This window comes from Cydia pomonella, chromosome 22 (assembly GCF_033807575.1).
Source record: "Cydia pomonella isolate Wapato2018A chromosome 22, ilCydPomo1, whole genome shotgun sequence".
Taxonomy (NCBI): Eukaryota; Metazoa; Arthropoda; class Insecta; order Lepidoptera; family Tortricidae; genus Cydia; species Cydia pomonella.
In genome coordinates, this window is record NC_084724.1 from 13,329,291 (window position 1) to 13,473,469 (window position 144,179).

The window sequence follows — 144,179 nt, forward strand, 5'->3', positions numbered from 1 at the left end:
AGTGACAGAGAAAAATGCCCGCAATTGACGAACATCGATTTTCGCGGTTATAGACCAGACTTCAAAGAAAAAATCACTACGCTATAGAATTACTTGTGGGTATTTGTTACCTACGCAGAACACCAAAGGAACAACATAAAGCAAATTCTTATCATAAGCAAATAATGTAAATCAAAATGCTTGTGGATAAGGTAAATAAAAAAAAACAACTTTAAAATAAAATATCAACATAGAAAACGTCGTCTCAACATTTAGTTCTCACATAAACTTGCAAGCTTTTTTACATGACTCGAATAGCGTTCAAAGGCGGAAATTAATGGCGGCCGGATTTAAAAAGCGAATCTGTCATATTCGCGTCAGCTGTCAAAACAAGTCGCGAGGTGCGGTTGATGGCTGATGGCGTTGGCGTAACGAGAGCACACCACACCGAGGCGGCACGGCTGAAACAAGGCATGAGTAACGCGTGACAGTGGAGTTTCTCTCGCGGGCGAGGCTCGCGGCGGCATCACACGCATCAGGTGGGTTTGTTTACGTCGGCCATGTGACTACGAACTGCGTCGCGGCCTTCGCGCGGTTTAATCCAGTTAGAGGCCGGTGGATCGCACTGACGCTCTCTCTGTTGCAGGATCCTGTACCATGCGAGGAGCGGAGTGCACCAACGGATATGGTGAGTGCGCTATTCTGTACATCTTTGTGTGCTCGCGAAGTTGCTAGATGTTTCTCTACCCTAAGCGAAACGGTTTATTTTGACCCCGTTTACGTTTCTTGTATTGAAACATTTGTCTCTCGTAAGAACTCAACAGGTTTTATAGATTTATATGATGAAACACGCGACTATTGAAATAGGATTTAGATAGTTTATTGATAAATAATAAATAAGAGGAGTCTAATAGATCTGACCTTTACTAAACAGTATTAAGGTTGAGCCACAGTTCATTGTAATTGAGTTATGAGCTCAAAGTCAAGGTATTCATGGAAAGCAAGCCTGTTAGCGTCTCAGATGGCCATTGTAGTGTGACAATACTTTCTGTAATGCATTGTGTTGTATATTTTCCTGTGGTTATGTGACTGTACTTTGTTTTGGTTTCAAACAATGCAAAACAATATGATATCTCACTTCATATGTCATATTTTTCCTTAGATTTCGTAATAAAGTCACCTGAATTACCAAATTTCATACAAAGCTACTGCATAATTAAAATTTCATTTACGTACAAGCAGATTCAAAGAGATAGGGAGTAAAAAGCAGTGATTGATGGTTATTATAGCCGTGATGCTTTAACAATAACATATACTAACATTGTTAGGTAAATATAAGATGTATTATAAGGAAAACCTCATATTTCTGGTTAGATAACAACCTTGTCATATGCTGATTCAGAACTAGTACTTAAAATTAGGAGAGGGAACCATCATTGGGAAACTATTAAAATATGCACACATCAAATTATGATCTATTCTTCCTTGCGTTGTCCTGGCATTTTCCCACGCCTCATAGGAGCCTGACGTCCGCTTGACATCTAATCTCAATATTTGGTGTAGGCTCTTGTTTTACGAAAGCGACTGCCATCTGACCTTCCAACCCAGAGGGTTAACTAGGCCTTGTTGGGATTAGTCTGCTTTCCTCATGATGTTTTCATACACTGAAAAGTGACTGGTAAATATCAAATTATATTTCATACATAAGTTCTGAAAAACTCATTGGTATGAGCTGGGGTTTGAACCCGCTACCTCCGGATTGCAAGTTGCACACTCTTACCGCTAGGCCACCAGCTCTCTACACACCAAATTATGATCACATAGAAAAATTGATTTAAGAATCCAAAACATACTGAAGACAAATAGAAATTGAACTCCTTATAGAGGCCTTAATCTTTTTTTGATTTTGTCACATTTCCTGGTCTTGCATTGAAATGAGGTCCCATTGAGAAAAACAAAACTCTTTTTTGTATACCATGTTGCTAAGCAGGCAAGTAGCAAGGCTGCCTGATGGTAAGCAGTCACAACTACAAGGGTGTTACATGTGTGTTGCCTACCCTTTAAAGCCTTGTACACTCCTTTTTTGAAGTACCTCATACTATATAGCCTCTATGTGAGCCCATTTCACAGCCAGAATGTCCGCGAGAGGAAATTCCTCTTAAACCGCACAGGGTGCAACCATTTAGGTTCTAGGGTGTGATTTTCGTCTTGTGCAGTAGTCCTCTGAAATATTATTGCACAGTTATGTAAGTTAAAATGAAGGAGCGGGAAGGTGGTCATAGGAACTCTGTATTAAAACTATCAAGTGTAATCTCATAAGTTATCTTTATGAGTAGTTGTTTTTATGTCCTGGTTGACTTATGAGAAACATAAGCTAATCTTTTAATTTCTGCCTTTATAAGGCAGAGGGAATATACTTCCCACATGATTTTTAACTTTGTGACAAAGTGATAGGGTTTAATTTTGCGTAATTTCTGAGACCCTTGAAGGGTAAAAAAGAAAAGGTTTTGTGTTTCAAAATAAAAATTTCGTCAAGTTATGTTGTTGAACAAGGACTGAATATGAGCAATGAATAAACGATGGAACAAATTTTATTAACAATAAAGGTATACATAATGTATACATATATACAGTGGTGTTACTATACAAGGTGCCCATGAGCATTGCGAGACATTTTAACTAAGCATTCCTGGTAATATTTAGAAACTAAAATGTCATATAATGACGACCGGTCTGGCCTAGTGGGTAGTGACCCTGCCTACGAAGCCGATGGTCCCGGGTTCAAATCCTGGTAAGGGCATTTATTCGTGTGATGAGCATGGATATTTGTTCCTGAGTCATGGGTGTTTTCTATGTATTTAAGTATTTATAAACATTTATATATTATATATATCGTTGTCTAAGTACCCTCAACACAAGCCTTATTGAGCTTACTGTGGGACTTAGTCAATTTGTGTAATAATGTCCTATAATATTTATTATTATTATTTGTATGTCTCTTACAAATTCTCGGGACCATGGGGTCCCGGGCATTTTGAAGGCGTGCGTGGGGCCGAAGCCAACACGTAGAGGCCCCTTGTAATAAGACTTGTTATTTTCGAAAGGGTTGGTTTTCTCAGCTCTAGGCTGGTAATCAGCTACATTTACGGGTTATTTACCAAGTAAATGCAGCGGGGGTTGTTGAATTTAAGTTGTTTCCGGAGTATTATTTTCTGTGTCAAGTTGCATAAATTTTCTCACAATTCGGCATGTATTTAATATAGCGGCTTTTTGTAGAATAGTGTAGATATACGATTTTAGATCTAGTAATTTTAAACTATGGTGAAGGTGTTTTGGGCAGGGACTGAAAAGGTACCCTTAAAAACGGTTTTGACCGGTCTTTTTAAAGGGTACCCGACCGTTAAACTAGCATTTCGGTACCGATATCAACGCTTTGGGTATCCAAATAAGCTTCCGTCCAAACGGTACCGTTAAATAAAAGTACCTTTAAAACAATTTTGAAACGATACCCGACCGTTGAAATAGCATTACGGAAGCGGTATCAATACTTTAGGTATCCAAACAAGCTTCCGTCCAAACGGTACCCTTAGACTTTAAAACAATTTTGAAAGGGTACCCGACCGTTAAAATAGCATTCCGAAAGCGATATCAATACTTTGGGTACCCAAACAAGCTTCCGTCCAAACGGTACCCTTAAGTAAAAGTATCTTGCCACGCGATCGGATACCCCAATACAAACCGGTCACTCAATTTGAATGATCGCCCGCCATCTTGGATTTGGGCATTTAAGCTCAAATTAAGATGAAAATCGATATCTGAGGATCCCAGAGGATCTTTATTATGATTCTGAGGTAAAATTTTTAGAAAACGCACGTCATTTTTTATTTCGGCATTTAAGCTCAGATTGAGATGAAAATCGATATCTGAGGATCCCAGAGGACCTTTATTATGATTCCGAGGTCAATTTTTTAGAAAACGCACGCCATTTTTGATTTCGGCATTTAAGCTCAGATTGAGATGAAAATCGATATCTGAGGCTCCCAGAGGACCTTTATTATGATTCCGAGGTCAAATTTTTAGAAAACGCACGCCATTTTAAATTTCAGCATTTAAGCTCAGATTGAGATGAAAATCGATATCTGAGGATCCCAGAGGACCTTTATTATGATTCTGAGGTCAAATTTGTAGAAAACGCACGCCATTTTTGATTCTGGCATTTAAGCTCAGATTCAGATGCAAATCGATATCTGGGGATCCCAGAGGACCTTTATTATGATTCCGAGATCAAATTTTTAGAAAACACACGCCATTTTTGATTTCAGCATTTAAGCTCAGATTGAGATGAAAATTTTTAGAAAACACATGCCATTTTAAATTTCGGCATTTAAGCTCAGATTGAGATGAAAATCGATATCTGAGGATCCCAGAGGACCTTTATTATGATTCCGAGTTCAAATTTTTAGAAAACACATGCCATTTTAAATTTCGGCATTTAAGCTCAGATTGAGATGAAAATCGATATCTGAGGATCCCAGAGGACCTTTATTATGATTCTGAGGTCAAATTTTTAGAAAACGCACGCCATTTTTGATTTCAGCATTTAAGCTCAGATTGAGATGAAAATCGATATCTGAGGATCCCAGAGGACCTTTATTATGATTCCGAGGTCAATTTCTTAGAAAACGCACGCCATTTTTGATTTCGGCATTTAAGCTCAGATTGAAATGAAAATCGATATCTGAGGATCCCAGAGGACCTTTATTATGATTCCGAGGTCAATTTTTTAGAAAACGCATGCCATTTTAAATTTCAGCATTTAAGCTCAGATTGAGATGAAAATCGATATCTGAGGATCCCAGAGAACCTTTATTATGATTCTGAGGTCAAATTTGTAGAAAACGCACGCCATTTTTTAATTTCGGCATTTAAGCTCAGATTGAGATGAAAATCGATATCTGAGGATCCCAGAGGACCTTTATTATGATTCCGAGATCAAGTTTTTAGAAAACACACGCCATTTTAAATTTCGGCATTTAAGCTCAGATTGAGATGAAAATCGATATCTGAGGATCCCAGAGGACCTTTATTATGATTCCGAGGTCAATTTTTTAGAAAACGCACGCCATTTTTGATTTCGGCATTTAAGCTCAGATTGAAATGAAAATCGATATCTGAGGATCCCAGAGGACCTTTATTATGATTCCGAGGTCAATTTTTTAGAAAACGCACGCCATTTTAAATTTCAGCATTTAAGCTCAGATTGAGATGAAAATCGATATCTGAGGATCCCAGAGAACCTTTATTATGATTCTGAGGTCAAATTTGTAGAAAACGCACGCCATTTTTGATTTCGGCATTTAAGCTCAGATTGAGATGAAAATCGATATCTGAGGATCCCAGAGGACCTTTATTATGATTCCGAGGTCAATTTTTTAGAAAACGCACGCCATTTTTGATTTCGGCATTTAAGCTCAGATTGAGATGAAAATCGATATCTGAGGATCCCAGAGGACCTTTATTATGATTCTGAGGTCAAATTTTTAGAAAACGCACGCCATTTTTGATTTCAGCATTTAAGCTCAGATTGAGATGAAAATCGATATCTGAGGATCCCAGAGAACCTTTATTATGATTCCGAGGTCAATTTTTTAGAAAACGCACGCCATTTTTGATTTCGGCATTTAAGCTCAGATTGAGATGAAAATCGATATCTGAGGATCCCAGAGGACCTTTATTATGATTCCGAGGTCAATTTTTTAGAAAACGCACGCCATTTTTGATTTCGGCATTTAAGCTCAGATTGAGATGAAAATCGATATCTGAGGCTCCCAGAGGACCTTTATTATGATTCCGAGGTCAAATTTTTAGAAAACGCACGCCATTTTAAATTTCAGCATTTAAGCTCAGATTGAGATGAAAATCGATATCTGAGGATCCCAGAGGACCTTTATTATGATTCTGAGGTCAAATTTGTAGAAAACGCACGCCATTTTTGATTCTGGCATTTAAGCTCAGATTCAGATGCAAATCGATATCTGGGGATCCCAGAGGACCTTTATTATGATTCCGAGATCAAATTTTTAGAAAACACACGCCATTTTTGATTTCAGCATTTAAGCTCAGATTGAGATGAAAATTTTTAGAAAACACATGCCATTTTAAATTTCGGCATTTAAGCTCAGATTGAGATGAAAATCGATATCTGAGGATCCCAGAGGACCTTTATTATGATTCCGAGTTCAAATTTTTAGAAAACACATGCCATTTTAAATTTCGGCATTTAAGCTCAGATTGAGATGAAAATCGATATCTGAGGATCCCAGAGGACCTTTATTATGATTCTGAGGTCAAATTTTTAGAAAACGCACGCCATTTTTGATTTCAGCATTTAAGCTCAGATTGAGATGAAAATCGATATCTGAGGATCCCAGAGGACCTTTATTATGATTCCGAGGTCAATTTCTTAGAAAACGCACGCCATTTTTGATTTCGGCATTTAAGCTCAGATTGAAATGAAAATCGATATCTGAGGATCCCAGAGGACCTTTATTATGATTCCGAGGTCAATTTTTTAGAAAACGCATGCCATTTTAAATTTCAGCATTTAAGCTCAGATTGAGATGAAAATCGATATCTGAGGATCCCAGAGAACCTTTATTATGATTCTGAGGTCAAATTTGTAGAAAACGCACGCCATTTTTTAATTTCGGCATTTAAGCTCAGATTGAGATGAAAATCGATATCTGAGGATCCCAGAGGACCTTTATTATGATTCCGAGATCAAGTTTTTAGAAAACACACGCCATTTTAAATTTCGGCATTTAAGCTCAGATTGAGATGAAAATCGATATCTGAGGATCCCAGAGGACCTTTATTATGATTCCGAGGTCAATTTTTTAGAAAACGCACGCCATTTTTGATTTCGGCATTTAAGCTCAGATTGAAATGAAAATCGATATCTGAGGATCCCAGAGGACCTTTATTATGATTCCGAGGTCAATTTTTTAGAAAACGCACGCCATTTTAAATTTCAGCATTTAAGCTCAGATTGAGATGAAAATCGATATCTGAGGATCCCAGAGAACCTTTATTATGATTCTGAGGTCAAATTTGTAGAAAACGCACGCCATTTTTGATTTCGGCATTTAAGCTCAGATTGAGATGAAAATCGATATCTGAGGATCCCAGAGGACCTTTATTATGATTCCGAGGTCAATTTTTTAGAAAACGCACGCCATTTTTGATTTCGGCATTTAAGCTCAGATTGAGATGAAAATCGATATCTGAGGATCCCAGAGGACCTTTATTATGATTCTGAGGTCAAATTTTTAGAAAACGCACGCCATTTTTGATTTCAGCATTTAAGCTCAGATTGAGATGAAAATCGATATCTGAGGATCCCAGAGAACCTTTATTATGATTCCGAGGTCAATTTTTTAGAAAACGCACGCCATTTTTGATTTCGGCATTTAAGCTCAGATTGAGATGAAAATCGATATCTGAGGCTCCCAGAGGACCTTTATTATGATTCCGAGATCAAATTTTTAGAAAACACACGCCATTTTAAATTTCGGCATTTAAGCTCAGATTGAGATGAAAATCGATATCTGAGGATCCCAGAGGACCTTTATTATGATTCCGAGGTCAATTTTTTAGAAAACGCACGCCATTTTTGATTTCGGCATTTAAGCTCAGATTGAGATGAAAATCGATATCTGAGGATCCCAGAGGACCTTTATTATGATTCCGAGGTCAAATTTTTAGAAAACACACGCCATTTTAAATTTCGGCATTTAAGCTCAGATTGAGATGAAAATCGATATCTGAGGATCCCAGAGGACCTTCATTATGATTCTGAGGTCAAATTTGTAGGAAACGCACGCCATTTTTGATTTCGGCATTTAAACTCAGATTGAGATGAAAATCGATATCTGAGGATCCCAGAGGACCTTTATTATGATTCTGAGGTCAAATTTTTAGAAAACGCACGCCATTTTTGATTTCAGCATTTAAGCTCAGATTCAGATGAAAATCGATATCTGAGGATCCCAGAGGACCTTTATTATGATTCTGAGGTCAAATTTGTAGAAAACGCACGCCATTTTTGATTTCGGCATTTAAGCTCAGATTGAGATGAAAATCGATATCTGAGGATCCCAGAGGACCTTTATTATGATTCCGAGGTCAAATTTTTAGAAAACACATGCCATTTTAAATTTCGGCATTTAAGCTCAGATTGAGATGAAAATCGATATCTGAGGATCCCAGAGGACCTTTATTATGATTCCGAGTACAAATTTTTAGAAAACACATGCCATTTTAAATTTCGGCATTTAAGCTCAGATTGAGATGAAAATCGATATCTGAGGATCCCAGAGGACCTTCATTATGATTCTGAGGTCAAATTTTTAGAAAACGTACGCCATTTTATGATTTCAGCATTTAGGCTCAGATTGAGATGAAAATCGATAGCTGAGGATCCCAGAGGACCTTTGTTATGATTCCGAGGTCAAATTTTTAGAAAACGCACGCCATTTTTGATTTCGGCATTTAAGCTCAGATTGAGATGAAAATCGATATCTGAGGATCCCAGAGGACCTATTTTATAAATATAACATAACTTACTTTTACTTTTCACTTTATCTAAATCCACGAATTTCATGGTGAATGTCTTGCACTCGCGTTTCGACTCTGGCCTTGTCGGTGTCAGTCTTACTTATGGGGCGACACTTAGAAATGTAGTTAACATTAGTTAAGATGGAGGCGATTTATATTAATTGAATCGAGACATCTCTAACTTTTGCTTAAAGTCGACTTCCGATTATTGCAAACTACGCCACCAAATGTCACTATAAAATTGATACAATTTAAATATGGAAGTCGGACGTAAGGAATACAATCTCCATGTACCTACCAAAAAATGACCGTCCATCCGTCACTAGTTAGGTAACAAAACGGCGCACGGTGGGCTGAAAATCGGCCTTCATAGAAATAGAAACCGAAGTCTTAAATTTGAACTTTTTTTTATTGGAATAGCTTTTGTTGGGTTTTATTATGTCCCAAAATTAATCTATCGTAAGTAGCGTCTAAGAATATATTATTGAAAAATAAAAAATAAAAACTACATTAAAATATATCTTAAACAAAACTACATAAAGCTAAAAAGGAAAAAAATTCAAAAAAATTGGCTCCAGCTCGGTGCCTTGTGGCAAGGTGCCTAGAAGGCTGGCGGCATTGCCGCGCTGGACAGCAATGCCAATGCGTTGTGCGAGGTAAGAGCCAGCCCTCTTGTCACCCGTTGCCTACACGAGGCGCTTCGAAAGCTCTTTAAAAATGTTGTGAGCGCCAGGTCCCCACGGCCCAAGGGTTTCCACCCCAAAAGGCTCAAACATATAGCTCAAATCTTAGCTAATTTTGTTGGAATAATAATTAGTTATATTTTTTTTTCAAAATCTTTGTATGGCGCTTTGTATGTATTTGTATCAGAAAAATCGAGTTTTCTCCGAAAATAAAATTTAACGGAAATATTCTGACAGATGATTTTAAAACCAATTATTCTTGATTTTTCCATATACTTAGACTTTTCCTACGGGGTGCAATTTTTTGGAGAAAACTCGATTTTTCTGATACGCGCCATACAAAGATTTTGAAAAAAAAAATATAATTAATTATTTTTCCAACCAAATTAGCTAAGATTAATTTTTGGACACAATAAAACCCAACAAAAGCTATTCCAATAAAAAAAGTTCAAAATTAATACTTCGGTTTCTATTTCTATGAAGGCCGATTTTCAGCCCACCGTGTGGCCGCCATCTTGGATTCCAAAATGGTCATCATTTTCGAAATCTGCACTCCCTAAAACCTATGAAACGATATCCATGACGACTTTTATGACAGAGTGCACGGCCGCCATCTTGGATTCCAAAATGGTCATCATTTTCGAAATCTGCACTCCCTAAAACCTACAAAACGATATCCATGACGACTTTTACGACCGAGTGCACGGCCGCCATCTTGGATTCCAAAATGGTCATCATTTTCGAAATCTGCACCCCCTAAAACCTACAAAACGATATCCATGACGACTTTTATGACAGAGTGCACGGCCGCCATCTTGGATTCCAAAATGGTCATCATTTTCGAAATCTGGACTCCCTAAAACCTATGAAACGATATCCATGACGACTTTTATGACATAGTGCACGGCCGCCATCTTGGATTCCAAAATGGTCATCATTTTCGAAATCTGCACTCCCTAAAACCTACAAAACGATATCCATGACGACTTTTATGACAGAGTGCACGGCCGCCATCTTGGATTCCAAAATGGTCATCATTTTCGAAATCTGCACTCCCTAAAACCTACAAAACGATATCCATGACGACTTTTATGACAGAGTGCACGGCCGCCATCTTGGATTCCAAAATGGTCATCATTTTCGAAATCTGCACTCCCTAAAACCTACAAAACGATATCCATGACGACTTTTATGACAGAGTGCACGGCCGCCATCTTGGATTCCAAAATGGTCATCATTTTCGAAATCTGCACTCCCTAAAACCTACAAAACGATATCCATGACGACTTTTATGACAGAGTGCACGGCCGCCATCTTGGATTCCAAAATGGTCATCATTTTCGAAATCTGCACTCCCTAAAACCTATAAAACGATATCCATGACGACTTTTATGACAGAATGCACGGCCGCCATCTTGGATTCCAAAATGGTCATCATTTTCGAAATCTGCACTCCCTAAAACCTACAAAACGATATCCATGACGACTTTTATGACAGAGTGCACGGCCGCCATCTTGGATTCCAAAATGGTCATCATTTTCGAAATCTGCACTCCCTAAAACCTATAAAACGATATCCATGACGACTTTTATGACAGTATGCACGGCCGCCATCTTGGATTCCAAAATGGTCATCATTTTCGAAATCTGCACTCCCTAAAACCTATAAAACGATATCCATGACGACTTTAATGGCATAGTGCACCGCCGCCATGTTTGATTCCAAAATGGTCACTATTTTCGAAATCTGCACTCCCTAAAACCTACAAAATGATATCCATGACGACTTTTATGACAGAATGCACGGCCGCCATCTTGGATTCCAAAATGGTCATCATTTTCGAAATCTGCACTCCCTAAAACTTACAAAACGATATCCATGACGACTTTTATGACAGAATGCACGGCCGCCATCTTGGATTCCAAAATGGTCATCATTTTCGAAATCTGCACTCCCTAAAACCTATAAAACGATATCCATGACGACTTTTATGACAGAATGCACGGCCGCCATCTTGGATTCCAAAATGGTCATCATTTTCGAAATCTGCACTCCCTAAAACCTACAAAACGATATCCATGACGACTTTTATGACAGAGTGCACGGCCGCCATCTTGGATTCCAAAATGGTCATCATTTTCGAAATCTGCACTCCCTAAAACCTATAAAACGATATCCATAACGACTTTTATGACAGAATGCACGGCCGCCATCTTGGATTCCAAAATGGTCATCATTTTCGAAATCTGCACTCCCTAAAACCTACAAAACGATATCCATGACGACTTTTATGACAGAATGCACGGCCGCCATCTTGAATCCAAAATGGTCTTCATTTTCGAAATCTGCACTCCCTAAAACCTATAAAACGATATCCATGACGACTTTTATGACAGAATGCACGGCCGCCATCTTGGATTCCAAAATGGTCATCATTTTCGATATCTGCACTCCCTAAAACCTACAAAACGATATCCATGACGACTTTTATGACAGAGTGCACGGCCGCCATCTTGGATTCAAAAATGGTCATCATTTTCGAAATCTGCACTCCCTAAAACCTACAAAACGATATCCATGACGACTTTTATGACAGAGTGCACGGCCGCCATCTTGGATTCCAAAATGGTCATCATTTTCGAAATCTGCACCCCCTAAAACCTATAAAACGATATCCATGACGACTTTTATGACAGAGTGCACGGCCGCCATCTTGGATTCCAAAATGGTCATCATTTTCGAAATCTGCACCCCCTAAAACCTATAAAACGATATCCATGACGACTTTTATGACAGAATGCACGGCCGCCATCTTGGATTCCAAAATGGTCATCATTTTCGAAATCTGCACTCCCTAAAACCTATAAAAGGATATCCATGACGACTTTAATGACATAGTGCACCGCCGCCATGTTTGATTCCAAAATGGTCACCATTTTCGAAATCTGCACTCCCTAAAACCTATAAAACGATATCCATGACGACTTTTATGACGAGTGCACAGCCGCCATCTTGGATTCCAAAGTAGAAGTCTACTTGAAACGGTACCTTACGGTACCCTTTCAACTGTAGCGGTACCGTTTGAAAAATGTACCTATTACATTTTATTTATTCGGGTACCGTTACAGTTGTATAGCTTTTCAATTGATACCCTTAGTTTAGGTATCGGTCTTGTGCGATTTTATTCGGGTACCGTTAGCTTTGGATACCTATTCAATTGATACCCTTTGTGTAGGTATCGGTCGTTTGCGATTTTATTCGGGTACCGTTACAGTTGTATAGCTTTTCAATTGATACCCTTAGTTTAGGTATCGGTCTTGTGCGATTTTATTCGGGTACCGTTAGCTTTGGATACCTACTCAATTGATACCCTTATCTTAGGTATCGGTCTTTTGCAATTTTATTCGGGTACCCTTAGCTTTGGATACCTATTCAATTGATACCTTTATTTTAGGTTACCGGTCTTTTGCGGTTTTTCAGTCCCTGGTTTTGGGATGACGCCTGTTGTGGATAAAACTATTGGAACTACGTATACTTTCTCTTGTCTCCATATCCTAGTAACTTCGTCTTTTAGTTCTGCGTATTTTGTTATTTTCTCTGTGATGGTCTTTTGTATATTGTGTGTGTTAGGGACTGAGATGTCTATGAGGTAAGTGGTCTTCTTTATTTTGTCTATTAAAGTGATATCTGGTCTATTATAGTGGATGGTGCGATCTGTCAGTATAGCGCGGTCGTAGTATAATTTGTGCGTTGTGTTCTCTAGAACTACCTGTGGGTTATATTTGTAGTATGGTGTATGGTTGTTTTGAATAAGATTATGTTTGTGTGCTAGATTTTGATGAATGATGTTTGCAATTTGATTGTGTCTGTGTGTGTAGTCCGTCTGTGTAAGTGTTGTACATGCTCCGGTTATGTGTTGTATGGTTTCCGATTGGGTGTGACATCTACGGCATTTGTCATTATTATTATTTTATTATATAAAATTTTCTGGATTAGGCCTAGTTTCAGAGATAATTAAATGTTTTTCGAAATCATTCTTTTCGCCATAAGTCGGTACAAAACACATTTTTGCCTGCGGTATTGCCACTTTGAGGTCTAGTCTGGACATACCTATTGATTGACATCGAAAAATTAAAAAAATGTATTCGAGAGGCTACCACCAAATAAAAAACTTTTTAGTTAATTTTAGGTTATGTGTTTATCAGTAAAAATTACGTTTTATATACATGTGTTCAAAAAAAAAGGAAAAAAAACAAGAATTTTTTTTTTGTCGAATTTTACAAAAACTCGTATTACATTTTTTTGCTTCTGTTGCCATCAGGAATGCACCGTTAAAATCTCTCGCAATGCTCACGGGCACCTTGTATTATATGGTGGTGTTATATATTAAATCAAAAATAGGTCCTTAAGGCATCGTACCAAGGATGCTGGTGGCATTTCCTCGTTGTATCACAATACTGATATGTGTTGTGCAAGGAAGCTGCCAGCTCTTCGGTCACCAGTTACGTCAACCAGACGCTTCGTGATTTCAGCAAAAATGAATAAATTGATTTTAAATTCCAACACTGTCAATCTTTACATGTTATTGAATGTGCTTATTACTGGTATTTACTAGTAACGAAAATACAGTATTGAAAGTGTTACAGTCATTTGATACGCTGAAGTGTGTGTGTGTGTTGGTTTGATTGAGTGCGAAGCAGATCCAATTGAACGAATTGTCTCGGACAATCAGTGCCCATTCATAATTTTAGCGAGGCACTGCAAATTATGGTAAAATAAATACTTACAGATTGTTTTGCAAGATTACAGTGAACAAGTTATTTATGCATTGTTTTTACCAGATTGGCCAAATAGTTATTTATGTATTTAATTCATGTTAATATACATGTGAATGTACATTTCTTTCGAATATTGAATAAATGAATGAATGAATGAAATTTAATCCAGAAAATTATTTCCATATACATTATACATTTACACATAATTACATTACATAAAGAATTAAATTAAATTAAAATTAAATTAAATAACATCCTAAAATTTAAATAACAATTTAAATTATAATATTGTGTTGCCCATAGAGCTTAGAGGGTGTAAATAAAACTAGTTATATTATTTAACTATTAACTTCCTAACAAACATAATTATTTTGCTAGAACAATTTAGATTTACATTTTTATGTTCTCCCTTGTTATAAATTAAAACATATTTTGTTGAAGGTATAATTTCACAATAATTTTATACACTCGTTTGCCAGACTTGCCCATTTCAGTTAATAAATTCGATAAATTTGAAACGAAAACAACTCGCAATAAACTATCGGTTATCTATGTATAGTAAATTATAGATTTAAAATCTAAAAAAAAACCTACGGACAATAATGCCCTACATCATTTTGGAAAACAGTTAATACTCCTCAAACTGCTGGATCGATTTTTAACAAACAGCCAAGAACCACCGCAAGGAAACTCTCTTTTACGTAACAAAAAAACACACACAAAAATCTGTCCATCCGTTTGAGATCTACGATGCCACAGAGAGACACAAAAACACACAAAAATCTGTCCATCCGTTTGAGATCTACGATGCCATAGACATACACAGAAAACACACAAAAATCTGTCCATCCGTTTGAGATCTACGATGCTACAGACATACACAAAAAACACACAAAAATCTGTCCATCCGTTTGAGATCTACGATGCCACAGACATACACAGAAAACACACAAAAATCTGTCCATCCGTTTGAGATCTACGATGCCACAGAGAGACAGAAAAACTCAAAAATCTGTCCATCCGTTTGAGATCTACGATGCCACAGACATACACAGAAAACACACAATAATCTGTCCATCCGTTTGAGATCTACGATGCCATAGACATACACAGAAAACACACAAAAATCTGTCCATCCGTTTGAGATCTACGATGCTACAGACATACACAAAAAACACACAAAAATCTGTCCATCCGCTTGAGATCTTGGATGCCACAGAGAGACACAGAAAACACACAATAATCTGTCCATCTGTTTGAGATCTACGATGCCACAGAGAGACAGAAAAACTCAAAAATCTGTCCATCCGTTTGAGATCTACGATGCCACAGACATACACAGAAAACACACAAAAATCTGTCCATCCGTTTGAGATCTACGATGCCACAGAGAGACACAAAAACACACAAAAATCTGTCCATCCGTTTGAGATCTACGATGCCACAGACAGACACAGAAAAACACATAAAAATCTGTCCATCCGTTTGAGATCTACGATGCCACAGAGAGACACAGAATAATATTGGCGTCAGACTTATAACACCCCTCTTTGCGTCAGGGGTTAAAACATCGGTATTTTGTTAGGTAAATAATTATATTAATAACCGGCCAAGAGCATGTCGGGCCACGCTCAGTGTAGGGTTCCGTAGTTACTCTTCCGTCACAATAAGCTTAATTGGAGCTTAAAGTATAGTAAATTGTTAACCAAGGGATGAAACGGTACCTTTCACCCGAGTTAAACAAATAGGCAAATTTGCATAATCAGTACCTAATTAAAGTACCTAAGTCTTTTTACTATGAAGGGGAAACTTTTTGCGATAACTCAAAAACAGCTAAACTGATCATGTCCGCTATAGTTTTCATTTAATGTCTTTCTTAAGCTCTACTTCCACGATTTTTTTCATATTTTTTGGACCTATGGTTCAAAAGTTAGAGGGGGGGGGACACATTTTTTTTTTCTTTCGGAGCGATTATCTCCGAATATATTCACTTTATCAAAATTTTTTTCTTGAAAACCCCTATTAGTTTTGAAAGACCTTTCCAACGATACCCCACACACTAGGGTTGAAGCGAAAAAAAAAATTCAACCCCACTTTACGTGTAGGGGAGGTACCCTAAAAAAAATTCAATTTTTAGATTTTATTGTACGACTTTGTCGGCTTTATTGATTTATATATCCATGCCAAATTTCAGCTTTATAGCACTAATGACCACGGAGCAAAGCCTCGGACAGACAGACAGACAGACAGACAGACAGACAGACAGACAGACAGACAGACGGACATGGCGAAACTATAAGGGTTCCGTTTTATGCCATTTGGCTACGGAACCCTAAAAAAGGCGAACTTATCATTAAAGTATTATGTACAATAATAAGTAGTTAGCAAGCTCTCGCTGATAAGATAACTACTTATAGGCAATCAGGATTTTTCCATAGATATTTAAAACGTACAATAGAATTAAACTTTAGGATTTTAATGAACTCTGTGGAACTAATAGATTAGCTATTATGAGTTCGACTGTAAAATGTTTCGTACAGTCATATGCTGAAGTCTGCTGTATTCATAATGTTTTGTAATTAGTCTATATAACTCCAGCTTAAAAAACAAACGAAATAGAGCAAAAACTGGTTTTGTGTGAAAAACTTAAAATTGCTGTATTATTTTAACTATGGTATCTGAAGCTACATGAACTAATTAAGTAATTACCGACGGGCTTAGATATACCTTATCCTATCGATACCCTAGCTCACAATCGTACATGGTTCTATTTACGCGGAAAAAAATGTTGTAATTTATTTATTATTTAAACCTTTGGGAAACAAACAGGCAAAAACAACACATATAGTTAATCAGATTACACATTCATAAGCCAAACAGTTTCCACTAATGAATAATAACAATTATGTTGCTCAGAAATTAACATTAATATTAAAACATGCAAAACTCAAATAACACTAACTGTTGAAAACAATATTAACAAATTGGCAAGTATGCTGAAATATACTAACTAATCAATATTATTATTAGCTGTACATTTTATTGCAGAAACAAACTGCTGTAATGATAAATGGAATATATCAATATCAGAAAATTTTTCATTATAAGTTCTACACGCTCTAGCTAAGAACTTATTTCTTGCATATGTAGTACGACCAAAGTTAATTGCAAATAGGCTTGTGGAGCGAGTTCGCCGATCAGGACATCTAATTGAAATTTTAGAAAAAAGATTGGGAGAATCAATAAGGCCATGTATGATTTTGAACAAAAATATCTGATCTCGAATTTCTCTACGGGTTTGAAGAGAGAAATTGTCAGGGCAAAAAGATTTAAATTTATATTTCATTGTTCTGATAAATTTGTTCTGAATTTTTTCAATTGTGTTAATGTGAACATTGAAATGAGGATTCCAGACTGTAGTAGCGTATTCTAAGTTGGACCTAACAAATGCGTTAAAGAGAAGTTGCAGAGTCTTAGGGTTTGTAAAATCCCTGCTTTGTCGGAAAATGAATCCCAACATTCTGTATGCTTTTGCTGAAATTTTGTCAATATGTGAAATAAATTGTAGTTCGCTATCAAGATTTAACCCTAGGTCCTTCACTTCAGACACAACCCTTAAATTTTTGTTGTTTAATGAATAATTATACTCTATCTTATTGCGTTTTCTTGTAAATGTAATGGCACAACATTTTTCGACATTCAAGTACAGTTCATTCATAGAACAATAACAACTCAGTCTATCAAGATCAGCTTGAAGTTTCATACAATCGTCACTTGATTTAATAATGGTGTATATTTTAGTATCGTCGGCATATAATAATAAGTCAGAAAATTTGAAACAATCAACGACGTCATTAATGTAAATGTTGAATAATAATGGACCCAAATGGGATCCCTGAGGTACGCCTGAAGATACGGGAACAAAACTAGAAGTGTATCCCTTTATAGCAACTGCTCAGGTATGAAGTAAGCCATCTTAAAAGATTCCCGTGAATTCCAAAAGTTTGTAATTTATGAATGAGCAATTAATACTGTAGTGCACAGACATAAAGTCTAAATTACAACCAAAATTTCCGCATAATCAGCACGATTGTGAATGTGAACTAGGGTATTGCTATTGTTAGTACTATAGTACATTGTGCAACGAGGGGGTAAGTGAAATTTTGGATACGAAGGTGGTAATTTTATTCTAGCTAGTTGTTTTAAAATGAGAACGTAACTACGTTTGTATGGAGAACCGGGCTTGCTGCGGTCTCTTAATTGGTACCTCGCCCCAAGGCTCGGAACCGGTTATTAAAATATCGTTTAATACCGGTTTATTTTGGTTTTCCTCCGAACTTTTATAAGAACGCGAACATTTTAAGAACTTTAATATAACCTTAAAAAAGCGGCCAAGTGCGAGTCGGACTCGCCCATGAAGGGTTCCTTTATGACGTATTAAAAAAAACTACTTACTAGATCTCGTTCAACATTTTACCACTTTGGACACACATTTTACCACTTTGGTAGTGTCTCTCGCGCAAACTATTCAGTTTAGAAAAAAATGATATTAGAAACCTAAATATCATTTTTGAAGACCTATCCATAGATACACCCCATACGTATGGGTTTGACGAAAAAAAATTTTTTTTTAATTTTATGACGTATTATAAAAAACTACTCACTAGATCTCGTTCAAACCAATTTTCGTTGGAAGTTTGCATCGTAATGTATATCATATATTTTTTTTTAGATTTTTCATTCTGTTATTTTAGAAGTTACAGGGGGGGGGGGGGGGGGCACACTTTTTTTCACTTTGGAAGGTTCTCTCGCGCAAACTATTCAGTTTAGAAAAAAATGATATTAGAAACCTTAATATCATTTTTGAAGACCTATCCATAGATACCCCACATGTATGGGTATGATGAAAAAAATTTTTTTTTTTAATTTCATGACGGATTAAAAAAAAAACTACTTACTAGATCTCGTTCAAACCAATTTTCGGTGGAAGTTTACATGGCAATGTATATCATATATTTTTTTTAGATTTTTCATTCTGTTATTTTAGAAGTTACGGGGGGGGGGGGGGGGACACACATTTTACCATTTTGGAAGTGTCTCTCGCGCAAACTATTCATTTTAGAAAAAAATGATATTAGAAACCTCAATATCATTTTTGAAGACCTATCCATAGATACCCCACACGTATGGGTTTGATGAAAAAAGATTTTTTGAGTTTCAGTTCTAAGTATGGGGAACCCCCAAAATTTATTGTTTTTTTTCTATTTTTGTGTGAAAATCTTAATGCGGTTAATAGAATACATCCACTTACTAAGTTTGAACAGTACAGCTCTTATAGTTTCGGAAAAAAGTGGCTGTGACAGAATCGGACAGACAGACGGACATGACGAATCTATAAGGGTTCCGTTTTTTGCCATTTGGCTACGGAACCCTAAAAACCGGTTTATTCGACGAGCGGCGAACCGGCCGACCGGCTTGGTGGTGTACCACGTAACATAGACATTCACATAGGAAGAAACCGGTTTTTATTGCTCTAACCCGGTTAATTTGACAAGAACCGGTTAATGTTCTCATAAAAACCGGTTTTAAAAATAACGGTTTTTCGAGCGAAATCGAAATTAAGGTGCGACCAGACCGCAGCTTAAAAAACGGTCACGATACGGAATCGCAGTGACGCGTCGTATGCGTACCGTTTTTGACGCATGCTCCCCACACCGCTGCTTGAAAAACGGTGACGGTACGGAATCGCAGTGACGTGCTTCACGCGAATCTTTTTTGTTTACAAAACAGTTGCGTCTTTTACGTCACCGGTGTGGTGTCTGCCATAAGATCTCCGTGTAATATTTTTTGCGATTTTTACGCAGATCAATTTACGGTGCGTCAGCGTATTTTAAGCAGCGGTGTGGGGAGCATGCGTCAAAAACGGTACGCATATGACGCGTCACTGCGATTCCGTATCGTGACCGTTTTTTAGGCTGCGGTCTGGTCGCACCTTTAAATGGTTTTGCGCCAAGTACATGATAACAGTTTGGAAATCTAACCGGTTTCTGTGCCTTGCCTCGCTCGCTTAGCGGCATGAATCAGTGCTCAACATACGACATTCTTAACGATGTGCATCTTTCATAGTAAACATGTTGTCGTTTATACTGCACTGCCACGTTGCCACAGTGACGGCTTGATCACTAATAATTTTCCGCTGTTTTAAAGCCGTGCGGGCGTATGGCGTCATTACGCTGCGCTGATTCTGGGTCTTTCGCCGCATCAAACAATGTCGGTGTGGTATAGATCGTGTCATTCACGAAGACGTGTGCCTTGACTCGTAATGTTATGTAACTAAAGGTTAGATATTACAAATCTGCGCGTCGTCGTGGATGACACGAACTAAAACCCCATAGGTTCTTTAATTCAGAAACGTACAAACGCATTATTTTCGCGTGTTTGATATTTTTGCGGCGTTTAATGCCGGTGATTATTTTTCTGGGCATATTTTTGACCAGTTGTCATAAAAAGAAATCTTTAGAAAATTCGCGTTTGTACGGGATACCGTAGACGTAGACAATCTCATTAAATGCTCCTTCAGTGACCGCATTAGTTGAACTACCTAGTGTAATTGCACCTGTAACTAAAGTTCCACTCTTATCCCTAAGTCCCTAAGTGTTTCTTATCTTTCAGTATTATGTTATGATAATGCGGATTGTGTTATAAATATTATAATCCTAATCGGCTGCTCTGAATATTCCTATTGGAAGGACTCGAGTCCAAACCAACACGACTATTGAGAGCTAACTAATTAGGGTCTATTGAGTTAGAAAGGGTTAGTATCACGGGGTCTAATTAGCAACTCGTCTATAGGGCTACTCGTCTAAGTCGCAGCTGGTCTACATCACCTTCGTCTAAATATCAATTGGTCTAAAAAGCAGCTGGTCTACAATTTTCTAAGTAGCATCTCGTCTAAATAGCAATTGGTCTAAAAAGCAGCTGGTCTACTCTTTCTAAGTAGCAAGCATCTCGTCTGAGTTGCAATATTATTAGTCTTTCTGATCAACTTTTATTAAAGGAGCAAACCTGCCAACCCTGAAATCTCATTAAAAAAATTACCGGCTTAATACATTTCGTCCGATCAGAAGTCGACATTTTGTATGGGGGGTCCAATATTTTTTTCAGCGTATTGTGGCGTCCTCGTCGTTACGCCATTAAAGTTAAAATTGCAATGTGAAATGCAATTTTAAGTCTGTTTAATAATGTGTTGGCATAATGCACCTTTGCATTAAATTCCATATTCTAAAATACGAGCTGTGCATTGATATTATGTATTATAAAAGCGATTACGAAATTGCACAATACACAACCTTCAAAGCTGTGTATCCAGATACAGAACTAACAGGATGTTTTTTCCACTTTTCTAAAGCTATTTGGAAAAAAGCCTAAAAAATAAACTTCACTTCTACGGCCGAACAACGCCAAGCTGTCAGACTAACAGCCAATCTGCCATTACTGCCAACACCTTACCTTGGGGATGCGTGGGTAACGATATTACAGGCGTTTACAGATTCCATAGTAATGAGGAAGTTTCATAAATACGTCCACACACAATGGGTGAATTTACCGATGATTAGTTGTGCCGAAGAAATGCACCGCACTACAAACAGTACTGAGGCATGGCATCGTCGGCTAAAGAACCGTGTGCCTCCAAAACCTACGTTCATCAGGTTTTTAGAAAAAATAAAATTAGAATCGAAGGTACAAGATATTCAAATAACAAACAATTTTTTAAATGCAAACAACAGGAAAAAGAAGGATATTGCGTTTAACAAGAACTATATAAATGAACTTAAAAAACTTCAAGAAGGAAAAGTAACGTCTTTTGAGTGTCTGGAAAATATAACTGAAATTAAAAGGCAGTTGAAATATGCGTAGATTTAATATTTAATTTGATAAGTAAATGTGCAATATAGCTGAAGTGCAACATTTTATTTTATGGAAGTATCTCTTTTATGTTAAATAAATCTTTTATTTTACGAAAATTCTTTTAATTGCCATACGGTAAATTGACTTGTCACCACCTCATATTAAAAACGAATTTTGTACGATTATACTGAGGAATTGTTCCAATTTCATCTATGGATGGTAAATTATAATATACCTCTCTTGGTGTCAACAATAGGTAGTTAGCACAACAGGACGTTCGGATTATTTATACAGGGTGATTTTTAATTCACTGGTCAAATTGTACAGCCGCCATCAGATACATCGGGGCTGTGGAAGTGGTCACAAATATCGCAACATCATCTTTATCGCCTTGAAAATAAAGGTGTTGTTCCGATATTTGTCACCCACCTCCACAGCTCCGAAATATCTGATGGCGACTGTACCAGGTGATCAGGTAGGCCATACTGATCAACTTTTGTTATGGCACTAAGCCTGAAATCTGAAAAAAATATTGGACCCCCCATACAAAATGTCGACTTCTGATCGGACGAAATGTATGAAGCAGGTAATTTTTTTAATGAGATTTCAGGGTTGGCAGGTTTGCTCCTTTAATAATAGTTGATCAGAAAGACTAATAATATTGCAACTCAGACGAGATGCTTGCTACTTAGAAAGAGTAGACCAGCTGCTTTTTAGACCAATTGCTATTTAGACGAGATGCTACTTAAAAAATTGTAGACCAGCTGCTTTTTAGACCAATTGATATTTAGACGAAGGTGATGTAGACCAGCTGCGACTTAGACGAGTAGCCCTATAGACGAGTTGCTAATTAGACCCCGTGATACTAACCCGTTAGAAAGCGCATGTATAGTCAACAAAAAAGGTATTTAAGCGGGCGAGTAGTTGATTTTTCGGCCCTTAATCATTTCTGCTTGTGAATGTAATAAAAGTATGTGAAGTATTTTAGGTAGACACCTACAATTTTAATCTGATAACGTTTCTCATTGCAATGAAAGTAGATTGTTAATGAAATGACGAAAACGGAAATGAGGAACGGAGGAGTCGAAATGGATGCCATTCATACTCTGACTCATACCAGAGTTAAACACTATACTTTTCATTTCAAATAAGAGAAACGTGCGTACTCCCATCTTAAAGGCCGGCAACGCACTTACAACCCCTCTGGTGTTTAAAATGTCCATGGGGGGCGGTAATCGCTTACCATCAGGTGATCCGTCTGCTCGTTTGCTTCCTCTATCATAAAACAAAAGTAAAATACATGTGTATTTTACAAAACACGACTTAGTATGCTGTTATGGTATTTACAGTACATATGATACTACTTTACCGCACTAGTGCGAAAATTTGCATATTACGTTACTGTGTCGAACATTTAACGGGCCATATGTACTGTAAAACGTTGTACGATACATGTGCGAATAGGTTATTCGCAACTCGTGTCGATTTAAAACACTCCCTTCGGTTGTGTTTTAATTTATCGCCACTCGTTTCGAATTTCCTATTTTTCGCACTTGTATCGTAATGTACTATTATTGCGTTTACTTATTGGAATAATAAAAAAATCTTACTCCTAATTGTCCTTCAATGGGACCAGGGCCCTTATTCGACATGCTAAAAGTGACGTTTCGTGTTGATTTCCATTTGATGTGAGAAATATTGTGACTTGTCGAATTGCTATTATCACCACCTGTCAGTGAACAATATCCACACTAGAGGCGGGGCGTTGTACCGGAATAGTTTTTGGAACAGGTTATTTGTAATAGACTACTTTTAGCTTGTCGAGTATTTAAAAGTACGGACTTTGATTTCTGAAATAAAACAAATATGAAACTTTTATCACCTCGTACCTCCATTCTTACCGTTACTTTAGGTAAAATAAAATTTTGTTAACAGATGGTCGTCTGGGTGTCTGTTGTATCTAAAAATAATGTAATAATATATAACAAAAATATGACAATAGATTCATAGCCTTCACTCAAAACGTCACCATATTTCCGACCCTTACCGAAATAATAAGTCGATATTTGTATAAATAATCCTTATTTGTAAGACGCCTAAGCACGGCAAATACGTAAACTGCCTATTGGGGGTCATACTCGTAAAACTGGTATTTTAGACGTACTTTTGGTACGAGTAACAGAGACGTACTTTTGGTACGCAGTCCCAGCTCTAGTCAGGATTCTAGTTGTCAAATATAAGCGTGTCGAATACGTATTAGTTAACTGTCAAATGAAATTAGATCAACGGTAGACTTTTTTGTCGATGGGTATGGCTGCCATGTTTGGATTTATGACATTTAAAAGGGGATCCTAAGGCAGAGAGCAGTTTTTTCTGTACGATTTTGATTCTTCTACTGGACGCAAGATGGAGTTAGCTGCCAAATTCCGATCAGGCTGACGCAACTAGGAAGAAAAAAGTTTTGTATGGAATTTGTTTCGCAAATCATTGCCAACGAAGAAAAAGAAAACGTCAGTGCTATTTATTCTGTCAAGTTTACATCAAGTCTACTGTCAGCCTAATTGCTTTGTTTGTTTTGAAGGCTTCAATGTTTTGTTGGTGGTATTTCGTGTAATTTCTTTATTATTTAGTGAAAAAATCGAAAATGGTCAACCGTGATCACAGTAAAGAGCGAGTTTGTTACAATGCCAGCGAGAAAACGGTTTACTAAGTGTGAAATATGTGGCAAGCGAGCCACTCGATTAAATCACGAAAAAAGGGATTTTATGGCGAAATTTCCCTTGGATGAAGACTGGTAAGTATTGCTTTAGATACTTTTGACCTTATTTTGGGTCAGCAGGCTATAAACACATCGAAAATTAGATATTTTACATTATTTTTCGTTGTGAACTAGGGATGTACTATAACTATCGATAACTGTAGTTTTATTTGTATATCAGTGTAAATAATTAAATTAAATATGTGAAATTTCCTTAGAACTAGCATGCAATATGACCATAATTAATTCGTCGAAGATTAATAATGCATAAATTATCTATTACTTATGCATTAATGGTCATTAGTTAACATATTTTTTTATCTAGGGATTATTTAATATATTAACCTAAAATGTAAGAAAATTAATCTCTGTTTTTATGATAAATAAAGAAATATTATAGGACATTATTACACAAACTGACTTAGTACTAAAGTATGAATGGCATGTGTTGTGGGTACTTAGACAACAATATATATATACCCACAACACATGCCATTCATACTTTAGTACTTAGTCAGTTTGTGTAATAATGTATATATATATGTACATAGAACTAATTTATAAGTATTTATAAATACATAGAAAATACCCATGTCTCAGGAACAAATATTCATGCTCATCACACTAATAAATGCCCGTTCCAGGATTTGAACCTGGGACCATCAGCTGCATAGGCAGGGTCGCTGCCAACAAGGCCAGACCCGTTCTCATGATTAACAGACATATAAATACATAAAAAGTTAAAGCATTGATAAAGGGTTGTTGATAACTGGATGCCGAAACACATGATTTATAGATGCATATTAGCGCGAAATAATCAGTTGATCATCTCATTAGCAAACACATGGAATATAAACTGTAGATAAAGTCATGTTTTTCCAAGGCTGTATGTTTTCAGATGCAGGCAGTGGGCCAAATTTGTTGGGAACGAAGACCTGATACATCTTCCCATAGAAAAGTTACATTTATTCAAACATGTATGTGCACATCATTATGAAAATCAAGCATTTAATAAAATAAAAAAACACGACTTAAAAACTATTAAAATAATTCGAGTCCACATTAAGCCCGACCAGATAGTAGTCCAATTAAGAACTATCCACTATATAACATACAACTTAAATGTGAACTCGATGCTAACCTGATTTCGAGTACAAAATTTGTAGACAGGAGCCTATGTTTCAACCCTCCCCATTTTATTGATATCGATAAGAATCGTAAGCGTGTAGCGTACTACACTATTTAAATCGCTTATGTTGGTACTATGGTTCTTTGACAGTTCTTTGTCGTACATGTTGGTAATGATTTGCGAAACAAACTGATTCCACTCGCTAGTATGGAAATCCCGTCTCTTAAAACGTAGTGATTATAATGCTCTTTGACAATGACATGCAGTTGCGTCGATGTAGATCTATCATAAAAACGTACATGTGACGCATGTGCAAGGCCTGTTGACTTCCTTAGAAATAAATGTCGCTTCATAATTGCGCATGTGTGGTCTGACGCTCTGGAAATAGATACCAGTTATTAATATAAAAATATCTTGCTACAGCAACATTGCTCCTATCTGACTTTGTCTATTCAACTTTGGGAACAATTAAAATCATTTTTATCAAATATTTTTATTTATGTGACACTACCATATGTAAATTATAATTATTTTATATAAATTATTACCTATTTCAGTTTGTCTTTGTCTATGTTCATAAAATTTATGGAGGTCAGAGGCACACATACCCTCCAAAAAGCCTTGCACTTGGGTCTGGCCGGTTAGAACATAGACAAAAGTCTGCAATGTCAATGCTGTCAAAGTCATTTCCGCAAAACTATTTTCTTTATCAAAACTATCAGTTTTCATATAAAATGATTAAATAACGATTTATGTTCTTGAAATAGATTTATTGATTAATTTTTAAAATTAAAAATCCACCGCACAGTATCGCCGCTCAGACTCGGTTAAAGTTTAATCCATACTACTAAACTACTAAACTAAGAAACAACAATTATTTCAAGGTAAGAAATATTTTAATCTATAAATAAAATAAGTGTACTATTGCCAAATTCAAATACATAAATTTAATCTTACCACCCTCTTAAGTCGCACGGCCGCTCTATCGCGTCCAAAATTACAATCTAAATTCATCATAGATGTAAATTCTAACATTGTTTTAGCTGGCAATTTAGAACTCTGGTAGCTATTAGCAAGGTTAGTAATTAGGGACATAGGTTATAGTATTGTTTAAAATGTGACTGTTTTGTTTTAGAGGGTGAACGTGAGCAAAAAATCCTTGGGCGTCATATCATTTCCTTGGAAAGGCTCACAATCAAAAGGCACGGATCCGCCACATAATTGTGACTAGTTGTAGTTTCCCGGTGACCATCAACAAGACCGCTGCACTGAGCTGTGGAGCAGAAAGTGTCCAACAATCGGATAGATGTAATAACAACTTTGTCTGTCATATATGTGATATGATTACAAGTTACACTAATTGCAATTGTGGAGTAAAATCAGATGTGCCAAAGATCATGTCTTAGATATATAAAAAGCTATATTAAATGCAATAAATAGTATATGTATATATATAAAAAATTGTTTTTATCATGAAGATTTTAATGACTTCTATTTATTGTTATGAAGGTGATCTGGGAATTAAAACATGCGCTAAAAATAGGCGACCTAAACATAAATAACGCCTTAAAAAAATCAAAAGATAATCACACGCACAGGATAGGTTAACTATTTGGTACCCACATCAATAATGAACCGAAATTACCGACCTGTGGTCTCATTGAATAAAATTCATATAGGTATGTAGATATTATATGGAAGTGTCACAGTTAGTTCAACAAGCACCGTCCGATACATAAATTTGTATAGAAAATGACTTTTTTCCTGCCTATTGTATGTTTTTCGAACGAATTAAGCTCTTTTGATCCTAATATATAGGAATAAAAATATTTATAACTTGATAATAAACTGTATTGTTACCTTTTATATTGAAAAAACTTTAAAATATAGATATCATTATCTCTTAGGACAAAAGATGCCTGTGATTTTGATTAATATGTAACATAATATTTTTTTATTTGATAAATACTAATTTAAAAACCTCACTCCAACAAAAACAAAAAATGAAAAAATACAAAAAGAAATTCTGTCGCCGGGATTCGAACCCAGAACCACTAGCTAGAACTGGATCACTACCTACCAAAACCCGCCAGGCTAAACCGGTTGTCAATTTTAGTACTGAGATACAAAGAGAGCGCCACTAGTATAAACGAACTTTTGAAAGGGGCATTTTTTTGTATGGAGTTAGCGTTCTTCTCCTAGTGAGTATTATATTCTTTGCGCATGTGACAATTGTCCAGGATGAAAAAATATCTTGACAATTAACATAAAGCAATACAATACCACAAAATGTCAACAAGAAAACAGATTTATTATAAAAATACAAATTATATACAAAGCTTCATTTTAAAACCAATGGTCGTGGGTTCTAACCCCGGCTCTTAACAATGTGCATCTTGTAACATGTACCGATTGCTTTTCAGTAAAGTAAAATATATTCTCATGAGGAAGATGGAGTATCCCCAATAAGGTATATTTTCCCCTCTGGGTTAGAAGGTCAGATAGTAGTGAGACAGGGAGATATAGTGAAGAATGCGGAAAAACAAGCATTTATTGTGTTGTTAGGCTAGTTTTTTTTTTTCAAAATTTGAAAACGAACGCAACAGCATGCTCAAAGCCCCCTGTGAGTCAGAATCTGTTAAATTTAGGCTTAAGACGAAACAGGAGCTGAGCCCGTACACAAATTTGAGATTTTTAGGTAAAAGGTAAAAAATATCGCCGTCGCGCTGACGAGTGTGGCACCCCGTACCTAGCTAGAGACTATCCCTTGTGTGTGTACCAACAAACCAAATTTTAGACAAATATGATACGTCTTCTTCTTCTTTGTCGTTGTACTCTTTGCAGAGCGTCGTGGTCAACTGCTGATATCAGGCGCAGATGTTGCTTGCCGTACGATTTCTCGCAATTTTTCGCGATTGGGGGCCATTCTGGCAAATGCGTTCAGGGGACTCTTCATGGCAGATTTGATTTGGTCAGTCCATCGCATAGGTGGCCTTTTGCGCGGTCTTTTTCCGTTTGCTCTACCCTGCACCACTAGACGCTCTATGGAGTCGTTGTTCCTCCTCGAGACGTGACCGAAAAAACTGAGTATGCGGGTCTTTACGAGAGTCGGAAGGCGCTGCTTGATACGGAGTTCTTTAAGGATGGAGACATTAGTCCGAAACTCGGTCCAGGATATCCCCAGCATTTTTCTCCAGCACCATATTTCTAGGGCGTCTATCGTCTTCTCCTCTGTCTTTCGGATAGTCCAGGTCTCCGCAGCGTATAAGAATATAGGAAAAACAAGGGCCCGTACAAGCCGAACCGTCGTGGTGTTTGTGACGTTTCGGTGATAGGCTACGCTATACGTAAAAACTAGCCAAGACAAATCCTTTATAATTTCAGGATTTTCTACACAGCACAGAATATGGCACCCATATAGATCTCAATTCCGTTGTCGGCGAGTCAACAACGACACATATTCTTAATATTGAACTTAATTGGCTCTTATTTCACATTTATGTTTTAAATTAATTATAGGCATAGACATACCATATCCTATTGTAAGTACAAAGTTTCAGAGCAATCTAGCTAGCCGATTTAAAATGAGAGCGAAACTACATTTGTATGGAGAACCTAATTTGCTGCGGACGCACAATGTAGCATAATCGGATTAGGACCAACCTCGAAATCTCTGTAACAGTCATGAAATTTATTATGTATATAAATTAACGGCCCCTTTTTCATGCCCAAACCATTTAACATTTGGGGACCTCGAGGAATCCGAGCCATCTTGGAAAATGTGTACCATCAACACAACAGTCAACATTAAAACTTATTAAATTCGACACAAAAAAGTCCTCGATATCTTTGCGGAACAATACATCTTGTTATAGAGAATACTTGCTGAATCTAAGTTTAACGCTTATACACTTCCAGGGGACATTCTCTTAAAAGGAAACTCGGAGGAATATGAATTCTATTTTTAACTATACATTTGTACGTGGTCTACCCCAATATTAACATTTTACTCTACTGCGACTAAACCAGAAAGAAGGGTTATGGGTGTAAGTACTGATGTTTCAGTACACCCAGTAGCTAGGTATTAGGATACTGGACGGATTTTTTTAAATGTCCTGAATCCTCAGTACTTATCTTATACCCATAACCCTACTTTCTGGTTAAGTTGCAGTCAAGTAAAATATTGATATTGGGGTAGATTATGTACAAATGTATAGTTAAAAGTGGAATTTTTATTCTTCCAAGTTTCTTATTAAGAGAATATCCCATGAAAGGGTATAAGGGCTAAATCTGGGTTTAGCAAGTATTTATTAAAGCAAGATCATTTTTTTTCGCAAAGATGTCTAAAACTATTTTATGTAGAATTTTATAAGCTTGAATGTTGCCTTACACGATTATTGAATAAAGAACGTAGATTTAGAGTAAAACGCGAATTTCTCCTGGATGGTCCACATTTTCCAAGATGGCTGCGGTTCCTCGAGGTCCCCAAATGTCAAATGGTGTGGGCATGAAAAAGGGGCCTTTAACGTATATACATACCAAATTTCATGACTGTTCAGACATTTCGAGTTTGGTCCTAATCCGACTGTGCTAATGCCACTATGTACGTAAACTGTAACTGTACTGCGGACTCGACCTTCACGTTATAATTTTTTAAGTATTAACGTTGACATAGTAACGAAAATAATAAACACGTCAACTGAAGTAAACAATAGGTATTATTATAATTATGCAAGAAAATTTTGCAAAATAGGTACATTAATGATTAATATGTAAAACACCATTAATTATTGAATTAAAATTATGATTTTGTGTTAAAAAATATGAGACCAATGATACAGCCCGATTACACGGGCTACATATTAAAAATGATTATCATGGAAACAGTAAATATACACAGGTGAACAAAGTTATAGTAAAATAGGTGCATAATTTCAGAGCTTGCCTGGCCCACCTGTACCACCTACCATGACCACGGTCGTCTCCTACTATTATTTTTTTCTAATACCTATGGCCTTACTAGCGAACAGTATTCCATGTTCTTGATCCAGAATTTAAACCCTCAACTACATATTTGTGGCACTTGGGGTTGAATTTGAAACTCTAGGGCACTAGCGTGGCTCAATGAGAGCGCCTTATATAGGCTTCTGGTGACCAGAGGATCAGCATTGTTAACCAGCGCGGAAATGCACCCAGCCTTCTGAGCACCCTACCGAGCGACCAGAATATAGGGCAAATATTTTATGTATACGTTTTTGACTTAAATGTTTTTATCATGTTTTATATTTAAACTTACAGATGTCGAACTACCAGCAAAGTTTTTGAAGAGGTGTAGTTTTTATATTTCCTGGTACCAAACTGATACAGGAAATTGGAACATCAGTAAATAATCTAAACCGAAGACAATGAAATACACATAATACTTTAATGCTTTATTTTATTAAAGAAATCGGTAAAAAAATGTGTTAACTGAAAAAGATAAATTTTATTTTATTTGTAGTTGAATAACAAAATATGTATTTAATCTCCTTTTAACATAGGAATTCTCTTTGTGTAGGTACATATAAATAATAGGTACTTAGGTCTTGGTAAGTAATATAGACAGTACAGTAGGTCTTATCTTAATAATTTGAGATCTCATACATGCGTTCCGATATATCTGATGGCGACTGTACATACAATGGGGTCGCGTATACGAGTACAAAGAGCAATAAATAGTTGTTGATAGACCAAGTGAGCGAGCTATTATGGTACCTATCTTTATATCAATTTTATGCATTATGTAATAGCGCAATACAGAATTTTTTTTTGACAAATGTAGTATTATTTTTATAGTAATAAAGGTTATTCATGAACCATCTCGTAATTTAAAAAAAACGGACTTTATCTCTAAATCATATGCCTTATATTTACAGATGTGTTAGGTTACAACTTGGTTCGTGAACGTGGTTTAAAAGCAACTTGAGACCAATCTGCAACAGCCTGCCCAGGTGCGGAGTAAATTGCAACATTTTTTTTTACAATTTTGAGCGTTTATAGGAGAATATGTGGAGCGAGCATTATTCGACGTGTAGGTGTGGGTTCAACAAAAAGATCGCATGTCAATAGTTCCTTATTGTCGTTAAAATTCAATTAATAATCGCCTTTATCGACCATCAACTGTGTGGTCACTTTTTAATTGATTGACGTTGTCAGGTACAGTTTCACTACTCGCCGCCGCATTGTTCATAGCGCATTACTTATCCTATCGAATACAAGATGTCGCTGATTCCTGTAAACTTATGTTTAAAAAAAAAAAAGACGCTTTACTCTATGCCATATATTGTAGGAAAGGAAGGGTATTCCCTGTCGTACGTCAAAAAATCCAAGATGGTGCCCAAGCCCATGGACAAAAAAGTCTAGCAATAAAATCAACACTTGTCAAAATTTGACATTAGCAATCCACAGTCAGGTGACAATCAAATCAAACCGAACCACTTCGAGTTCAGAGCCATTTCAAACTATATAGTAGTAATAAACAAAGTTGATTTTTGTTTGATTATTTTTTCTATGAATGAGTTTTGATTGTTCCAAATGATAATATCCACAGTTGATAGAATCAACACTTGATACAATCAACATGCGATAGAATCAAGTGTTGATTTGATGTGGACGCGAAATTTGACAGTTGTGCATCTCGAATAAGGCCCCAGTTAACTGCTTTGGTTTGACAACTTAAAATAGGAAGTGAGACTCGCATCGTATGAAAAACCATTCGAAAGCGATTGTCGTCGCAATTGTGTCATTTGAGCCACTTTACTCGGCAGTTATGCCTAGACACTTTATTCTCAAATTAAACGAGTTGAACGGTTTATTTATGAATCGGAAGGTCGCTTGCGCCGATATATTTATGGCGAGGGAACTAATCTCGGCTAATTAATGGTGTTACGCACGTATTGTGCAAACTAATATAATAATAATATCGTAAATGAGGGTTAGGATAGTTTACTTACTCTGTTACATTAATGGTAAGACTATCATTATCATAAATTCCAGAATAATGTGCTGCGCGCGTCGTAGGCTAATATACTTTTGTATAGGTATTTAGTTTGATTTTATTTATAATTTTCCTGGCGTTTCCTGAATCTTGATGTCTTAGAAAAGATATTGTATGCAACGGTAAATTAAAATTCTCAGGACTGTCTTTACAAAACTCAACTTGGTCTCGTTTTAAAGATAATAGTATTTTATGCAACAGTTGTATAAGAAGGGTCAAAAAAGGCGAGTGGCGTGAGTTACAATGTGAGCCGGAGCCGAAGGCGTAGGCGAACATTGTAAAGGAATACGCCACGAGAATTTTTTGACCTACTTATACAACGTTGCATACAATATTTTTCCTACGAGTCAACAAAAATAAATCTTAATTTAGGTAAACAAATTACAGCAAAAGTATATAGCCAAGACGCGCGAGCATACCTTGTTCCGCGCCCGGCCCGCCCCGGGCCGCGGCCGGCCGGTCAGCGACACCTTCTCGTAACTCATGAGGCCCTGGTACTTGCTACTTGCTAAATAATTTTTTGGACAGTTTTTTCTCAATTTTGGCCACCGTAGCCTACGGAAAGAAACCGATCACAGATGGGAAGGATTAATTCCCATTTGTCCCCGCCGGCTACAGGTGGCAATGGATTATGGATCCTTCCCATTTGTGCCGGCTGCCCAGCCAGGGGGCGAGCACAGATGGGAATACAACAAAACTTTTTGATTCACCCGTACGGTTACCAAACTAGCCTGTTGCTTCCAATGTCAAAAGGGAAAATTTGACCCCTCATACCTCAAGTTTTTGAGTCAATCAGACCCCATTAAAGCTGATACGGACACTAAGGATCTAGACTTCTAGAGGGCAAAGAAATCTAGGTACACTCAGACGAGCACAATCGAGGACAAATTGCTCAGAGATTAGATAGTCGGGTTCGACGGCCGATTTATAGGTACCGTCAAGGTCAATATTGATTAGAACATAGGGACAAAGTGCACTGTAGGTAATCGATGTAGACATTTTATTGGTGTTTAAGTGAGCATAGCTACTGTGTGACGAGTGTAAGTGTTTCAGACAAAATTCAGACACAATGTATATTGTTATAGTGAATAAATTGAATTGGATTGAAATTTTTTTGCGATATTAGAAAACATACACAGTAAGGCACACATTTAAAACACGTAAACCTAGACTAGAGTACATTGGTTCCGAATAACTTCAAATGAAAGTCTTTGGTAAATTTTCCAAACATACACATTTAATTTGCCTAAATTACCTGTTGTCATCTGATTAACGAAAAAGGTATAGTAATAGCAATAGCACTAATAACTGATAGTAGGTGCCGAATTTCATTACCTTAGTTCATTGCTTTAGATTAGATCAACTGTTAGTATGACAGTAGGTAATATTTTCGCGCTACGCGAAGCTATCCGAACTAAATTCACTGTATCTTACATTACACAGTCCTGTATCCGCAATAATGGACTGGACATGATTATTACACAATGAATTGGATACGATTGTGTCACAAACTTTTGCGCGCTTCCTTGTTCAGTCGACAGCAGATCTATCGGAGCGGCCGAGCTGCTCAAAATATCTGAACACGCACTTTAGCGCCTTGGCGATAGAGGCGTATTCAGATACTTGTGAGCACCTTGGCCTCTGATTTATCTCATAGCGACTGTTCAAGTTATTGCGGCTAAAAAAAATGTGTTGCCAAAAAAGACATTCGACACTTGCAACTCGCGACCACATGGCGGTTATCGCTTGACAGGCTCAAACTGTTATCTACGAGCAGAACAGTGGTATTGTCGCTAAAACAGAACTGCGATTTCATAACAGGCCAATATCCTCGTGTTTACGCGCGAGTTGTGGGTCAAGCGGTGGTGAAGGCGTGAAATCCTACGCCCACTATCGTCACGGCAAGGGATCCCGCGGCATATTTCCGAGGCGTCCTCAGGCGTTCTCAAGCATACCAAGGTGTCTTAGACATGCCAGACATGCTAAGAACGCCTCGGCATCCCCAAGCACACCTCGGCATCTCTGAAGACGCCTCGGTATGCCTGAGGACGCCTCGGCATGCCTGAGGACGCCTCGGGAATATGCCGAAGGATCCCTTGCCGTGTCATGCCAATAATTAGCGCAGGGCCTAAATGAGTATGTGTGCAGCCTTCGAGATCGGCTTGTCATCAAGTCATAGTTTTGTCTTTGAGTAGGGTTATGTCTTGTGTATGCTAAGGCCGGTTCGCCGGTTGTCTCTTAATTAAGGTCACACATACAAAAAGAGATGAATTTATGAATTCTGAATGAATGGTATACACACACAAAAGAAGCATTGTTTCATGTTTATAAAGGACGTGCTGTTTTATGTCTATATCTTTACGGCGCGATAACATTTTAAACTTTTATTATACGCGTACTTATAGCGTCTTACTATATAACTTGATCTCGATATCCTTAATAAATACGTTGATAAAATGAGACTTATTGATTAAAAAACAACGGGTTGCACTCCGGGAGTGCCGGCAGAAGTGAAAACTTGAATATTAACGTTGTGCATTTTTGAGTATTGTATACAATACGTTTTACGAATCATCTAAAATATAGTATTTTATGCAACAGTTGTATAAGAAGGGTCAAAAAAGGCGAGTGGCGTGAGTTAAAGGAATACGCCACGAGAATTTTTTGACCTACTTATACAACGTTGCATACAATATTTTTCCTACGAGTCAACAAAAATAAATCTTAATTTAGGTAAACAAATTACAGCAAAAGTATATAGCCAAGACGCGCGAGCATACCTTGTTATTCTCGTAACTCATGAGGCCCTGGTACTTGCTACTTGCTAAATAAATTTTTTGGACAGTTTTTTCTCAATTTTGGCCACCGTAGCCTACGGAGACTAACAAGCAACGCTAAGCGGTCTTCGTAGTCTATGGGTGTTGCTATATTACGGGTGTCACATGCGTGTTTAAACCTTGTTGCGAGTTAAAAAAAAATCCTATCACAAAAAGTGCACAGCGACGCTAAAGAAGTTTTCACTTCAATAATGCCCTCTGCGTCGAAACGACCGTTACGTTTTTTACCGGTACCAACCTACGCGTAGGTATACTAGTTATACATATGTATACATTTAATTAGTGTAAGAGCTAGGTTTGGCGAGTAGTAACAATAATAAACTAAGTAGGGTTAGATAGCCATAAAATAGGCAGGTAATATTACTTACGTAATCACTGGTAACATGTTTGAAGAACTTTGACCTGGCTACGATTTTCTTCGTACGGTTTTTTTCGATTAGTTGATTACCCTCAGGTATTTTTTATCAACTAAGCCACAAAACAACTTGGCATACCATTTATGAAAATCGGCGCAGTATTTCTGCTGCTAGGATGGAACTCCCGATATAATCATACCCTTCCTTTGTCATCCCATTTGTCATCTCATTGATTTTGCTGCTAGTTGGAATACTTAATATAACCCTTTTACTATGCTATAGTTGGGTAAACAATGTAAACGGGGTAATTTTTAAAAACGCAGTCTAATTAAACTGTCGTGAGACATACTGACATTAAACTAACTTAACGACTGACTGAACGACGACTAACTGACTGACTGACGAGTGACTGAAAACACGTGAAATTAGCTTAACGCAAGTACTGTTGAAATACTTGAAATTTATAAATTTAGAGTCGCCTATAACTTTTCATACAACGACCGCGATGACCACGACAACTCTGACTAGAGTAGGTATACGACTGAGAAGAAGAGATAACTTATCTTTCGAGTCTCCAACTCGACATTTACTACCGAATAGAGTAATTAGGAAGGAAGGTAAACATCGAATTCTTTCGGCACTGATACCTGTTAAAGAAAGGTCCTTGAAAATGATTTGTTGTGATTCGGTCCAGCGCTCGTTGACAGCAGTAAAACACGTGTAGAGGCGAGGCCGCGTGACGTCACTTAGTCTTCCGCCCCGCGTATTGTCATCATCATCACAGATCATTTTTGGAGGGTCAATTTATGTAGTCCAGTGTAAATATATAGATGCATACAACTTACTCAAAAATATGTCCGATAGTTCTTGTTCCGCCGACATAAGAGCTATGGGACATATTTTTGAGTAAGATGTGTCCACCCATATTTTTACACTTGACTATACCATTAGGTGCATACCTTGTCACAGTGACAAACAAATTGAAAACCGCTAGATCCCTAATACCTAGTTAGGTAATGGGCTGAATCAGGAAAAATCAGGGACACACACAGGAGTTACCGTACGAAATGTAACTTGTATCTGATCAAGTTGTTAATTATATTTTATATTGTGTTCATTAAATACTTATGGACCTAAAGGAAGCCCGATTTCTTGGTAACTCGAGAGACAGTGAGTAACGCAAGAGACTCAAAAGTGTCGGTCAAAAATTGCTTTTGCCAATGTGTGGATACGTACCGAGCGCTCGATCAGTAGAGACGGTGCAGTCGGTGCTCCAGTCGACGATCCTCAAAACGGATCGAAACATGTCCAGCGTTTATTATACGTGAGTGACCCGTTTAAAATATAGTTTTATAGTTTTCGTTTTTCGTATTTTATAAAGGGGAGTCTATGCATGATTGTCATTGATGGTTGCGCGATAACCAGCGTAACGTGGCCCCTAGATTGCTAGCAACTATGTGCAATTAAAGACGGCTCTTATATTGGTTATAGTCACCGTCTCACCGAAATTTGGTACGCGATTTGAATAACGCCATCGAGTTCGCGTGTTGTGATAATGATAACATAAATAAACATTATGATTTGATAATAATAGCACTTTATCATAATCATCTGGTATTACTGCAGCTGACGTAGGTACAGTCGCCATCAGATACATAGGAGCGGCTAAGATGTTCACAAATATCTGAACTAATCCTCTATTATCGAGATGTTTAAGTTCAGGCACATATATTTTTGAGCACCTTGGCCGCTCGGATATATCTGAATGCCATCAGATCAGATAGTTTGTTGCGATAACTCATTGTTATTTATTACGTAAATGAGGTAAAACAGAGCAGACAAACGTGTAACGAAATTATAATGAGGTTATTTTGGGCACTGGTGGCGTAGCGGTAAAGCATGCTGTTTCTAAACTCTGAGGTTGTGGGATCAAATCCTTGTGTTTTTTGACATGTTTTTGAGCTTTATATATATGAGATGAGGAAACCATCTGCCTCGGCTTGCAATTTGCAATTTCGGATTGGCTGATCCCAATATTGGCCAAGTTTTTTCGATGGGTTGGGAGGCCTGGGGGCCTAGCCAATATGACAATAGTTGATAGAAAATGCCAATCGAAAGTTAAATTATGTATGGAAATAGCCACATGACTTTCCGTAGAGTCAGAATTTTTTTCATTTGGCGTTTGTCGAAGTACTTGTTAAAATCTTAGCTAAAAGGATACGGGAGCTCAGATTTAAATATTTTAGTTGAATATATCCGTCTCTCCGGAAGCGGCTCCTAAAACTAGTGCGATAAGGACAACGTCAGGCGATAACACCTGCGTGAAGATCTCAAAACGATGTTTCGTACTCGACTGTTTCCTCCTCCAAAACTTTACTAAATGAAGCAATATTTTGAGATCTAAATGGTAATGAAATTATCTGTGTCGGACTGTTTTGCTTTTTAAGCTAATTGATGTCTTCTCTTTGCGGCCTAGTAAATTAGGCCGGTTGTGCGAATATTTGAAGTGCACTAGCGCCTTAAGAAACAAAAATATCAAAGAAAGCAAAACAGACCAGACACAGATATTAATAATAATAATCTGTGTTGAAAAATCATTCCTCTATCTACAAAAACCACGGAGGAAAAAGTCGAGTACGTTGTCTAGTCGAGTATGGAGAGATGACCACTCCTGTTGCCTCTTAAACAGAGGGCATTGGCAGTAGCTATCATAATACCCAGTGGTTGCGCCAATTCTTTGGATACAAACAACCAGAAAAGCGCTAAGATAGTGACGCGATAAGATGAAGTGATAAAATGGTTATTTTTGAAGTCTCCTCCCATCTGTAACATCGAAAACACTGGTCTATTCATAGTGGTGTTCTGCCTTTTTTCCGAAGTTTTATTGACCGAATTTCACTTGCCAACCAACTTTTCGCAGATGATTTACTTTGGCAACCAACATTCGGCAAACTTTCATTATGACAACGTTTTACTTGGTAGAATTATTGTTAAGTAGATTATTATTATGACATAGGTACAAAATTTGGAATACATTTATTTCGCCAAATCATTCATTTGCCTAAAAAAATACGATAACGTTTAGTCGTTTGTCAGAGTCAAGATAGGTGCGTCAACGAGCGAAGCGAGGAGGAGCGTGTTAGATGAACTGCGACCTAACTTTGCCTAACCTAAACTGTGAGCCAGAACCGACGCATTTTGCATCGGACGATGTTAGATTCCAAAAAAAAAACATTTTATGTTTCGTATTAGACGTATGAAGTCATTCTACTACCTAAAACATTACGTTTTAAAAAGTGTCTTTTAAAGTTGTTTTCCAAACATACTGTTGATAACTTATGTTGGGAAATAATACGAATTATTATTTTGAGTCGCTACTTGATCATTCGGCGAAACAAAATTATGCGAAAAATTGGTTGGGAAATGACATTCGGCAAAATAATTTTCGGCAATGATTAAGAGAACCATTCATAGCAGTCAATTCTATAGTCTTTCGGCGTTATATAAATCTTGTGTATCTTTAATGTGTAGGTTTTTATACGTACAGTCAGCATCAAAGGTAGCGGATCAAACAACGCTTCAAAAGTATCTACCATTCTGTAACAGCTTAACAAAAAGTATTGGTTCTATATGTAGAACAATTTAGACTGTAAAAGATATACTTTTGAACGTGCATTTTAGAGATTTATCTATATTTGGAAAAGTTATCCGGAATATCAGATACTTTTGGCGCGTTGTTTCATCCGTTACTATTGATGTTGACTGTACAAGGTTTAAACAGTCATTTAACATGTTATTTACTTATAAGCTAAAAGTTTTCCGTAATAGATAAATTATCAGTAGCCCGCGTCATTAAACACAAACAGCTTAACATGAAACTTACGGCCCCGAAAATAAAGCATACAATAGCTTGTTTATTTACATTTAGGCTCGTGTAAGAAATGAGTTCAATTGGGATGCCCTTGACCGCTAGACGTAACGCTACCTGTTTCATTATCAGCTGTGTGAACAAGCGAGACAGCTTCTTTGAGTTTTTGCGTGCGTAGACAGCCAGGCATTATAACCAGACTGACCAATATATTTTGGTCTCTGTCCAGCCTAAGTCATTAGAGATGCAGAGGTCATCTTATATTAGGGTGTGTTCGTAGTTGAGACGATGTTTTGCGATTAGACAGCAGTTTTTGCAATGTCAAAGAAGTACAATGGTCGACGCATTTATTGTCTGTATTGATCCACCGTGCTTACACCGTGTAGTTGCTATCAGATATATAAAAACGGACAAGGTGGCCACAAATATCTGAACAATGGGGGCTTTGTTGTCAAGGCGTACTTACGAGCTATATTATCCTATAGTATCTATACCAAATGCTAATTTCGATATAAAAAGTTTTACCTATTATACTTGTTAGTATGATATTAATGAGTTGTCGTCTTAACCTGAATTTATTATTTATTTTACACGCTTTCACGTGGCTTTGCTTCGTATATTTGTTTGTTTATTTCATATTGGAGGCTGCTGTGCTTCTGACACACTGATCTTACCATTTTTAGCTCTTATTCTCCTCACAGTAAGGTTCAAGAGTCGTCAGTCAGCTGTTTCTATGAAGGTATTAACAGGAACACTCGGACTTCTCATCTGTGGACCTTATGTCTCAGCGATAAGGTTTGGCAACTGTCAGTGACCTGTGTCGACGGAGCTACGGATATCTTATCGAGGGGGCACGTGAGTTGTGTCTTGCGAATACAAGGCAATCAGCTGCGCGTGCCTCGGACACGTGCCTCTAACTGATTACTTGCAAGATAGAACCCTTGATACCTTGATGATACCTTGCGATTACCATGAACGGAATCTACTTTGCAAGACATCGCACGCAATTTTTGATCGATTGATTAAATTTGCTCCAAATGGTTTTTGTTGCAAGATCTGTGGAGCCCTGTACATCGAACTGCAAAATTTTATGGGCACATTATGAATGGAATTAATTCATAAAGTGGCCATGAACTTTTGAAGGATGATGCAAAATTGTAACAGTGCCATCTTGTGTGGTAAAACCATAGCTGCTGTGGTGTATCACGTAACCTTAACTGAAAACCACAACGAAGCTTAACAAGCCCTTAGGAGATAAATGAGGACGTTTATGTAGGATAAGATTCTTCTAAAACCACTTTCGAGATGACTGATCGACCTATAAGATCACAGTTCAAATGTTGCTTCTTTGTGTGTATTAAACCATTTTATTATATCAAAGTGTACGTATTGCTCACCCGGTATTGTATAGTCCTAGCCCTAAGTATACGTGTTGCATGGTAGATTGTAGGAAATTGTGATAGTGTAACATTATTATTTAAGGTTATTTAAGGTTAGGTTATTTTAGGTTATTTAAGAGAGGTATGGGCATTGTGAATTTCATCTCGCTTTGTGTGGTAGGGCACAGCCAGTGGATGTCATTCCAGATCTAGAGCAGAGCCCAACTGGGGAAGTACCTCCACCTTACAGAAAATCGCAGCCAAATAACACTAGACCCTACTCATAGTGTTGTGTTCCTGGTAAGTAAGGTTGCCAGAGCTCACCGGGGGGGGGGGGGGGGGGGTTAGGCACGGCAACACGCATGTAACTCCTCTGGAGTTGCAGGCGTACGTAGGCTACGGAGACTGCTTACCATCAGGCGGGCCGTATGCTTGTTTGCCACCGACGTAGTAAAAATAAATAAAAAAAAAGGTTGTTACTAACACTTATATGGGTTATGCCTGAATCTCTTTATCTGCCGTAAATTATTCACCGGATATTCTCATCGAAAAACAAGCGCTGGAAGTCGCCAGCATCATGCTCAATAGAGGCGATTTCGTTCTTGTATTATCTTCAAATTATTTGTGTTTACGAATAAAACATTCTTGTTCTAATGTCTACACATATTCTCTGTTGTCAGGCGGCGCGTCACCTGAACACGCGTCAGCCAGCGATAGCGAAGGCGAGGAAGCGAGCGCCGGCTCCGGCGGCGAAGGAACCGTAGAACTACTCGCCGAGGACTTGGAACTACCGGCGCGCGCCCTCGCCTCGCTCAACGCGCTACGCAAGTCACGACAGCACTTCGACGTCCTACTCGTTGCTGGGGGCGAAGAAACGCCCGCACACAAGGCAGTACTTGCTGCGGCGTCACCGTACCTTCTAGAAACTTTAGCTGAACCGCTGCATCGTGTAGCGGAGGTTGACGCGGCGTCGTTACGTGCGTTAGTCGAATGGGCGTACACAGGGCGATTAGTCGCATCTGCTGGCGCTCCAGCGCGGAAACTATACGAAGCTGCATGGCGTCTGAGAGTAGAAGGAGCAAGATTGGCGTTAGCGGAGAGGCTTGTGCGGCGAGCGACGCCGCAGGATGCGCTAGACTTGAGAGCATTGCCGGATTTACCGCCGCAGCACAGGCATCATCTTGACACGTTTATTGCTGCACATGTAAGTATATAAGCTCATGTAATAATTCATTTCTAAAAGCATATTTTAATGAATACTTATGTTAAAATAGGTGTCTCGACAACGTTTATAGCTAAGAAGTTATGGGTGCAAAACTTGCCAGAAACGCTCTAAAACCGTTTTGTTGTTGTTTTCGAGGATTTCATTTGACACGAAGAACAAGTACCATTTTCCATGATCGCCATTAATTTCATGGAGCTATATTTCTTTAGGATTGTTATTAATAAACCTAATATGTCATTACGGGCACTTTTAACAAACTTTTTCTATACGATAGGTCCACTAATCGATTTATTTGTCCATCCAGTTCGACGAGATCTGCGCCTCCGGCGCGCTAGCGGCCCTCCCATCAGTAACCGCGGAGCTTCTCCGCGAGTCGTCAGCCGAAGACGGCGGCGAGGCCCCGCGCGCCGTCGCCGACGCGGCGCTCGTGTGGCTGAGGGAACGACCGCTAGATGAGGAGTTATACTCCAGGACACATCTATTGTTCGTGGATGGAGGGGGAGAGTTGAGGGATTGTGGGGAGCTGCCGGCCGCGAGGACTGATGGGCCTGAGCTGCAGGAATATCGGCGTGAGGTAAGTGTGCAAGCTGATGCTATTGAAATAAGAATGGGTCCTGTATTAACCCAAAACACTGAGTGATAGGTTGATGAGCTGTGTTGGACACGTTTGTTGTTTGTGGACGGAGGGGGAGAGCTGAGGGACTGTGGGGAGCTGCCTACTGCGAGGACTGATGCGCCTGAGCTGCAGGAGTATCGGCGTGAGGCGAGAGTAGTTGCTGGTAATCATAATTGCTGCTTTAACACAAACAACTCTTAGCGCTCGTATGGCTGAAAGAACGACCGTTGGATGATGAGCTGTATTCGCAGACACATTTTGTTGTTTGTGGACGGAGGGAGGGAATTGAGGGATTGTGGGAAGCTGCCTGCTGCGAGGACTGATGCGCCTGATGATAGGAGTTTCGTTGCGAGGAAATATAACGAGGGGGCGGATTTAGGGTCGGCAACGCGCATGTAACTCCTCTGGAGTTGCAGGCGTACATGCCTATGTACGGAGACTGCTTACCATCAGGCGGGCCGTATGCTTGTTTGCCACCGACGTAGTATTAAAAAATAAATATATATATATATATATGAATGGGTGATGTATTTTGAGACTAAAGTGGTTACAATTGCTAGACGGCGAGCTGACTGATGTCCATGTATTGTGAGTTGTGAATTAATGAAAATAATTATGTATTTATGTCCTCCGCCAGCAAAATAACGTAACAAATGGATAAAATTACAAATTTGACTTGCACATATGAAATATTTGTTCCGCAGGCCGTGGAGCGGCGCCGCCGCTCGCCGGGCTCGGGCGCGCCGCCGCCGCGGCCGCTGGCGGGCGGCGAGCTGGGCGGGCGCGAGCGCGCGCGCGGCGCGGGCGGCGACTGCGCCGTGCTGGCGGCGCGCGCGCTGGGCCCGCGCGCCACGCAGGCGCTGCTGGCCGTGCGCGGCCGCCTGCTGGCCGCGCGCGTGGCCTGGCGCCCGGCCGGCGGGCCCGTCGCGCGCGGCGGCAAGCTCGGACATACGCAGGTTACTTTCGCTTCACTCTCAGCTCACTAGATAGGTCTGGGCGCTTGCGATTTATTTATCCCTTAATTCGTGTCTGCATGCTCATGCAGCCATGGTCAAGACCCTGTCATTACACAGCTCTACAAAAAACATAATATTTTTGTTGCCCTGAGTATCTCTGCGAATTTCTATATTTTCAAGTGTACAGTTCGCTAATATATTCATAATAATAATGGATGTGCTCTAGTTTTTTATGATTTTAGCGTATTTTCTATCGTAAAATGAAAATAAAGAATTTAAAAAAGTAGAGCAAATCTTCTAAAATCATTGATAGTTTCATAAATTGTGAGCATAAATACATCGGAAATCAATCTTATATCAAACAACAAAACCACTGTTGACTAGTGTTATTACTTCACTAAACTTCCTTGGACTAAAGTGAAGCACGCAGCTCGAGATCTCGATGCGCACTGTGGACACCCTTTATTATTAGGGTTTGTGGGCCTTTCAGTGCCACGTCGACCGGGCATTGATCTATTGTGACAGCCCTTTAAAGTTCATTACTGATGCCCGTTGAATCCAGAAAATTCCAGATTCTTTGGGCCGTAATGTTCTGTACCTCATAGGGTTGCACACACAGTAGACACCCTTACCTAGTAAATGAAAGACAATGACTTACTTGACTTAAAGTCCTACAGAGGGTGTCCACAGTGCACCGCCATCTCGTTGTCTTGGGCTGCTTGCTTCGCCTCAGGCCATGATAGCCCGATTGCTGTCAACTCGGATGCCACTGAGCGCCGCCGGGACTGTTTGGGACGGCCTGATCCTCTTGCCTTGCGGGGTCCATTCTAGGGCTTCCCTAGGAATGTGGTCGGGATCCCTTCTAAGAGTGTGACCGATCCAGGCCCACTTGCGGTGCACGATCTGGTGACCGATCGGAGTTTCGCGGCAGTTATCTAATAGGCGTTCATTAGATATTCGTTCGGGCCAGTATATCCCGAGAATCTGTCGAAGGCACCGGTTGTTGAAACCGTATATTTTAATATTATGAATTTCTTCAGCACTTATCAGTTTGACTTAATTCGCCAATAGATGGCATAAGTAGTAGCGATTTTGGAAATTTATTATGGTTGTTTTTGTTGGCAATTAACACTAAAATATTTGTAAAATTATTTAGAATAACATATATGTAATATTTTGGATTTAAAGTCACAACATAGCGATTTGTTGTTTAAGATGAACGAGGTGTGTTAATTGAACTGCAAGAGAATACTCAAATATGTCTTCTTTTTGATGCAAAGTTATATCCAAATTCTTTATCGTTGTGTCCAGCTTGATTACTTTCGGATCCAGTTTCATGTTGCTAAGTTTTTCGTACTCACTGATATCCGTGTACCTTTCTTTCAACTGGGTTTGTTGATCCAATTGTATTTTCCGGCTCGGTTAACCTCTTGAACGCCAGACAGCGAAGGAACTTGCCGTGCCCCGGACGCAGGCGATCACGATTATTTAAACGAAATTGAACTTTACGGAGTCCCGCGTTAGTCCCTATTGCATTGGCGAAACTGTCGGCTGTAGCCGTCGTTGGCGTCCTTGGCAAGTATTTCAGATGTTGGCCATAGCCGACGGTGGCGGTCAAAAGGTTAACAAACACTTGGATCCGCCGCGTGATGTCCATAGTGACCATGAAAGACAATAATGTAGATGTAGTGTAGGGACGCCCGGCCGGAAGCAGGCGGGCTGTCGATCGCGTGTTGCGTTCATTCAGCCCAATTCCCTGAAGTTGGAGCTGCAGGTTACTGTCCCGGCGGCATTCCCATACCAATCTCCTCAAATCTTCTTTTTTTTTGTCTTTTAATTATTTATATAAGAATTCAAGCCTTGGCGACCCTCTACATCTCTAAGGATAATTTAATATATATTTTTATATTTTTTCTCTGACACGTAGAGACTTATACATCTCTAAAGAATTTTAGTATTTTATAGTTTTATTTTTTTATCATAGTTTTTTTTTGTGTAATTTGACATTTAGAGACAGTATACATCTCTAATAAAGTATTTATTATTTCATAGATTCGATATTTGTAATTGTTTTTTTATTTTTTTTATTTATTGTTTGTAAAAATGGACATGTAAAAGTGCCCCTTACCCCATTTGCTGAATAAATGTTTGATATTTGATATTCTTGTTTTCCTGCAGAACAGAAGGACATCTTTAAGTTCGACGTCCTTTAGAATAGACAATAATGTAGTAATATTGTCTCAGGACGCCCCGCCGGAGCCCGACGGCGAGCGGCGAGCGGAGCTGGCGGGCGGGCGCTGCGCGCACGGCGCCGCCGCGCTCGCCCAGCGACTGATAGTTTGTGGCGGGTAAGCTTCTATAAATAAATAAATAAATATTATAGGACATTATTGCACAAATTGACTAAGTCCCACAGTAAGCTCAATAAGGCTTGTGTTGAGGGTACTTAGACAACGATATATATAATATATAAATATTTATAAATACTTAAATACATAGAAAACACCCATGACTCAGGAACAAATATCCATGCTCATCACACGAATAAATGCCCTTACCAGGATTTGAACCCGGGACCATCGGCTTCGTAGGCGGGGTCACTACCCACTTGGCCAAACTGGTCGACAAACTGGTCTTTGTTACCTCAAAATTTATTTCATTTTATTTCAGCATATATAGCATTTTTTTTTTATTTGACGACCGATCTGGCCTAGTAGGTAGTGACCCTGTCTATGAAGCCGATGGTCCCGGGTTCAAATCCTGGTAAGGGCATTTATTCGTGATGAGCATGGATATTTGTTCCTGAGTCATGGGTGTTTTCTATGTATTTAAGTATTTCTATCGGTACTCTCGGTTCTTCTCGGTTATAACTATTTATTGTAATATGGTGGTGTATAGGTGATAATCTTAACTACATTTTTTTACTAAATTAAACTTGTCTAAAACAATAAAAAAAAATATATATAAACTTGAACATATAAAAAAACGAATTAACATGTATACGCGTATACGGACCCCTCTTCTTCCTCGCGTTGTCCCGCCATTTTGGAAATGGGAAATTCGAAATACGAAATTGTCTTAGTCACATCTAGTACAGTCAACATCAATAGTAGCGGATGAAACAACGCGCCAAAAGTATTTGATATTACGGATAACTTTTTCAAATATGGATAGATCTCTAAAATTTACGTTCCAAAGTATATTATTATGTTGTCCAGTCTTAATTGTTATATATATAAATAATAAATAAATAAATATTATAGGACATTATTGCACAAATTGACTAAGTCCCACAGTAAGCTCAATAAGGCTAGGCAATATAGAACCATTACTTTTTGTTAAGCTGTTACAGAATGTTAGATACTTTTGAAGCGTTGTTTGATCCGCCACTTTTGACGCTGACTGTACAATTAATGAACATTTGCCATGGCAAGGTCAATAGAATCTTCCTAAAATTCTTCTATAATGGTTTTTCGATTGTCAAGTTTCATCCTAAAAATTAGTTTTACAGTACACATGGGGCTACTTTATAGCACTAGTGCGAGAAGTAGCATATTACGTTACTGTGTCGAACATTTAAAGGGCCATATGTACTGTAAAACGTTGTACGATACATGTGCGAATAGGTAATTCGCAACTCGTGTCGATTTAAAACACTCCCTTCGGTCGTGTTTTAATTTATCGCCACTCGTTTCGAATTTCCTATTTTTCGCACTTGTATCGTAATGTACTATTTTTCTACGAACGACTTCTGTCTCACGTTCATCACATTGATGGCCCCAGTTACGACCGCGCGCGCGTGCTGCGCAACTGCGAGGCGTACTGCCCGGCCAGCAACGCGTGGGCGCCGCTGGCCGCCATGCGCGGCGCGCGCGCGCGCTTCCCGGCCGCCGCGCTGGCCGGCCGCCTGTACGCGCTGGGCGGCTCCGACGGACACAACGAGCTGGACTCCGTCGACGCCTTTGAAGAGGTACCTCTCCATGACTAGTAGTTCCTGTCCAGGGGTTCGCTGCGCATGCTGTTGAAGTACAATTTATTCAATTGACTTATCAAATACTGCAAAGTACGAGTAAAGAACTGTCAAATTTTGCTTCATGACCTGATTTTTATCTAACCATTGCAAAGCCAAATAGGATAAGATTTTAGCTGTTTATTGTATGTCTATAACATATTTGTGAACATGAAACCTATTCGAGTGCAAACTATTCAGTCAATATTGATACAACTCACAAGCGGTATTGAACCTTTAAGTCTAAGGAGAGAATTTGCCTCCTTGTGTGTGTTCTACCGCTTCACAGTGGATTTTGGGACCCGAAAAAGTGACATGGTTCAGTTTATCACAAAATCGAATAGGCCTACTTAAATGCACCCCGAAACAAGTTAAATTTTTTTCTGAAAACTTGGAAGCTGGAAGGAAATTGAATTTTTTCCTAAAGTATTACATTTTGATGTGCCAATTTAAGCTCACATATAGAAGATTATTATATCTAAGATACTATACCATCAGATTTTGGCTAAGCTGTATCATTTTGTCGATATAAAGAATTTTCCCAATTTTCCGGGGTCGTATTGAGCGTTTGTGAAATTCGTCTATAAAAAAAACTACAAGTTATCAGAAAAAAATTTAACTTGTTTCGGGGTGCATGTAAGTAGGCCTATTCGATTTTGTGATAAACTGAACCATGTCACTTTTTCGGGTCCCAAAATCCACTGTGCGCTTGTACAATGGGCTGTGTTCTGAGGAATTGTTTGACATGATGCCAACGGCCACTTTCTATCACCGCACCGCTCGCCGTCGGCAGGGAGTTCATCCTCACACCTTAGAACCTAAATGGTCGCGTACTGTGCGGTTCAAGAGGAATTTCCTCCCGCGGACGCTCCGGCTGTGGAATGAGCTCCCTTCCGAGGTTTTCCCGAGGGTCTACAGTATGGGGTTCTTCAAAAAAGGAGTGTATAGGTTTTTAAAGGGTCGGCAACGCGCATGTAACACCTCTGGAGTTGCAGGCGTCCATAGGCTGCGGTGACTGCTTACCATCAGGCGGGCCGTATGCTTGTTTGCCACCGTCGTGGTATTAAAAAAAAAATGAATAATCCTTTCCCATCGTATTTTCTCGGGATCGTTCGTATTTGTACTACTTCAGTCAACCTCAGTACATCTTGTACTGAGACTGACTGATAAAGCATAACACGTTAGCACGTTTCCGTATTATAAGAATTACTCACTACATCTGTAACTGAATCTATCAATTAATTCGTTTTTGTGTCCAGCGATGACAGCATGTTTCCATTTTTATCGCCTGTCCCTATGCCCGTCACTTTCACACTTCCATACTTGCTAGAACGTGACAGGCATGGTGACAAATGATAAATAGCCGATCGTCTTAGCCTTACAGGGTTTAAAAAAAAATACTGATTAAAAAAAAACTGCCTTATTTTTGCTTGATGTGTTTTTTAAAACTATTTTGGAAGGCAAGATCGAAGGTAGAAGAGGAAGAGGAAAACCACGAGCAAGTTACACGCAGCAACTAAAAGGAAAAGTAAATGTCGTGTCTTACAGGGACCTAAAGAACTTGGCCGAGGACCGCGAAAACTGGCGTCTACTCCACCGACAAGAGCCATGCTCTTAAATGATGATGATGATGTTTTTTAAAACGTGTATTTATACCCCTCTTTGTCGGCAGGGCGGCGAGTCCGGGCTCGGCAAGTGGGTGCCGTGCGCGCGGCTGCCGGGCGCGCGCTCGCACGCGGCCGCCGCCGCCGACCGCGCGCGCGACAAGCTCTACGTCGTGGGCGGCTGGGCCGGCGGCCGCAGCCTCAAGGCCGTGCACAGGTCACTCACATACTAGCCATGTCTTGTGTATCGTAGGGTTGGCGCTGATGGTGGCTGGCCGGCGGGCGCAGCCTCAAGGCCGTGCACAGGTCACTCACATACTAGCCATGTCTTGTGTATCGTAGGGTTGGCGCTGATGGTGGCTGGCCGGCGGGCGCAGCCTCAAGGCCGTGCACAGGTCACTCACATACTAGCCATGTCTTGTGTATCGTAGGGTTGGCGCTGATGGTGGCTGGCCGGCGGGCGCAGCCTCAAGGCCGTGCACAGGTCACTCACATACTAGCCATGTCTTGTGTATCGTAGGGTTGGCGCTGATGGTGGCTGGCCGGCGGGCGCAGCCTCAAGGCCGTGCACAGGTCACTCACATACTAGCCATGTCTTGTGTATCGTAGGGTTGGCGCTGATGGTGGCTGGCCGGCGGGCGCAGCCTCAAGGCCGTGCACAGGTCACTCACATACTAGCCATGTCTTGTGTATCGTAGGGTTGGCGCTGATGGTGGCTGGCCGGCGGGCGCAGCCTCAAGGCCGTGCACAGGTCACTCACATACTAGCCATGTCTTGTGTACCGTAGGGTTGGCGCTGATGGTGGCTGGCCGGCGGGCGCAGCCTCAAGGCCGTGCACAGGTCACTCACATACTAGCCATGTCTTGTGTACCGTAGGGTTGGCGCTGATGGTGGCTGGCCGGCGGGCGCAGCCTCAAGGCCGTGCACAGGTCACTCACATACTAGCCATGTCTTGTGTACCGTAGGGTTGGCGCTGATGGTGGCTGGCCGGCGGGCGCAGCCTCAAGGCCGTGCACAGGTCACTCACATACTAGCCATGTCTTGTGTACCTTAGGGTTGGCGCTGATGGTGGCTGGCCAGCGGGCGCAGCCTCAAGGCCGTGCACAGGTCACTCACATACTAGCCATGTCTTGTGTACCTTAGGGTTGGCGCTGATGGTGGCTGGCCAGCGGGCGCAGCCTCAAGGCCGTGCACAGGTCACTCACATACTAGCCATGTCTTGTGTACCGTAGGGTTGGCGCTGATGGTGGCTGGCCGGCGGGCGCAGCCTCAAGGCCGTGCACAGGTCACTCACATACTAGCCATGTCTTGTGTACCGTAGGGTTGGCGTTGATGGTGGTCAGCACTTTCGCGGCGTCGCATATTGGCCGTACGGTGAGAATGGCAGGGGCAACGGCCGAGTTGGCTGCGGTTCGAAAGCGGGAGAAATATGAGGTCCTTGAGAACTATTTATTTGTCCCGCTTGCTGTAGAAACAGCCGGGTGCTGGTGTGCCGAGGCCAAGCCCTTTTTCGAGGAAGTGCGGAGACGCATGCAAAAAAATACCTCTTTCCTATCCCTGCCGCGATGCCTAGGATGAGGCACGTTTTTACACTACCCTCCATTTCACGCGGCTCTAGTATATTTCGTGACTTATAGTGCAAATTAAGATCAAAAGCGACACATTGTGTTATTAATCCTCAACTAGATTACTTTGACTAATAGTCGGACGGAACGCATGCTCTCATACTTTTGTTTTGGAGGAATGAGACAGGGTCGTTTATCGAAATTACAATAGGGTTGTTTCCATCTACGAAACTTAGGGCAGAATTGTATCCCAATAAATTCTATTGGATTATAAGAACATGTTAAACTACTTTTAGGGGACCTGTAATGGCCATATTTTTGTAAATATTGAATTTAAAATATCTTTTGGCACACGTCACGTGACCAAACTCGAAACGTCATTGAAGATTCTGATGACGTCACAACTCTCAGATTGACACTGTTGGCAGTTAGGCGATAAACAACAAATGACAAATGTCAGTTGACAGTTCGTATCTTCTACGTGTGTATGTATGTGTCAAACTGTAAACTGTGACGTCACACAATTTTCAAAGAGCGTTTTGGGCGCGAAAGCATCTGTCAAAATATATTTTGTTAATTTAACATATTTAAAGCCGTTTTTAGTATAGAAGTTAAATTTTAGGGCAACTTTTAGAGCGTTTCAAAAAATTGGAAACAACCCTATTCGACACACAAGCTGTTCCGGGCAGGAACTAACTGACATAGTCTCCTTTACTTGTTATAATTTCCTCTGATTCCTTACCCATGTGTTCCCTGCTCAGATACGACCCCGCGTCGGACTCGTGGTCGGACGCGCGGCCGCTGACGACGGGCCGCTCGCAGTGCTGCGCCGTGCCGTGGCGCGGCTCGCTGTGGGCGCTCGGCGGCTGCGACGCCTGGCGCTGTCTCGCTTCCACGGAGCTGCTGTCGCTGGAGGACCCCGAGGTATGCCACTGGGGACCAGCGGCGGCTGGCGACTAAAAATTACGGGTGCTCAAGGAAAACTAAAACTACAAAATCTATTAACCGTCGCAAATCAACCAATACACGGTGCTACATGAGGAACCCGAAAGATTTTAACCGCGTACTTCTGAGGCCAAAAGAAGGAAAAATTGTTATATGAGTTTCAGTATTTTTTTTTTTTTTTTTCAAATTTTGCACATAAAAAGTTAATGTTATGGTGAAACTGGCACTGAAAATAATTTTTTACGATTTTTTTTGTAAAAACTAGTCCTTGCAAAGGTTACTTGTCACTTTTTGACATCTATCAATAAGGATATTCAGACTACGCCCCATAATGGCATCATCGCGATCAAAAAGGCGTTTTGCACTAAGCTACGATAAGATGTTTTTTTTTTACATTGGTATTAACTCTGAAACTAGGCGAAATCCAGAAAAGTTTATATGACATTTTAGTCTCTTAATGTGATCAGTAATACACTGTCAAAATCTTTCGGTTTCCTCATGTAGCACCTTGTATAGATATCGGTTTTCGCCCTCGGTCATTGAACTCTTTTTAGATTATGGGTAAGTGCCTATGTGCAATGGAATGTTTTTTATTTTATGGAAATACGTGCTAAATTGTTAACACGCTAGTTTCCAAACATTTCTACGAAAGTTGATGATCGTCCTTTTGTATCTAACTCGAGTCAATTTTGCATAAATTTTCACATTTTATGAATGTCACGTTATATTCATTAATTTTTAAACAGTTTACCACAAATAAATTATGTGCACTCACTTTTTGAATTCTTGTCTATTATATGGAATGAAAACAGTCAAAATTGCATTTCCGCGCGTATTTAAATAACACTAGACCCTACTCATAGTGTTGTGTTCCTGCCGGTGAGTAAGGTTGCCAGAGCTCATCGAGGGGGGCCGGGTTTAGGGTCGGCAACGCGCATGTAACTCCTCTGGAGTTGCTGGCGTACATAGGCTACGGAGACTGCTTACCATCAGGCGGGCCGTATGCATGTTTGCCACCGACGTAGAATAAAAAAAAAAATTGCAAATAAATTACAGCATGGCCACTACCGCTGGTGACATCTTCTAACCTTGGTGACTTTACTAAGCGTTCTGGTGACATCTTCTAACTTTGGTGACTTTACCAAGTGTTCTGGTGACATCTTCTAACCTTGTTGACTTTACCAAGTGTTCTGGTGACATCTTCTAACCTTGGTGACTTTACTAAGTGTTCTGGTGACATCTTCTAACCTTGGTGACTTTACCAAGTGTTCTGGTGACATCTTCTAACCTTGGTGACTTTACTAAGTGTTCTGGTGACATCTTCTAACCTTGGTGACTTTACTAAGTGTTCTGGTGACATCTTTTAACCTTGGTGACTTTACCAAGTGTTCTGGTGACATCTTCTAAGCTTGGTGACTTTACTAAGTGTTCTGGTGACATCTTCTAACCTTGGTGACTTTACCAAGTGTTCTGGTGACATCTTCTAACCTTGGTGACTTTACCAAGTGTTCTGGTGACATCTTCTAACCTTGGTGACTTTACCAAGTGTTCTGGTGACATCTTCTAACCTTGGTGACTTTACCAAGTGTTCCGGTGACATCTTCTAACCTTGGTGACTTTACCAAGTGTTCTGGTGACATCTTCTAACCTTGGTGACTTTACCAAGTGTTCTGGTGACATCTTCTAACCTTGGTGACTTTACTAAGTGTTCTGGTGACATCTTCTAACCTTGGTGACTTTACTAAGTGTTCTGGTGACATCTTCTAACCTTGGTGACTTTACTAAGTGTTCTGGTGACATCTTCTAACCTTGGTGACTTTACTAAGTGTTCTGGTGACATATTATCTTCTAACCTTGGTGACTTTACCAAGTGTTCTGGTGACATCTTCTAACCTTGGTGACTTTACCAAGTGTTCTGGTGACATCTTCTAACCTTGGTGACTTTACTAAGTGTTCTGGTGACATCTTCTAACCTTGGTGACTTTACCAAGTGTTCTGGTGACATCTTCTAACCTTGGTGACTTTACCAAGTGTTCTGGTGACATCTTCTAACCTTGGTGACTTTACTAAGTGTTCTGGTGACATCTTCTAACCTTGGTGACTTTACCAAGTGTTCTGGTGACATCTTCTAACCTTGGTGACTTTACTAAGTGTTCTGGTGACATCTTCTAACCTTGGTGACTTTACTAAGTGTTCTGGTGACATCTTTTAACCTTGGTGACTTTACCAAGTGTTCTGGTGACATCTTCTAAGCTTGGTGACTTTACTAAGTGTTCTGGTGACATCTTCTAACCTTGGTGACTTTACCAAGTGTTCTGGTGACATCTTCTAACCTTGGTGACTTTACCAAGTGTTCTGGTGACATCTTCTAACCTTGGTGACTTTACCAAGTGTTCTGGTGACATCTTCTAACCTTGGTGACTGTTAGTATTAAGAGTGCGGCTACGACCGCATGCGAGTTAGTCGAATAGATACAACTACGCGAGACGCACGTCTTTCATTTCCTTGCCCCGCCCCCGCACCCCCCACAACAGTGGCGACTGGGCTGTACCTTTAATTATTTCGCGTGCAAAAATAAAACAGTGATCATGGCTAAAGTATCAATAGGAGCGTTAACCATGTTTAATCATGAAGTGCAAGATTGGTTAGTGTTTAAAGAACGTTTGGAACAATGGTTTGTGGCCAACGATATAGACGCCACGGCTGACAAGGCCAAGTGTAAGCGTCGGGCTATCTTGTTGAGCAGTCTTACCGAGGGTTCTTATAAACTGCTGAGGGATTTAGCATTACCCAAAGTCGTGGGAACCCTAGAGTATGATGACCTTGTGAAACTTCTGGATAATCATTTAAAATCGGCAAAGTGCGGGTTTGCGGAGCGCAACAGATTCTACTCGTCGACTCAAAAACCTACAGAAAGTATGGCAGAATGGGTAGCACGCATTCGTGGATTAGCGGTCGACTGCGGCTTTTCTGCCACGACTTTAGATGAAACTCTTCGAGATCGCTTTGTACTCGGTATGACGCCGGGGCACGAGCGAGATAAGCTCTTCACCATGGATATGGAGAAATTAACCATCAGCAAGGCATTGGAAGTAGCGGAGAGGATTCAGTGTGCTCGGCAGGGCGCTGCACAAGCGTCGCCAGCGGCGTCGAGCACGCTGCCATGTCCCGACATGCCAGTGTACAAGATGGCGTCGGTCCCACGTAGCGCGAGGCCCGGCGGCGCAGGAGGCAGCTTCGGTAGCGGCAGCATAACACAAAAACCACAAGTGGTTTGCGCGGCTTGCGGTTATGAAGGACATGAGGCGGCTACATGCAAGTTTTCTCGTTATAAGTGCGGTAAATGCGGTTTAAAAGGTCACCTACGGCGTGTGTGTCCAGGCAAGAAAGTGTTTCGTCAGAATTATATCGATGGTGAATATGGTGTTGATGCTGATACTGGCGATGATGGTAAGCTTGTTGTGTATAATATTCGTTCTTCACGTGGTGAACCGATGATGGTGACGGTCCAGGTTGCGGAGTATGACCTAACTTTTGAGCTGGACACAGGTTCGGCGGTTACAATTATGCCAGACAAAATGTATGCCTCACATTTCAGTAACATACCGTTACGCCCGAACCACACAGTTCTAATTAGTTATAATGATAGCAACATTCCGATCCTAGGTACCCTCAACCTGCCCTTTACGTATGACGGTGAGACAGCTACATTACAGGTTTTCGTAGCACGAGATAACGGCCCATCTCTGTTAGGTAGAAATTTTATCGCGAAATTTAATTTGGAAATGGTAAGAGTAAAAAAATGTGAGGTAGAAAACATAATTGAAAAAGCAGAACGTATGTACCCGAAACTATTCACAGATGGTTTAGGTTGCTGTAAAAATGTTTACGTCGATTTGCATTTAAAACCAGAGGCCAAACCAGTATTTTTTAGATCACGACCTGTGCCGTTTGCATTAAGGCCAAAGGTCGAAAACGAGATAGATAGATTAGTTGATCTAGGGATCTTAGTACCAGTGCCATTTTCTGACTACGCAAGCCCTGTAGTGCCCGTTTTAAAACACAATGGCAGTATACGCCTATGCGCCGATTATTCGGTTAGTTTAAATAAACAGTTAGTGATAGAAAAATACCCGTTACCGCGCATCGAGGAGCTATTCGCAAAGTTACACGGCGGTCAGCAGTTTTCTAAGCTAGATTTATCGCAGGCTTACAACCAGTTATTGTTAAGTGAGTCATCGCAGCTGTTAACAACAATAAACACGATTAAAGGATTGTTTAAATTCACGAGACTAGTTTTTGGTCTAGCATCGGCGGCGTCAATATTCCAACGGACTTTAGATAAAATACTATCAGGGTTAGAGGGTGTTCTAATTTTCCAAGACGACATTTTGGTAACCGGACGTGATCGGTCGGAACACTTGTTGAGGCTAAATAAAGTGTTTGATAGGCTGCAAGAGTCAGGTTTAGTATTGCAAAAAGAAAAATGCATGTTGTTCCAAGACTCAGTGTCGTACTTGGGATTTAAAATAGATCGGCATGGTCTTCACAAATGTCAAGACAAACTGAAAGCAATAAGTGATGCAAAAATCCCCACCAGTATCACCGAACTTAAATCTTTTTTGGGTATGGTAAATTATTACCGTAATTTTGTGAAAAATGCATCGACTATTTTAAGCCCATTACATAATCTGTTGAAAAAAAATGTACCGTGGCAATGGAAAAAAGAGCATGATATAGCTGTATCTACCATTAAGCGGGAATTAATTTCAGATAAAACGTTGGCTCATTTTGATCCGGATGCCAAACTGATTTTGACTACTGATGCGTCACCTTGGGGTCTTGGAGCGATTTTGTCCCAAATTGGGGCCGATGGTATCGAAAGACCTGTATCGTACGCGTCCCGGTCGCTCACGTCAGCCGAGAAGAGCTATAGTCAGATCCAAAAGGAAGCAACTGCATTAATCTATGCGGTACGCAAATTTCACCATTATTTGTATGGGCGATCAGTACCTTTTGTACTTAGGACTGATCACAAACCTTTATTGTCAATATTTAATCCTGACAAAGGAATACCAGAGGTAACGGCAAATAGGTTACAGCGTTACGCCATTTACCTAATGTCATATAACTTCGTTATTGAATACGTAAGTAGTGCCCACAACGCAGCTGACTATCTCAGCCGCGCGGTACGAGTAACTGATAAGGAAACAGCCGATGCGGAGCCGGCCGTAGCCACCGACAAAGCTACTTACATTAACTTTGTTTATGAGAATGAGCAGTTAATAACGATTAACGAATTAGGTAAACAGACATTGGCAGATAATGTACTTTCAAATGTACGCACATATGTGATGCAAGGGTGGCCTAGTCAAGTTAGTGACTGTGTAAAGCCATTTTTCTCTGTTCGAAACGAATTGGCAGTTGAAAAGTCATGCGTAACTAGGGGTCATAAGGTCGTGATTCCTACTATATGTCGTAACAAAATCCTAACGGAACTACATATTGGTCACTTAGGGTCTAATAAAATGAGAGCAGAGGCTCGGAGCCGGTTTTGGTGGCCGGGCATGTCTGCAGATATAGATAAGTTTGTTGCTTCGTGCGAAATATGTACTTCTTTACGACCTTCGCCCCCACGCGCCCCTCTCACACCCTGGCCGTTTCCGCCGCGCGCATTCCATCGAGTACATTTAGATTTTTTAGGGCCTTTAAATAATAGAATGTATTTAATTGTTATTGATGCATATTCAAAATGGCCTGAATGTTTTGATGTTTCAAACGGATATGGGTCTAAAGTAGTTATAGAAAAGATATGTGAGATAATGTCAAGGTTTGGGTTGTTTCACACCATATGTACTGACAATGGTACTTCTTTTATCTCAGCGGAATTTGAGGATTTTTGTTTGAGGAACGGAATCACTCATTTAACTTCTCCAACGTATCATCCGAGTAGCAACGGACAGGTTGAGGCTTATGTCAAAATAATAAAAAAAGCGCTGAAATCATTCATTTTGTCTGGGATTAATCCGAAATCATTCACTTGCAAAATGCACGAATTTCTGATGCGATACAGAAATTCAGTGCATAGCACAACCGGTAAGTCACCAGCAGAGGTCATTTTTGGCCACAAGTTAAGAAGTAGATTAGACACACTAGCTATGCATTGCCCAGTAACAGCTGACGCAGCACTCGAATGCGTTATAAGAGAGAACCAGTTTTCGCAGTGTAAACACTACGGCGGTAAACGAGTTGTTAACTTTAAAGTGAACGATATAGTTTTAGTTAAAATGTACAGTGCACAAAAAAACTATTGGGCAAAGGGAACTATAATAGATCAGATGGGTAAAAGTTTGTACACGGTCAAGTTATTTGACTCTCACAGCATTATTAAAAGACATGCCAATCAACTGTTAAAACTAAAAGGGGAGGAAGTATCACGTGATTTGGCGACTCAACCAAGTACCTCTAAAATGGACCAGACCACATCAGAAATGCCTGCAATTATTTTGCCACTAGTACAACGGAACGACGTGACTCCAACTCAGCACGCTGATGCGCCGGTAACAGTGGTACCTGCTGAGGAGGAACAGGCATCCACTCCTATGATGGATGCGACTCCAATGGAACAAGGCAGCGACAGGTTTACGCATCACACGGAGCAGCAAATCGGAACCAGTGCGGGCGAAGGGACTGTGCCCCCACGCTCTGAGCAAACTGAGACTTACCAGGGAGGACCAACGCAAGAATCGGCCGGAGAAGACGCCGATCAGTTTGAGTCACCTATTTCGTCTCCATTGGCTGAGCTACCTCCCCCACGGAGAAAACGAAACGTTGTTAACTATAAACAATATTTTTAGGCTAAGGGTGGAGGGATGTTAGTATTAAGAGTGCGGCTACGACCGCATGCGAGTTAGTCGAATAGATACAACTACGCGAGACGCACGTCTTTCATTTCCTTGCCCCGCCCCCGCACCCCCCACAACAGTGACTTTACCAAGTGTTCCGGTGACATCTTCTAACCTTGGTGACTTTACCAAGTGTTCTGGTGACATCTTCTAACCTTGGTGACTTTACCAAGTGTTCTGGTGACATCTTCTAACCTTGGTGACTTTACTAAGTGTTCTGGTGACATCTTCTAACCTTGGTGACTTTACTAAGTGTTCTGGTGACATCTTCTAACCTTGGTGACTTTACTAAGTGTTCTGGTGACATCTTCTAACCTTGGTGACTTTACTAAGTGTTCTGGTGACATATTATCTTCTAACCTTGGTGACTTTATCAAGTGTTTTACATCCATTGTCTTTCCCTGACGGTGCGGAATCAACAATGTACGCAGATTCGGCCGCAACTTGGTTTCCGTGACAATCAGGTGATGGTTCTGATTCCTTTCAGACAAGTCAGTAAAGGGATGAATGATTTCTACTCATTAAAGTTAGGCGATTTCATCATGACATCTTTTTCTTTAAGGAGAGCGTCGGTTAAAAATTAAGTGATTCGACAACCTGATCGGCATTGTTACAATTTGTTTACAGCTCTAAACTACCCTGTGCCGTGTGAGTGATTTATTTATTTTCTTCACACTTGCTTGAAAAAGATCTTATTTCTAGCAGGTGTACTGAAGGATAAAGGCCTAGATTGTTCCCACGGGAGGTCACGAATTTATATAAACCACGTAGTGTAAATGAGTTTTACTTTAAAAATATTGCCGTTAATAATTTAATATGTATGTTTATGTTTAAACATATTTAATTTGATTAATTTAATAGCAGTTTAAAATATTTTTACATAATTTTCAATCGTGGCTGAATGCCGAATAGGTCTGTGCCTTCGATGCCTAACCTGTCAAAGAATGACAATATGGCGGACGAATGTTTGAAATGTCACCGTATTTAAGAATTATTTCGTTTAAAATTTAGTTTTTTTGCGTGATGAAAAACATTGTCTGGAATTCCGGGGGTAAGAATATTGTAACCCGAGTCTTTAACCACCCTCGTTTCCAAAATTAGACTTACCCCCCTCGTTGCACAATGTAGTATTGTTCGTCAGGCCGGCTGGACCCCCGGGCCGCCGCTGCCGTCGGCGCGGCGCTCGATGGGCGGCTGCGCGTGGCGCGGGCGGCTGGTGCTGGCGGGCGGCTCCGACGGCGCGGCCTCGCTGCGGCGCGTGGACTGGCTGCTGCCGGCCGCCGAGCCTGCAGGTGACGTGTGGAGTGCAATTACCATATTATTTCATAGAGAAAAAATGTAGGAGAAGGAATCAGTGAAGTTTAGGTTTGCACCAGTTGGTTGTATAATTCTTTTTTCCTACTCCTCTACTGTTATCTGTCATTTATGCATTCATTAACACGAATATAAGAACATACATAAAAGATTTCAAGAAAAGTCTATATTGTCTATTCCTCATAAAAGCTCTTGTGCTTTTAACCGCTATAACGTTACTGCGATTAATGGCTACCAACCTAACAAAACCAACACGAATACAGTTTTAAACTAAGTGCATTGCTGCCAACTTACAAAATATTCATTTGGTTGCATAGTAAAAATAATTACTTCATAAGTCAGAAACACGTATGTGACACTCGTAATATAGCAACACCCATAGACTACAAAGACCGCTTAGCGTTGCTTGTTAGTCTCCGTAGGCTACGGTGACCAAAATTGAGAAAAAACTGTCCAAAAATTTAATGTAGCAAGTAGCAAGTACCAGGGCCTCATGAGTTACGAGGTGTCGCTGACCGGCCGGGCGCGTAACAAGGTATGCTCGCGCGTCTTGGCTATATACTTTTGCTTTGTTTACCTAAATTAAGATTTATTTTTGTTGACTCGTAGGAAAAAATATTGTATGCAACGTTGTATAAGTAGGTCAAAAAATGCTCGTGGCGTATTCCTTTACAATGTTCGCCTACGCCTTCGGCTCCGGCTCACATTGTAACTCGCGTCACTCGCCTTTTTTGACCCTTCTTATACAACTGTTGCATAAAATACTATAGATGCGGATTTATTCAGTGTTATATTAAAAGTATCCAGTATAGGTTAACAGCGAGCAAGTTTTACGATTGTTTGCGCTGTATGTATTTTTATCGGACGGTTGGCGGATGGGGGCTAGATGAAAAAGTGTGGGCGCCAGCAAGAGTGATGTTTGATTTCTCGGAGTGATACGTAATGTCATATTACGCGTTTGAGAGGTATCTAATTTGTGATATTACGAGCATTACTTACACATGTCTAGTAAACAAATAAATAGCCTTAGAAACAGGTGGTAACAGCGACGATCCGGGTTGGATTCCCGGACGTGTATGTAGTATTTGTATATCAATCATATACTACGCTTATCAATAATAATATACTTCGTTCCAACCGAGCGTTCCACGACACTCACGCATTTTTGAAAAACGTATATCTAATTTGTTATATTTGCATACAGGAGGCACGTGGCAAGCGGGCCCGCCGCTGCGGCGCGCGCGCGCCGGGCTGGGGCTGGCCGAGCTGGGCGGCGCGCTGTACGCGGCCGGCGGCTTCTCCGGCCGGGAGTTCCTGGCCTGCGTGGAGTGGCTGCCCGCGCCCGACGCCGACTGGACCATGCTGGCCGACCCGCCCGCGGTATGTACTGGCCGAGCTGGGCGGCGCGCTGTACGCGGCCGGCGGCTTCTCCGGCCGGGAGTTCCTGGCCTGCGTGGAGTGGCTGCCCGCGCCCGACGCCGACTGGACCATGCTGGCCGACCCGCCCGCGGTATGTACTGGCCGAGCTGGGCGGCGCGCTGTACGCGGCCGGCGGCTTCTCCGGCCGGGAGTTCCTGGCCTGCGTGGAGTGGCTGCCCGCGCCCGACGCCGACTGGACCATGCTGGCCGACCCGCCCGCGGTATGTACTGGCCGAGCTGGGCGGCGCGCTGTACGCGGCCGGCGGCTTCTCCGGCCGGGAGTTCCTGGCCTGCGTGGAGTGGCTGCCCGCGCCCGACGCCGACTGGACCATGCTGGCCGACCCGCCCGCGGTATGTACTGGCCGAGCTGGGCGGCGCGCTGTACGCGGCCGGCGGCTTCTCCGGCCGGGAGTTCCTGGCCTGCGTGGAGTGGCTGCCCGCGCCCGACGCCGACTGGACCATGCTGGCCGACCCGCCCGCGGTATGTACTGGCCGAGCTGGGCGGCGCGCTGTACGCGGCCGGCGGCTTCTCCGGCCGGGAGTTCCTGGCCTGCGTGGAGTGGCTGCCCGCGCCCGACGCCGACTGGACCATGCTGGCCGACCCGCCCGCGGTATGTACTGGCCGAGCTGGGCGGCGCGCTGTACGCGGCCGGCGGCTTCTCCGGCCGGGAGTTCCTGGCCTGCGTGGAGTGGCTGCCCGCGCCCGACGCCGACTGGACCATGCTGGCCGACCCGCCCGCGGTATGTACTGGCCGAGCTGGGCGGCGCGCTGTACGCGGCCGGCGGCTTCTCCGGCCGGGAGTTCCTGGCCTGCGTGGAGTGGCTGCCCGCGCCCGACGCCGACTGGACCATGCTGGCCGACCCGCCCGCGGTATGTACTGGCCGAGCTGGGCGGCGCGCTGTACGCGGCCGGCGGCTTCTCCGGCCGGGAGTTCCTGGCCTGCGTGGAGTGGCTGCCCGCGCCCGACGCCGACTGGACCATGCTGGCCGACCCGCCCGCGGTATGTACTGGCCGAGCTGGGCGGCGCGCTGTACGCGGCCGGCGGCTTCTCCGGCCGGGAGTTCCTGGCCTGCGTGGAGTGGCTGCCCGCGCCCGACGCCGACTGGACCATGCTGGCCGACCCGCCCGCGGTATGTACTGGCCGAGCTGGGCGGCGCGCTGTACGCGGCCGGCGGCTTCTCCGGCCGGGAGTTCCTGGCCTGCGTGGAGTGGCTGCCCGCGCCCGACGCCGACTGGACCATGCTGGCCGACCCGCCCGCGGTATGTACTGGCCGAGCTGGGCGGCGCGCTGTACGCGGCCGGCGGCTTCTCCGGCCGGGAGTTCCTGGCCTGCGTGGAGTGGCTGCCCGCGCCCGACGCCGACTGGACCATGCTGGCCGACCCGCCCGCGGTATGTACTGGCCGAGCTGGGCGGCGCGCTGTACGCGGCCGGCGGCTTCTCCGGCCGGGAGTTCCTGGCCTGCGTGGAGTGGCTGCCCGCGCCCGACGCCGACTGGACCATGCTGGCCGACCCGCCCGCGGTATGTACTGGCCGAGCTGGGCGGCGCGCTGTACGCGGCCGGCGGCTTCTCCGGCCGGGAGTTCCTGGCCTGCGTGGAGTGGCTGCCCGCGCCCGACGCCGACTGGACCATGCTGGCCGACCCGCCCGCGGTATGTACTGGCCGAGCTGGGCGGCGCGCTGTACGCGGCCGGCGGCTTCTCCGGCCGGGAGTTCCTGGCCTGCGTGGAGTGGCTGCCCGCGCCCGACGCCGACTGGACCATGCTGGCCGACCCGCCCGCGGTATGTACTGGCCGAGCTGGGCGGCGCGCTGTACGCGGCCGGCGGCTTCTCCGGCCGGGAGTTCCTGGCCTGCGTGGAGTGGCTGCCCGCGCCCGACGCCGACTGGACCATGCTGGCCGACCCGCCCGCGGTATGTACTGGCCGAGCTGGGCGGCGCGCTGTACGCGGCCGGCGGCTTCTCCGGCCGGGAGTTCCTGGCCTGCGTGGAGTGGCTGCCCGCGCCCGACGCCGACTGGACCATGCTGGCCGACCCGCCCGCGGTATGTACTGGCCGAGCTGGGCGGCGCGCTGTACGCGGCCGGCGGCTTCTCCGGCCGGGAGTTCCTGGCCTGCGTGGAGTGGCTGCCCGCGCCCGACGCCGACTGGACCATGCTGGCCGACCCGCCCGCGGTATGTACTGGCCGAGCTGGGCGGCGCGCTGTACGCGGCCGGCGGCTTCTCGACATTTATGTAGAACAGCGTACAATATCAGCCGGAGACCAAATAACTAATTGATTAAATTGACACAAAATATTACTAGAATCAGACCAAGCTAACACCAACACTTGAGACGTATACGTAAAACGTCAACTGGACGTTTAGATCTAACTGTAATTTTGCTTCAATAATGGATATTGTCGCCACAGGTGGCGCGCACGCTGAGCGAGCCGAACCCGCCCAGCGAGTCGCCGCCGCCCGTGTGCCGCGCTCTCAGCGAGCAGCACCCGCCGGGCGGGGCCGACCGGCCCGAAGAAAACGGACAGGTATGTTGACAGTTTTAGTCTATACCCTTCTAGAGGCCTATTACAAAATTATTTTGATAAATCAAAATTGCATTTGTCTTGGCAAGTTTTGACGTGAGGAGTGGCTAAAGGATACCAGGAATATATAGTTATAGTGGACTGATAGGATCCGTCGACCAGAGGGAGAACGAAATAGAAGCGATTTCAGTAATAAATTCAAATAGTAACGAACACATCCGTGGCAACCTCGGAATCCGTGACGTAGCGGATAAGCTGCAGGAAAGTCGCCTCTGATGGTATGGAGATTACGTCGTAAATGGATGCCTTAACCTCACTGTCTAAGGCCCCGGGTCACGCGGCCGCGGTAGGCCTAGGAAGCGCTGGACGTCGTGACAGCAGACGTGGAAGAGAACAATCTCACTTGAGGATGCCGAAGACCAGGCAAAGTGGAGAAGATTAAGTAGGAAAGCGGACCCTGGCGCTAGGCAGGGAAACGCTAGCTTGCAGAAGAAGAAGAATAAGTTCAAATAGTAATTTGAGTATGAGGGGGGGGGGGGGGTCAATCATCTGAGCGGGTGACAATCCACGATGACGCGCACATTTGTCAAATCTAAACTTTAATAATATGACAGTACGAATCAAGGCCCTCGTCTTCGTGTATCACACGATCTATACAATGGGGGGCCTACAAAGAGTCACAATATGAAAATAATTTAATTAATTTACATTTTAAGGAATCGTGGCGTCCATTTTGAGGATAACACAACATTTACAGATAAACTCGTGTATTTTTTTCCAGAACGAAGCGAGCGCGCATAACTAGCCATCGTGCCGTCCTTCTCACTGCAGTAACGAGTGACGGAGACGACGCAAAAACACGCTTCCGCATCAAGCAATGAGTATTATTAGGATCCTCTCTATATCATAGACAATTGAGTTATTGTATGATACGAAGATTTTGGATATGGTTTTGACAGTACAACTAAAGTCGTCATATTTTTTTAAAATATTAATAATATTACGCGAAACTGCGTAGAGGGCGCTACTAGCACAAATGCGCTCTTACGTATTCGAGAGATAGAGAGGCAGATACCGATATTTTGATTTTCTCATTTCGCGGTAGACTCTCTCTAAACATACAAACAAACCGCCTTGATGCATCAGTCATAGTGAAAACTTGTCAAAAAACTATTTAAGGCATATGCCGACATACTTTTATGTATAAGTTAATATGGTTTACAATATGTGCTAGTGCTGCACCCTGACGGCAAACCATTTTTTTTTTTCAAAGGCACATATAATCAATTTTAAAGTTACTCGCCAAACTGCTTATGCGGTATGTTGGCGAGACAGCGCTCATTTTTTACATTTCTGTGCACCTAAAAAGGTACCGTACTTAACCCCTTACCGCATATGCAACCTATATAATATGGCTGATATAATCTTCTACTCTATTGACAGCTATTTAAGTTCAAATTTAAAACTATATTTTTTTATGACACGTTAAGGGATTAAGTTGCTATCATTCTATGCTTACCCTAAATTATACAAGTACATAATTTTATCAGTAATATTCATTGCAGTAATCTGGAAATCCATTTTTACAAGCTTTTATTTAACTTGCATTGTATGTATGTACGGGTCAAATCTTACAAGACAAATTTGATCCACTTTCCGATTTCCGATGAAGCTGAAAATTTTCATGCATATGTATGTCGGGTGACAATACAATATTATGGTGCCATCGAGCTGATCTGATGATGGAGACAGGAGGTGGCTATAGGAACTCTGTGATAAAACAACGCAACCTAATTGTGTTTTGCGTTTTTAGAATTGGCTCGATGAGTATTAGTTGCCTGTTAAGAAAAGTACAGTCAGCGATAAAAGCTTGTAACAAAAATGACTTTTTTGTCAAAAACGTATATTTATTTATATAAAACATTCTTACGCAAATTGACTAAGCTCCACGGTAAGCTCAAGAAGGCTTGTGTTGTGGGTACTCAGACAACGATATAGGTATATAATACCTACATAAATATTTAAATACATAGAAAACATTAACTGTTAATACAATCAAACATCTAATACAAGACACAAAATCTAATTCGATTTGGTTAAAGTCTTTGAGAGTTCAGTAAAAGCATAAAATTCGGTACCATCTAGTTCAGGTTTAAAAGTAACCGCCACGAAAAAGATTCTGTCTATGGTAACTCAGTTGTCTGTACTCACTTAAAGTATCGTTATTTTCGCATAGTTTTTAAAATTACCTACTCTGTTCCACAGACAACTTTTCTAATAGACATGAATTCGTCCTAACTCCGGCAATTGTCATACAGCTACAGATAGATATACACAGCTAAATAATATGGCAGTGCCATCTATACTCTGTATCTTTAGGTATTTAAATAAAAGTAAACAAACAATTTGTAAATTTTCGGGTACTTATAACATTTATTGGTTAACCAACCAAATACAAGACCGCCTGGATCTATCACTGAACGAGCTGACTTTAACCTACATTATTTGATCATTTAATGTTTTCATCTACCCTCAACTGGCTTAAGGAGCCTTTTGAGGGTAGATTTTGTTTACTTTTATTTAAATACCTAAAGAAACAGAGATAGTGAAAATATTCTAATGATGGTTCAAACCTTACTCGACCTTCCATGTCTAATATATCAGTTGTTCAATAACACATGTTATATTTTCTGGAATATTTGAGACTGGGAATTATGCGAAAAGATGATATTATGTGAAACGAGGGGCACCCGTATTATTAATGTTTTAGAATAATTTATTGTGATCGCGACTTAGTGAAATTGACCTCTACCTCAAAATTATTCGCGAGACGAAGCCTTTATAAGCGATTCCCAAAAAAAGTGTACATATGAAGAATTTCATTTTCTGTGATTTTTCTTCTCATGATAGTTAGCACTATTGATTTTAATGAAATATAAGAATCCATTCCAGATTGACACGTTTTTATATGCATTTTAGCCGATATTTTACATACACAATCTGGTACTAATAGGAAGAAAGTGGAGTAAGAAAAATCTCCAAATTAGCTAAAAATATACACTTTTTTTCGGAAAATGCCCTCACGCGTTTTAAATTCGTTAGAAATTAGTGTGCGCGTAGCTATGTATTACCTACGTATATTATACACGCGTTAGACGCCATGTAAATCCGGTCTTATGTACACATGGCTTTGCTATGTATTTTTTTTAATGTACCGGTTTTCACTGTTGTATTTGTCGCATCAGACTGCGTGCTAGAGCCTCTTGGTGTTGTACACGTTTTTAGTACTATTTTAAACGTCGTATCATAGATTACATTCGTTTTAAAAGACCAATGAATTATATTTATTTTAATTGCATATTATAGGGATGTTTTCACAAAATGTATTGTATATGGAATTATCGAATGTCATCTTTTTAATTGTCACTAGGGGCCTATCGTATAAAACATGAGTAAGATTATGTGTTGATGCATATCTAAATTATCCTATGATAAAAAAGTGTAGTGCAATAAACTTGGGACACTTTGTCTGTCAATAATTTATTCAGCGCTGTCTGTACACTGATTTGAAATATTTAAAAGATGAATATATTGTATATTCATCGACACAGGGCGTAAGATCGCTCGGAGATATTGTATTTTAGTAACTTGCACAGTATGGGCAGGTCCATGCATTTATATAGCGAGTAACGTAAAGGTGAATTGAATGATTCACGGTGAGTTTCACTAGACTTAAATCGACCAGGATATGAACCGTGATTACCTTTTATATTGTTCTTATAGGGAGCGTGCATGAACTGTAGGAGGCAGCACAGGAGCCGTCAGATTTTTGGCGCGAGGCGTAAATGTGATGTTTATTGTTCCGATGTAGCCCACAAGATGGCAGAACCTACTATACACAAGAAAACACTTGACGTGTAAATGTGCCTGTGTATGGTTCCGATTCAGACCACAAGATGGCAGACCCTCCAACGCGCACGGTCCCTATTGAGGTCCCAATATTTCGACGCAGCTACATGCATCTTGTTCGGGGGATCGGGAGCTCAGTTAGAACAATATAAAAGGTAATCACGGTTTATATCAACGATTTAAGTCTAACGTAAAGGTGCGTCCAGATCTGGTAGAAGTTCGCGAATCATTCGCGCTCTGCACGCGCTATACCTCGAACTACATAAACACTTCTGGTTTGTAAGATCTGGACGGATCCGTCAAGGTACCTTGTGGCTACTAGTTAGCACTCTATGTTAGTAATGTGGAATAGTGTTTATATGATAAAGCAGAGTTGATTGTAGAAGATATGTAAGGAGATATCTAGTACAGACGCGATCAAACATACCGGAGCGTATAAGATGCTCACAAGTATATAGTACACGCCTCTATCGTCAAGGCGTTAATGCATCAGATATTTTTGAGCCCCTCGGCCGCTCCGATATATCTAATGGCACTGTACAATCAATTAATCTTTAATAGAGGTATAGCATGCGTCAAAAGACACTAATTAAGTTAATTTCCAGTTTATTGTATATTATAAGAGGCGGGTGGTGGGATGGAGCTCCACGGAGCGGCATTTTGTTTCTGTTTAACTGAATAAACTGCATTTAACAGCATTACTAAACTTTTGTTTTATTATTATATGCCTAAACATGTTTCGTTTGGGATTTGACGGTCGGTTTAGTCCAGGTGGTGACTGCCTGCAAAGCTGGTGAGTGTCCAATTCATAACTTTAATCACACATATCGTGGTGGTTGGTTTCCAAATGCACCGAGAGATGGCGCTATCACCTGCTCAAACTAGCTAACGACTGTTTGCCTTAGAATATCAAGTGTGTATTTTTATATTTTGTTTGTGAGACTTGTTTGGGACATTATTACAGACATTACAGTTGTTATAAAGTTCAAACGGCTTTAGTTTCGATAAGGACCCTTGGTACAAACTTGTTCAGTGAGAGCATAATTACCAGTAATGAACACAGACATTTTTTTTAATGTTATATTTTGAATAAGTAATTCCGTAACAGATTTTTTTTATTAATAATAAAGTCTTTTAGAATTCCTGCTGTATAAAACAACATTAGTCAGACAAAGATAAGTTGGCAGCGATTTTGATAGCCCAGACTGTACAAGTGTTAAGTAAACGTCATAATGTCATAGAAATAACCCGTGCGACGTCTAGGCTATTAAAATCGCTGCCAACTTGGTTTGACTCTATTCATATACTTAAGTTCCGTGTGTGTTGTTATTGAGAAACGCAAAGGTTAGTTAGGTGAGTAATAGAGAGAGAGAGCTGATTTCGAGTACTAGTAGCGTAGACTCGATTTTTCAAGACTAAAAAACCGTCAAGGCGAATACTAACTTGAATTTTACCTGTAGTTGACTCTGTTCACCCAGCTCAAATCACCTGGGTCAATTATTATAGGGTCTGAAAGATTTCCGAGTCAATACGGACTAATATCAAATATTATACTCTCAAAGGAGATATCTAGTACAGCAGGTACAACTACCAACCACTTTAGCTTAATCCAGGAGTCCCCTTTTAGATTGCATGGAATTTGGCTCTTCGCAGGGCTGATTGGCAGGCTCGAGGGCCGTAGTTTGCATTTTGTGCCCTAGTTTGTAGAGCTTTTACCTACGGAGCTGGATGTTCTGATGTGTGTTCAAAGTACTCAATCTCGAAAACTTCGGTTCAGAAATCTGGCATTAACGGTTTCACTTCCGAATAAATCGCTTTGTTTGTCTTTAAATCACCAAAACACGTAAACTGTTTTAACATATGTCACACCCGTGTGGTTTCTCACCGCTGTGCAGTCGTTGGAGATGGGTCTTTAAATGTTTAATTTCCACAATCTTTTTTACGTGTTTCGCAGGGATATGGTTTTGCTAGCTTGTCTCGTTCGATGGTGTCCTGCTCAGTGTGAGTGGCTTTATGTGGATTTAAATGATTTATTGCCATTCATAAATTCTTTTTTTACAAGCATCACAGGTATATGGCTTTGCTTCTTTTCGCATGTACTACACTGATAAGTCTTCTCTCTTACGTGATTTTTCTGTGCCTAATATAAATATCTCCCTAATGAGAACTTTTCATTACATACTTTGCAAGAGAACCTCTTTACTCCCGAGTGGATTCTTCTATTGTGAACGTTTAATATTATATTACCTATCTGCGCAAACTGTATATTACACATCTCGCACGCGTATATCTTTTCACCAGTGTGTACTCGTTCGTTCGTTCGTTCATATTTTTAAACTGGTTAATCCCATAAATTTTTTTCCACATTGTTCAGAAGACTACAGTGTGACTTTGTGTAGAAGTACCTAATCGTGGAAAAGCACATTTACGGCTTCTAACCAGTGTGTATTCGTTTGTGCTCTTTCAGTGTCTACTAAACTCTTTTTTGCATATGTCGCATGGGTATGGTTTTGAATTCCCCAACAAAATAAGAGAGAACTAAATGGCTGCCTCAAAAAACCTTAATTAAGTTATATTTTTTGCTTAAATTATGCTTTAATTGTTCCATGCCAAACCAGGTCAAACTACTTGCCAACAGATGGCGCTAGTAGTACTTTCCTCTTGTATATAATTATTTTATGCCCGATCAAGAGCACTTCAGTTCCAGAAAATGCGCCACTCACCTATAGAAGTCTCTTCTTGTATTTTAGATAGCCATGTTGTTTGTTTCTCGTAACTTGGGCCATGTAAGCTATGAACTGTAGTGTAGAACTCGCGAACCGCCATGGCTTCGCGATAAAAAAAGAATTAAACACTGAATCGACTATAAAATCTTGTAGGTTAGTAGTTCGAGTGTCGCGAAGCGATATTACAAGTAGAAGGGGTTGAAAGTAGTGTTCCTGTTATAATTCATACATACTATAAAAAGCGCTGGTGGCCTAGCGGTAAGAGCGTGTGACTTGCAATCCGGAGGTCGCGGGTTCAAACCCCGGCTCGTACCAATGAGTTTTTCGGAACTTATGTACGAAATATCATTTGATATTTACCAGTCGCTTTTCGGTGAAGGAAAACATCGTGAGGAAACCGGACTATCCCAACAAGGCCTAGTTTACCCTCTGGGTTGGAAGTTGGCAGTCGCTTTCGTAAAAACGAGTGCCTACGCCAAATCTTGGGATTAATTGTCAAGCGGACCCCAGGCTCCCATGAGCCATGGCAAAATGCCGGGACAACGTGAGGAAAGAAGGACATACTATACATTGCTCTATTTGCTGTTTCGTCGGCGTCGATTCCGTTGTGGGTAAAATTAGATTAAATATATTTATACAAAGAGTCACGGTTGCCGACTCATAATTTCGTATCAAGAAACTGAGGAGCTACCGCACCGAAGATCGCAAATTGCGGGCATCTTTCTCTTTTACTCCAATTGAGGCGTGATTTGAGTGAGAGAGAAAGATGCCCGCAATTTGCAAACTTCGGTGGTCGGTAGGCTGTCTGATTATATGTAAAGGTGTTCAATTTCCTGCCGATCACCCAGTTTAAGTGAGAACGGAAGCTGTCAACGTCAAACAGGATTTCGACCTTTTGCCTGCGATCGACTTTCTACTTGTACCTTCTTGATTGGTATATATATAGTTATTAAGATACTCTGTAACTAACCATATATGGATCAACTTGGTCTGAAATAAATGATTTTATTATTATATAATATTGCTACATAAATATTATAAATCCCTAATAATTACTAAAAATGTGAAAAAAAAACTGGTGTGGAAATAATTTGAATGCCGTGCAACTGCCTATATCATTTTCAATCAACTTTTATAAATTACTGTATTTTTAAGGTTCCGTACCAAAAAGGTACAAAAGGAACCCTTATGGTGCGACTTTGTCCGTCCATCCGTCCGTCTGTCTCATTGCTAAATATCTCGAGAACTACTTAAGCTATCATTTGAAATAGTAATGAACAATGCTAACCCATACACATTGGAAGTGTATTTTTTTTTAATTATGGAAAATGCCCAATACAAAGAGGGGGCAAAATTTCAAAGTCTAGTTACTAGGTGAAGTGGGGTATCATCTGAAAGAGCTCAAATTGAACATAACAAAAAATTTTTTTTTCATGATGAAGAAAAATTACTTATAAACAGGGGTCGGACAAAAAGTGCGGATGACGTAAAAATGACGTAATGTTGCACACAGGATGATGTTTGAGTTTGTATTTAAACTTCCGTGTGACATGTAGTAACAAAGTAGTATTAATGAAGTAACAAAATAATCGTAAATAAATCCATGGAATTAATAATACAGGTGGTAGGGTGATGTAGTGAATAAAATAAATTTCACGAAACTTGTCACCATAAGGTATAATTATTTGAAATTAGTTAGAACAAGTCTGTGGGATTGCCACAATATTCGAGTAAAGATGACATTTTAGAGCGTTTTCTTATACATTAGTAAATATAAATTTTAGCTAAATATAATCGTGAAGATACAATAGCCAAACAATAACGAAGTCAATTTATTGTTCATCTGATTGACAATGTGTCAGTCAAAAACGTACTTACTCATTTCAAGTGGCGATATCGTTTAATAAAGATTTTGATAAATGATAAGTGATAATTGTTTATGAAAATCAAAAATACTATTTGAAATCATCCTATAAGTGGTTTGACGTCATCCGCACTTTTTGTCCGACCCCTGCTTATAAAGGAAAATGTGAAAAAAATACCATTCCCCCTCTCCCTTATCTCCGAAATTTACAAATGAAACATAATGAAATGTTTACATAATAAAATATTATCATAAATATTACAGGAAAAATAAAATCAGACCTCTTGATAACTTTTTTTTAAATTAACAAATAACATTTTATAATTTGCAATTTAATTCCGTTTGCGGTTGTTTATAAATAAATAAATAAATATTATAGGACATTATTACACAAATTGACTAAGTCCCACAGTAAGCTCAATAAGGCTTGTGTTGAGGGTACTTAGACAACGATACATATAATATATAATTATTTATAAATACTTAAATACATAAAAAACACCCATGACTCAGGAACAAATATCCATGCTCATCACACGAATACATGCCCTTACCAGGATTTGAACCTGAGACCATCAGCTTCGTAGGCAGGGTTACTACCCACTAGGCCAAACCGGTCGTCGTAGATCGTTTATTATACTTGAAATTCCTATGAGATTACACTAAAGACACCTTCTTTTAAATAATACCACCATACATACAGCCAACATACATACAGGTTGGCCAAATTTGCCCACAGATAGCGCTCTACACAATTATTCTTAGTATACTTCTGGTCAAGTCTTTCGTGACTATAGTTACATGAGATAATTGAAAGTTTGTACGGAACCCTCGGTGCGCGAGGTAAACGAACTTGCACTTGACCGCTTTTTATTTTTATAACACGTTGGTGGTTTGTCGACCGGTCTGGCGTAGTGGGCAGCTACCCTGCCTATGAAGCCGATGGTCCCGGGTTCAAATCCTGGCAAGGGCATTTATTCGTGTGATGAGCATGGAGCATGAATATTTGTTCCTAAGTCCTGGATGTTTTCTATAAATAAATAAATAAATAAATAAATAAATAAATATAATAGGACATTATTACACAAATTGACTAAGTCCCACAGTAAGCTCAATAAGGCTTGTGTTGAGGGTACTTAGACAACGATATATTTATAATATATAAATATTTATAAATACTTAAATACATAGAAAACACCCATGACTCAGGAACAAATATCCATGCTTATCACACGAATACATGCCCTTACCAGGATTTGAACCCGGGACCATCAGCTTCGTAGGCAGAGTCACTACCCACTAGGCCAAACCGGTCGTCTTATAAATATGTATATATTATATATATCGTTCCATAACGTACCCACAACACAAGCCTTATTGAGCTTACCGTGGGACTTAGTCAATTTGTTTAATAATGTCCTATAATATTTATTTATTTATTTATTAAAGCATACGGCCTGCCTGTTAGTAAGCCCTAGAAAACCTTGGCTACTAATTCCACAGCCGGAGCGTCCGGGGGAGGAAATTCATCTTCAACCGCACCGTGGGCGACCATTTAGGATCTCAGGTATAAAAATTAACACCCTGCCTATTCCTAATTACATAACTAGTGGCTCCGTAGCTGTAGCTGTCAACCCCCATGGCTCCGTCATTATGAAAATTTTGTGAACACTCAATCGACAAAATCCATATCATTATCGAATCTGCTGGGCTAAGATGCTCGGCTCTTTATCATTTCTGACTATGCCTGTCACGTTCTAACAAGTATGTAAGTGCGAAAGTGACGCATGACATGACAAGTGATAAAAATGCGACCATGATACGCTGCCTGCTTACCAAATTTCACGATAATCAGTAAAGAACTCCGACATGTAGAGGAGGATATGCGGAAATACGAAAGAATTTTCGCCCAAGTTAAAAAAGAGACCTTCGCTTTCGCTTGATCATTAGGCACCTAACTAAAACCCTGTTCACTGGCGACCTTATTCGCCTGGGTTCTCATAAATGCCCGTTTAAAACCTTCCCCGACGGCGACTTGCTAAAACGGGGTTAGGATAAATTGAGTTGGGGTAACGCTAACTCGATAGCAGCCATGCCATGGAGGAAAACAAGGTTAGTATCTCTGATAGTAAATTTTCTTGGAATATACGTCCCACTGCTGGGCACAGGCCTCCTCTCATGCGCGAGAGGGCTCGGGCTATAGTCCCCACGCTAGCCCAATGCGGATTGGGGACTTCACATACACCTTTGAATTTCTTCGCAGATGCATGCAGGTTTCCTCACGATGTTTTCCTTCACCGGAAAGCTAGTGGTAAATATCAAATGATATTTCGTACATAAGTTCCGAAAAACTCATTGGTACGAGCCAGGATTTGAACCCGCGACCTCCGGATTGAAAGTCGGACGTCATATCCACTCGGCCACCACCGCTTCGCCGACATAATTGAAAGTCCTTAAATTAGACCTAGATCTTCAAACAAATATGTATGTAGGAGTCCAAAGCTAATACTTTTGCTGACTGCACCTACCATCCAGAGTCAGTTGAATGGGCTGGTTGAGAGCATTGGGATGTGTAAAGATAAATTTAGAATAATTGAACGGTTTCTTTTTCTCTTAAGAAAATTCTAGTACCTATTATTCTGAACTAGAATAATAAATTGCTTTAATGAATATATATATAGGTACCTACATTACTTTGGTTCGATATCAGTATTAAATGTATTTATTTTAAAAAAGTTTTTAAATAGTTACCTACATATTCTTAAATATTCATTGTTTGTGAAATAAATTCACCTTAAAATAAACAGGCCTACATTTAGTATGTTTGGCTAACTTATCGTAAGCCAAATGGTTCCAGAAGTCTAAATACTTTGAATGATTTAATACCAATAAGTGTTTCATTGGTACATTATTCATTCATTCATTATAATTTAAGCTCTTATAATTAGACTGCATCAATATTATCTTCCTATACACTACAATTCGTAGGAACGCTCTGTCTCAGTTCCAAAGCTCATTAACTAGGGTTAGCAACAGACATTAAATTTAAAGTAAGCTGACGCCACGCGTGTCCTGCTTGTTAGTGAAGTCTAGGATGAGTATGACACAGGAGGGTGGCTTTATTGCATTTACCTTTAAGGTCATACTCCTGTGAAGAGTCATGTAACAGTTACAAAATGGGATAGTATGAAATGGTCATTTTTGTTGTCACAAAATCAGCGTTATGTAGGGAAAGAACTGTCTTAGAGTGTTATTGGATAGATTTGGGTCGCGTTTTATAAGACTTGTAATTGTAACTGTAATCCCTGTTTACCAAAAAACCTGTAGAAAGAGAGAAAACAATGCTTACAGGATACACGCTTGTTAGAAAATGCGTCCTTGGAAAGTGTTTCCAATAGAGCATTTAAGTCATAGAGTATTGCAACCTTAGAGTGGCCTGCTCTTCTATTTGATTTAAAAAAAATTGCCGTTGATATACATTTTCACAATTCTCTTTACAAGCTATAATTATTTGAGACGTAAAATATGGAAGCAATGAAAGAAAGTCAATGTTTCTATAGCTCATCTTTGTCTTTATCCAGCTCACTAAAGTGCACAGCATGTCTGACCCCATGGGCCAGCACCACCAAGCTCAGTGCCATCGGATGCCAGCTGCACGGGTTGTCCAGTACCTCCCGCGACAGTTCCAAGATGCGCTTTGCTTTTTCTGGCTCCTTCTCTAGAAGGTACCTGAAAGAAAACAGAGCACTTTTTTAACTAACTTTAAACACAGTGCCTCAAGTAATTGCTTGTACAAATTAGTCTCGGTTATACCTACGAATAAACAACAACATTTACTAGTTCTTCGGTGAAGGAATACATCGGGAGCTAATCTGCATACCTATTAATATCTGGAAATTAATTTAAAGGTGTTTGTGAAGTGTATGGATTTTATCCTCTTAGAGGCTTGTGCCTGGATACATATCCAGCGCTATAAGCTGGGCTGGTGATAATAATGATGATGACTTAATGATTCTCGGTCCTCATTAAGTTCGGAGCATACAGATGAATAAGTTTTGGCAAAAAAATAATTTTTGGTACAATTTTTATCGCTGACTGTACAATTCTGAAAACCCGAAACACAATTAGGTTGCGTTGATTTATCATAGAGTTCCTATGCCTACCTCCTGTCTCCATCATCAGATCAGTTTGATGGTACCATAATATTGCATTGTCACCCGACTTACATATGTATGCAAATTTTGAGCTTCATCGGAAACCGGGAAGTGGGTCAAATTTAACTTGCAAGATTTGTCCCGTACTAACAGGGTAAGTTAAATAAAAGCTTGTAAAAACTTAACTAAACAACGGTTGACTGACAAAAGCTGCGGCTGCAATTGGAGCTGGAATTGAAATTATCAAATAGTTACTTTTCAATACATAATTAGTTACATAATTTCTTACCTAGTGCGATTGACTTCGTAGTTGAAGTTCTCTGCGATGCAGCCTCGCTCGTCGATCCACGAGACGACTTTCCGGAACCAGTGGCGGCGGAAGAACTCCTGGTAACCCAGCATGCCACACAGAGCGACTGAAATTTTTTTTAATGATTCTTTAACGAGTGAGCAACAAGCATATGGAAACTTGGAGAGAGTCAAAATGAGGATGGGAAGAAATTGGAGATGACCTCGGGTTTCTTTTTGATGCAATTGGAAAATTATAGTAAGCCTCAAGATATCTGAAATCTAGAATTCACAATAAAGTTTTATCCGCAAAAAAAAGTGATCATAGCCTCCAGTGCCCGAGGCCGAATACAAATATAGCACAAAATGAAATATTTAATATCTACTGCTGAGTGTCCACAACACAAGCTTTCTTGAGCTTATTGTGCAGTCAATTTATGTAATAAATGTCCATGAATATTTATGTATTTATAGTACTTATTTTGACTTTTTTCGTCGCAATATTATTCACTTTCTGATACAATAGTTATAAGTATAGAGTAGGTAATACAATTTTATCTTGGCATTATCACGTTATAAACACGGTTGCATTTTTTATGTAGTACCTACAAGCAGTATCATGAAGTATCAAACAGAATTCATGGCGTGAAAAAAGCTAGGTATAAAACTAGAAAGCTTTTATAGAGCTTTTTATGTCTCGAAGAACATAACTCTGTGGATATACTAAAACCTTCGAGCATGTCACGCTATGAGTGTACGAGAGTTATAAAAAAGTTATCCAAAGAAGCTATTCAATGAATTTTCATTTATAATTACCGTTTTTACGTGCTCTGGTAGCATCTGGGTAATGGTGGACGTGGATGGCCTCATTATCTTAAACACTGTTAACTTGAGACAATCTTACTGTGGTCTAATACATCCAGTGGGTCTAGCCAAGGTGACAATATTACATCGACAAACGCCAAACGAAAACATCTATCGGATCACAGTTATATTTCAATTGGCGATTTCTAGCAATGATTGTTGGCTAGGTTCTAGATGTCTTTGTTAAAGTACCCGCGGCGCGCGAGGTACACCGCCTCGCGGCACATGCCCACACACAGCGCCTCCGTCAGCCGCTCGTCCCTTACTGTTAACATGGGACTTACTGTGCTCCATCCAGATGTCTCTGTTGAAGTACCCGCGGCGCGCGAGGTACACCGCCTCACGGCACATACCAGCACACGGCGCCTTCGTCAGCCGCTCGTCCCTTACTGTTAACATGGGACTTACTGTGCTCCATCCAGATGTCTCTGTTGAAGTACCCGCGGCGCGCGAGGTATACTGCCTCGCGACATATCCCCGCATACAGCATCTCTGAAGCCGCTCTTTAATTACTGTTAACATGGAACTTACTGTGCTCCATCCAGATGTCTCTGTTGAAGTACCCACGGCGCGCGAGGTACACCGCCTCGCGGTACATGCCGGCACATAAGGCCTCCAACAACTGTTCGTCGTCGTCCGGGTTTTGCATGTAACAACGGCGAATGTGGCGAGCCATCATTATGTTCAACACTCTGTTAATATTAGTAAACTTTTACTTTACAAATATACATATTTGCTTGATTTCAGGCATTTGTTAACGTTATGTATCCTATATGTATTTTTATAAATAATATACTAGTGTCTGTCCGTGACTTTTCATCTAAATCGGTTCAGCGGTTTAAGCGTGAAGAGGTAACAGATAGACAGACAGACCGAAAGAACCAAACCAATGACCAGTATCTTACGCCGAAAAAAATGTCATACTTATGTACCTATTCAGAATTATAGGAGTTTAAAACTTTTAGTTTTACTACAGACATATTTACGTAACGTTATAGAGGGTTTCAAATAAAAAATCAAACTATAGTATATATATAACATATCTTGGGTACGGTGACAGCTATCATCTCAATACAATTTTGCGCTTATAAAGTAAGGTATGAATTGTATGGAGATGGCATAGTATTCTTAAGACTCGCCTGTGACTGAGACTGTATGAGAATGAAGGTGCGCGCGCATACAGGATCTTCGGACAAAACTGGTCGTACACGCACGGTCTTAAGGTCTGCGGGTCTTCCAGGGGCGTGGGGTTGTAGATTATTTCACCCATGCAGTAATCTGGATGGAACACATTGAAATATAGTCTGTAGAAACTGGCGTCGGAAGTATAAAGTGTTGTTACTTGTCAGATTACATTGTTTAAATCTCCTACACCACACCTGCAATTCTCAGCAAACAGCACTAGATTATATATAGTAATAGATTTTTTTTTATATTTATAAATAATTGTTTGTACTGTCTAAAACAACTAACTCCTGAAGTCAGTCTAATTAGACTGTTTCCCTTCACCTACTTTTTTTCCGGACCGATACGACCTTCAAACCTTTAAGAAAAGGGTATTAAACTGTATTTCTCTGGTGTGGCAGGTGTCCATGGGCGGCGATAGTCGGTTACCATCAGGGCATCCGTCCGTTCGTTTGCCTCCTATATCATACAAAAAGAGTTTCAAGAGCTGTGTGAATGTATCTGATTAGTCATGCGAAATTGCATGGTTCTCACAATAGTCAACGATACCTTAAATTTTAAATACGCTTTAACATTACCTGAATCATCAATATTAATAGTGAATGTCTGAGACTCTATAACATCCTCAGTATACTTTAAATAAGTCTCTTTCGGAAATTTTACTTCATCCATATCTTGTTCGAATTCGTTGAGAGACACGTTGCTCAATATCCATTTTTTGAAAAGATTTCCTTTAAATTCACCAATGGATTCTACTTGGAGATCCTCTTCTAGAAGAAGATGACTAGCTGAAAAAGAGTCACAAGTATAATCACAAAATTTAAGTCTAAGACTTAACTATTTTGGCTCGCAACAGGTACCAAAGTCACACTTCAGGAAGTGCTTATTCACACTGGGTTAACTGCTGCATTGGACAGTCCATTCGCCGTTTTCGTACATTTATGTACAGTCAGCATCAAAAGTAGCGAATGAAACAACGCGTTAAAAGTATCTGATATTCCGGATAACTTTTCCATATATGGATTTTCTAAAATTCGCGTTAAAAAGTATATCTTTTACAATCAGAGTTGTTTTATGTTGAAGACATCACTTTTTAACACGCTTTTATTAGGTCAACCTGTATGTAACTATGTAATGGAATCTAATGTTACTAATTTAACCATCTTCCAAGGATCGTAGCGTCATGAAAATTGGCAGCTGTATGTAGTTCTGATGACAATACAACAATATGGTACTGTCGAACTGATCTGATGATGGAGCCGGAAGATATGAACTGGAACTTCATGATGAAACATCGTATCATAGCTGTGTTTGGATTTGTTAGAAAAGTCTTGTAACGACCTTTGACCACGAATAGGTTTCAAGGTCTGATGATGAAGCTGGAACATAGGCACTGGCATTCCATGATGGAATATCGTATCATAAACGTGTTTTTCTAGTGTGTTTTGAACTATTAATTTATTGTTAAGCTGTTACAGAATTTTGATGCTGACTGTACTTATTATCTCGTATTTTAGTAGTTTTAACACAAGGTGCTCCACTTTTGAATGGAGCAGACCATGCAGTGTTTTTTTTATACCACGTCGGTGGCAAACAAGCATACGGCCCGCCCGATGGTAAGCAGTCAGTGTGGAAGCATGCTCAACAAAATTGTGACCAGAGACAGGAAAGCGCATTGTAAGGTGTCTTCGGCACGTGCTAAAGCAACAATGTTGTTTAAAAAACAACTATCATATCGCGATAGTATTAAGGTTCAAATTTATGTAACAACTCATTCGGAGAGCAATCAGCCCGGGCATGCAGGTAACATTCTTTGGACATAACAAAACGTGTTATCTCCAAATGAGCTGTCTCATGAATTTCAACCATATAGGATGGTAAAACTGCTTTTTAAACGGGCTTGTCCCGTTCACATATGACCTTGTTAAGAATACCTTTTGCTTGCCAGATTAGGGGTTTGAGCCCAAGAAATAACCTAAGAAAATTCCAATTATATGCGATGTGATTTCATAGGGTCCGTGCAGGAGTACACTACCTAACCCTCGATCGGGATCGGGGGGCTTAGTGTTGTTCCAGTTCCAGTCGAATTTTGGGGTACCGTGTACAGTCTTAAATTGCTTATAGAAAAAATCTCTGCCGTATCACAAAAAATGTGTAAACTAACTAACTAACTGCTTTGGTGCAGCGATCCAAAAAGAATCTTGGTCTCCGAAACGAGGGAACGCCACCTGTCCCGATCCAGCGCGGTTTCCTGCCATTAATTGGCATTCAGCCGACGCAGGTCCGCCTCCACAACATCATACCAGACCAGCGGTACCTAAAAACGCGGTAAAAATGTGCAAAAGCCCTGGAAAACTGTATTGGAGATACGGCAATGGAACTGCTACCGTATGCTGTGTTTTTCATCAGAAGGCACGAGAATTGCCGTATTTTATGACAGTTACGGCTGACAGGGCCGGAGCTTCTGGCGTTTCGTTGTCTATGGACACCACGTGATCCGATCAGCCGTCATAGAAAGAAAAATTACACGTCGGTCGCCTTGGCCCGGGCCCGGCCCAGTCTAGCGTGAGTCATCCTTTACTGTATCAGGTACAAAACCGGGGAGGTCTATCTTTATTATCACTAGATTTATGTGATTTATTTAACTACTTACCCCTTTTCAGGATATGCCCCCAGTCCAGAGGCTTAACTTTATTGGAAAAATAGTGTGTCATAATATTATCCGCTTGCAATATGACACTCTTCATTAACTTCTGTTCGTCCTCCTGTATTTTGTTCTTGTTTTCGATCATAGTTCTCTTGAGAATAGCTATAAAGGTCATCGTAATTACCGGTAACTTACTTAGTTGAAACTTTTCAGGTTCTTATTATAACCATCTATTATCACTTCCGGAATCCATTACAGAAAATGCTAAGGAGATATATATTAGACACACGTACATGTATATGTACGCAAAAAGTTTATTCTCAAACATGCAATAGAATGTCGTCATTACGTGCGTTATAACAGACTTCAAAGTATAACGTTTCGGGCGGAGCAACTCGAGAAAACTGTAATGGATTTCATACAAAATTGAAGGCCTAGGCCGGGAAGTAATTTTTTTAATGACGTCTGTGTTCATGAACAGGATAAACAGCTGGATTCAGCTGAAATGACGAAAAAAATTAAAAAATAGAATTCTATTTTCAAATTTCTTTCGTCATTTTTTTTCGTTTTTAAGGGTTCTGTAGTCAACTAGGAACCCTTATAGTTTCGCCATGTCCGTCTGTCTGTCTGTCTGTCTGTCTGTCCGAGGCTTTGCTCCGTGGTCGTTAGTGCTAGAAAGCTGAAATTCGGCATGGATATATAAATAAATAAAGCCAACAAAGTCGTAGAATAAAATCTAAAAATTAAATTTTTTTGAGGGTACTACACGTAAAGTGGGGGTGAATTTTTTTTTCTGCTTCAACCCTATCGTGTGGGGTATCGTTGGAAAGGGCTTTCAAAAATAATATGGGTTTTCAAGAAACTTTTTTTGATAAAGTGAAAATATTCGGAGATAATCGCTCCGAAAGAAAAAAAAAATGTGTCCCCCCCTCTAACTTTTGAACCATAGGTCCAAAAAATATGAAAAAAATCGTGGAAGTAGAGCTTAAGAAAGACATTAAATGAAAACTATAGCGGACATGATCAGTTTAGCTATTTTTGAGTTATCGCAAAAAGTTTTCCCTTCATAGTAAAAAGACTTACTAGCTTTAATTAGGTACTGATTATGCAAATTTGCCTATTTGTTTAATTCGGGTGAAAGGTACCGTTTCATCCCTTGGTTAAAAATTTACTATACTTTAAGCTCCAGTTTAGCTTATTGTGACGGAAGAGTAACTACGGAACCCTACACTGAGCGTGGCCCGACATGCTCTTGGCCGGTTTTTATTTATTTATTATTACTTGGAGGTTCACATTCGGACACACATCTAGACACATTAGGACACGAAACAATGATCATGACCATCATATTTTTATTATTATTATTTCATTGCATATCTTTGAGAAAAGCACTGTACATGCCTGGCCGTGAAAAGGGCTTGTCGGCTTCGTATCACTATCCGGCCTCCCTACGGTCCGCCGTCTATACCTACTCATCCGGCAAGCCCTTATTTCCCGGCGTCTTAAATAATGTACTATTTCTTTAGTTATTGGTTGAACACATACCTTTCATATAGAACATTCCCAAGGCCCTATTGATATCTGTTCTGTTCGCGAACAACACGAAATATCCAAGCATCTTATCTAGACTCCGCAAGTAATAATTGGCGTCCTCACTATCTGGGACCACTTCTTCAGGCTTTAGATATTTTTCTGGAAAACTTTCACCTTTGTAACCTTTACATGAAAGTAATTGAAACATTAATAAGAATAGAATTAAATAGTTCATAATCATGGCAGCTACTATTACTATACAGGCGAATACTACTGAGCATTTGGATTGTGAAAATGTAAGAAATCAATTTGAAATGGACATGTTTTCATTAAGTGGTTTTATGCTCAGTGGTTGAGTATTTTTCAATGAAGCGAGAGGATGTAAACGTTTAAATAATTAAGAAAGACATCAAAAGACATTACGGTGGGTATATTTTATACGTTTAAATATACTTTTGAACTCATTTTCATAGTGTTCGTTTCGTGTTCAACAAGGAATAAATAAGTATCACCATGTTCCTTCTATTTCATTGATTCTTAGTAACGTTCAAACGTAGTAAAGCCTATATTCATTAATATGATAATTTATGTATATTTAGTCTATAAAATCAGTGAAAATAGAAAGATTCTGTTGCCCCCAATTAAATTATGTGGGCTGTTGGATTGATGTGGGCGATGTTCCAATGTTAGTGGGCGATTTTGACATCTAAACTTTTCATTCTCGATTAAATTGAAGTGTCCAATTTAATTTATGTTTTGCACTAAAATAACCTATCAAAATAAATCTATATTAAACTTAAAGTAAATTTACGGACAGCTTATTTTATTCAGTAGAAGAGTTAAATGTTTTAAACAAAAACACTTTGTTAGGCACCTAATTGACATTCATCGAAGCTGTTTAAGATAACACTAACTTTCAAAGGAACTGCCCACACCCCAGCCTTGGAAGTAATGTTTCCAAAGTTGAATTGAAATGTGCAAAGAAGCATTAAGTCTTATCTCGATGAGTACAAAGTTAATTTTACAACGGATTTATTTAAAGAATTTAAATCCCAAATACCTTGGTGGGTTGACAATTGTTATTGTTATTCAGTTTTAAATGTTTCGTTTAAAATTTGTTTATGCGTAGGAAATTCCGGCTAACACTTGACTTTAGCAGATGAGAATATGTTTTTTTTTTGAGAATAAATATTCTCAACCTCAGATTTTTTTACCTTGGATCTTTTTTACCTCCTTATTATTATTTCGAGACATTCGGAAAATTGCGGGGCACTTCTGGATGCGATTAGCTCAGGATCGGGACAAGTAGCGTACTGGAAGAGTGGCCTATGCTCAGCAGTGGGCGATAAAATGCTGATATGATGCTGATGATGATCATTTCGCGGTGCAGCTTCACATGCAAAGTGCCTAAGTGTCATTATAAACGTAATTTGACTTTTATAATGGCATTTTACACTCGGTCACTACATAAGTCTGTGAAGAGCCAGCAGAGCTTGCTTGAACCGACTCTTTATATTTACAATACGGCCCATGGCCGAATTGCAGCATACACACAAGCACAGGTGACATGATTATTATCATCATCATCGACGACATCTGTTTTAATTACTTAGTACCTGGGCGACCGAGCTTTGCTCGGTTATAACTATTTATTGTAATATGGTGGTGTATAGGTGATAATCTTAACTACATTTTTTTACTAAATTAAACTTGTCTAAAACAATAAAAATTATATATAAACTTGAACATATAAAAAAAAAACAAAAGTTAGTCACCGGGCGAGATTCGAACCCGTAACACTCATTTAGCAGTCCGCGTCTTAACCCACTGGACCAGACGGACAGTGGCCGGCAACACGAGATCACAGAAATATATATATATATATATATATATATATATATATATATATATATATATTTCTGTGATCTCGGAAACGGCTCTAACGATTTCGCTGAAATTTGGTATATGGGGGTTTTTGGGGGTATACAATTTGGGGGAAAACGCGTGTTTTCGAGTTTTCATGCGTTTTTCTTTCGACGCAGAATATAGTCGCTAATTTCGTGTTGCCGGCCACTGTCCGTCTGGTCCAGTGGGTAGCAATTCTTGTATATATATATACAAGAATTGCTCGTTTAAAGGTATAAGATATGTAATGTTTAAAAATATTACAGCTAACAAATGTTACAAAACATATCTTCTAATAAGCCTAATTTTGAAGCTCTTGCCTATCTCATTCAACTATTATTTGAGAACTGATCGAAATCCCACCAGTGTATACGTGCTCGAAGCTACTCAACAATTTGTTGGCCGATCGATTGGATGAAATATTGGCTACACGATGAATTTATAGCCGCCTGTGCTTGACTGATAGATTACACGTCTCAGCTGCTTACTTTACTTCACATAGCTCGTATCATACTTCTCCTTCTAGTGATTTTAGAACATAAAGTGTGAGGACAAAGGATACTAATTGTTTGAGTTTCTTTTGAGTTTTGAGTTTCCATTATATTTATATATCCATTATCGCAATGGAATAGGAATTTGAACGACTATTGCTTTTTCTTATTTATTGTTTTTTAGGTACATTATTGAATGTAGTCGTAAAGGAGCATTTACAATGCAAACTTCCTTTCCCTGAAGTAATCAAAAGTTATTTTAATACTTATCAAGGCCTGCCAATTACCATATGGAAATTGGAAATTAACTATGGCCGAGCAAGCGTTCCTGATTGTCCGACCCAAGATCGAATGTTGGATACGATCCTCAAGGAATGAAATGTAAAAGAATGCGTTTTTATTTTTATTTTGTTTTATTTACAATACAATACAGCATATATACAAAGAATATAGCATATTAAGAAGAGGTAAACAACATGCGGTGTTATCGCTAAAAAGCGATCTCTTCATTTATTTATTAAAACTTTATTGCACGTCAAAAAAGGTATAAATGGCGGATTTAATACCTCATGGCATTCTCTACCAGTTAACCATAGGGCCAAACAGAAAAATGTCAAGGTGGGTGCAGTGAGAAGCGTTTAGAAACAATCAAGTAATACATAATACTATATCTTATCTAGATATTTCATATTCAATCAATTTATTCATTTTATAAATGATTATTGGCCTAAAGTAAACGTTAATGCAAAAATAAAAGTACCTACTTGATGCAATAGGGCAATACTCTCTGGCCGTTATCTTTCTCCCAGGTTAATCGACATCCGATGTCGGATCGAACAATGTGAAAACGCTCATTGTAACAAATTCTATGTAAAAAAATCTATGTAACTACTGAACCTGCTCACAATTTTTTTTGAGAATGGGTACAGTATTGCGACCTGTAGAATAGAACATCCGGACATACGGAAGCAGCTTGCCCGGAGACCTCCGCTAACGCTTCGGTAAATGATGTGCACATAATCTCACAAAAAAAAAAACTTATCCTGTCTTCAGATCGTTTTACTTCATTTATTCTTAGTAACGTTCAAACGTAGTAAAGCCTATATTCATTAATATGATAATTTATGTATATTTAGTCTATAAAATCAGTGAAAATAGAAAGATTCTGTTGCCCCCAATTAAATTATGTGGGCTGTTGTTGGATTGATGTGGGCGATGTTCCAATGTTAGTGGGCGATTTTGACATCTAAACTTTTCATTTTCGATTAAATTGAAGTGTCCAATTTAATTTATGTTTTTGCACTACAATAACCTATCAAAATAAATCAATATTAAACTTAAAGTAAAACGGACAGCTTATTTTATTAAACAACAGTAGAAGAGTTAAATGTTTTAAACAAAAACACTTTGTTAGGCACCTAATTGACATTCATCGAAGCTGTCTAAGATAACACTAACTTTCAAAGGAACTGCCCACACCCCAGCCTTGGAAGTAATGTTTCCAAAGTTAAATTGAAATGTGCAAAGAAGCATTAAGTCTTATCTCGATGAGTACAAAGTTAATTTTACAACGGATTTATTTTAAAAATTTAAATCCCAAATACCTTGGTGGGTTGACAATTGTTATTGTTTTTCAGTTTTAAATGTTTAGTTCAAAATTTGTTTATACGTAAGAAATTCCGGCTAACACTTGACTTTAGCAGATGAGAATATGATTTTTTTTGAGAATAAATATTCTCAACCTCAGATTTTTTTACCTTGGATCTTTTTTACCTCCTTATTATTATTTCGCGACATTCGGAAAATTGCGGGGCACTTCTGGATGCGATTAGCTCAGGATCGGGACAAGTAGCGTACTGGAAGAGTGGCCTATGCTCAGCAGTGGGCGATAAAAGGCTGATATGATGATGATGATGATTATTTCGCGGTGCAGCTTCACATGCAAAGTGCCTAAGTGTCATTATAAACGTAATAATATAAATAAGCTAATTCATATCCATCCATTACTGTTGTATAAGTGTAAGATAGAACTCACAAAATGGCTGAAACAACTAAGTTATGATGATACGGAGTCATTATTGTACCACGTGAATTATTAACTATACGTAATATATAGGCTGAACACATACATTAATCCACACACACACACACACACACACACACACACACACACACACACACACAAATATACGAATGTATATATGTATATATATATATGTATATATATACATTCGTATATTCACTCATATATTCATATATTAATTAGGCTAGAACATAAATCAAATAGCATATATATATATATATATATAATAAATATAGCTATAAATCTTTCATGTACTTATGGAATATTTCCCTACTACTAAGTAAAAAGACTGTAAGTTATGGAGGAGCGGGGCATCCTGATACAGGTTCATTCACCTAAAAGGAAGCTCCAACCACTTATGTCAAATTGTAAACCTTTACTTTATAAGTAAAATAAATATTTTTCATTTTTTTTTTTTTTTTTTTAAACGTAATTTGACTTTTATAATGGCATTTTACACTCGGTCACTACATAAGTCTGTGAAGAGCCAGCAGAGCTTGCTTGAACCGACTCTTTATATTTACAATACGGCCCACGGCCGAATTGCAGCATACACACAAGCACAGGTGACATGATTATTGTCATCATCATCGACGACATCTGTTTTAATTACTTAGTACCTGGGCGACCGAGCTTTGCTCGGTTATAACTATTTATTGTAATATGGTGGTGTATAGGTGATAATCCTAACAAAAATTTTTTACTAAATTAAACTTGTCTAAAACAATAAAAATTAAAAAATTATATATAAACTTGAACATATAAAAAAAAACAAAAGTTAGTCACCGGGTGAGATTCGAACCCGTAACACTCATTTAGCAGTCCGCGTCTTAACCCACTGGACCAGACGGACAGTGGCCGGCAACACGAAATTAGCGACTATATTCTGCGTCGAAAGAAAAACGCATGAAAACTCGAAAACACGCGTTTTCCCCCAAATTGTATACCCCTAAAAACCCCCATATACCAAATTTCAGCGAAATCGTTAGAGCCGTTTCCGAGATCCCTGAAATATATATACAAGAATTGCTCGCTTAAAGGTATAAGATAATTATGTAATGTTTAAAAATATTACAGATAACAAATGTTACAAAACATATCTTCTAATAAGCCTAATTTTGAAGCTCTCGCCTATCTCATTCAACTATTATTTGAGAACTGATCGAAAACCCCACCAGTGTATACGTGCTCGGAGCTACTCAACAATTTGTTGGCCGATCGATTGGATGAAATATTGGCTACACGATGAATTTATAGCCGCCTGTGCTTGACTGATAGATTACACGTCTCAGCTGCTTACTTTACTTCACATAGCTCGTATCGTACTTCTTCTAGTGATTTTAGAACATAAAGTGTGAGGACAAAGAATACTAATTGTTTGAGTTTCTTTTGAGTTTTGAGTTTCCATTATATATCAATAATCGCAATGGAATAGGAATGTGAACGACTATTGCCTCTTCTTATTTATGGTTTTTGAATTTTAATAGGTACATTATTGAATGTAGTCGTAAAGGAGCATTTACAATGCAAACTTCCTTTTCCTGAAGTAATCAAAAGTTATTTTAATACTTATCAGGGCCTGGTAATTACCATATGGAAATTGGAAATTAATTATGGCCGAGCAAGCGTTCCTGATTGTCCGACCCGAGATCGAATGTTGGATACGATCCTCAAGGAATGAAATGTAAAGGAATGCGTTTTTATTTTTATTTTGTTTTATTTACAATACAATACAAAGAATACAGCATATTAAGAAGAGGTAAACAACATGCGGTGTTATCGCTAAAAAGCGATCTCTTCATTTATTTATTAAAACTATATTGCACATCAAAAAAGGTATAAATGGCGGATTTAATACCTCATGGTATTCTCTACCAGTTAACCATAGGGCCAAACAGAAAAATGTTAAGGTGGGTGCAGTGAGAAGCGTTTAGAAACAATCAAGTAATACACAATACTATATCTTATCTAGATATTTCATATTCAATCAATTTATTCATTTTATAAATGATTATTGGCCTAAAGTAAACGTTAATGCAAAAATAAAAGTACCTACTTGATGCAATAGGGCAATACTCTCTGGCCGTTATCTTTCTCCCAGGTTAATCGACATCCGATGTCGGATCGAACAATGTGAAAACGCTCATTGTAATCAAATTCTATGTAAAAAAATCTATGTAACTACTGAACCTGCTCACAATTTTTTTTGAGAATCTGTTTAGAATTGCGATCTGTAGAATAGAACATCCGGACATACGGAAGCAGCTTGCCCGGAGACCTCCGCTTCGGTAAATGATGTGCACATATTCTCAAAAAAAAAATCTTATCCTGTCTTCAGATCATTTTGAACACTTGATCCGTTTACCTCCCTCTGTTGATTTAGTAAGTCGGTGTAGAATTTCAAAAACAAATTCTGATTGAATAATCGCGAGACGCTTTGGGTATTACGACGGAATTAGAATAAATAGCCAATTAGGTGTGAGCCGCTTCAAAATTTATGAGTTCTAAATCTTTAAGCAATCTTATCTTTAATCTTACTTCACAAACGCTCGTCCAAGGTCTGACCTATATTTAATATTTTTTTTATACTACGTCGTTGGCAAACAAGCATACATACGGCAATACAGCATATGTACGCCTGCAACTCCGGAGGAGTTACATGCGCGTTGCCGACCCTAGCATCCCCCCCCCTCGTTGAGCTCTGGCAACCTTACTCACCGGCAGGAACACAACACTATGAGTAGGGTCTAGTGTTATTTGGCTGCGGTTTTCTGTAAGGTGGAGGTACTTCCCCAGTTGGGCTCCGCTCTAGATCTGGAATGACATCAGCTGCGCTGTACCCTACCACACAAAGCGAGATGACATTCACAATGCCCATACCTCTCTTTTTGACGTAGTTTAAGGACGTACCCGGGTCCGGGTTACTATACTTATTTGTGAAAATTATTGGACATAATTTTTAAGAAAAAATACCGACTTCAATGAGGGAGACTGGTGAAAGAACGATTATTGTTCATTTTTGATTGCATACAATGAAATTAACGACGATGGATGAAAACTGGGTTTTGAAAATAGGACCAATCTGTATATATATAGCTTCAAGCAAAAAAATAATTTTCAAAATCGGTTCAGAAATGACGGAGTTATGAAGTAACAAACATTATTAAAAAAAAAACATACACACCGAATTGATAACCTCCTCCTTTTGAAATCTTGAAGTCGGTTAAAAAACCTGCTTAATATAATAATAAAACGGTATCCAACTTTATTACCAGAACCCTTATAAGATGAGCCTTCACAAAAAGTGACATCTAAGATGGCATAACATCGATATATTGGAGGAGAGGGATAGATGCGTTACTGGACTCTTTTTAGTTTAGGTTTTTAGTACCTTAAAGCAAACTTTCCCTGACTAATTGTGCGGAGTTGCAATGCAGCTTACACAAAATTTTCAAAGCTAACAGGAAACAGAAAATAAAATCTAGCAACAGAAGCACGCTACAAAGGATTGTTAAACTGTTTAGCGCAATAAAGATGTAACTGAAATAAATAAGAACGAGCGTAGAGCAGATAAGTCCTTATTAATGTGCGGCGCGCCAACTGCGGCCACTTGGACTATAACTCTCCGAGCGTTCCGGTCACGATATACAGCGTTAGAACATCAGACAGTATAAGTTTTTGGCAAAAAAATAATTTTTGGTACAAGATTTTATCGCTGATTGTACTTTTATTTTCACAGGCGACTAATTCTCATCGAGACAATTTTCTCAACCCCAAACACAATTAGGTTGCGTCGTTTCATCACAGAGTTCCTATGGTCACGTCCTATGTCCATCATCATCGGCTCAATGGTACCATGATATTGCATTGTCACCCGACATACATATGTATGCAAATTTTCAGCTTCATCGGAAACTGGGAAGTGGGTCAAATTTAACTTGCATAATTTGATTACGGACGCAATAATAATAATAATAAAAGAGCTTTATTTCTTCCACACATACTTTAAACAAAATAAATATAGAAATTAAAATAAAATAATTTAACTTAAAATTTGACTTAAAAAATATGTGGGCCCCTTTCGGGTAAAAAAGCTATTCCACTTCTCTCTATCTTGGGCTGTCTCTAGCCATTTTGGACCCGCTGTTGCTACTAATTCGTCAGACCATCTGCCACATGGTCGACCTCTGCCTCTTGAGCCCAGGCCATTTTACGATTCTTATGGTCCATCTGTCGTCTCTATATCTGGCCACGTGTCCTGCCCATTTCCACTTTCTCTCGAGTGAGAATGTTAAGGCGTCTCTAATTTTAGTTTTTCTTCGGATATCATCATTCCTTACTCTATCCTTTAATTTTAAGCCTAGTAGGCTTCTCTCCATTCGCTTCTGCGTTACGGACGCAATAGATGAAAGTAAATACATATATATATTGAACCATATAAGTAAAACGTTAAAATTGCCTTTAAAACGGGCTTGATCCTTCTCTCTCATGCCAAATTCAGTGCTTAAAAGAAACAAAAATGCCTATTGTTTAACAGATTACTGGTGGAACCTGGAACGCATTAAGAGCGCCAATAGTTTGAGACTGAGACACCCGAGAAAAATTCATTACTATTCATCACACTTGCTCGAAAAAGGTCTTATTTAATGAAGGACAAAGGCCTTTTTTGTTCCCGCGGGAGTTATGGATTGTGAAAAAAAAAAGCTATAGCTCCCTAGGGAGTTTTTTTAAATTATTACAATTATTCATACAAACCAAGTAGCATAAATGAGTTTTACTTTTAAAATACTACTACTACTCCGTTGGCTCAGCGACCCAAAATGAGACTTGGCCTCCGACACAAGACAGCGCCACTTTTCTCGGTCCTGTGCGACCTCTCGCCAATTGTCGACTCGAAGCTCGCGCAGATCCGCCTCCACGATGTCGCTCCAGCGATACCTAGGGCGTCCGATAGGACGTCCTCCTGCTAGGCGACCCAGGTACGCTCTTTTTACGTTCCGATCTTCGTCCATTCTCTGAAGGTGGCCCCACCAACGGAGTCTGTGGGCTTTACTTTCTCCCATGATGTTAGGTTCAGCCACTAGGTCTTCAATCTCACGGTTCCTAAGGACTGTCCAACTTCCATCCGGTCTTCGTTTGGGGCCCAGTATTTTACGGAGGATTTTCCTTTAAACTTTTAAAATACTGACGTTTATAATTTAATTTTGTTTATGTTTAAAATTATTTAATTTGATTAATTTAACAGCAGTTTAAAATATTTTTACATAATTATCAATCGTGGCTGAATGGCGAATAGGTCTGTGCCTTCGATGCCTCACCAGCCAAGAAATTACAAAATGGCGGACGAATGTTTGATATGTCATCGTATTTAAGAATTATTTCGCTTAAAATTTAGTTTTTTCTTCCAAAGTATGATGAAAACATTCTGTGTAACTCCGGGGGTAAGAATATTGTAAACTCGGGTACTTTAAATTAACAAATTAGTTAAAAAAATCGTTATTTATGGAATGAGGAGTTCATTATCAGAATGGAAATTGTACAATAAATCCATTTAAAACCAAAATTGTACACTACAGACCTTTTAGACCAACAAAGACTCACTTTTAGAGCATAAGCAATGAAAAACTTTTTAACCCATTAACGCCTGTTTATAAATCATTATCGCGTTACGCTCTACACTTGTAAATTACACACTGTGTTAAATTATTTCTCTTCAACGCGTACTATCTTTTATCTTTTTCCTCCTTTATTACGTTTAAAAAGGAGTACAAAAATTATAACCCTAATAAAATTTATTACCGTCGGCAAATCGCCCGTTCTTCACCGTGGATCTCTCCTCGATACGCGCCAAAAATGATTACAATTAAAGCTTGCTCCGGAAAGTTATACGTATTTTATTTTTCCTTGAAAAATAAATTAATTTTCACTCTTTCACCGCTGGAAAAGGTATCTCATAAATATCTCTCTATCTGTAAAGGCTTGACTGTATTTACCACATTACGATACAACAATACAGTAAGTAACTATTGCACACCTACAACATCTTGCTATAAGTTTTTACTACTGACTGTACTTTTCATTCCACAGGGAACAAATACTCATCCATACAATTCTAAACCCCAAACACAATTAGGGTGCGTTGCTTTATCACAGTTTCTATGACCACCTCCTTTCTTCATCATCAGATCAGTTTGATGGTACCATAATATTGCATTGTCACCCAACTTCCATACGAATGTTTTCAGCTTCATTTGAAACCAGGAAGTGGGACAAATTTTACTTGCAAAATTTGATTACAGACAGACAAGGTGAAACTAGATAAAAGCTTATAAAAAATTAACAGGGGTTCACAGAGTAAAAGTGACGATGTTCAGCGTTGTATTAGACTAGAGAATATGATAAAGATGACGTAGCTACTAATGACTACTTTGGCAAGTGGCGATGTCGCAATCGTCAAATTTCCGCTTCCAATTTTCATGTTTTATCATACTTAAATCTGCATTTCTTTGCTAAGTATAAAAGCTTAGTATAATCAATTGTATTGCTAAGCGGACCATAATAAGCTCATCTGATTTAATATGGTTTCTTCCTCTCAAAGATATTTTAAATGTTTTACTTTCTGTTAACAAAAATTGTTTTGTCTTTAAATTATTTAATTCCTCTCTGCTTTTGTTGTCAAAAGACACCGATTTGTCGTATTTTTGATGATATCTTTTATAGAATGAATTGAATCTAATTGTGCAATTGAGTGAGTTTTAGATTCGGAACTTTAACTATTGGCCTAATCTATTCTTCTAAGTTAGTCTCTCACTGCTGAGGATCGTGACTTTGCATGTTAATTTTCCTTATGGCAGCTCTCCGCTTCTCCCTGTCGGTTGCTTCGTGAAAATTGTTGCTTAGTGTGATGCTAATCTGGGCGGATATTTGGTCACAACATCTCGTTGGACTTGGTCCTCTAGGCCGTCTGCCGTCCACCTTTCCCATCACCACAAGTCTCCACAAGTTGCCAGGGTCTCTTCGAACTATGTGACCAAAGTATTTCAGTACTTGTTGAAGATAGATGCTTTGCTTAATAGCAACTATGTGAATGTATGGAATATTTCCAATAAGGCCTAGTTTACCCACTGGGTTGGAAGGTCAGATGGTAGTCGCTTTCGTAAAAAGAGCTTACGTCAATTCTAGGGATTATGCCGGGATAACGCGTGGAAAAAAATGTACCTATATGGTTATGTATCAAATCAACAATTCGACAAATTGGCTTGAGCATTCCTCATCTTTAATAAAATTTAACCAACGATAACTAATACTTTGCGCCGAACAGAAACCTCGTTACACAACATATATTGTGAGCCCTCGTAACTCTTTAATTACTAGGCTGATACTCCTCTTATTTAAAATAAATACAAATGTATTTATGTGAAGTACCTACCATCAGGATCGATTCAAGCAAGCCTCGTAAACGTTGGTTAAAGAATACTTGTTTTATAATATTGTCTGACATCTACGGAAATTCGAATCATGAAAAGTGCACCCCTAGTTGACCCTAAGACATTGCTAGGTCGATCGATAGGGCTAAACGACTCGATTTCCTATTTACGGCGAGATAACTAATCTTAAAGTCTTTGTCATCGCTAACAAGAAATTGAGTTGCTTTATCAAATTATGAGGTGATTTTGAACTCTTGAATGTTGCCTAAGGCTTTGTTAAGGGGCCGAATGAGATATGCAGTGAAATTACGGTTCTTATAATCGTTTACGTGACTGCTATTTGAAATAAAACTTACACGTTTAATTGTGTAGCGGTCACACTTGTGTGATCCTATTATGAAACGATTGAAGCGAGTAAAACACACGCTCGCGTTTTACATACCTACATATATATAATATTACTAGTGTTTGACGAAACGTAATTCTACATTGTATAGAACTGATCTATATAATAATTGTATCTTATCTTATCTTATCTTATCTTACACTCACTATACACTCACTCTGATGTGTTCTGGAACCGCATATTACGACAAATAAAACAGTTTTTCTTCATGCTAGTCGTATTTTTCACTTTTTGAACGCATCTTGAACGGTTTCTGATATATGTGTTTAGATACCTAAAGCCTATTCTAAATATATCTTAGGATACGAATTCATTCATTCATCCATTCTTTAAAAATTAAGACATCAGTTCAGTGGGACTATTTTGCCAGAATCAAGGAATTAGGAGCTTTAAATACGACTAAAATTGTACGGTTAGTACAAGACAGTGTACGGTGATTTTATCAGCTCTTGCAAAGCAATTGCTGGACTTTACAAGTAGCACGTTGTCTACCGGCCGTTGATTCCAAAATGGTGGTTAAAGGGTTAAACGCGTTTCAAGATTAATTCTCCATTCACTGCACACTACCACATTAGTTTACTGTATAATAGGCTATCGATATTACATAAAAAAATATATGAATGAGCAAAAAACAAAGGAAAGGAAAATCAAGATGGCGCTCGAACCGGAAGTCCCGGATATGAATTCGATTTGGATAAAATTTGGACCGGATAAGTATATCAGTGTCAAAAGTGACATCAACCAAAAGTGTAATTTTCGACACTAACAGATCCGATTCATATCTAATCTATATCGAATTCATGTCCTATAATTAAAATTAGAATACGCCTGTAATTCTTTTATAAGTTTTAAATTTCATTCTATTATTTATTTTGAACGTTTCCAAAATCTAATTCATGTAATGCTTTTATTTTAACCGCACGTTATACACGCACAAAAATTATAAGTGTGAATTTATTTTGATCGCACGTTATACACGCACAAAAATTATAAGTGTGAATTTATTTTGATCGCACGTTATACACGCACAAAAATTATAAGTGTGAATTTATTTTGACCGCACGTTATTACACGCACAAAAAATGTGAAGCTACATAATAAAATTTTGTTTCGGTTATAATACTTATAATTGAACGTCGTTACGGATGTATTTATCCATTCCATCCGCTCCACGTATTAATCGGTTCGTAAACACGAACGTAACGCTTTAATTACTTAATAGTTAATGCTTTGTTTCATGTTCAGTTGAAAGCTTATACTCGTTTGATCATTAGTGCGTGTATAATAAAGTGAAAGTAATGGTTGGACAAATAAAATAATGTTTGTACATAGAGATTTCGTAATAGCGCTGTATAGAATTTCACTTGTGTAACCTATTAAAGAGGTCTCTGATGTACTTAATTAGTAACGTTTAGTCCCTAATTTAGAAATGATAAAATATTTTATTTAAAAATCTTTAATTACATCTAAGTATATCAAATCTCTGTAGCGATCAGGCCGCCTGTTGTTTACCTCTATCTTCATGTTTTTTTATGTGTTTCCATGTGCACTTTTTTTTTCAGAGGTTGTGCAATAAAGAGGATTTGTATTGTATTGTATTGTAATTATACAATTACCTAGATAAGTCTTTAAATAAATGTATCCTCCAAATTGTTTGTTCATTGCTTTAAATACTCTCTGGTCACTCGTGTAACCGTTTGAAATTTCATAAAGAAGATATTAAAGACTGGTTTGGGCCCTTAAGTCACGAGGTCAATTATTTTAGAAATTAGATTACAAGGCTCCATTGTGTCGCGCCCAAGACATTATGAAGATTTCAACCCTTTGTCATCGACGCTGGAGCCATAATTTTATGACTCGACGACTCCTAGCCCTAATATATGGAACATGTGTCTGGGTAATGATTGTAATGGGGTTGTCTCAGTGGTAATTTTATGAGATGTGGTACATTAAGAGACTAATATGACTAAGGAAGGGGAAGTAGAAGGAAGGAGAAATAGAGGAAAGCCAAGAAGGGCATACATGGATCAGGTGAAGGAGAAAGTGAACGTCGTGTCGTATCAGGCCGTCAAGGAAGAGGCCAATGATAGGCATGCCTGGAGAGTGCTTCACCGACAAGAGCGCAGCTCTTAAATTTATGATGATGATGAATACTAAGGAGTCCTGGAAGCCCTAAGAGTACAATACAATACAAATCCTCTTCATTGCACCCTCAAAATAACATTTACAGAAAGACATAGGTGGCAACAGGCTTAAGAACACCAAGAAGAAGATATGGCAAGAATACCTAAGGAATTATTTCAAAGATAAGTTAGATCTGAAACTTGTAACATTATATTGATAGAATAGCCATATACCTACTGCAGGCGGACACTTCCCTATCTTTTAATTCTGTTTACAAAATGTCTTTACGAATTAAAAGTATAATTATTTAAAAACTGAAATCAAATGTATTTTCTTCAAAATGTACCTTACTTACTGTCCTTTCACTTTGGCACACAAACGAATATCAACAAAATCCATATGCATACTAAGCTACCCTGTACTGTAATAAATAGGCACAATGGTTGTCGATTTGCGGAAAATGCCCAGAAGCACTAACTAACTAACTACCCTGTACTACTCAGCTACTCACCTATCTTCAAATTTTCGCGCGATCATGAGCAAAACCGCTTTCTTTGACAGGCAGACGGAGAATGAAGTGGGGTTTTATTCTGTGTTCCTGATTGTAAGGTAAGGAACAAGAAATTAAATAAATTGCGACTGCTCGAAAACCTAAACAAAAAAGAGAAATACGGAAACAAAATAATGGGAAACCTTCACCGGATCTATTAATTGTTTCCTTTCTTCTCTTCCCATGCTTGTTTATATTTATTTTATCTTAAGAAACATTAATTGTCTCTGAACAACTGAACCATTAATCGCGTAGAACACAAGCTACGTAGCTATTCTATTAAGTCACTTGAACCTATAACGCTGTATGTGCTTATAAACCTGGATTGGACATATGATGTTCTTAATCAAGACAGCTGCACTAATCATAATTATATCTCCTTTCAAGTTTATGAAAAGAAAATCCCGTCGTAAAGAAAATCCTGTCACTTAAGCTGTTCGTACTCTAAGTGAGAATGGCATGTTATTCCGATTTCATAGCAAGTGCTCAAAGCTAATCTGTGTAGTTTAACCACGCTGTTTTCATGACAAATGCTATGTCAAATACGCGCTGCGTACGAGTACGAGTAAACAGTATGGCGACGTGGTTACTTAAGTTTGGACACTTTCTGTACTAGCCACATTGCTACAGAGATTGAATTGACATATAAATATTCACCACATTAGGTCGTGAAAAACTAATGAGAAAGTTGTAATTTGTCCACAAAAGTGGCAAAGTAAGGTGATGGAAACTTTGAGTTGGTTCCTCATGTTGGCTGTTAGAATTGTCTTTAAAAAGTTTTTAAATGATAAATATTTATTGCGTTCATTTGGATTAGAGTTCTAATTTATTACAGTAAGGATTTTTCTCCTGTTGGTGTGATGAAAATTTTTGTGTTTCACTCGTTAGCAAAGTTTGTTTAACCCTCGCAAATTCCATTCCAAGATTTATAATATGTATTTTGGAAGCTTTCGCTTGCTCGAGTATCGGAATTAAACAACAACTTTGCCCTCTTGTAAAAATTATGTTTCTGAATTTGTCACCTACTTAGCTTGAGGCGATCGCTAGCCTGCGGTCGAACTGCGTCTAGAATAAGACCGGCATACCTCGTAGTGCCTAATTGAACGCTTCCTCTGCGAGTACGTGGTTCCACAATATGTGATTACGGCTATATTTCTGCAGGATACAGCGTAGGACACGTACGACCCGCAAAGAAGGGATTAACTCTCTTATGCAATGAGAGATATAATGCTGTTCTGCAGTTGTGGTCGGTGCTTGTGGAATGATTAAATATTTCTATCTAATCAGATAAAAAATAACAAAAAAAGATCGGCCAAGAACCTGTCGGGCCATGCTTAGTGTAGAGTTTCGTAGTTACCATTCTGTTAGATCAGGCCAAATGGGGCTATTAATTAGTAAGTATCATGTAGGTACATAACCTTATGCTTATAAGGGAGTACCTTCGCAGTGCTTTGGGCGTCTTTTTACTAAGAAGAGAAGATTTCTTGCAATATCCCAAAAACGGCTGGACCGATCATGTATTAGCAAAAACGATCACGAAGCAAAACCGCGGACGGACGGACAGACGGATATCGCGAAGCCATAAGAGTTTCTAGGTAACTACGAAACCCTAACAATAGGTAACTGACTGTTTATGCACACTTTTATTTGATGAGTGCACGTCATGTCTTTTGCATGTACATCAAAATCCTCCTCGAGATATTTTTACTGAACTCAAACTCAAGATGAGGTGAGGATTACTATAACTAGCTTCAATCTAAAATAGGCCCTTGAGGCAGTGTACCAAGGATACTGGCGGCATTTCCTCGTTGTATCGCAATACTGATACGTTGTGCGAGGAAGCCGCCGGCTCTTCGGTCACCAGTTACCGTCAACCAGACGTTTCGCAATTTCTACAAAAAACTTGCGCGCGCTGGGACCCAATGGACCTAGAGTTTCAACGCCCTGGTTAGGTTAGGATACAAAATAAAATATCCCGTTTTTAGTTTGGGTAACGTCAAATGCAGAATCAAAAATCTGCAAAATGATTTGATAGCGTCAAATAAAATTGTCAAGAATAAAGCGGAATCAAATGTCAACTTGGATATCCAATCAAAATTGGTTGGCTTGTATATGATTTCTTTTTCAGATACGAATCAAAGCTGTGACTATTTCCGTTACGTTTCCCATTTGAAATACGAATTTCTTATCGAATATAGAACTTCGTGTTCCGTTATTTTCAGTTGCGGTACCGAGAATTTGTAGCTCAGAGTCGTTACGACGCTTTCAGTGGATAAGAATGGTGAAACCGTCATACATAGAGATGATATTACCAACGTAGGTAAAGAGAGAAGTAGAAAAGATTTCACCGCATTTGAGCAAAATACGTTAAGTGCATATGCATAACTAAAACTTACTTTGATAAGAAATATTGTTAGTGTTGACAGAAAATGAATAATATATACAAGAATGCAATATACATATAACTACTGAAAGCAGGTTGGGCAATAAGGGCAAGCGGTATGCCACTGGATTGGATGGAAATTTGAATGCCATTACCAAATCGATTTCGATGTAGTAATGAACCAATTACAACATTTTCACTATTAAGAAATTTTTCGTAACAAAACAGTTTATCTTATTGTTGGCCATTATTTACGGGTGTTTAAGGTATCATAGAAGGTTTATGATATGTGTGTAGATATAGGTAATTGTGAGGTAATATCAACTCTTTATTATATTTCGGCATCGTAGAATTTTGCAGTTCGTTCTATATAAATACAAAGTAATGTGATATAATAACGGTTCGTGTCTAGCACAAGTGTTTTGTTTCACATACCGAGGTGTAAATAAAAACAGAAAGACCTGAGGAGTTTCATGAAATGCAATAGGAAACAGTATAATCCTTTGTTGTATATTTGTTATTCTGCTCTACCTACGCAGAATTATTCTTTTCGTTCATAATAATGGATCCAGAAATAGCTATGTATGTGTCCGTATTCAATTTCCGAGCAATGTACAGTCGGCATCAAAAGCAGCGTATGCAACATATGATGTAGCTAAGAATTTACGGTTTTCGCAATTTTTCCTTTATCTGTGCTATAAAACGTTGCTTCGTACCAAATTTCAATATTCTGAGTTCACAGGAAGTACCCTGTAGGTTTTGATTCCCTTGCCAGTGTCGAAAATTTGCGGCATAAACGGCTGTATCTTTTGATTGCGTTGGCTTAGAAGTTTTATTTTATCACAGCTCCAAGGGACAGTAGACCTGAGTATTTGATATAAATTCCAGCTTGATACCTCCACGCGTTCCTGAGAAAAAGGGTCATGACTGACAGATAGGCGGACGGACGGACGGACAATAAAGTGATCCTATAAGGGTTCCGTTTTTTTCCTTTCGAGCTACGGAGCGCTAAAAATAGAAAACAAAAATATTGACGCAAATAAATTATATGGGGCAGGTCATCTAAATCGGTCCACTCTCCATACAAAGACCAAAATTGTTTTGCGTAAGATAACTGTATCTACAGTTGGCGCATAGTCTTTTTGACGCTGAATAATCACAATGGAAAAGGACTTATAAGGAAATCAAATTTTTAATTTCCGGTTCTGCAATTTTTTTCTGGGAATATTTTTATTTTTACAATCAATAAAATATCATCGAGACTCTTGGATCTTGGGAGAAGAATTCTACGTTGATCTTCTGTCATCTTTTCAACGTCAGAGACACTGAACTCTATCAAGTAACATAAGTAGGTACACATTAAGTCGAGAGGCCCCATTCGACTCAATAAAGTGACGTTAGATGACTGCCATATCGTTACGTTTTATGAAATATTAAAATTTACTGGTCTGACCTATTCGGTAGTGACCCTGCCTAGGTGTAAAGCCAATGTACACACACACACACGCACGCACGCACGCACGCACGCACGCACGCACGCACGCACGCACGCACGCACGCACGCACACACACACACACACACACACACACACACACACACACACACACACACACATATATTTGTTTGTTTGTAGATAGTTGTTGTGTGTTGTGAGCACAGATATTTGTTCGTGAGTCATGGGTGTTTCCTATATATTTAATTTATTTGTTTATATTATGTATCGTTATCTGAGAACCCATAGAGCTTACTGTGGGGATTATTGAATGTGTGTAAGGATGTCTTATAATATTTATATATTATTAATTTATTGCAAAAGTCAGGGTCTAATTTTACCTATTTTGCTATTAAGTATAAGTTCTTTCGTCTTTCAACATTTGACAATTTGGTCATGACGTTACTTTATCGAAGTAGATTGGGTCCGTATTTTAAAGGCTCCTTAACTTGGTGCAAGTTCGATGTCAGCAAATCTAAAAGCCTGAACGACAAGTTTCGGTAGACCAGTGTTAAGTTTTTGAACCTCAATCTGTCATTCAAAATGTACTTATCTCAGAATCCACTGTGCGAACTGGTAAGCTAGCCCTAATATTGCTTATCTATTCTCGAGACATTTCGTCTCAAGGGAGATCTCATAGTAGTTGAGTTGAGATCGATATTTGTGGCAACTGTACGAATTCAAAGGTCTTTATATAATGGTCCTAGATACGTCAAACGAACGCTTTGGGAAGCTTTGTTAAGCCTTACTTAGTTCGAGTGTCGACCCTTAATCCTAGTGAATCTAGTGATTAGTCCGCTGATGAGAGAATACTTCCATAGTTAACACTACTCCATATCAAAGAGTACGTACAGTTAGCAGTAGAAGCGGATGAAACGACGCACCTAAAGTATCTGTCATCCTGGGATTATTTTCCAAATAAATATACATATATATGCCTGGTAAGGGCATTTATTCGTGTGATGAGCATGGATATTTGTTCCTGAGTCATGGGTGTTTTCTATGTATTTAAGTATTTATAAATATTTATATATTATATATATCCTTGTCTAAGTACCCTCAATACAAGCCTTATTGAGCTTACTGTGGGACTTAGTCAATTTGTATAATTATGTCCTATAATATTTATTATTATATCTACAGTTCGCATACTAAAGAGCCAGACGGAACCTAAATAGAGGGACTTATAATCTTTGAGATTTTATTGTATTAAGACAAACACGTATGTACATATAAAGCAAAACAAATTTTAAACAAACGAACTATAACTATCTCTAGAAATTATTGCCCTAAGGTTGACTGGTAGAGAATGCCTCATGGCATTAAGTTCGCCTTTTGTACATTAAGTTTTTCTTTTGTGCAATAAAGTTTTAAGTAAATAAATAAATCTACAGTATAAACCCTATTCCGACCGCCGCCCTGTACAAACTTGGCACAAATACTTGAGGCATTTCCGCGCTGGATGGCAAGCGATATTTGTTAGACTAAGGGCCTGTTTGACAATATCCAAGTAAGTCCTGAATAAGCTACTTGCCACTTTTCTGACGAATAAAGTCGTTTCACAATCTTCAAATAAGCTTAACGGGTAGATAAAGTGCTCAGTTGTTTATGAAGTTTTAACTGGCGGTTAATTTATTTGTTAAGTAGCTATCTGATACTTTACTTGGACATTGTGAAACAGGCCCTAAGTTGGAGCCTGAAGGGGTTCTTTCAGTTCGTATTAGCCAAAGAATGGTGGATACTTTTGACGAGTAGTTTGATTCTATACTTTCGATGCTAACTGTACTTAGTACTTTGATCCTTATCAATACCCTTAACGTGTGTATATTTTAAACGATTTTCAATAATACATTCTTTAAGGTTGAATTTATTGATGAGAGCCGCGTGTCTGCGGATGAATTTCAATCAGCGATGTATTTACGCTCGAAACAATGTGAATAAGTAAACGTATATTTTGAGTAGAATATCTTTACATTGTGTTTAAATCTTTAAATTAATTAAGCCTATATTTAGATTCACTCCGTTTACTGTTGGTCCTATTTTTATTTAATTATAATCTTCTTGCTTTAATTTTAATCATGTTGCGGCATTTAGATTGATATTTGTTTAGTAAAGTTAACATTTATTCTAAAACAGCTCTCTACAGTAACAGAAACTTCTCGATGAGAAAAAAAAACACATCTAGTTGAAGTCATTAATAAATCTAGAGCAAAAGTTCAAAGGGAGTTTTAGACGTGCAAAAAGCGGAAGGAAGAAAATAAATAGGAACAAAAAGTTTTAAAATTTTAAATGGACTGTAACTTGTTCAATATTCAATCATAACTAGGAAGCCAACGACCCACGCTGGAACAGACAATAACATAACTTACCTACTTTTAGTTTTTATTGGAGTCGAGTAAAAATATAGTGGCGCAGGATAAGATTTATAGCACCCTTCGCCTAGTGAGTATCGCAAACATCCGTCGATTCGGACCCCATGCTAATATTTACCGGACCCGTGAAATACGCACTCTGGGTTCGGAGGCATATTTATGGCCTAAGTACCAACGGTCGGTACATGCGTTTCCCTCTTTGAGATATGTTATTGGCACTTATTTATTTTGTCATTTATTTTATAGCTTCCTTGTTGCCGTCTACCGTTGTTGCTATAGGTGCAGATATACAGAAAGAACATTTATAGGATTTCTCATTGTCATTCTATTTTCCTCCGTTCACAAATTAATATATGTTTACTGAAACATCTGTGTTATTTATTTTGATACCGATTTTGAATAGTATTATTGCTAAGAAATCACGTCTGATAGATTAAAGTAGATTCAATAGCTATACCTAACTCTAAGAGAATCCCACGGCAGCGGTTATTATACCCGCAGCCACATCTTTATTGAAGATATTTCTTTTTGAAAGTACATAAACCCTGACTGACCTCATGGATGTTTCATGACTTCGCCGACTTTTAACAACCCGCTGTGTCTTGTCTCATAGTTTTTCAGTAATAGATTATTATATAGATATGATATAAAACCGTAAGATAGTCTCAAATTATTAGTGCAGCGGCAAAGTAAGTGCCGTTTTAGTTAAGAATAATACATATCTGCCGACCAGAAGACAGGCGTCAGGTTTTTCATTACGAGTACAATGCCCAGAAGTTGGACCCGGGTACGTCTTGGACCCGGGTACGTCCTCGACCCGGGTTTTTTTTTTTTTTCTTTTTTTTTTTTTATACTACGTCGGTGGCAAACAAGCATACGGCCTGCCTGATGGTAAGCAGTATCCGTAGCCTATGTACGCCTGCAACTCCAGAGGAGTTACATGCGCGTTGCCGACCCTAACCCCCTCCCACCCTCGTTGAGCTCTGGCAACCTTACTCACCGGCAGGAACACAACACTATGAGTAGGGTCTAGTGTTATTTGGCTGCGATTTTCTGTAAGGTGGAGGTACTTCCCCAGTTGGGCTCTCTCCTTAAACTACGTCCTACGTGTAAAAGAGAGGTATGGGCATTGTGAATGTCATCTCGCTCTGTGTGGTAGGGCACAGCACAGCGGATGTCATTCCAGATCTAGAGCGGAGCCCAACTGGGGAAGTACCTCCACCTTACAGAAAACGGCAGCCAAATAACACTAGACCCTACTCATAGTGTTGTGTTCCTGCCGGTGAGTAAGGTTGCCAGAGCTCAACGAGAGGGGGAATGCTAGTGTCGGCAACGCGCATGCTCCTCTGGAGTTGTAGGCGTATATAGGCTACGGAGACTGCTTAACATCAGGCGGGCCGTATGCTTGTTTGCCACCGACGTAGTATAAAAAAAAAGTTAGTCCATCGTCATCACGTAATAGTCTGTACGTGTTAGACTTCATTAGCTCTGAATAGTCTTTGTACGATGGCGGGTGCTGTCTCTGCGCTGATGTGATGAGTGGTATCCGCTCGATGTAACTCTGACATATGAATTAATTTTCGTAAAAGCCTCTAAGTTTGATCTTCGGAATAACATACCTACCTACAGTAAATAGGTGGGTACCTCCGTCGAAAATGTAAACGCACTATTGAGGTCGGTTCAAAAACTGCATTCAACCAGGTCAGGCACTGAAATAACGCTCAACTCCGTTCTGTAAAATGTTCAATGAAAGATTTCGTGACAGAAAATCGTTGGTAATAAGTTTCAACCATTGAAGTCGCGGCGATGCTCCGTTTGCCTCGACCCCGATTCGCCAACTTTACGTCTTTAGGGTTGAACCACCTTGTAGTCTGCAGGTACTGCATTATGAAGCTTCTACGAAGTGCACTAAGTCACCAGACATGAACTGTGTAGAACTATGACTACCAGGACTACATGTGACGTTTCATTCTGTGTTCAACCTTATGCAAATTATTGTAGACTTAATTTTCATGAGCACATATGATGCGTGGATGTCAATGGCGCTCATATCATATAGGTAAGTAGATGATCATCTATAGTGTGGTGTGTTAATTGTTCCATCAAGGAGTTGTGGTGATCTTTGAGTTTGATGACAGCATGCCGACTGCGCGCCTTTATTTCTATCTGTTTTTGTCTTTTGTTACTACACAATTGATTCGTTTTGGGGGGCCTTATTATCCTTACCATTATATAAATAGCAATATAAGTTACAAGTTAAATACTAAATGCATATTAAAAACGAAAACAATTTACAGATTTAATCATTTGTAAATCTCTACGTGTTCAATAATTTAGTGTAGCGAATTGATTTTGCGACAAATTGAAACAGTCTGTAAGAACGCATTTGGCGCCCAAGTTTCTTAATGCATTTACTTGAGCGACGACTGAAAACTTGGAAAAACTTGGTTGTGTTTGGAAATACCTAGTTTATTTATTTTCAGCGAATTGAAAAAGATTCTTGCCTCGTCATATGACGAGAAGAAAAAATCTTTCCTGAGTCCTTGAATAGTTTATTTAGTGATTCAAAGAATGGAACGTTTATTATGGGACCGACCCCGAAATCGCGAAAATGTTATTTGCCCTTTCGTATAATTAATAAAATTTCATCGATTTCGGGGTTGGTCCCATAGTAAAAATAAATAAATAAAAATAAAAATCATTTATTTCGGACGACACAATCCATATTTTGTTAGTTACAAATATACTTAAATTACTATGTTACTACCTAAACTAAGATGTTGGGAGGTCCAGTGCCTAATTAATGCACTGTCCCATCTCCCTGCCACGACAGCCAGGAGACTGTGGCGGCTGTCAGTGGCGGAGCGTCGCGGCGCAGCGCTTGCGCAGCGTCGCGTGGAAACCATCTACATGCGCGTCGCCGAACATGCCCGACGCACTGCAGTATCGCGGCAGCCGCAACAGTACCCTGAACGCGTCATTGTACTGTACACGCATGGCATTCATAGAACGCTACGTGTATCTCGTCCACAGGCTGCAGGCGTACAGCGAAGTAAAAGTATAGTTTGATTTAGCTCGTAGAATCGAGCCCTGCAATTAAAACCTCATGGTGGCAGACATACTGTAGATGAAAATTTTCAAATAGGGAGTTTTCCTAATTAAGATATTAGGAGAAATATTACATAACATAGATCAAAATTAATGCGAATAGATTCGCGAGAACAGCATAGGTATGTTTTTGTTATTATTTAGGTACCTATTATATTGGTGTTTGACGATCTTTTTGTGAAATTCTTATTATTAAGTTTACCATATCTATAATAAATAATAATAATTCAATGTTTTTTTGGAGAATAATAATAACTGCATCAATAAATTGCTCTGATATTTAGATTAAGATGATATTTGTAAAATTTGACGATTTAAAAGTGCTTGTTGCTAGGCCTATTTGAATAAAGAATATATTGAGTTTGACTTTGACTTTATATTTTAACTGAGCGATTTTAGCAGTTAGAACATTTGAATTATGGGGAAACGCGTTGGTTTCGATTTTCGAAAATTCACCCGTTGAGGAGAAAGAGGACCGAATACCATGCAGTATGAACCGTGGGCACAACTTATCATGAAACGGTGTGAATTAGTCACGTAGCGGCCGATAACATTGTCGCACTCACTACTTTTATGGTACAATTGAAATAAACGTGATTCAGAAAACGAAACAATTAGTTACCTGTTGTTTTACGATATAGTTGAACAAACATTTGTAGACTCTATATCAATACAAGAGAGTTCATAATTGGTCGCTTAAGTGTGTCTCTCGTTGCTGATACGGAAACTATATTATTGCGTTGGATAGTAAACTTTATAACCATGGTTGTTGAGTTTAATTTGCTTTGTATAAGATACGTCGTTAAACGACTGACAAGGCAAATAGTCTCATTTTATGTGACGTAGTCACGTAGCGAAGAAATAGGTCGCAAAGAAAATGTTTCAGGCGAGATGCAAGGAGTCGTCAAGTTTGCTACCCATCAGAGGGCCTACCGCGAACCACGTTCGACGTGTTGCCTCTCTGTCGCACTTGTAAATTCGTACGTAAGTGTGACAGGGAGGCAACACGTCGAACGTTATTCGCGGTAGGCCCTCAGGACTAGTATTGGTACAGTCTACGCTTTGGACCAGTGCCTTCATCGTTGTCGTCGACTGAGTTCTGCAGCTTTTGCAGTAAGCAAAATCCGTCAGTTAACTGATGTAAAAACAGCTCGATTAGTATATTTTAGTTACTTCCATAGCATTATGTCATATGGTATTTTACTGTGGGGTGGTGCTTCAGATATAAATACCATTTTTGTTCTGCAGAAGAGGGCTATTCGAGCAATATATAAAATGAACCATAGAGACTCACTGAGAGATAAATTTAAGGAAATTGACATCATGACAGTGCACTGTCAATACATTTATGAGAATATTCTGTATGTGCATACAAATATTGCCGATTTTAAGAAAAATTGTGACATTCATAATATTAATACTAGAAATAAACATAAGTTCGCCGTGCCCTTCACTCGGCTCCATAAAATTAAAAAATCATTCATGGGTAATTGTGTGAGATTTTATAATAAACTTCCAAACCATATTACTGAGTTACCAATTAATAAATTTAAGAATCATGTAAAGCGTAAACTTATTTCTAAAGCTTATTATACCACACAAGACTACATGAATGATAAAACAACGTGGGATTAATTGTGATTCGAAATGATTAATTATTTATTATATTTGAATAATGATGATGAAATGGATATTCCAATGCATGTATTTCCTTTGTTGTTTTTATTATATTTGTTTGACATTTAGAATTTATTCTAGAAACAATCTAGACTAGTATTTTTTATACATTTTTTTTTTGAATGACTATATTTTGTGAAAGTTTTAGTATTAAATTTGATCTATGAATTATATTATCATCATCAACATCAATAAATTGCTCTGATAATTAGATTAAGATAATTATATGTAATACTCTCTTACTATTCATAAGTGCTTGTTGCTAGGCCTACATGAATAAAGTATATTTGAATTGAATTGAGTTACCAGCGGCTGGAATTATCTTTAATTTCCGTTTTAGTTTATTAGACATTTATTAACATAGTGTTGAAACATCAAGGGGGCTAGCCAAGACGACAATCTAAACTAATAATGCATGGACATAGTCACGTGACTTATCGAGCCTCTGTCAATCTCGATAATACATTTAGTTCCGTACGGCGTATGTCGATGTCATATTGTCTAGGCCCCCAGAACATACGGTCCGCCTGATGGTAATCCGTCGCCGTTGCCTATGGACGCCTGAAATTCTAGAGGTGTTACATGCGCGTTGCCGACCCTTGAAAATCTGTACACTCCTTTTTTGAAGAACCTCATATTGTAGACCCTCGGGAAAACCTCGGCAGGTAGCTCATTCCATATTATTCATTCATTTTTTATTTTTTATTAATTTTGTATATGTATTAACATGTATAACTCTATAGTGTGATTTTATCTGTCTGTTTCTGGCACAGTAGCTCTTAATTGTGTCAGTTATATTAATCGGAAATCTTGTTTGTCGAGATGTTTCTTAGTTATGTTTGGTTAAAATCAGTGCCGGATTAAGAAATTTTGATGCCCTAAGCATTTCTAGATCTTGGTGCCCCCTCTGCCTAGGTTCATCCAGATTACATTGACAACATTGATTTTTTTTGGTAAACTAAGTGACGTTCATGGTCGCATTACTGCTGCAATTTGTATTTTCAATCCATTACTTATTTTATCAAGGAAATTGACAGTGCTGCAGCAGTAACGTTGCAACAGTAATGCTGGTGCAGTCGCCATCCTATTGTCACCTTTATCAAAGCATGCGTGAACTAAATGACTGAAATTACCTATATCTATGATTCTGTACTTGCCTTTCCGGCTAACTATGTGATTAAAACCTGCTTTGGTTCACTTCACAAATAAACTCTAGAAGTAACATGACCAAAAGTAACCCGAAAGTTACATAAGGACTGAGGCCCAAAGGCAATTGTAAATTCGTATGTGCAACAGGGAGACAACACGTCGAACGTGGTTCGCGGTTGACCCTCAGTTGTTTCTACCGTGGCGAGCAATCGTGCGAGGCCGAAGGCCGAACTGCAGGATAGCAGTGCTTGGAATTGAACCAATGGTGGCAATAGTCAAAAAACGAATCCAACGGCCATGCTCATAAGGTTGAAGATCCAGAGTGCCCACTTGGCGCTTCCGAGCAAGACCTAAAGGCGGAGTTGCGAGAGAGCTGGGGAGCTAAAAAATAACCAGTGTAAGCGAGGACTAAGGTCGAGCTCCACACAGGGTTGAAAAGAGAGCTTTTCTGAGAAGCGCATTCATGTGAGGCCAAAGGTCGAGCTTCAGCAGGGCCGAGCTCTGGCAAGAATCTATGGTCTTAAAAAACTAAGTCGAAAGCTGAGCTCTTCATAAGGCTTAAAGCGCGGTCCGATCGGCGCTTTTACGTATGAGGCCAAAGGCCACGCTGCAAGAAAGCAGAACTTGGAATTGAGAAATTGTGTGAATGAGGTCGAAGGCTGAGGTCCTCATAAGGTTAGATGCCCGGAGAGACTGATGGCAGCGCGCTATAAAAAAAACCAATGGCGAATTGTTAACAAGGCATAATGCCCAGCCGCGAGAAACGAAAGCCTGGATTTGGACACATGGCCAAATTTATGTGACTTTTGCATAAAGTAAAAAGCCGAGTATGAATAAGACCTAACGAAATCGAACCAATGTGATCATGGCTCTCCTGCTACTCGGCATTTGGCCTCGCTCAAAAGGGCACTTGATTAGAGTTAATTGCAGCCGATGAAATAGGCGTTTCGAACCGAAGATTCCCTTGGCAGGATTGGCCCCTAGGAGTTAGGACCTAAAGGTTGATTTAGTTAAGAAGTGGAGCCACCAAGTTTTGTAGTGTACATTTTTAGAGGAGGGGGTGGGCTCTCAACTTTATCTTGATATCTACATCAGTTAAGCTTACTAGCTATGTTTGTTATCGTTTTCGAGTCTCGAACTCATTTACGAGTATGGTATCACATTGACACCATTCCGAAGTGGAAACATGTAAAATTTTAATTTTTTTTAATATTCCTCTTCACGCTTCAACCGCTGAACCAATTTAGTTGAAATTTGGTATAGACATAATTAGTTTAGTCTCAAGAAAGGACAGGATAGTGTTAATCTAAAAAATCATCGCTAAGGATGTGTAAAGGAGGGTGGAAGTTTATGTGGGGAATCAATAACCGCTGCACCTATTTGAATGAAATTTGGTATGATCTACATTTTAGATTTTGTCGAGAATGATACCAAACGTAACTTAGAACCTAAACTTAAACAGTTATTGACCTCCGACTGACCGACTTCGCCGAAGCTGAAATAAACCTGAATCAAAAATCTGGGTGGCATCACTTTTTAATTACATCTTAGGAAAACAAAGATTAATTCTGCTAAAGGAAACCTTTGGTTAAAATAAAACCGTATGCTTTTGGTTTTCGACCTTGGTGGGGCCCCGAACCTGCACTTTAGCCTTTGATTCCGTCATCAGTCTTTTTATAATAAAACTTTGGCAATTAGGTCGCACGATCGCGGCTCTGCAGCTTGGCCGTGTGCAATACGTCGCAAACCAATCTGGTGTGCAAGAGCTCGGGCAGCATGAGTGACAAATTCCGATCCTCGAAATCTGTTAAGACTTCGGTGCGAAGCCGAAGGCCGAGTTGCAAGAGAGCGAAATTCGGACACGACATAATTATGAATTAAGACAAAAGTGTAGATCTACTATTAAATTCGACACTCCGAGAAGGCTGAAGAACAAGCTCCACGTAGGGTTGAAGACAAGTAGGTTTCTAGAACTGAGCTCTACGTTGGGTGTAAGGCCCTTTGGCCCAAAGGCTGACAGATTTGCAGAATGCTGGAAATCAAAAATCCACCACGAACCAATGGGTAAAGTATGAGGAAAAAATCAGCATATTGCAAGCCTGATGGAATGGGCTTCCTCGTAGGGGCAAAGGCCTGCGTTGGAGACGCGCTTAATACGTGCCCTATACACGACGCACAAAGGTTCATGTACAAACTACTCGTTTTTTTGCCAACGATTTTGGTGCCCCCCTAGACGTGGTGCCCTAAGCAAGTGCTTATTTTGCTTAATGGTTAATCCGGCACTGGTTAAAATAAAAACATATATTTAGCTTTTATTGAAACGTTTTATTAGTCAGAAGTAATCAGGAACCTAATATTCCCCTAAAATTCACAATAAAAATGAAACGAAGTACGGGAAGACACTAAAAAACACATTATATCTGCCTATATTTAGTTTCGACGTATTTCGAAGATATTTATTACAGGATGTTTGAGGTATTTGTAGTTTGAAGGAAACTTCGATGTTAAACAATCTCAATTATACAGTTTATTTATATTTTTTATGCGTAAGGTATGAGCACACTGTTGCATCACACCATAACTGGCATCCAAGACTTTAAAACTGTAAGTCAATATAATAGTACATTACGATACAAGTGCGAAAAATAGGAAATTCGAAACGGGTGGCGATAAATTAAAACACGACCGAAGGGAGTGTTTTAAATCGACACGAGTTGCGAATTACCTATTCGCACATGTCTCGTACAACGTTTTACAGTACATATGGCCCTTTAATTGTTCGACACAGTAACGAAATATGCTAATTTTCGCACTAGTGCGGTAAAGTAGCACCATATGCACTGTAAATGTATTTTTCACCGCACCACCGCAGCTGGTAACGGTTCTCTTGATACTTAAAAAACTGATGAGAAAAGCACAGACCTAGTTGCATTTTATCCACAAGAGAGGCAAAGTAATAAGATGAAAATCTAAATAAAGAAAAAAAATTGAGTTGTTTCTTTATTTTAGCTGGTGGATGTGACTGTTGACTTTGTGTTTCACTCGGTGGCAAAGTTTGTTACACCCTCATGGCTTGAAATCCTCGCAACGCTCAAAATCCCACTTTTTGAATCATTATCTCCGCTTGCTAGGGTATATTCAAACAACAGCTTTGTCCCCTTGTATATATAGTCTGTCCATGCTAAGTTTCCATTAACTGCGCAGTCACAATGTTATGTCCTGGATCCAACTAAAGAGCCACCAGGATTCAATGAGCAACGGAAGATCTTTGTGTCTCTCGACCGCATCAGGACGGGAGTTGGCCGATGTAATCATACTCTGCACAGGTGGGGCTACAAGACCTCGCCTGGTTGCGACTGCGGTGCGCCGGACAAAACAATTGCGCATATAGTAGAGGAGTGTCCTCGGAGACGGTTTGCTGGAAGAGTTGAAGACCTCTATGAGCTTACAGCGGGTGCCAGGGATTGGCTATTAAACTTAGATATAGATTTATGATATAAAAACTATAATGTAAAATGCCTATAACGAGGATAAAGCCATACGATAATAATAATACAATGTTATACTTGACTAGCACGACTTGGCAAGCAATCATAGATAGATAATCGTATCAATTACAAGCTTTTATTTAACTTGCCCTGTTAGTATGTATGGGACAAATCTTGCAAGTTAACGTATTTGACCCACTTCCCGGTTTCCGATGAAGCTGAAAATTTGCATACATATGTAAGTCGGGTGACAATGCAATTTAAGGTACCATCAAGCTGATCTGATGATGGAAACAGGAGATAGCCGTAGGAACTCTGTATAAAACAACGGAACCTAATTGTGTTTGGGGTTTTTAGAATTGTCTCTATGAGTATTAGTTGCCTGTGGAAAAAAGTACAGTCAGCGATAAAAGCTTGTATCAATAATGAATTTTTTGCCAAAAACTTATTTTACAATTAATAACATTTTGACGGTATATAATACAGAATTCCAAAAGGTTATCAAGGTAGCATGCTATACGCGGCACATCTCTGATAAAGTAAACCTTTTTATTCAGATCTCTATCTCGGATCTCCATTGGTTAGCAAAGCCTCGCGTCGTATAGTTGTGTGCGCCGGCCTTAACTTAAACCGCGAAGATAAACAGCGCCTGAAAGATTTCTAGACCGTTATCACTCACGCCGCCTGCCTCACGTTCACACCACTATTGACACAGATTGCTCCACAATCTCGCCTGCGACGGACGTGTTCTCTTATCTCCAAGAATTAAAGTTCAAAATAACACAAAACATCGCTAAAACAAGAATCCTTTAACTCTAGATAGCGAGGAATGGTTTAGAATTTATTTCCTGCTGATTAGAGCTTGTTTTCCAATGTAAATGAAAAGCTACTCAGTATCGTTGGAATTAGAACTGAAGTGCATTGAAATTAAGTCGTTATTCGTTTGAAGGTGATAGGTAAATAGTGATGTGAATATAGTTATAAAGAGAGTTGAATGAAAAGAGAGCTCTTTTGTTATTTTATAAATAAGTGCTGTGATATTATTTAAAATGGTGTACACAATAGGAAGTCAAAGTGTGGAAATAAGTAAAGTTGTTAGCAAAGGAAGTGTTTGGAAGGAGTTACTGTTTGCTTTCATAGGTATGTTTTTATTTTACGTTTGTTCTTTTTTCTACTTTCTGTTATTTTCTTTTAAAATCTTTTTTCTGATACCGCAACTCGCAGTCAATAAGTTCATCGAGTTTGGCGCCAAAATTTTCCGCAGTAAAAGCTGTAGGATTTGTTATGTGCGCTTGGAAAACAATATTGTACTTCTAAAGCTAGGAATATAGTTGTAAGTTGCGGACCACAATTATCTATGTTAGGTAACGGTAATTCAAAATAGGGCTTTCGCTGATAATCCTTCGCTTTAGGGGATTGAAATGGGGATGAGAGTTCGTCAAGGGATTTAGCATAGTCCTATTACTTAATACCTACACTAGGGGTGATGATGATCAGGGTACACGTAGCTAGCTATATTACGTGCATCGACAAACCAAATACCTACGACAATAAATGAAAACAAATCATAGTTAATCACGACAAACGATAAACGAATAAATAAAAACAGTGTGTGTGTCGTGGAACACTCGGTTGGAACAAAGTATATTATTATTGATAACCGTAGTATATTTTAACAAATATGATAAATAACTTAATCGATAAAATAATAATCATTGAAACTGCTTACAAAATTTCACAAATCAGTTCAGACATTATGCGACTTACAGGCAGGGAGAAAAATTAAACATAAGAAAACATTTTTGTACAAGCTGAAACTGATACGCTTATCTCGAGCTTCACACTCGCTTAGTCCATAAAAAAATAAATTGCAAAAAAAAATACACAACTAATATCTGTATACACGTCTGAGGATCGAACCCGGATCGTCGCTGTTACCACCTGTTTTTAAGCGGCTGTTTGCCAACTGCGCCTCTATAGGATATATGTACGTAAGTCGGTGAAACTAGGCTACTTATTCTCGAGAAATAATTTAAACAAGAGAGGGCGGTGACGGAAAAGTCTTACACTTTTTTTCGACTAGCCCCTTCTGCAAACAATCAGATAAAGAACTTTGTTCAAGAAAAAATACACATAAATAAGTAAATATCGATAAATAAATATTATGGGACATTTAGGGCCTGTTTCACAATATCCAAGTAAAGTATTGGATAGCTAACTAACAAATAAATTATCTGCTAGATAGAACTTCCTGCAAATTTTTGCACTTTATCTACCAGTGGAACGCCAATGATGACTTTATTCATCAGATAAGTGGCAAGTAGCTTATTGAGGCCTTTATTTAGACATTGTGAAAAAGGCCCTTAATATTGTAATATGAACGATTGATATCAAAATGTACCTAATTAATACTTACTGACTTAATAATATAAATATGGACCTATTTAATTATTTAACTACATAAATATGTTGTTTGTTATATTGTTGTAGATTTAGTATTTGTAAGTGTTTTCTTTAGAGCTACCTATGTAGTTTCCAATCTAGTTTTTTTGCACCTCCTAATAGTTAAATTAATATAGGTTGTCTGGTAGAGGTTGGATGTACTATGTATGTCTCTGTAAATGTTATTTTAAGGTTGTGCAATAAAGAGGATTTGTATTGTATTGTATTGTATTTGTTACAAATTTGACGTGTAGAATGTATATTTTATGAATAAAACACTGAAATTGAAATATTACATAAATTGACTAAGCCCCACAGTAAATTCAAGAAGGCTTGTGTTGTGGGTACTCAGACAACGATATTTATAGTATATACTTATAAATACTTAAATATATATATAACACCTATGACTCAGGAACATATATCTATGCTCATTACTCAAATAAATGCCCTTACCGGGATTCGAACCCAGAACCATCGGCTTCATAGGCAGGGTCACTACTGTCCTATATATTACACTACTCTTTGGTCACTACCCACTAGGCCAGCCCGGTCGTCTAAACCCATGACATTACCAGAGGTAGCAGAAATACCTTGAAAAAGACGCGTGGAAAATATCCTCCGGGCGGAAAGCGTCAACTTTGCTCCCGCTGCGCTAAACAAAGTTGCCGCTTTCCGCCTCCGTCGAGCAGAAAATTATTATGCGCACCACGGGAGGAAACGTAGGATATTCCATCCCGCGTGTTTTCCACCCTCGCCTTCGGCTCGGGTAACAATTTTACACGCGACACGCCTTCCTCCTTCTTTTCCTCCCTTGGGACACAAATAACTATTGAATAGGTCAGGGTCACGTATATTTATTTATTATCTTTATAAATACGTCTTAGTGTTCACTCGTTTATTTAGTTTATACTTAATCTAATCTTTTATCTCTGCCTTCTCAGGATGACATAGATTGTATCTGCCCTGTGTCTGAACTTAGTCGTTTCAAGTGACTTTGTATCTTTTACGAGTTTCATAATTGTTTTTAATGTAAATTAGTTTAGCGATACTGAAAGGGTAGTAACATTTAAATTAGAATGAAAGTCTTTTGCTATAAAAAATGGGGCGCCAGCATTTGTAGCGTTAAAAAAATAAAATTAGTAGTAGACTTAATTGTAATTAAGTCTACTTAAAAATAACTGTAATCCTTGCGGTAGTGGCCGAACCGAGTGGATCGTACATTGCACACTCAATCCGGAGGTCGCGGGGTTATATCATTTGTTAGTTGCTACTAAAAGCGGTGAAAGAAAACGTCGTTAGGAAACCGGCATACATACACGACGAAATTTAAATGTGTATGTGAAGTCCCCAACCCGTATTGAGCCAGCGTGATGACTATAACCAAAAAAACTCTCTCGCGCATGAGAGGAGGCCTGTGCGCCGCAGAGGGAAGTTTATAGGCTAAATTATTAAATATTTTATTACATTTGAATTTAGGATTGTCGGTACTCACTGAAAAAAAGAATCACCTTGCGTTGATTGCGTATATTGAAAGTAGATTGTTTCCAATTGAATGTCTTTCGTGATAACTATTTGATATCGTTATGTTTTAGGTTTGTTTACAGATGTATTACGGCTTATTTAATTCATTTTATTTCACTGAATACTAAATGCTGAGTCAAAGCCAGTGTAGTGCAAAGTACTTACTTCACACATCGCTAGATCCAATGTGTAATTTTCTCTTCGACATGTGTTGTGTTCTTTGTATGTGTACTTTATGAAATAAATGATTTTTCCATCTATGGCATTTTGTATACCTGATTGGTACTTACCGGTACCGGTTACTAATCCATGTCTACTGGTTTGGCATAACACGTCTCACCCGCTTGGCTAATAGGACTCGACCTTGCTAACTCTGCGGCAATGTCACCATTGATGTCATTTTTAGGGTTCCGTAGTCAACTAGGAACCCTTATAGTTTCGCCATGTCCGTCTGTCTGTCTGTCTGTCCGAGGCTTTGCTCCGTGGTCGTTAGTGCTAGAAAGCTGAAATTTGGCATGGATATATAAATCAATAAAGCCGACAAAGTCGTACAATAAAATCTAAAAATTTAATTCCCCTACACGTAAAGTGGGGGTGATTTTTTTTTTCTGCTTCAACCCTACAGTGTGGGGTATCGTTGGAAAGGGCTTTCAAAACTAATAGGGGTCTTCAACAATCATTTTTTGATAAAGTGAATATATTCGGATATAATCGCTCCGAAAAAAAAAATGTGTCCCCCTCCCTCTAACTTTTGAACCATAGGTCCAAAAAATATGAAAAAAATCGTGGAAGTAGTAAGAAAGACTTTAAATGAAAACTATAGCGGACATGATCAGTTTAGCTGTTTTTGAGTTATCGCAAAAAGTTTCCCCTTTATAGAAAAAAGACTTTAATTAGGTACTGATTATGCGAATTTGCCTATTTGTTTAACTCGGGTGAAACGTACCGTTTCATCCCTTGGTTAACAATCTACTGTACTTTAAGCTTCAGTTTAGCTTATTGTAACGGAAGAGTAACTACGGAACCCTACACTGATCGTGGCCCGACATGCTCTTGGCCGGTTTTTTTATGAAAGTATGCCATTTATAATGGCAATCCGTCACAACATTAGCTTAGACTGACTCTCAAGGGCGGATTCAGGTGGGGGATTATGGAGGCCAAATCACTAGAATTTATACACGTGACCCCCCCCCCCCAATTATAATGATAAATCTGCCCTTGCGGACTCTAGTGTTCTTTGTTTATGATTAGTCATTACAACTCTACGAGTTACGTTATTGAAAAACATTATCCCCCTTCAGACGCTGTCGGGCAAAAATATAGTTCGACAAGTCAAGATCTGTTTAAGAATAGAATTGAATGAAGCATGGCGGCAGTTTGTTAAGTGCCGGCAATTGCTCCAGATTACACCAGGAGGCTGTCAATTTGCGTTGACCGGAGAATTAGCCGGCATTAGTTCTCAATGACACTTACAGAGGCCGTCTAATGCACCTGAGCGAGGCAACCGCTCATAAACATGTGGCCATTATTTTCGACTTTCTGAGCGATTATTTTAAAAAAAATTCGGACAGAATGGTAACTACGGAAACCTATCCGGAGCATGGCCTGATGATATGCTCTTGGCCGATTTATTTACTTAAAAAGAAAAGTCATTTATTGTCGCAAAAAATAAATAAATAGTACATACAGCAAGCAGCAGCAAACATGATTAACTAATCCTTTGGACTGAGCAACTTGATTCGACTAAACAGTCAACCACTCTATAAGCATTCATTACAGCACAGTAGCAATAAGTATACAGCTTTTGAGAGCTATGATAATATTCCATGTAGAACTATTGTTTACATTCAAACTCTTAAGTGCGACAATGGGCTCGGGACTCGGCTTTTGCCGCGAGTCTGGTGACTGCACAGCGCTGTTTTTCAGCCCGTACCTATCTCTTTGCTTATATAAAAACTAAAATTACTTGCAAGCTATAGGGAGAATATGTACATACTTTTAGTACTAGCGGCTCCCAGAATACATCTACGTTTGTATATGTTCTAAAATTCATTCGATTAAGTACCTATACCTACTTTATAATTTTTGACATAAAATGGCTGTGATATACAGACAGAAGGACGGACATGATAAAACTATAACGGTTCCTTTTTTGTCATTTTGGCTATGGAACCTTAAAACTGTGATTAGCCATCTATCTTACGGTTCGGACTTCGGACACACAAACGCGGATCCGCGCGCCGCGGCGGTGTGCAAATTGGCCGCGTAGCCAACGCGGCAATCGTTAATGCTCCGTAGCGTATCGTAGTCATTTCTCTCTATCACTATTCCATAGTAGTGCAACTAGTGCAACAGTGACAGTTGCGTTTCGTTTGCTACGGAGCGTTAACGATTGGCACGTCGGCTACGCGGGCTGTTCATTTGTTCCACGCCCGTGTGACCGCAACCTAATAATGTTCATAAAACTATTTATTATTATTTTGTATTAGCATTTTGATTCGCCACGAATTACTAACAACGATCCAGATGTTTTCCAATAAGATATCATATTGTGGGCAAAGATTTTTCTCATAGGTCATGGGAATGGTCCTCATTCTCTCTGGTCAAGCGCGAATTAAATACAACGTAACTTCTTTCCAGCCAGCGTTCCATTCTTCACACAAGGAATCGAAACGGACGCGCTAACATCGACCGCGCACGCTGGCAACTTCGGGTCCCAGGCGCCTGGCGCCCACGTGCCGGGCACCCAGGTGACGTGGGGGACCACGGCGCACGTGCTGGCGGCCGCGGTGGCGGCCCCGGTGCTGTGTTGCGTGATAGAGCGGTTCGGGCGGAAGGTCGGGATATTCATCGTCAGTTTAGTGCAAGGGGTGAGTACCCCCACTGATTTTTAATGTGTATGTTTTATTTGGAAACTGTAAGTTGGGCAAAAACTGGATTTGCATAGAAGTCGGAATTTGTAGGTCCAGAAAAATATGGATTTTTCGACTTGACTTCTGGGTCGAAAAATATTTAAGACCACGCCTAAACGGTAGGACTTGGGTAGGAGGTGCTTGACCATGAGGACCCAGCTTACGAAGCATGAGGTACCAGTTTCGAATTTCGGTGAGGGGATTTATTTTGATTAATGACAAATATTTTTTGCTGGGCTATTTATCTATAAATATTTTAATTCATAAAAAAGATATTATCGTCTATATCTATTTATTATCGAGGTCTAGTACCCATAACAAGTCTCATTGATCTTACTTTAGGGGTAGGGCGATTTGTGTAATATTGCCCCATAAGTAAATAAAATAAATAAATAACATAGGACATTATTACACAAATTGACTAAGTCCCACAGTAAGCTCAATAAGGCTTGTATTGTGGGTACTTAAACGACGATATATTTAATATATAAATACTTAAATACATAGAAAACACCCATGACACAGGAACAAATATCCGTGCTCATCACTCGAATAAATGCCCTTACCAGGATTTGAACCCGGGAGCAAGGGCTTCATAGGCAGGGTCACTACCCATTAAGCCAAACCGGTCGTCAAATAAAAAATATTTATATGGGAAATTGATAACTTCTTAATTCAAGATTCGAATAAATTTGTTATTATTTAGATATTTAAGAGGTATTTTATAATGTTACTTAAAAGCTATCAGGCCAATACAAACGTATACTGACATCACATGCCATTCAGTTATCGTGCATTTCGCTCGTACTTGGCCGTACATGTACTGGCGCGAGTGAGACGCACGTTAACTAAATGACATTATTTAGATATCATTCTATGTCAGTGTACGTTCGAATTGGCCTGTATGTTTTGCCAATTTAAGATTTTTGTAAATGCATTTACATAACGACTGTATCTTAATCTTAACTGTGCGAGTTGGAGTGTACAAATAGGTTGACCGACTTTCCAACAAACGATTCAGCTGATATTTCGCATGTACACAGTACATCGTATAAAGTGCAAGAATAGAGCCATTGAATCTGGTTTGACAATGAGATGTGGAAGAAAATTGTCATAGAATGGTGTCGATCAATATCGGTGTATATACAGGGTGGGCAAATAACAAGTATACATTTTGTTTTTAAATTTTAACAATATTAAGTTCAAAGATTATTAAGTATTGTTTTAGAAATATATTATTCAGCATTGGCAAATACATGCATAGGTTGGAACACAATGTCTGACAAATGTCCACCATTAACAGCAGGCAAATGTGAGCCTTATCATCACAATTTTCAGCATATTTTCGCACATTTTCGGCGTACATTTTATGTCGGATGGTTGGTTCTAACTGTTTAAATTTCATCAGCTTGTTAGCATAGACACGTAATTTTAGATAGCCCCACAGAAATAAGTCAGGAGCTGCAAACTTAGGGGAATTTGGGAGCCAATCACTGCCACCGTTTCTCGCAATCAATCGAGCTGACAACGTATTTTAAACAACACACACATCTAAGAAAAAATGTTTACTGCTAGAGATAGACATTTGGCAGTAATTATCTTCTTTATACGGCAGTTGTATGTCCCTGAATAATATATTTATAAAAAAATATTTACTAATATTTTTATTGGCACAACAAAAAACAAGTAAAAGAATAAAAACAAATAAATTAAAATCTTATAAATAAAAAAATTGGCCTAAGTCGAAGTCGCTCGGTAGGGTGTCCAGAAGACTGGCCGCATTGCCCCGCTGTATGGCAATGCTGATCCGCTGGGAAAAATATTGGCCAGCCCTCTGGTCACCAGAAGCCTCTATAAGGCTCCTGAATAAATAAAAAAAAATTAGTAAATATTTAAGGATAGCTCCTTAAATATTTACAAAATTGTCACGTAATATAATTAAAATTTCAAAACAAGTTGTATAATCAGAGATCGGACAAATTTGCGTCATTGCTCGCAATAATGTGGACATGACTCCAAAATTAATCAAATATGTAATCATTTAATTAATTTCTTACTTGACTTAAATTTTAATTCCTAATCACTAAATACAAAGTTTGTTAAAGTATAGATTTATTAAAGAAAATAATCACTATTTTTTCCAAATTTTCTGCAGTCAGTCTATTTCTTTTTACATCAAAAATATACTTAAGTGCTGAAAAACTCCGCTCGCACTCCACTCGCACATGTTAATGGGGCAAACTTAAGTAGTTTTATAGGAATATTATTATTCCAGTATAATTCAGAGTTTATTTTCTGTTCTAAGTTGTGGGCGATAACCTCAAAATCGGGATAAACTAAACAAAGAACAGAAAATAAACTCTGAATTATACTGGAATAATAATATTCCTATAAAACTACTTAAGTTTGCCCCATTAACATGTGCGAGTGGAGTGCGAGCGGAGTTTTTCAGCACTTAGGGGGCGTCCATTAATCGCGTCATACGTTTTTGGCTTGTTTTAGACCCCCCCCTCCCCCATGGTGATCTTTGGTGATATTTTCAGGACCCCCCCCCATCCAATATGACGTGTATTTTTTTCGATAACTAAAGAACAGTTTTCTAACAAATGAACCTAAGTACACGTGAAGGATTATTATTGACTATAATACAGTATAGCACAGATGAAAAAAAAAATACACGTGATACGTGTCCATACCCCCCCGTCCCCTGTGGTGATCATTGGTGATTTTTTGCTGACCCCCTCCCCCCCCTATACAATATGACGAGATTAATGGACGCCCCCTTAAGTATATTTTTGATGTAAAAAGAAATAGACTGACTGCAGAAAATTTGGAAAAAATACTGAGTATTTTCTTTAATAAATCTATACTTTAACAAACTTTTGTATTTATTGACTAGGAATTAAAATTTAAGTCAAGTAAGAAATTAATTAAATGATTACATATTTGATTAATTTTGGAGTCATGTCCACATTATTGCGAGCAATGACGCAAATTTGTCCGATCTCTGTGTATAATACAAGCCACCATTCTTATTTGCCCACCCATATACAAAAATGAAATACTCATAATAGAATTGACAATTATAGGTATATGCAGCTATTATATGTATACCCGAGCTTTGCTCTAAAAATATCTATGAATTATTCCACAAATTAAGGCTCAACTAGACGGACTTTACGCCGCTAATAAACTAAAAACACACTGTTTTCGTAAACAGGATAACAAATTACGCATTTTAAATGTACAATGGAATGGGATTTGAATTGAGATACTAACACAATCTACCTCGTCAATCTCAATTAACAGTCTGTTGTCTAGAACATTGTACAGTAATGGATTCAGAGTCGTGACGTCATTGCACGTCAGAACTTGCTCAAACGATTTGTGGCACTGATTAGTTATAGCGATATATAGTACCGTAAAACCACCCAACTATAGTCCACAGCTCCCAACTATGGTCCACAAATAAACTCATTTTTTTTCGTTCAGGTGTGTATTTTACTATATTTTTGTAGTTCTAAGGCAAAGTATGTTTATAAATGGAAGGTACAACTAGGAGTAAACCAAATGGAAAATTGGTATAGATACTTAATTTCCTTTTGAACTTGTGGACCATAGTTGCAGTATTGGACTATAGTTGAGTGGTTTTACGGTACTTGTTTCTGCTGTACCTGCCTCCTGCTACCTACAAATTGATAAATGTCACCTGACATGACCAGGAAGATAGATACCTATAGAATACTCTTTATTGGCATACCTCTGTAAAAAGATACAAGAAAAGAAACAATTGATTAAATGTAGAGGCATACAACAGGAGGTCTTATCGCTAAAGAGCGATCTCTTCCGAGCAACCTTTGGGTAGCGGAAACAGAGAAGTTAAACGAAAAAGTAGGTATTGCTAAAACGTTATGAAGACTATAGGAAGGTGTAGATTTTAGGTCACATTCTGAAATACCGTTCTGACTGAGGTACCCGTACGACCCAGAAATCTGTTGCAAACTAAGAGGTAGTCACATGTACTTTATCCTCGTACAAGTAATAATAGTAGGTACAATACCATGTAAAAGTGCTTCCAACTTAAAAGCTCGACTTAAAATAAAATTATGTAAAAGCTTTAGAAATGAAGAATGCACTCAACTTCCATGAGAACTTTTCAATGATATTACTCGTAATATTCGAGGCACGTTGACCCGTTAGCATCAAAGCTAGATAAAAGTTGTCTTCTTGTAGGCAAAGAAATATTTTATTGAATAATATTAAGAAATTTGACGGTTGACAAATTCAAATATGCAAAGTAGGCTTCGTCAGGTGGGTATAGCCATAAATCAGTAACACACAAAATACAAACAACGGGTTGCACTCCGGGAGTGCCGGCAGAAGTGAAAACTTGAATATTAACGTTGTGCATTTTTGATATTTTGGAATGGTTAGGGAATAATTTTGCACGAATTGCTTAAGTATCAGTATAAAAGTACTATCATTCATGTGGTAAAATACAATATTCATTTATTGCGCTATCGTACACAAACATGACAATTTATATTACATTAAAAATTTAAGACTTCAGAACTAATACAATTATTTAAAATAATATTCAAGTCGCGTCGACGGTCTACTGGCTTCAATGACATTGTAACAGTTTTTAGATCAGGTCACGTGTCCGTCTTACGAATTTTCAATCTGACGAATCTGTCTGTCACTGACCTGCCACGAGTTTAACATTTTTTCCCAATCACAAAAAGTCCACAGCGCCGCGAAAGAAGTTTTCACTTCAAAAAAATAAAGCAATCCCCAACTGGCTTCATAATTTTCGCGTATGCTTGTTATTCTTGTAGGCAAAGCAACCGTTTGCACTTTCACATTCGCTATTTTAAACCCAATACATCATTTCAGATATCCTGCATACCCCTTCTTTTGGACGTCAACGAAATCAACATCATAGCTCTACACATACTAGCTGGCATATCATCAGGTGGCCTGTATACAATCTTCCCGATATACATCCGAGAGATAAGTTCCATACAAAACAGAGGGTTAGCTCTCTCCCTGTTCATGCCAATGACGGCAGCAGGGTATCTGATGAGACTGGTAACGGATTTGGACGCGCTGATGTTTTTGATGGTGGCTCTTGTGGTGGTTCAAATGATCACGGTGTTCTGTCTAGTGGAGTCCCCGAGTTATTTGGTCATGATTGGGAATCCTGAGGTGAGTCAAGTTAGACTACACTCACCGGCGACCGCAGAGCTGGCAGCTTCCTCGCTCAAAGAATTAGTCTTGCAATACAGCGAGGAAATGCTGCCAGTATCTACGGCACCATGCCGCAGGGGGATATTTTTTAGTATTTTATTTTAAGTTTAGTATTATTTATTTTTAGATTTAGGTTTTAAGTTTTATAGTGTATTCTACAAATTGTATAGTCATGTGTCAATAAATTATCAGATCTCTTGTAGAGCCAAGTTCATATAACTCTACAAGCCCTAACTTGACTACACTTAAATGATGTGATACATATATACTAAGAGCCAATGTTTCAGTCCCCATTTAAACGGATGGGATTTATTCCATCGATAACACGATTCTCATATGCTTCTCAGAACTTTATTTGTTGGTATAGTTATCGGACAAGTTAATTGGTATCTGAAAAATCAGCTCTTAGTATGCTTTTTAAGAATATTTTTCTAATATTTTGGCATACATGCTTTTTTAAACTCCGACGCAAAAAGAAGGGTGTCAATGTTTGACGCTAATATCTGTCTGTGTAATCGTAGCTCTCTGACGGAGGAACGGATTTCAATGTATTTTTATTTTAAATGAAAGCAAGTTTCCTTATCGTGGTTTTTAGCTAAGTTTATTAGAAATTGATCCAGTAGTTTGAAGAGTATCAGCTCTTTTCCAAAATAAAGTAAAGCATTTTGGCATAAAATTTGGTCATATACCTAGTTGACCGAAGCGTAGCGTAGGTCTACGTTTTGACTCGCGCAATCTGCTTTCGTATGTCCGGATGTTCTCCTCTACAGGTCGCAATTCTCAACCGATTCGCGTGAAATTTTGCGACCATATTCTATGACCAAATAGAATTTTTTTGTCGATCCAGTTTTTGGATTTTTTTCAAAATGGCGGAGTCATGGTACGTCGCGCCTAAACAAATAGCCGTATCGATATCATAAGAGTTTCCTCCTTGTGAGACATGGTTACAGAATGATTTGCGAAAAATTCAGATATTTTAGAACGCTGGTTTAGGGGGTATTTAGATATTTAGGTTTTACTCGAGAATAAGTAGCCTAATTTCACCGTGTAACATATATCCATTCGTGGCTCAATTGGCTCAATCATGAGGTTCCGGGCTCAAATCCCGAACAATGTAATCTTTTTTTGTTTTTTTTTGCACTTTAATTTCCTATTTTTTATTGACTAAGCTTTGTAACAGGGAGAGAGAAGAGGACCCTGGATCTATTCCCTGAATAGTAACATTTTGTTTTTTTTTTTTTGTATTTAAATTTCGTAATGTTGATCAAGCGAGCACGAAGCGCGAGCAAAGCGTATTCGTTTCAGTTTTATTGTCTGAACTTTATTTACAGCCGTTAAAGTTCAAGGATACGGACAATTGCGCAGGCGAAAACGGGTTCATGTTTAAAAAAATCTGAGCAGTTTTTGCATTTAGATTAATTTATCAACTTTGGCTTTGCTATAAAGACGTAGTTGCAGATTGGAATATTGATATTATATTAGGAATAGAAGTTTAAACGTAAATGTATGTTATATTGCTTTAATAAATAAAAAATATATATCATAGCTAAAAGAGGGAAACGGTTTTCTAACATATTTTCTGCGTGCAGTCGCCGCAGAAAGTTTCGGTACGGTTCGTGGCATTCTTTTAGAAAATTTTGGTGCATATAGATTACTAAGAGCCAGCGATGCTTGCTATAATCTTGTCTACAAAAATTCAGACCACAAATTTGCAGGAACACAATGTTCCGAAGATTTATTACATATCTTCTGTTGATATTTTAGTCAAGGTATTCGATGTAGCAAAATGATGTTTTAGCGGATTAAATTGCCAAATCCTATAGAGATAAAACACTACAGAGTGAAGCTCTGATGGCCCTTCTTCTGCCGACGAAGATGGAGGTGGTTCTACTTTTACCATTCAGGGGATGACCGACTAACTGTGGGCGTTTGGAAACGGGAAAGGGAGTATTTTCTCTTTCCTTCCCATTTTGTAGGCGTTGGCAAAGAGAATTTGAAATGGAGGTGGACTGTCAAACAAAATTTTGTTGCTACAGTAAAATTGCTGCTATATCTTTCGACACATGATAAAAATTGTAGAACGCCATTTGACTTTCCTTTCCTTGATGATCTTTTTGATCCTTATTCGTTTACTAATATATGTTAAAATTGTTAAAGACCTAAAAGTGGCGCCATCTAATAGATAAAAGGCCAAATGTTTGACAGCATCGTTTCGAGCGATGGCACCATAACGTTCCAAAAGTTTTAATCATATGTCCAAAGATGGCAGTAAATTTACGTGTCTACAAAGTTTTCTTAGTTAATAATTAATGAAAATTCATTTTCCGTGCAGGCTTTTTAAATTCTGATATACGAAAAAGTATCTATAAAAAATTAAGAGCAATTAACATTATTTAGAGGTCGCTATAAATGAAACAATACTGCTATACAAAATAGTATGAAAATAAATTGACCCATCAATAAATTTGCTTTGGAAATGTCTTTAAGGGCTCTTTATTCATTTTATTTATTATTTATAAGTATGCTTAAAATGATGGCGATCGTTTTTTTTTTTTGTTTTAGGTAACTTTGCATTTTTTTATTTGTATGAGGATATTGCAAATCACAAAATCATAGCGACCACCTAATCATTCGCAAATGAGTTCAAAGGCACATAGATTACTGTTCTATAAAGGGAGCCATGTGAAGATAAAATCCTTTCAACTTTTTTCTACATATAAAGTTGGACCATCCTATTCGATAATTATGTTTTTTGTCAATTTAGTTTTTATAAATTCTTCTAAACAGCGGAGCCATAGGTACAGTTTTAAGGGCTCCTCTACACGATGGCCCAGCGTAGGCCAATCTAAGGGACGCAGCTATGCGGTGAAATGAGATAGCAATATCACTTGCTCCCTCTAACGCAGTGGTTCCTAACCTTGTCAGTTCTGCCACCCCTATGACTAACTAGGGAATCAATATTCTTTCTTACAGGTCTAATTTCTGTTATATTTAATTGAGCTTATTACCTCCGTAAAATACCAGATTTACCACTACGGGGGTAATTACCCCCAAGTTAGGAACCGCTGCTCTAACGCATAAATGCGCCCCTAGGACTTGCCTACGCTGGGCCATCGTGTAGAGGAGCCATAAGCTATGCTCGCGAGGTCTACAGCTCACAGAGCTACTAGTGTAATAGGTTATTATTTATTTTTATTTAATAGTCATATTCTTAGAAACCTATGGGATAAGCTCAAATTCATCCATTAATTCGGTTACAAATTCGTTTACTTGAAAAGACACTGCACCTACTTAATCTTTTTGGTTTAACCCATTGGTTGACTGGTAGAGGAATGCTTTAAGGCATTAATTCCGCCATTTGTACCTTCATGTAATGTGCAATAAAGATTAAATAAATAAATAATAAGCTGCGCAAAACTACACTACTACAGCTACTATTACACATAGAACTATGTTATTTTCTTTCAGCGAGCAAAGCTAACAGTGTCGAGATTAAAATGCCTGCTGCCCGAGCACCCGACCGTGCTACGAGAAGTCGCCAGCTTGAAGGATGAAAGCGACAGAGCGAGGGCTGCGGGGAAATTGCACACGATAACAATAAGTAAGTTGTAACCGTACTAAATCGTTCGTGAGCTATCTTAGACGTCAATTTTTATGTAGACCCTTTTGTAGAGGACAAGTCACCGCCTGCAGGATAATAAATGTACACAGTTTTGGTGGCGGTTTATCTAAATTAAGACCAACTAAATCAAATGTGTCGTTGAAATTCATGAACAGTCTATTTTATGACACTCAATCAGTCATGTAATGATTTATATTATGGTTATATTAAGTTAGTTAGATAAAAGTTGCCTACCACCAATCCAAAAGTGCAATCGCAAAAGTGCATAGCCACTTTATGAACGAATTTCATTTATAATGTCCCCATGTTATTTTATTGCTCGCTGTATTACTTTTTTAACTAAAACCATGTTGGTACCTATAAGTTGTATCGATTCCACTTTTAGTCTGGTATATTGGTTTAGAACCATTCAATTTTTCGCAGTTAAAAACCCGATATGGCGCGACGCCACCAAAATCGGCTTGGTCCTCCACAGCACCATGATCCTGTGTGGCAGTATCATCTTCTTGGATCAGCACAAGACCCTGGTACAGCTGGGGTCACCGGCAGATCCCGACAGGGTGCTCACTCTGGCTTGCTTCTGCGCTGGCAGTTTACTATGTACAGTCGTCATACGAGTAACGGAAAGAAATGTAAGAGTCTACTTTTAATTAGTATAATTTACTTAATAATTAGTATACTTTTAATCTGCGAAAGTCGGCATATTTTGACGTAGAACGTTGTTATAACAAAACTGTGACTTCACGGCAAGCCGATTTTACGCACACATACTTACTTATCGGTTTTGAGCTATTCTCCGCTCAGCCTTCGAGTTGTGAATGTGTGCGTGTAGGTACGTGTAACGTAAATCGGCGTGTAATGAAATCAGTACCCCTAGTGTAACTTTGATCGACATCATAACGTGACGAACGCGTTTGCGTTAAGTCTCATTTTGTATAGGATTTTGAGTTTCCAAAACGTCCCACTTGGCGCGCTCTTTCGAAATTCAATACAAAATGAGACTAAACGCAAACGCGTACGTCACGTTTGGAAATCGAATTTATTTACACTAGGGGTACTGTTTGTCTTAGCGACTATACTTCTGTCTATCTTTCAACTCTGACTTTAATTATATGTGCCAAATAATACTACCACTAGGGGCTTTGTGAGCAAAGCATGAATAATTAAATATACATACATCGTTGAATGAGTTGAATGATTCTCACACATCGAACTTACATAGTCTTAAGTGCCATAAACCCTACTAGCCACGATATACTAGCGACGAAACGAAACGACAGTCACATTTTATATCTAACTACCAAACCTCCTCGCAAAATTTAACTAGAATTGTTAAACAAATGCGACCTGCAGAGGAGAACATACGGACATACGAAAGCATGTTTGCTCATGCTGCAACGTAAACTATAGCCAACGTCTGTTTTAGTACCTCCTAACCGGCGCCTTCTTCGTGATGGCTGTATCAATGGGCACGCTGGCGGTATACACGCAGGCTGATCTGACTGTGTACACAAACCGCTGGGTACCCGTGGCCGCGCTCGGAGTACTCGTAGCAGCGTACGGCGTGGTTTGGGGGCTACCCGCGCTTGTGATAACGGAGCTGTTTAACTGTGAGGTGAGTGACATGTGGGAGTACATACACGGGTACCCGTGGCTATACTCGCAAGGTAAGAAACCTGCTTGTAGAAGAAAATATTTCAGTTTCCAACAGTATAAACTTGATGATCATAACAATCAAAAGAATATACTTATTCTTACCTACCTGGCGTACTGGTATTGTTTCGACTTGCTTCACTTAGCCGTGATTTATTCGAGATTACATGAACTAATCCCCCCATCTCCGTTTTGCCAACACTAGGCGCGGACTTGCGTTCTACCCTTAGAGCGGTTTCAGACTAGCGTATTTTACTTCAAAACTCCGGACGCTCGTATACGAGCTTACACCGGCGTGTGTGCTTAAACCGATGCGTGTCAGCTCGCACGGAACGAGCTTGTATGAGCTTATTATCGCGACAACGCTAATACGAATGACAGCGAGCGAGCGTATAATTATGCTCCTACGCGCGCTTATAAAAACGATCTTAAACGCTCGTATAAAATGCTAATCTGAAACCGCAGTTACGTTGTTACTCTGCCACTTATTTGCACTAAACGCTATGCATATCCAGCTTTGTCAATTTTGTCATGCAAACGGCTAAGAACGGAAAACTCGCTTCCTGCAAATCAGAGGGACTATCGCAAACACCGACGTTCGTAAATTGCGGGCATCTTTCACTTTTACTCCAATTAAGGCGTAATCAGAGTGACAGAGAAAAATGCCCGCAATTTGCAAACTTCGGTGTTTGCGGTAGGCCCTCTGTTTACAGCCCTCTATAACTTGGATTTTTTTTAAATCAAATATACATCTTTTAGATAAGCATGCTCCACCCTAGAATGCATCGACACTTAGCATCAGGTGAGATTGTGGTCAAATGTCTTTCTCCAATAAAAAAAAATACAAACAATATACGATAGTTATTAATTTATCATCTAAATATCAAGATTTCGCAAATGCACATTCCACTCGCAGTAAATTCACTAGCTCCGTGACTAGCTTGCTCAATGTAGTAATTTAAGAGCTGTTATGCGTAGATATAATTATATTTGCGTTAAATAATCGTTATAATAACTTTAGGTTTACGTACATGGCATCGAGATAACTGAATAGCAGCGCTAGAATAGATTTTGAACAGCCTTATCACTAATTATCTAAACTAACTATCGTGAAGCTCAAACGAAACATTTCCTAGCCTTTTCCGATTTGAAAAAGCATAAAATAAGGGCCTATTACCCAGGCAATTTTTTCGAAGCAAATCAAAACAAAAATGTTATGTACAAAGGCGAACTTATCCCTAAAAGGGATCTCTTCCAACTAATCCTTGAGAAAACGAAAGGATCAAACACTAACAGGTGAAAGACAAATACATATGAACAGAAACGAGAGAAATAAATAAGGAAATCGCAATTAGGCAATACATTGCGATTTCCTTACCTCCACTGGTAGATCGTTCCACATCCATAGCTTAACTGAGCAGGCAGTGAAAGATCTACAGTACACACGCGACTTTTTCGGCAAAATGGCTAGATTGCAGACGGTGACCGCTAACCGTAGCCAGAAAACAAAGCCAAGCTGTGAGCGGAAGGCAAAAACGTGATCGTACTTACCTATACGTAACCCAAATATATATTTGGTGCAGACATTTTGCTACCATAATACCACCATTCTCAAAAATATATCTGCGGTTGAGTCTGTGAACACCGCTTTTATGGGAATATTTTATACGTAGTCATGGCAGTATACCTCAGTCATAATTCCTACTAGTTACTTCCCACCACTTCGTCTGCGTTAATGATAACGAAGAATAGCAAAAACTATCCTATGTCCTTTTCCGGGCTTCAAACTATATTCATATCAATTTTTCTCTAAATCGGCTTAGGGGATTAATCGTGAAGAGATAAATAATAATAAGAGGAGGGACATTATTACACAAATTGACTAAGTCCCACAGTAAGCTCAATAAGGCTTGTGTTGAAGGTACTTAGACAACGATATATATAATATATAAATATTTATAAATACTTAAATACATAGAAAACTCAGGAACAAATATCCATGCTCATCACACGAATAAATGCCCTTACCAGGATTTGAACCCGGGACCATCAGCTTCGTAGGCAGGGTTACTACCCACTAGGCCAAACCGGTCGTCAATAGAGAGAGACTGAAAATCGGTAGAGATGACAGAAAAGATAGACAGTTACTTTCGCATTTTAATTTACTTATATGTTTCATAGTAGGGATAGGGATGTATAGTCAGTCCCTAATTTTCAGGGTAACAAAGTGCTACCGCTGTATATTACTATACTATTAATAGCACAATACACGACTCTGTAAGAATGTACCGCGGTGGACAGAAAGATTGATGTTGATGTCGTGGGCTAAAACCGATTACGTTTATGTTGCGCTCGATTGAGCGATCTCGTATGGGATTGGCAGATATTTCATGCGTTGGAAAATTGGGTAATAGTGGGTTCTATAGCTTAAATAAATTCGTGTTGATTTCTCAATGTAGTCGTGAGTTCGGAGAGGGAACTTTAATAAATAACTGTGTTGTTTTAGGACTTTTAGCTGGGGTTATGTCCCGGCTGATTTACAATATATTAGTTTCGATTTTCTACGCTATATTCGTTTACACTATTATCGGTAGTTATTAATCTTGGCTAGGTCGATAGAAAATTTAATTCAAAATAGGGATTAATTTCGGCCTGGAAAAATTTCGTCTAGTGTTAGATTAATAATATATACTCATACTTTTTAAGCATGATGGTCTTTCCTGTGAACTTGTAGCAAGTGGAAAAATAAGCCATACTTAAAAAGCCAGGAGGTGATATATTTTTAATTTTCGTGAACTTGGCGGTCTTATTTATGTCAAATAAAGCATCCCCTGGTGCCTTGTATTTGAAAGTCACGGCAACAAGTTGCAAGTTACGGCATTGTTAAATAATTATCTGTGTTTGTTTCAGATCCGATCGCACCAGCTAGCCCTCCTCTACGTCTATTCCCAGCTCATAAAACTGGTGCACGTGTACAGCTACCCCCACATCGAGGCGTACATCGGCGTGTACACCATGTTCTATATATTTGTCGGAATCAACCTGTTTGCGGCGGTGTACTGTCTGTTCCATATACCGCAGCTCAAGAACAAGACGACGAGACAGATCGAAAAGCAACTGAAGAGAGTACCGCTTTTGAATATTTAACTACGAGTAGTAATATGAGAATCTGATTTGTACAACAGTTAAGGTGATGTTCGAATGGCAACTGCAGCTGCATTACTGTTACGAAATTGCTGCTACAGCGTTGATGCTGTATCTGTCAATTTCCTTAATCAAATTGAACGTCATAACCGCGGAAGTAATGCGGCGGCGACCGTCACTTATTTTATTAATAAAATTTACAGATACAGAGGCCTAGTTCAATCCGCAGCAGTAATGCAGCTGAAGTTGACATCCGAATGTCACCTTTACTCTGCAGCGTTGCTGGTGTAGCGTCATACGTCATAATCGCGGCAGATATCACTGTAAATTTCCTTGATATTTGCTATCACTATTGCAGTACTGTAGTGATTAGAACGTTCAATACTCAACTAATTGTATCATAGAGATTGACAGTGACATTACCAGTTTCTAGCTGCTGCCGCATAAAGCAGCCTGACTTAACCAGATCCTTATACAGTCACGTCGAATATACATAGAGTGTGGGAAAAATGAATGGGTCCTGGAGAGAAAGTGCCTTTGAACCTCAAGTTAGCTCACAAGGAAAGGTACCCAACTGTCCGGTTCCGATTTGATTTATATTTATATATGTTATAGAGTAGTCTAAGTTTAGGAAAACTTGAGTTTAAGCAGATATAACAAAACACTTGTACATTATTTTTTCCTGTTCTCAAACATATACTCAAACAAGCCATTAACTAGCAAGTTGCTTGAGCATCACTTTCTATAGGAGTTAGAAGATTTAGTAACTTTTTAGTACTTTGGAGGACAATTTCTCCCAATAGTTTGAGTTTCGGCAGCTAAAAAAATACGTGTCCGTTATTTTAGACTACTCTATAACATATATAAATATAAATAAAATCGGAACCGGACAGTTGGGTACCTTTCCTTGTAAGTTTGGAATTACAAATGGAACGAATACCTGGAACAGTCAGTCTAAGCATAGAGAAATAAGTAAGCATTGAGTGTTCAATCCATACATCAGTTTTCTTACCAAAACGCATATTATTTTCGGAGTAATGTAGCGTTATGTAGAAGATATATCAGTACCGTTACTTGACAATAGATAACACTAGTGTCGCGACTGACGAAAAGTGTATTGCTCAACAATTGACAATTAATATTACAGGCAGAAGGAGTTGAAAATAGAGTTCCGGTTATCGATTATAGGTTATAATATTAGCTGAAAAGTAGAAAAGTATATATGCCCTAAGCATACTAAAAAAGAACACAAACTTCGAGTGTGCATTATCCGCATACTACGCATATGCGTGCGCATGGCTTCGGTACGCTGTAGTCCTTTGGGGTGATAGTGTCGAGGCCGAGCAACTTTTTATAATGCAGAAGAAGTGTATTCGAATTTTAGCGAATGTGCGTATACCAGACAGCTGCCGTCCGTACTTTGTCCGCTACAAACTATTAACACTGCCCTGCATCTATATATTGCAAGCTGCTATTTTTGTTCGCAAAAACTCTCATTTATTTGAATTAAAACAGGATAAGGAAACAACTAGAGCACAGTATAGGAATAAATTGCAACTACCTCAAACCAAACTACAAATGTGTAGAAATAGTCCACATTACAAATGTATCCTAATAACTAATAAAATTCCAGACTCGATTAAGCAAGAACCTGAAAATGCGACCTTCAAAACTAAATTAGAAATATTATTTACTCGATAAATGCTATTATTCAATTAATGACTTTTTTGATGATAATTTATAATTGGTATTTTATTTTGAATTATTACTGTACTGACTATTTATTTATCCATACAATTGTAGCATATTTAAATGTATTAATAATTTAATTTTATGTGTATTTGTAAATTCGGATGATGATCGTGACGAATAATTTTATTTTATAATGATTAGCTTATATTTGTAAGGTATTAGTATATTGTTGTTGTATGTCCTCACAGGGCGTCATGGACCGACTTACTGAATTGTATTGCAACACCTTAATAATGTATGGACATGATTATACAATTAATAAATAAGTGTAAGAAAACTGACGTACGGAGTGAGCACACTCTATGCTTAATTATTTCTCTATGGTCTAAGCGTTGAACTGACTGCAACAGGACGAAGTGTGTTATTATATTATAACTGTCATAGGAATTTCATATGAATGATGATAGTGCTGTACTTTGTCATTGCAAACACCACGCAGATTCGGCTGGGTCCGATTCTATCAATCATGTTCAGGTCCCTTTTCAGAGTCTGTTCGGAAAGAGAAGAGTCGTGGAATGTATTGGACCCCATACATTCCACGACTCTTCTCTTTCCGCACAGACTCTATACTGAACAACACACATCAAGTTGTTGAATGGTTCAATGCATAAAATACCGCAATGAAGATGAGAATCGTTTATATGTAATAGTAAACTTTTTCTTAGAAATAAGTTTAATTAATTTTGAACGCTTAAAACAGTTTTTAACGTAACTATAAAGTAAGACTTAACTTGGTTAAACTAATGTGACATGACATGGATATAAAGATTGTATAAATGTTTATAGCGTATGTATGCTTCTAAAAATACTTATATAATAATATACCTAATAATTGTTAGTAAAGAAATTCATGTTTTTACGATTTTTATTATATACATTTTCTACATTTTAGCAGATGTTACATTTGACGCAAGCTTTTCTTTTTAGTTCATTAATTAGTTACCCTAAACATTTGTCGCAAGTCACCGTCCATTGTGCCTATTTTGCGCGAAAGGTAAGGTAACCTTAGGTATTCACTAGTATTCACGAAGCCTAGCAATCAATTAAGCTTTGAAATTGCTTGCTACTTCGTGTAGAGTACTCGGTAAGTATCTCTGTTTCTTCTAACATTATGATTGTTCGCCTGCTCCTAAGCATATATTATATTTTGTTATTTAGGGTGCTGTGGTCTGTTATTATGCAGTTTGCGTAATTGGTTTATAACCTTATATTTTGGTGAGATAGTAGTTATTTTTGACAAGATTGCCATTATTGTTTAATGTAAACTATTTTGGCTGCAAAGTATTTTGTAGGAGCAAACTGAGACTCTTCCTTTAAGAACAATCTGATAACAATCTAGCTTCGGAACTCTGTTTTATTTCTATAAGATTTCAGCACTCGAATTTAATTTGTACTTGTACATGGGAACTTACGAGGTTAAAGTTCTTTCAAGCAAAATTATCTAAGAACTGTCGTACAATGATCTTAAGAAAAAGCTGGAGCACCCGTTCAACTAATACTCGTAGCAGATACGACTGAGTGAGGTTCTTTTATGTTGTATTTTCTAATAACAGTGTTATTTGTTCTTAATCCTTGGGAAGGCACGTACAGCGGCTTTAGTGAAATTCCTTTGTAATAGACTGGAAGCGGTTTATCTTTGTTGTTTTTCCTTCATTCGGCGGTAACATATAAAAATAGATCAAGATCATAAATTTCATTTTATTGCGCTTTAATAATGAAATAAAGTGGGTCACTCACATTTTTAGGATTTCGTTGTCATATAGGAACTCTTATAACTAGTTTCGCTATGTCTGTCTGTCATACTTTTTCTCCTGTCTAAACCTCTAAATTTCAAACAATATCTGTTATTATATTAATCGTAGAGGAAGATGATGTCTCTACATAAGTACTATCTTCAATGCAGGGGTCCATTCTAGAAATAACCCAGGTATATATATAAATGTACATTGCTCTGCATATACTCAAAATGAATTACCCTCCTTTATACAGTAATTGAGTAAAAAGGGTAAAATTAAGCTCCTCAAAAGTAGACTAAAAATAAAGCGCAACCTCACTTCAAATACACTGGCATGAGTACCTAAATAAGGGAGCCGACGGACGCACCGGCGCGGGGGCGTGATCCGATCAGCCCGGATGAACCGGACTTACTCATGTCCGGGCATCCGGGGAAACAGATGGGGGCAGCCAATCGTGCTGTGAGATTTCATTTTAGGGCCTGTTTTAGGGACGCAAATGGGATTTTGAGGAATGTCAGTCGAAAAAGGAACGTAAGGTAGGTTGGAGCTAGAAGTCAATTTAGCTTTTATTTCGAAATCAAATGTCTATTTGGGATATACATATGTGAAGAAAACTTATGTATTCACTTAGTACTCCAACATCGTCAATTCCAAATGGACTTTTTGCTACACGTGGAAGGCTATGTCACCGGTTGAAATTTTCATAGAAAAATATATGACGTCATTTGGTTTCTGACCATCTGAGGTCTGACTTATGACATACCTGGCGGATAAAAAATGTCAATATGAAGTTAGTGAGATGTCATCCGGATGAATCACTCAGACTAAGCAGATACTAGTAACAGTTAGTTATGTTTCAGTAGTTTTGGCAACTTAAATTGTCTAAAAGTTATGCATGTCGGGGTATCGGGGGGCCGAACAGGCGTGTTTGAAGGCGTGTCTGACATATTGATGTCGTGTGGGCGTGCACGTGCAGGTTTCCACGAAATAATAAATCACACAATACAATCAAATCACTGTATTCATTGTTTTAATTAACTAACACCAAAAATATTCGATGATTACAGAAATAAATCACGATTAAGAGCCAATGGGTTTGTAAGCGACCATCTCGTGCGGGGCGCTGTCAACGAATGACGACCCGCGCCGCCATGACACTTACAACTCCATTCGGAACTACCCGCTCTTAGAATCTATCAACTTGTCAATGTCAATAACAATCACAATAACCCGTTTAAATAATTTTACAATTCAAAAATAATCGAATCAAATAAAGCGCGCGCCGTTGTGGATATAATTTTTTCAACATTAAGAATCATTCTGAAGTACAAAATAAGTAAAAGTATGTTTTTTTGTCGTATATTTAAAACGCTTAATAATGATACCATTCATAAAAATAAATAAATTTAAAGATTTACAAACTACTTTAACATAAATTGTTTGCATAATAAATAATATATCACTCCTAACTACACCTCGTGCAGGTACCATCAGCCGTCAGTCGCTTTATCAATGAATTCATTCGAAGCTCGAGCAGAATTTCGCAGCTCACTGTACCTAAAACCTACATTCTCTTCCAATTTGTTAATCAAAATGTTGATGAAGTAATAAATTAAAAGTACACACCGAGTCCTGGTTTAATCCACGTTTAAAGCAGTCCAACTTCTGCAAATCCACGTGCCTTTGCTCATAACTAATGCAAGTCCCGTCTGACTGTCTCGGTCTGTTTCGCTTTTTCTGGGCTGTTCCCATCGCCAAGTGTTTCTTTATAATCTAACCAGAATAGTCTGATCTCTGACAATTAATAGTTATTATGGGTTCGGAGATCAAGTCATACTAGGGCTGGCGACAACGTACAAGTAGTAACAGTAATTTGTGATTAGGTAGCTCTTTTCCCAGTTACGTGGGCAATACTGAAAGTTCCTGTAATGAGCCACTTAGGAATGACGTAGTAAACGAAATAATAAAGTAAAAGAAAGTATTGTTTTAATAGCTAACTCCTTGACAATTTTTTGAGGTACAATTAATTTGGGTGTAATGTGTATTTTAGGAATGCTGTCAGTTTGAAAATTTTATGGCGTGCTTTTTAATTTAAATTTAAAGTCGATAAATTTTTCGTGCTAGAATTTATACGTCTTCGAATATTATCTTATAATGTTACTGTTTGTGGTAGGTTTTTTAAATTTTGGCGTTCTCATATTTACCTTACGGATGATAATAAAGAAAAAACTTTTTCAACTGCGATCCTACAAATTAAAATTGCAGCATGATAACTTAGATACAAAAAAATCGAATAAATTAGCACATTTAGACCACATTAGGTATCCATAAGTTAAACAGAGTCATGAAGATTAATCATAAAATAAAATGTAACATTTTTACTACAGTTTCTGAAATTATGGGAACTTAACCGTTTTTAAAGATTCACGGTTAGTTCTACTACATTTGGGTACTTTCAGTATGACCTAAGAGCTTACTTTAATTATATATATCTTTAATGCTATGTAAATAGGACTAACTCCCATGAATGTTGAGGTTTTTAAGTGCGTCTTTGCTTAATTAGGATTCTATACCAGAAAATTGCTACACCGATCCAGTGGAATTGCCGTCTGCGGTTTTCCGGACCAATACGACCTCCAAGCCTTTCCTGCCATGCCCTGTCAAAGGCTGGCAACGCACTTAGAACCCCTCTGGTGTTGCAGATGTCCATGAGTGGCGGTAATCGCTTACCATCAGGTGATTCGACGTTTCGGCTCGTTTGCCTCCTATATCATTTAAAAAATGCTAAACTTTTACTGTTTTGTGAACACTTTTCGGCTCTGTAGTCGGGGTCACTTTCAACTTTTCCTAGATAAATGTTATTGCTGAATATAATAGATGAAAACCAAAAATGGTAAAGGAAAATACATTTCCAAATAAGATCACTTTTTTGGACGATACAATCAAAGCTAACGACTCTGGTACATACATATCCCATTTTTAGGGTTCCGTACCAAAAAGCAAAAAGGTACAAAAGGAACCCTTATGGTGCGATTCTGTCCGTCCGTCTGTCACAACGCTAAATATCTCCAGAACCCCTTAAGCTATCAATTTGAAATTTGGAATAGTTATGAACAACGCTAACCCAGACACATTGAAAGTATTATTTTGTTATTTTATTTTTAATAACTATGGGAAATGCCCAATATGAAGAGGGGGCAAAATATCAAAGTCTAGTGACTAGGTCAAGTGGGGTATCATTTGAAAGAACTCAAATTGAACATTCCAAACCTTTTTTTTTGTAGTGGAAAAAAATTGATTTATGGAGGAAATGGTGAAAAAAAAATACCATTCCCCCCCCTTATCGCCGAATTTTACGAATGAAAAATTATGAAATTTTTACATAATATTAACATTACTATAAATTTTACAGGAAAAATATAATCAGACCTCTATCTTGGTAACTTTTTTTAAATTAACAAAAAACATTTCCGAATTCAGTTTGCAATTTGACCAACTATTTGTGTTTATTTGTGTTCATTTCACTGGAAATTGCTATGAGATTATATCGTCGGTATACTTCAAAAACATGATAACTGACAAAATGATCAAGAATTAGTTGTATATACAGTTTTGTTCAATTTTTATTGTTTTAAATGTATATGTGGCTTTTTTTAATTTATTTGTATTATTTACAAAGTTACAGAGTGTAAAAAAATAATAACAGACAAAAAATGAAACATAATATTCACGTAAAAAATAATAAGGGTATTTAAAACTATCTATCCCATAAAACTGGTCAAGCAAAAGATATAAAGTAACGTTTACATGTTTTACGATGAGATTTCTACGACCTGAAGGATCTCGCAGAAAACACTATTATAAACCGATTCTGATGGAAAAAATGTACAATGGTTAAAAATTAAGCAACTGAGGTATAAGAAAGGACACTCTGACTAAATATACTATAGGTACAGTATGTCGAACGACTTTTCCTGTATAAATGTTTGTGGTGGAAATACTCGTACTCCTGCTCGTCTGACAAGAAAATCTAGTCTTCAACATATAAATCAAGATAGTGATCACCTCGTTAATTTGTGCAAAAAGGGAGTGATACCCGAAGAGTACCACGGGTATTACATGGCATTAAAAACTATTAATGCAATAGACCCTGCTCCAGAACCCGGCGATGATGATTCGTGTTCGAAAGATGATGAACAATAAAATAAAGAAGAAACTTCGTTTTATAGATACCTATTTTTGTATAAGAGTAATATTCATTTTTGTTATTAAGAGTTCCCGATTTCGTTTTTTTTTCTAAATCTCTATTAAATATGTATATTCATTATTCTTATAAAAAACAAGAGTTTTTCAAAATATATTTTTCTCATAGATTACAAGCAAATTATAAAAACTAACGTAGTAATAAAAAATAATAAATGACATCCAACGTGTTTTTATTTACAGGTAAACAGATATAAGTGACCCTATTCTAGCAATTTTTGACTATTTCCTCCATACGTGAATAAATATGGACAGCAAAACACTCCTTATTAACTAACTTATTGCACACCATTAATATTTTTTATTTTAAATAATAGTTATACACAAAAATTTATTTATTTTACATACAGGCAAAACATAATAACTAACACGTCCCATTTTTTTATAGGTCAATATTTTATAGTTTTCGATAAAAAAATTTAAAAAGTACCATTTTAAGACAATGTTTACATCCCAAAATTTTAAGTGTTAAACTAAATTAGTAAAGCTTCGGTTTTTAAATACCCACATTTGAGGATCAAACTTTCAACTCGCGTTTTCTCGAAACTATGTTTCTGTCAGTTATCATGTTTTTGAAGTATACCGACGATATTAAAGACACCTTTTTTCAAATAAAATAACAGTTTTTGAAATCGGTTCACATGATAGAGAATTATCCACCAAAAACCAACATACGTGCATTACATTTTCATCATTTTCATCAGTTAAACAATTTGCCGATAGATGGCGCTATATACAATTATGCTTACAAATAGTACATCTGATCAAAAGCCTTTCGCCTTTATAGTTACACGAGATAATTCAAAGTTTGTACGGAACCCTCGGTGTGCGAGTAAAAAGAACTCGCACTTAACCGGTTTATTTCTTATTTGAGTCACAAGTACTGAAAAATGTATTCCGCCTGTAAAGGTGCCACGTAAAAATTAGCTTCAGGTTCCCTTAACTTTGCGATGTCTGCAGGAATAACGCGAAAGAGTTTGCTAAAAAATGTGTATGACCCTAAATTAGTAAAATCAGACTGCATTACGAATTACATAGCATAAATTTACAGTCGTTTTAATCTACAAGATTGTCACAAAATTAACATTTTCACTAAGAGCGAAACAGATGCTAAAATATTCTAATTGTAATAATTTGGTACAATTTGAGTCTATGATACTCGGTTAACGCTGAGCGTTTTAGCCGAAACCGGAACTTTTATTTCACGTTTTGATTTTTGCCAAGAGTCAGTAACGAGCATGTTACATATCGGAATTTGCAAGGGTCCATATGCTACGGTAACCAGTCAGATAAATATGAAAATGTCGAAATGAATAGATGTTGTCTCTCCCATTTTCGCTCAACATCTCAGCCGAAAGACGTCCACTGCTGGACAAAGGCCGGCAGGATCTCCACAACGAACGGACATTCGCAGCCCTCAACCAATGGTTTCCCGCGACTTTCACCAATTCGTCTGTCACCAACAGTTGGCCAAATATGGACATCACTAGAGCGCTCTGCGGAAACGTCTTAATCTAATAAATATTTCATACCGGCCCACTGATATTGCTAGAAATGTGGCCTGGTTTCTTATTTTCAATTATAGTTATAATATAATAAACCGGCCAAGAGCATGTCGGGCACTGCTCAGAGTAGGGTTCCGTAGTTA

The 144,179-nt window shown here is 38.9% G+C and overlaps 4 protein-coding genes across 4 annotated transcripts; 3 read left to right on the top strand and 1 right to left on the bottom strand.

The window, feature by feature from the left end:
* Window positions 1-206: 206 nt before the first annotated feature.
* Window positions 207-69,022, top strand: LOC133530047 (uncharacterized). The gene is made up of 13 exons (XM_061867863.1): window positions 207-518; window positions 626-667; window positions 42,009-42,532; window positions 42,858-43,127; window positions 43,874-44,125; window positions 46,370-46,473; window positions 47,909-48,095; window positions 49,807-49,955; window positions 52,065-52,227; window positions 60,295-60,445; window positions 61,672-64,057; window positions 64,294-64,410; window positions 65,189-69,022. The coding sequence occupies exons 2-12, from the start codon at window positions 637-639 to the stop codon at window positions 64,307-64,309; spliced, it is 4,233 nt and encodes a 1,410-aa protein (XP_061723847.1). The 5' UTR covers window positions 207-518; window positions 626-636; the 3' UTR covers window positions 64,310-64,410; window positions 65,189-69,022.
* LOC133530051 (uncharacterized) lies at window positions 54,790-58,589 on the top strand. Its single transcript, XM_061867867.1, has 2 exons — window positions 54,790-55,698; window positions 58,464-58,589. Exons 1-2 carry the CDS (start codon window positions 54,837-54,839, stop codon window positions 58,475-58,477), a joined length of 876 nt encoding a protein of 291 aa, XP_061723851.1. The 5' UTR covers window positions 54,790-54,836; the 3' UTR covers window positions 58,478-58,589.
* Window positions 69,023-76,453: 7,431 nt separating the features above from the next.
* On the bottom strand, window positions 76,454-84,162 carry LOC133530049 (uncharacterized). The gene is made up of 7 exons (XM_061867865.1): window positions 83,590-84,162; window positions 82,051-82,206; window positions 79,976-80,185; window positions 79,352-79,490; window positions 78,744-78,904; window positions 77,350-77,476; window positions 76,454-76,635 (listed from the first exon to the last, which is right to left on the bottom strand). The coding sequence occupies exons 1-7, from the start codon at window positions 83,816-83,818 to the stop codon at window positions 76,461-76,463; spliced, it is 1,197 nt and encodes a 398-aa protein (XP_061723849.1). The 5' UTR covers window positions 83,819-84,162; the 3' UTR covers window positions 76,454-76,460.
* Window positions 84,163-114,578: 30,416 nt separating this feature from the next.
* LOC133529962 (uncharacterized) lies at window positions 114,579-136,469 on the top strand. Its single transcript, XM_061867755.1, has 7 exons — window positions 114,579-115,373; window positions 120,840-121,069; window positions 126,008-126,319; window positions 129,830-129,962; window positions 130,407-130,615; window positions 131,410-131,598; window positions 134,547-136,469. The coding sequence occupies exons 1-7, from the start codon at window positions 115,283-115,285 to the stop codon at window positions 134,781-134,783; spliced, it is 1,401 nt and encodes a 466-aa protein (XP_061723739.1). The 5' UTR covers window positions 114,579-115,282; the 3' UTR covers window positions 134,784-136,469.
* Window positions 136,470-144,179: the final 7,710 nt, after the last annotated feature.

Bases quoted from the DNA above. Each gene is read 5' to 3' on its own strand.
- LOC133529962 (XM_061867755.1), top strand. From the start codon at position 115,283: ATGGTGTACACAATAGGAAGTCAAAGTGTGGAAATAAGTAAAGTTGTT. The intron at 121,070-126,007 runs GTGAGTACCCCC...ACATCATTTCAG, and splicing joins TCGTCAGTTTAGTGCAAGGG to ATATCCTGCATACCCCTTCT. The intron at 126,320-129,829 runs GTGAGTCAAGTT...ATTTTCTTTCAG, and splicing joins TCATGATTGGGAATCCTGAG to CGAGCAAAGCTAACAGTGTC.
- LOC133530049 (XM_061867865.1), bottom strand. From the start codon at position 83,818: ATGATTATGAACTATTTAATTCTATTCTTATTAATGTTTCAATTACTT. The intron at 82,207-83,589 runs GTATGTGTTCAA...TGACCTTTATAG, and splicing joins GGGAATGTTCTATATGAAAG to CTATTCTCAAGAGAACTATG. The intron at 78,905-79,351 runs GCGAGTCTTAAG...TAATATTAACAG, and splicing joins TCATACAGTCTCAGTCACAG to AGTGTTGAACATAATGATGG.
- LOC133530051 (XM_061867867.1), top strand. From the start codon at position 54,837: ATGGCTAAAGTATCAATAGGAGCGTTAACCATGTTTAATCATGAAGTG.
- LOC133530047 (XM_061867863.1), top strand. From the start codon at position 637: ATGCGAGGAGCGGAGTGCACCAACGGATATG. The intron at 42,533-42,857 runs GTAAGTATATAA...TTGTCCATCCAG, and splicing joins ACACGTTTATTGCTGCACAT to TTCGACGAGATCTGCGCCTC. The intron at 43,128-43,873 runs GTAAGTGTGCAA...TTTGTTCCGCAG, and splicing joins TGCAGGAATATCGGCGTGAG to GCCGTGGAGCGGCGCCGCCG.